Source organism: Peromyscus maniculatus, chromosome X (assembly GCF_049852395.1).
Source record: "Peromyscus maniculatus bairdii isolate BWxNUB_F1_BW_parent chromosome X, HU_Pman_BW_mat_3.1, whole genome shotgun sequence".
NCBI classification, from domain to species: Eukaryota; Metazoa; Chordata; class Mammalia; order Rodentia; family Cricetidae; genus Peromyscus; species Peromyscus maniculatus.
In genome coordinates, this window is record NC_134875.1 from 57,071,661 (window position 1) to 57,190,056 (window position 118,396).

General features: G+C 41.4%; 1 protein-coding gene and 1 long non-coding RNA gene across 4 annotated transcripts; one reads left to right on the forward strand and one right to left on the reverse strand.

Annotated features, from left to right (window-relative positions):
• Positions 1-38,471: 38,471 nt before the first annotated feature.
• LOC143270843 (uncharacterized) lies at positions 38,472-41,413 on the reverse strand. Its single transcript, XR_013048055.1, has 2 exons — positions 39,703-41,413; positions 38,472-38,591 (listed from the first exon to the last, which is right to left on the reverse strand). It is a non-coding gene; the product is annotated as an uncharacterized LOC143270843 (long non-coding RNA).
• Positions 41,414-55,422: 14,009 nt separating this feature from the next.
• Zmat1 (zinc finger matrin-type 1) lies at positions 55,423-112,622 on the forward strand. 3 transcript variants are annotated; one of them, XM_015989744.3, is made up of 9 exons: positions 55,423-55,692; positions 62,562-62,748; positions 67,603-67,881; positions 96,074-96,180; positions 97,380-97,481; positions 97,570-97,744; positions 99,256-99,321; positions 106,477-106,576; positions 110,052-112,622. In XM_015989744.3, exons 3-9 carry the CDS (start codon positions 67,746-67,748, stop codon positions 111,373-111,375), a joined length of 2,010 nt encoding a protein of 669 aa, XP_015845230.1. In that variant the 5' UTR covers positions 55,423-55,692; positions 62,562-62,748; positions 67,603-67,745; the 3' UTR covers positions 111,376-112,622. The 3 variants fall into 3 exon arrangements, with proteins under 3 accessions (XP_015845230.1, XP_006996479.1, XP_015845233.1); XM_006996417.4 differs by lacking the exons at positions 55,423-55,692; positions 62,562-62,748; positions 67,603-67,881 and adding an exon at positions 81,121-81,468; XM_015989747.3 differs by lacking the exons at positions 55,423-55,692; positions 62,562-62,748; positions 67,603-67,881 and adding an exon at positions 81,135-81,365.
• The last annotated feature ends 5,774 nt before the right edge of the window (positions 112,623-118,396 follow it).

Here is a 118,396-nt window from a genome sequence, read left to right on the forward strand (position 1 = left end):
CAGCAGAGGAAGACTGAAAACACTGCCTTCCTTTACAACAAGAGGAGCTTAGGTGGGAAAAGACAAAGGATACCAACAAGAGACAGGTGCTATATTCAGCACTCATAGTGTTCATGAACATGTGACTTTCCCCCACTCCCAAGAGTGTGCCTTTTCTTAACAAACTGCCCCTACTTCTGTTTCTATCCAGGAGTCCCTATGCCATTTCTTTGGCCTAGGATGTGTGAACCTGAAAGCTTCAGCAGGTGTCCTCCAAAGGGATGCACAACTATTCCAGCTAGAACAGATTTGACCAGATCGTAAATCCAAAGGACTGCATTGTGTTTCACTACTGAGCCCAAGTCAAAACCTCAAGGGTGTGATTCTATTGGCTGCTCCCCCTGTTATATCTGAGGAAGACTGTGGAACAAGGAGAGGGGGGGACGAGGGAGAGAGTTTTCTATATGGTCATTGTTTTAGTTCTGGTGAATTCATGTTAGAGTAGAAATTTTGCATCATTCAGTTTACCCACTCTTGAAGAAACTCTCCTGTTCCCCCTCTTCCCCTTTGTCCTCCTCCCCTTCCTCCTCCTCCTCCTCCTCAGTCAAGTACTAAGATGCACTAGGATACACTAATCTCTGCCCAGAGAATCCCTACCTATGACGCAAAGGCTCTCACACTCTATTTCTCTTTCTGGCCTTAAAGCAACTAGACCCGTACGTGCTCTTCTTTGAGGTTCATCTTTCAGGCTTTGGACTACTGTGGTTCTAGGGAAGATGGACACTGACGACATTTAAATTAGGAAGGCTATGGTAGGTGAGCCTGTTGGATCATTGTGTCAACAAAGCTTGGCTAAGCATACCAGGATTGTGTCCATTCCACTGAACATCTCCAGGTGCTGGGATGTTCCAGCCTCTGGAACCAGCCGTCTACAGTGTCAATCCAGTGTACCTGTCCACATCTCCACGGGGTGGGCGGAATTATGTGGCATGAAAGGGGTAAAACTATTTCCTTAAATCTCTGGATGGTCTGAGGAGCCGGCCATCTAACCATACTTTGAGAAAACAGAAAGTTGCCCTTTAGGGATGGGTCGGGTTAAGGGACATGGGCAGTTCTGTGCTCAGAACCAAGTCATTCCTGGCTCTATACCCTACTTTTTTAAAGTGTGTGAGTGAGTGTTGTGTGTATCTCTGCTGTATGTGTGTGTGTAAGCGAGGGTTCTGTGAGAACAAAGGTGGGGGCTAGTGGAGGATGTCGGGTGTATCGATTTATCTCTCTCCACCTTGTTTTTTGAGACAGGGTCATTCACTGGATCTCACGGTCCCCATTTCAGCTGGGCTGGCTGGCCAGTAAGCTTCCAAAAGGTGCCTGTCGTCTCTCCCTACACCAATGCTGCAGTCACAGGTACCTATGGGCATGCCTAACTTTTATATGGATGCTTGGTATTTTAATGATATATTCTTGCTTCCACAGCAAGCACTCTTTACCTCTGAGCCCTCTCCCCAGCATTCTCAGCTCTTTTGAAGGATGTTTCCCTAGGTGCCCAAGAGGGAACCCCATAGAGCCTAGGGAAAATTTGAATTGAAAATCAAGGCAATCTTTTTTTTTTTTTTTTTTTTTTTTGCTGGCAGCCTAGTCAACAAGAACTGTGGTAAATTATCCACAGGGCTTAAGCCCTGGGCATTTCCTTAGGCTTCCAGCACAAGTGGATGGTATTGCCAGGACCAGGAGTGAAGGTCAGTCTTTAGGAGGTAGCAGATGAGGTCTGGGACTTCTGGGTGATCAGACATGGGAGGGTGGGGAAATATGGCTCCTGGAATTACAGAGAAAGGGGGGGCAACAGGCAGTGCAAGACTGGAGTCCCCGTTACTCTCAGTGTCTCTCTCCAGGGTCCCATGGGTCTGGGCACATCCCATGTAGAGATGGAGAGCTCCAGAGGCAGTCTGGTGATTACCCCAGCGCAGGTAATGAAGACCTTGACTCTGGACCTACCATTCTCCACTTTCCCTGCTGGATGGTCATATGGCCCTCATTTTGAGAGGAAATTGGAGTCAGCAGGGTTCAGGGACTCTTGACCCAGAGGCCCACAGGGCTTGTAACTCCATTTGTAGGAGACTGTAGGTGTTTCTGCTATGGTTACAGCGTGTGTGGATCTAGAGACCCTGCAGGGTTTTAGGAGCCTGACTTTGAACGTGCTACTCCCTTAATTCTCAGTCAGGTCTTCAGATGGCTCCCCATGAGCACTATGGCTGGTCAGCATGTTTGAGAAGGAAGGGATCAGAGAGGACTTTGATCAGTGTTTGCCACCCCCCTGTCATGAGCTGTCATGAGCATGATGGGGCTCACTCTGACTTTAGCATCAGGCATAGCTTACATCTGGAGTCTTCTCAGTAAGATGAACTTGGCACCACTTGGCTGTCACCATCTACATATTGGGCTGAGGTGATACATGTGGCCCCTTCCCACTCCCAAGTTCCTTTGGCCCCAATAGAAACTCCAAACCATCACTGCGTGGGGTCTTGCCTGGCCAGTCTGTCTGTGTTCACCCACCTAAAGGGATGGCAAGCTCCAGTGGACCTGGCCTATGCCTGTTTACTGCCGCCTATGGATATCAGGAGTAAGAAGAAACTCTGGTGCTGCATGGGCCATTGTGGTGTTCGTGACCTCCCAAATGGGCCACTTTTGTGCATGTTCACATCCTGAAATATCCTGAAGAGCCCATCTGGTTAAACTTAATTATTTTCAAATGTGATTCTCTGGTGGTACTTCATTTACAAGTGAGACTCCCTAATGAACCTGCACTCCCAATTCCCTTCTGCAATTTTTAACTCCCTAATGGAAATGCACTTGGAGATGGGCTGCTGTTTGTACAAATGCAGGATGATGGTAATTCTCATCAAGACCCAGTCCTAGATACATAGGAAGGACTGTGTTTGCAGCGCTCAGAGCAGTCCTTCATGCAAATGAAGCGTGTGCTTGAACAATTCACAGGCCTCTTGCTGACCTATCATGGCAAGCTATGCCTATGGCCTGGGTAAAAACTAGTTTCAAACTCTCCCAGAGTTCTCCAAGGCTTGTGGTGGCAAAGTTACAGAGCAAGCTGAGTCGAAACAGCCTTTGCTGCCGCACTGCCTCCTAGTGACAGGGCTGCATGCTGACAGCAAGCAGCTCTGTTGGCTGTGTAACTTCCTCAGGGTGTGTGCAGAGTGTTCAGTGGACCCCATGCTGACATGGAGGCAGTCTTGCTGGCTGTTTGACTGTCATTCCTTCACTGTAGACAGCAAAGACACGAAGGGAAAATCTAACAGCTGCCAATCAGGAAGCTAAATTCCCCTAGCCTCTTAAATATTCGCATATTTAAAGGAACGGGGAAATATTTATTAAAGGAATTGCTAACAATGATGGCCTATCATTAACATTAGCTACAGTACCAGTATCCAGTAATTGGTGCCCTCAAATATATGAGTGTGGATGGGAAACTGGTAGCATGGTTATTTAAAAATCATATGCATACAGTGAAATTCACTTTTCTTTTCATAGTTGTGTACTGGTTGTATTAATTAAAAATTCATATACAAAGCATCAGTATCCAATGTGTTGTTTTTGGAGACATGCCCTTTATGTCTGTGATTACTTTCATATGAGGTTATAGAGGTAGGATTCTGATCTGTTGGAGTCATTGTTTATAGTTAATAATACACCGGGAGACCTCTTTCCATACCTTCCCCTCATACCCTGCCCAGTAAGAACACAGTAAGAAGATGGTCACTTGAAAGCCAGGAAGACAGATCTTATATACATTATGAAACTTTTGCCTCTTCCAAGGTGTGGGGAAAGAGGTATTGTATGAGTTGTCCTTATTGGTTCTGTCTTCTTCTTACTGTTTAAATCAGATGATTTTCCTTTGTGGCATTCCTCAGTGATGGTCAAAGTAGGGAGTGAGCACAGACTGCAGATCTAGTCACACTGTAGGATTTTCACCTTTGGACCAGTGTAAGTGAGGCTTCTATAGCAGATGATCAATGCTTCAACGAAACTGTTGGCATTTTTTCAGTGTTCATGTTGACTTACCTCACTGTAATGGGATGGGTGTGAGTCTAGGGTGGGTCTACACAGAAATGAGAGTATTTGCTCTCATCTATGTCCTCCTGGTCCCTGGACTATAGATAATCCTGTGCTCAGAGCAATAGGACTCTGATAGATCTCAAAGATTCCTGGTGATAATTGATGCCCAGCCTGGTAATCTGCTGGGTAAATGACAGTGGCCACGGCATTGAATACAGCAGCACCACAGAGACCTACATCTGCAGCCTGCCTTGTTCAGAGGTCAACACACCTGCCCTGAATATGAAAGGAGGCTGAGATGCCTACAGTCCATTATACACATGCACAGAGTGGTTAAGAATGGCTGTGGCCATGTATTTAGATTTCTATTACTGTGATAAAACACCATGGCCAAAATCAGCTTGGAGAGGAAAGCATTTATTTCAGCTGACACTTCCCAGTTATGGTGCATCAGTGAGGAAGTCAAGACAGGCACTCAAGCAGAGCAAGACCTGCAGGCAGGAACTGAAGCAGAGGCCACAGAGAAATGTTGCTTACTGGCTTGGTCAGTCTGTTTTCTTGTAAAACCCAGGACCATCGAGCAAGGGGTAGAACCACCCACAGTGGGCTATGCCCTCCATATAGGTCACTAAATGCCCAACAGTATTGCCTACAGTCTGATCTTACGGAGGCATTTTCTCGATTGAGGTTCCTTCATCTCTGCTGATTCTAGCTTGTGTCAAATTGTCAGAAAACTGACCAGAACACAGTGTAACAGAATTCTTGGACTTTCTATGTAGGATCAGCCCAAGCAGATGCTTTAATCCACACTTGTCTGTGCCTTCAGCTCACATGAAGGTATCAGGCCTGGAAGGACTTCCCTGAATGGGCTACCATGAAAACAAGCAGTACAGCGGGGGGGAAAAGGTTTCACCACTTTGGGGATTGTGAGGTTATTACAAAAATTTTGGGGCAGGAAGGGTGTCACATCCACCTAGACATGACCCTCTGATCATTGCAGACATCTGGAACCTTGAACCTTGCTCCTGTAGGCCTGGGCACTGCCAGATGGATCACATCAAACGTAGCACAGCCCCTGTCCAAAAATAAGTTCCTGGAAAGCACAGGTAGGTCAGCATAAACAACAAGTTTCAGTCATCCCTGTTTGGAGGATGCCTGATCCTTTGTCATGTGCTCCTTCAAATATGCCGATTCTGAGGCCATAGACTTACACCATCAGCACGGTACCTGTGCTGCTTCCCGGGGGGTAGCACTAACAGGAAGTGACATAGGTATCACAGGCTGACAGTCTCCTCCCCTTACCCATATCCCTCGTGGGCATAAGCACTGCTGATAGTGTTCCTTTGTCATTGTTCCTTACCATTGGGGCCAGTAAACACAGGACCAATTAGGGGATGGGGGGGTGATGGACTTGGAGCTGATGTCCCCTGGGATGAGGGAGGCCGTTAGCAGGCTGAAGAATAGATACATAAAGGTCACGGGAATGACCTCAGGAGACAGATGCAGACATCTGAGTGTATCTGTATTATCTTATGAGAGGCTCTAGTGTGCCTGAACTCCCAAGAGAGATCCTCCTGCACCAGTGTTTCTGTGGGGATGCCCTGGCATACTTGAACTCCAAGAAAGCACAGCTGGTCTGCCTGAATTCTCAGATGCAAAGCCTCAGTGTCCCCAGTCTCCTAAGTGAGAATCCCTGATGCATTGCACTTCCACATTAGACTCACAGTGCTGCTTCTCTTGCATAAGAATTTTTTTATCCCCTGGTACTTACAGGTGAGTCTCCTACATTCTTCTGCATTTCCAATGAGTCTTTCATTCCTATGCAGGCCTGTGCTAGACCCATACCTACCCCCTTTAAGATGAGAAGGATTAACATCCCCATCAATAAAATGTCAACAGTTCTTTGAAGTGCTCATACTCTGTTTGGGCAGCTTTACCAGCCAGCCCTCCATGGATTATTCAACCCCTGGGGAGAGGCTAACCCATACATCCCATTCCCATAATAGAGCCTGGTGCACTGGTAATCCCACGTGAGAACGACTCCCTGGAGCACTTTAAATCCCAGGTGAGACATTTTGGTGTACGTTCATTTCAAAGCTATTGTCCTTGGTGTATTTGCACTCCCATGTCTGTTACACTGCTATTGATAGCTGAGTCCCACTGGAACACCCACACTTCCATAGAGACTCCCTGGTAGGCATCTCTTCCTGAAGAGACCATCTGCCAATTCGGCATTGCTACATGAGAGTCTCTAAACCGTTTGAACCTCAACAAGTGATTCCTAGGTGCGTATGTCCTATGAGACATGACAATCCAGTACACCTTTGCTCTATGGTGAGTCCCTCTCGTGTCCCTCTACTCCCAGGAGAGTCTCCCTGGTGAACAGGTACCTCAGGGTGAGAGGTCATGCTGCTGCTGCATCCCCAGCAGAGTCTGTGCTCTGACCCTGAACTTCTGCATGCTGCATGCTGCTGCAAGGTGAGTCTCCTTGTGATGACTGCACTATCTGGGATGCTCCCTGCAGCGGTGCCTGCACTGACATGTGAGTCTTCATGGTGCACTTGTGTCTTCAGCCAAGAAACCCCAGGGCAGCTGCATTTCCCTTGTTCCTGCCCTTCAGTGAATGACCTCCAACTGTGTCTGTAACTCTGGGTCAGATTCCATGAGCACTTCTGTTTCCAGGATAGACTCATCTGTGCATCGGAAATCCCCTGTGTGTCTCTCTGATGTGCCTCTGCATCTTGGTCCCCTGGCTCATCTCGGCTCTCTAGAGGAAATTCTCTGGTGGATATGCATTTCCAGGCAAGATTACCTGGTATAACTGTACCTCCACCTGTGACTTCCTGGTGCACATGCATTGTCAGGTGGAACATGACTCTTTATTTTATCTACCCTTTCAGGCCTGGCACCTTGTTGTGCCTTTGCTCTAAAGTGAGTCTCCCTGGTAAATCTTGACTTTCAGATCAAAGGCCATGATGTACCTGCTCTTCTAGATGAGCCTTACAGTCGTTAATACATGCTGACCTGAGCATCCCAAATTCACACGCACATCTAGGCGTCACACCCTCGTGTACCAGGCCTCTGAAATCGGACTTTCTCTTACACCTGCATTGAATCTCGCTGCCATACCTGCACTGCTCGTGAACTTTCACATGAGACTCTGGTGCACCTTCACGTCTAGGTGATGCTCCCTGGTACACACACACTTCAAACTGAGTACCCCCTTGTGCTGGTAAACTCTCAGATTAAACAGCATGTTGCAATGTAACACAGAGGAGAGACTTCTCTGGTGCAAATGCGGTTCAATGTGTTATGCCTGCTTTCCAGAGACCGAGTCACCTCAGTAGACCTGATGTGTCACACTGTCATGCCTATTTTTTCACAGGAGTCTCACTACAGCTACCTCAGGTCAATCTGAGATCCTTGGGTGTGCAGTCACTTCCAGATGTGACTTCACGTGACATCTAATCATTGAGTGCGTGGGGCACTTGCACTATCAGGTGAGGCTCCTGTTGCACCAATACCTCCGTGAGAAACTTCCTGGTGTACTGGCACTCAGAGATGAGAATTAGTGATGCAACTGATTTTACAGTTGAGGGTTCTTGGTCATCTGAAATTCCAAATAACTGTCTCTAATTCACATGCACTCACAAGTGACTGTCCCTGGTGTACTTCAAACCCATGTGATCATCAATGGTGCATCTGCCCTTCAAGCTGAGCCTCTTTCCTGCACCGGCACTCCCAAGAAAGTCATCCTGGACCACCTAACATGTTATGTCAAACATGTCAATCATGGTGCTGCTTCTGCACCTGCAGGTGACACTCCTTGATTTACCTGCATGGCTGATGAGGACAGATGGCACTTGCACATCCAAGTGTTATTGCCTGATCCTCCTGCACTTCTGGATTACACATCCTGGTGCAGCATCCCCTGATGTGAGAGCTGGTGGTACACCTGCCCTCCAGGTGAGGCACACTGATGAATATGAATTCATGCAGTGCACAAGCACGCAGCACCCCTGAGTTCTGCATTTCTAGGCGAGGTTTTTGTTTGTTTTTTGTGCACTGGCCCTCCTAGGTGATCTTCCCTGAGTTGAGATAATATCACCTGTACTTCTAACTGAGTCTCCCTGAAGAACCCAAGCTCCCCAGTTACACTCTGGAAAAGATGACCCACCAGATGAACAACTGTAATAGACACAAACAGAACATGTCATCATTACTGCCTCTTTAAATTTTAATTATCCTTTAGTGCAACTAAATTACAGTATCGCAGCATTTTAACTTCATCTATTCCATTTCCCAGAGACCTTTCCTTGTCTAGACCCAAGTGTCTATTAAATATTCCTTCTGCCTAGAGAACTTTTTCCAGAATTTCTTGAAGAGGGGGGTCTTCTGGTGTTCTGGTTTGATTTTTGGTGTTGTATTGAAACACTGACAAACCCCACCCTGGGGAGGATGTGGTTATTGCATCTTATATACCTGGGTCACAATTCTTCATCAAGGGAGGTGGGGTAAGACGCAAGGCAAGAACCCGGAGGTGGGAAGTAAAGCAGAGAACAGTCATGGAGTCATGCTGCTAACCAGCTTGTTGATGGCTTCTCCATTCAGCCACAGATTTTATACAGCTCAGAACCACTGGCACAGTGATGGGACCATTCCCAGTGGGCTCGATCCTCCACATCTGCAGTTCTCAATCTGTGGGCCGTGACCACGTTAGGTCTTGAACAATCCTTCCTTTTTTTTTCTATTTTTTGTTTTTTTATTTTTGTTTTTCGAGACAGGGATTCTCTGTGTAGCTTTGGTGCCTTTCCTGGATCTTGCTCTGTAGACCAGGCTGGCCTCGAACTCACAGAGATCCGCCTGCCTCTGCCTCCCGAGTGCTGGGATTAAAGGTGTGCCTGGCTCGAACAACCCTTTCACAGGAGTCACATAGCAGATGTCCTGCAAACAGATATTTACATTACAACTCATAACAGTAGCAAAATTATAGTTATGAAGTAGCAACAAAAATCCTTTGTGGTTGGGGTGACCAAACCTGAGGAACTGTATTAAAGAGTCCAGCATTAGGAAGGGTGAGAACGACTGCTCCACATCAATCAGAAATCAAGATAATTTCTCACAGATGTGGTTACAGGGCAATCTGACCTGGGCAAGCCCACAACTGAGACTCCCTGGAATTACTGTGGACTTGTTAAACCAACAGCTGTGGCTAACTAGGACTCCTGGTGTGGGGAACCAGCTCGCACTTTTTCTACCCCAGGGACTCTTGAGGAGGAAGGGATAAGAGCATTGATTAAGAGAAACAGATAGAAACACAGGATAGCCTCAGGAGGCCCTGGATTCTTATCCATCCGCCCTTACTGTCTCCTCTAAAGGGCTTTTTATAGGAATGCCAAGGGGTGGAGCAAAGACCTCCCGCTAGCACAGCCAAGTGCAGACCCTTTCCAGTCACCTAGTAACCATGCACAAGGTCAAGCAATCCTCTAATGCAGCTCTGCTGAGTAAAGCAAGCTCAGATCTCACTAGAAACTTTTGTGCCCCTCCACATCCTGGTAGATAATTCTCCTAACTTTTACTTGAGAAAGACTCTCACTTTCCATATATACATATAGATGCAATCTCTGTATATACTTATAGATACCTGTACATTATGTATATATATCTTTTTAGCCTGTATAGTGTTTGATGGAAATTCTTATCTTGGAAAAGATTTTAAGCATAATTGCAAGATCATAAACCCTCCAGCTATCACCTTCCTATCAGAATTCATGCAACATGGCCCGGCGGTGGTGGCGCACGCCTTTAATCCCAGTACTCAGGAGGCAGAGGCAGGCGGATCTCTGTGAGTTCGAGGCCAGCCTGGGCTACCAAGTGAGTTCCAGGAAAGGCGCAAAGCTACACAAGAGAAACCCTGTCTCGAAAAAACCAAAAAAAAAAAAAAAAAAAAGAATTCATGCAACGTGCCTCTGTAGTGCTCTAGCTCTGTGTGTGTCTCTGTCTCTCTCTCTCTCTCTGTCTCTCTCTCTTTCTCTCTGTCTCAGAGTTGATAATGAAATGTGCATCTGCAGAATATGTTTATCATTGTACCCAATGCCCAGGAAATATGACAGGGCTGTTGCATTCATTAACTCACAGCATGTATGGCTGCCTGCACACCCTCAAGCTAGTCAGCATTGTAGCCTGGAGGGGAGAAGGAATCCTCAGTCCCACCACTAGCTGAGACACTATTGGCAGATGGTGATGGTTGCTGGGGGAGGCAGAGTCAATCATCTTCAGGGATGTAGTCCCTGGTAAGTCGCCCATATTCCAGAGCTCAGAGGCCCTAGACCCACTGGAATTTGTGTGGCACTAACAGGGACTCTGTGGATCGTAACAATTCCCTAAATGTGTGTACACTTGCAGCATCTAGAAGGACACATCAAGCTGAACTGCTTGTGACTGGGGGGTTGTTCTTGGCTTCTTGTGTTGTGTTTCCTGTAATGCACATATTACAAATAAATGCTTCTTTTAAAAGCTTAAAAGAAGAAATAAAAAAGAACAGGACATTTGGAGAAGGGTGTTGGCAATGTGGTTGGAAGAGTCCAAGAATGGAAAGGGGTAAATATGCCCAAAATGCAATGTATAAAAGTCTCAAATAATAAAGTTTTAAGAACAGTTTCCCTACAGTAGTATATATATATATGAGTTGTGCATGGTGTTACATGACTACAACCCCAATCCCACATCTCTGAAAACTAGGGCAGGAGGATTCTGTATTGAGGCCATCTTGGGCTACACAATGAAACCCTATCTTGGGGAAAAAAAACCTCCCAACATATGCCTACTTTCCTCGTAGTTTTTTCCCTTCTGCATTTCCAGAACTCCAATAGGAAAGATGTTGCTCTGTGACTTACATTAGCCTTCTAAATTCTCACATTTTTATTCCTTTTCTGTTTTCTGTTTTCCTCTTTGCTGCCTGAGATGTAGGCAATTCTCAGTACCATGGAACATCAGGGGTTGTTCTCTGGAGACCCCAAGATGGCAGCCACTACATAGGAGAGCTCAGAGGTCTCAAGGCATTCCCACTTTTTGTATCCCCACTTTGTGTAGCCTCTACTCTCTGCCCCCAAAGAATATAGCTACTTCAGGCTCCCCAACAAACCTGAGAGAGACCAGCCTTCTCCATCTAGCGGTCCTGAAGCTCTTGCAGGCAGATACGGAGGAGAGAGGATGCGTCCCCTCGGATAATCCCATGCTCCTTATCATCTGCTGTCTGCAAAGTGCTTCATGTCTTTGTCAGTGACTAACGGCTAGTTTGGGTAGGGTCTGCCATTGTCTGTGACCTCATGGTAGAAGTCTCAATTTACCTATGTATTTTCTCTTTCACAAAAGGTTGTGTTCTCTAGGCCTGGCTGGGCTGCCTGTACTTATTTCTTCCAAAATTTTAATTGAAATATAATTACACCACCCCCTCTCCTCTCTCCAACCTCATGTCACCCCTGTTCTCTCTAAACATTCATAGCCTCTTACCTGCTGAGTCTTTTAGTGTTGCTTGTACGTATATGTTTTATGGCTCGCCAGTTGGTGTTGGATAACTGTTTAGGGAGCTCATCCCTGGAGAAGACTAATTATCCCTCCGTTAGCGGTCTTTAATTGCCTGTAGCTCTGCATCTGGTGGTGGGGCCCTGTGAGATTTTCCCCATCCACGTTGGCATGTCAACTGGTGTTGCCATTCTTCAAGTCTCATTTAAACAGCCATATTTTGTGATGTCATGAGTGTAACTTCCGACATATATAGAAGGCCCAATCTTGCACCAGACTTTCCTGGCCTCTTAACGATACCTCCCCCAACTCCCCTACTTCTTCTCTGTGCCGATTGTATTAAGACTGTGTTGTGGATGTATCCATTGGGGCTAGGACCCCACATCAGTTTTTCTCTGCAGGTTGACTATTATGGCTTTCTGTCATGGTCTCTGACTGATGAAAAAAGAAACTTCATTTTTAAATTATGTTAGGTTTGTGTTCTTTGTTTGGTGTGTGTGTGTGTGTGTGTGTGTGTGTGTGTGTGTGTGTGTGTGTGTGAGAGAGAGAGAGAGTGTTTTGCCTGCACCAAGGTCTATGTACCCTGTGTATGGCATATAGTTCCAGCAGATGCCAGAAGAGGGCATCGGATCCCCTAGAACAGGAATTGCAGAAGTTGTTGGCCAACATGTGGGAGCCCAGGAATTGAATTCAGGTCTTCTGGAAGAGCAGCCAGTGCACAGAACAGTGCAGCCATCTCTGCAGCCACTCACCACCTGAAAAGAAGCTATTTTTGGTGTGTGGGGGCGTGAGAACAACATGTGTCTCTGGGTATAAGTATTCAGAAAGCAGTGAGGATTTATAGTGGTTTAAGGAAGAGACTGTACTATATTATATTCTCCTGTGTGATCCATGGCCTCACTAGACACAAGCTAGGTCTATAGTACCAGGCATGATTTACCTCCTGTTGGTCAGGCCTTAAGTCCAGTTAGAGAGATGTTGCGTCTCCCCAGGACTTTAGTGCCACTGTTGCACATTTGGGAGTTGGCTGCTCATTGTTAGGATTCCTAGGCAACACAGCTGGTGGGACCATTGAATGCTTTCCTCCCTTGGCTACTTGCATAGCAGCTTCTGATACCATGTATCAGAAGGCTTTGAAGACAGATCTAGCTTGAGCCCTCCCAGCCAAATGTCAAAATGTCTGGTGTCTTCAAAATATGGACTTATCTTCAAATTCTGGGAGGCAACCAAGGGCAATAGCAGTGGCTTATAATGGTTGGGGTGGTCTCTTGGACTCCTCTGAGTTACGACTCAAAAGGAGGTTTCTCATGCCTGGTACTGTGGATTTATTTTTCAATAGTCTATTGCTCTTGGTGGAGGCATTTTCATCCCTATGGGCATCATTTTATTATCTATATTTATTTATATGTATTTTATGTAAATAATAAGTTCACCATGGATATTTCAAATATCCTTATTGTTATTTCTCTCTCCTCCCTCTGTAAGCCCACCCCATTTTTTCATTTCCCTCTTCATATCACCTGTATCATGTTAAGCCCCTATGGTCCCTTTATACTTTCATGGTTTCTGTGGTTACTCTAAGATATGTACTCATATCTGAAGATCTAGAGATAAGTGGGAATATGTGGCATTGGTATTTCTAGGTCTGAGTTACCTCACCCAATATATTTTCTGGTTCAAACCATTCGGCTGCACATTTCATGGTTTCCTTTTTCTTTATAACTGAATAGTATTCTGTTGTGTACAAGTACCAAGTTATCATCATCTATTATCCGCTGAAGGACATTAAGGATGTTACCACATCTTAACTCCTACGAATCAAGTGGTGATGAATGTAGCTCAGGGAGTATCTGTGGAGTAGGGTATTGAATCCTTTGAGCACATGCCTGCCAAGGAGTGGAATAGCTGGGTCATGGTCACATGGTATATTCACCTTTAGGTTGCTGAGAATTCTTTTTTTTTATTAAGACTATTTTTCCATTCATTTTACACACTAGTCAAAGATCCCCCTCTTCCCTCCTCCTGATCCCCCAACCTACCCCTCCCAGGCCACCCGCAACCCCCCCCCCAAGAAGGCAAGGCCCCCCATGGGGAGGCACATCCAGTAGAGGCAAGTCCAAGCCCCTCCCCCTGCCTCAAGGCTGCACAAGGTGTCCCATCATAGGTAGCGGGCTCCAAAAAGCCCGCTCATGCAGCAGGGATGGAGAGGGTGCCTGAACTGAACTGGCTTACCCCAGTGACTAGATCAGTGAGTACCCTAACTGTCATCACAGAGTTTTTCTCCAGTGACTGAAGGTTGCTGAGAATTCTTAAACACCACATTCTAGTAGGCACAACAAAAAGGAACAAAGTGAGCCATCCAGTGCTTTTTGATGATTACACAGTGCCACATTGTGTGGCTGACTCTCGGTTAAACCAGCTAGCGCCTGATCAATGACCGTGGAGACATCAACATTACACTGTCACTAATGACATCAGTAGGAACATTGAGGATCTCCACCTCGGGGAGTGTTGAGAGGGCATGGACGAAAGAACTCTACATCTGCCCTTTGGGTCTATCTTGCACACTCCCTGTAGCAGAGTACTGTCTGTGTTCCATAGGAGCTGTGCATTATTGCACATGCTCTGTGCATCGGTGAGGGGCAGTCCTCCACACAGATATGCAGAGGGGACCAGCCTTGGGGTAGAATGACCATATGGGAAGAAGAATGCCACTTTCCAGCATCTGGAATATATATTTGTCTTCCTAGAGACTGGGTTGGCCTGTTGGATGCTTTTAGGGACAATCTGATTTTCCGTGTTTATCTTCCTGACTCTCGGCTGCTTGTGTGTTCCCATTTTCCTGGCAGTTTCCTTTGATACAAGGTCACACTGCTGCCCAAGCTAGCTGGCAATTCTTGGTATCTTGCCTCAGTTCTGAAGTGTTGCTATTTCAGCCATCTGTCAGCTCATCTCCTCTATTAGATTTGTATCTGGTTCCCAGCTTTGTTATATGTCAGGAATAGCAGCCTTCTTTGTGATGTGAACAGTGGACATTCTCTCCTTGCCTATGGACTGTCTTGACCTTTTAATTTCCTTTCTGCCACTTTCTCAAATTTCTGTGAATGAAAATCAATACACATATCACTGCTCCCACCATTTTCCTTTATGGGCTCTGGCTTTTGTGCCATATACAGAAACCTTTCTGCCTCTTAGGTGAAAAGGAACTGCCTCCATTACAAATTCTTCAAGTCAGTCTGTACTTTCATTTGCTGTATACAATCTGCAACCTGTTGTGATTTGCTTTGAGATTTGCCAAACAAATTCAGATCCATTTTTCTTTTTCAGAGACCTATGTAGCTTTTCCAGTATATTAGACTTGACCTGCACCCAGGACTCCTGGGAAAACAGGAGAGGTTATGCAATCCCTACCCTGTGTTCTAGAATCAACTCACTGCAAAGACTCCCTTGCGACTTCGAGCAGAATGTTAACCCTTTCCATCTGACACAATGCTAGCCTGAGACCCTCCACCCTCCAGAGACTTCCACTTGGATTCCCTGAAGCTCACCTGAAGATCTCTTCCCCACTGAGTCATCAGAAGAAAATGCCTGTGAGTCGAACTCTGAGTCATCAGGCCTTGAGAGGGGGCCCACTGGAAGCATTTCCTGCTTCCATACTCTCCCCCAAATCCCTGTTTCTGATCTCTGCACACTGCTCCTTTTAACTACCCTCACTCCTGTCTGTCATGGGGAAACTGTCCAAACCTGGGAAGCCCATGGAACTCAGGGTCACATCAGAGGCCTAGGCCACTGATACCACACTACACACACGGCTGTACCTTCCCACTACAATGACCTTTTTCTGCTACAGCAGTCTCTTCTCACCTTATTAGTTACCCCTCCAGTAAGCAATCACCCCTCCCCACTGCAATGATCCCTTCAAATCGTCCTTTCGGATTCCCTCCTGATGTAGTCCAGATGTGTTTGCTTGATAATAGTGCCGTTCATTAAAGTCCTTCACTCCCCAGGGTCCCAAGATGCCCTCCTTAGTCTGTGTACCATTCTCATGCCCCGGGCTTGGTTCTCATATCAGAATCAATGTAATTTATGTCCAGCGTGTACCCACAGCAGCAGCACCCTCTGACCTTCTGCGGCAGGGTTTCTAGTGCATTCTTTGTTTCTCCAAACTAGAAGTGCAAGAAACTCGTCCTTAAAACTCCATTGCAAGTGAAATGGCAATCATGCTGAAAGTGTGTGTGTGTTTTTGTTTGTTTGTTTGTTTGTTTGTTTGTTTTGTTTTTGGACCATTTGCACTTCATTCCCTTTGGATGTGTTCAGAAGGTAGAATGATGTTTCACTCATTCAAAGCTCTTGACTGTCTCCTTTCAAGAGTTTTTCTCTGTTAAAAGAGAAGACCACTGTTTTGGAGTGAAATCTCTGGCTGCATCAGGCCTGGCTTTGATGGTCTGTTGCCATCTCCTTCCTCCCTGAAGAGCAAGCCCTAAACTGGAGGGCCTGTGGCAGCTACAGCCACACCTCTGAGCAGAACGCAGGTAAGGGAGGCAGCTGCTGCCCACTTGCTCCCTAACTGCCCCCCAGGAAATTGAGATGCCTCTCCAAGGGAAAGGAGCCAGTGTTTGCTCCGTCTCTGGCACATGGGTCTTCAGTAGATGCTGTGGGTTCCTGTTCCTTTGAAATGGGAGTTTCTGTGTTGAGCATTGAGCATCTTTTGTGACTATTGTCCAGGCAAAGTGGGGCAAGCATACAGATGTCCCCCGAGGAACTGATTGCTGAGACTGGGCCTGCAGATCCTCAGTGACAGCTATGGGGCTATCTGCAGGGCTTTGGAGGCTCTGGGTCACGGAGACTAAAAGGCTGCGCTCCAGATGTTCTACAGAAGTCCGATGACTGGGTGAAGTAGAAGCGCTTCCATTGGTTGCAGGCAAGCTCTAGGGAGGTAGCTGCGATATGTGTGTAGCCTGGGCACCTGTGGTTCTTTCTCAGGCCCTTTGCAGACTTACCCTTCTGTGGCAGAGGTCCTCTCCAGGAAGTTGATGCTCAAAAGGAATTCAAACAACTCTTCCAGCTCTCATTCTAGAATTTTTAAATCCAAACTTTTAGTGGTTAATTTTTTTCTTTGACAGTTTCATCCAGGTTTATAGTACATTCTGTTTGCTTTCAGTCCCACCCTCTCTTATCCCCACAACTCTTTTATTCCCCCTTCATCCTTACAGCTCTCTTTCACACATTCATGCACTTTTGTATTGTTTTGGGACAAACCCTCTAATTTTGACCAGGACAGTTTGTGTCGTGGGTATTGGAACTATCCATTAATACCTGCCGGGCTCACTTTTTGGTACACAGCTCAAGTCAATGACTGCCCATTACCAGAATCTTTCAGTTGGCCAAAGTTCACCTGTGAGGGGTAGAGCCTCATTGAGCCCTTCCTCAATCTGTGATTTGTTGTAGCCTGGGCCAGCCTTGTGCAGGTCCAGTGCAGGCAACCACAGCTATTGGGGGATCATGTTTGAAGCGGCTGTGTGATGACCTGAAGATGGTTTCACATCTCTGACATTCTCTGCCCTCCCTCCACAGTGTTCCCTGAGCTTTAGGGCCTGTGCTATAAATGATTTGTGAACCACTTCACAGGAGGAATTACATGTGTGGGCACTGTAAACCCAGTCTGAAACCCATGGCCAAACACCCATATGCATAAAATTTAAAACATTAAAAAAACATGGAGTAAGGTGAATGGTACCCGCTGGCACCTGGTGGGGCTGGTGCAGGCCTCAGTGCCTCCTTCTCAGAAGACTGGCATATCTTCCCAGTCCTGAAGATGCTCTTAGTTGGTCTGAGTTTCCTTTTGACCAGGTGATCTTTTATCTCAAGTGACTCTCAAAGAACTCTGGGAAGCAAATGGGATTTTCAATCCTGGGAAACTACTACTCAATGAGCTTGAATTTCCATCTCAAGGATGCATGGCAACAGAACCATGGTGTGCGTGGGAGTTTTTCTACTTGCCACTTCATCTCTGATGTCTGTCATCAAGAGAGTTGGACCTCCATGTAGGAGGTGTCACGGGAAGTGATCAGAGCATTGAAAGAAGTTGCAGCATATGAGTCAGGATGACACGTTTGGACCATGCCAAGAATAGTCTTCACTGGGGCTCTGCGGGGACAGTGCAATTTGCAGAATCTGCCCCACATGCCAGCCCTGAGATTTCTTTCCAGCACTTGCCCTATTCTTCACCCACAGTAACCGGGCACCATGTACCTGGGCTGTACTTTGGAAGCTGCTTTTCTTTGTGGATAAAAGATTCGTAAAACAGCTGCTGGTGCCAGGCAGTATGTTCTGTCAAGCACCCAGAGCTCCAGTCTCTGGCTCACTGGCTACATTGAAGAATGGTCTGTGCATCTCGAGTACACAAACCTAGATTCTCGGGTGTGATCAGGACTCAGAAGTTCAAAATGAGGTCCTAACTCCACGTCTTCAACTTCTTTCTGGTTGGAGGTCTAGGCCAGCAGATCATGTCTGAGGAATGCAAAAACTGGTCTGTGGGAATTGATGGGATTAAGGGATCTCCGGTGGATTTATGCCCAGGGTCAAGCCATACCCTCTGCTCTGCACCCTTGTTTGGGGAGCAGTCTGAGCATTCCTAGGTTATGAGACAGATTGCTCAGCGTCCAGCCTTGCTGCACACCCCCCTCCCCAGCTACCCTCTATCTCCATACAGTCAATCACTTACTTCTGGGCCTCCCGTTCTCCATTGCCCTTCCTGGGCAGAAGTCGGGAGCTCTTAGTTCCCTAGATACATGCATCTTGAAGTCCATTTAAATGGGACTCTAGGTCTATCCACCATGGGTATGGTGTGTGAACCACACAGACCTTCCAGAACTATACAAAGCCAAGAGACTCCTAGGATAGAAGTGCCAAGCATCATTGGGTCCAGTCACCACTCCAGACATTGCCTTATTACCATTGCTACTGGCACGTTTGGGCAGGGAAAGAATGGTCAGGCAGGTACCTGACATGTCTACAAACTCAGTGGGGTGGACTTCCCTTTGACCTTGTCATACAGACAGTGTCTGGAACTCTGTTGCTCAGATGAACTTGGCCCCAGTCTCCTTGACTGCTCTTATCTTCCTGTGGGGTGGCAGGCACTCTGACTGGTTCCTGCCTGTCTGGTGGTCTCTGGGGTACAGGTCCAGAAGAGGCACAGGTTCTAGGTGAGGCAGGCATACCAGTTGGATGAATTTGTGAGGTCGTGTCATCCAGCCCCATCTTCCCTTTGGAGGCATGGAAAAGGGGGTGATTGCAGGGTCTGTAGTATCCCAGAGCCACCTGGGAGAGGAATGGAATCAGTGGCCTGAAAAGTAGGAGGGTCACCCCACCCAGGAGTGGAGTACCCTGGGAGCCATGTCCAGAAGAGATGCCTCCTTTGAGTTAGGCCAGCCCTGTGATTCTCTCCCAGTTGCCTTTGTCTGGAGGCTCCTCCCTGAGGACACGAGTGATTCTTTCCAGCATCTTTGGCTAAGCTCAAATAGTAAGTCTGGCTACAGTGCATTTGTTGAATGACTAGTGAGTGAGTGAGTTAATGTGTGATTGGCTGGGTACGGATAAGTAACGGGTGAGTGCCTGGATAGGTAGGTGAGTCCTACAACATCGAAGCTTACAAGGACGGGACACATTTGACTCCTCTGCCCAGCCGTGTCCTAGGTCTCTGAGCATTTGGGGATGCTGTGCTCTCACCCAGTACGAAACCAAGTCCCTGCTGTAGAAGAAAGTCACAGTTCATGGGAATACAGCCATGATGGTGCTGGGGTGACAGGTAGAACTAGAACCAGTCACCTTTGACCTGTATGGTGTCCTGGGCAGGACTTCACCTCCCTGTGCTTCAGCTCGGGCTGTAAAGGGGGCTTGTGAGGAAAGTTTCAGTAGGATTTGAAAACTGTATGCCGTTTGAAGGTTGGAGGGACAGTGTGTGGCATCTTTGCAAGTATACACATGGAGGAATTATTCTGTGCCCGGCACCACTAGTCGCTTCCTGAAATGCCTGAGTTCTCTCGATCCGTCTGTTGCCAGCAGCCTGTCGTGTTCTGAGCATGACTTCTGCAGCACCGCCTCCCTCCCTCATTGTACACTGACTCTTCTGAGACCTCGCACTAAAGTGCTGCTCTGGGCCTTTGCCCTTGCCGCCTGGCTCATAATGTCTGTCGAGTCCCTTTGGCTCTTCTATTGAACCGGCAAGAGTTGTCCCCTGGAACCAGCAGCAACCAGCCAGAATGGCCTGTTCCATCCCTCTGCCCCTCGCCATCCCTTGTCTGTATATGGCCTGCCCTTTTTCTCCTTTTGTCTGGGTGCCTCTGTCACTAGATACCCTGCCTGTTCGCAGAGGTTGCTGTCTGCTACTTGAACACTTCCTACACGCTAAGGGTACATAATATGGGAGGGATAAAGGAAAAGAAACAAGACTGAAAATGACTTTACTGAGGGATGAACTGATCAGTGAAGAGGGCCAGTCTGACATTCCAAGGGACAGGAAGCTCCCCGCAGTTCTAGAGCTTGCCTGGGAGGGGGTGACAGGTCTGGGCAGTCAGAAGAGAGGCAGAGTAGGCCCAGGACAGACATTTAGTGTTCTGGACATTGTCCTGAAGACAGCAGGGAGCCGTGAAGGCCCTATGAAGAGCTATTTTGAGACCACGCCTCTTCAGGATAGGGTGGCTACCTCGGGCACTAGTGTTGGATGGGGGGATGCCACGGAGCTGGCTTTAGGAGACTGGTCAGAGCAGAGCCTGCAGCGAAGCCTGTACAGGTTTTGAGATACTCATTGGGAGGGGAAGGCCAGTGCACTCTGACCATGCTAGACATATGACATGAAGTCAGTCTCATTACATTCCTCCGGGTAGTCCCTGGGGCCACCATGTCCTAGGCCCATATGCCTCAGGCCTGGCCATCTCTGCCTCCCTGCAGAAAGCAGAGATCTGATGACTGAACTAGGAAGAGAGCCTGAGATCTCTGCTCTGTGTCCTTGTGTGTGAGAGGGCACGAGAGCCAGAGGGAGATGAATGGGCACTGCAGAGGCTCTTCTCACTAGATAGAATTTCCTGTAGGACTAGTGCACTCACCGACCAAGGAGATGCAGGGGAACTTGGGCCCATTTGATTTGGACTGTGGGGGACAAAGAACTCAGCCCTTTCTGGGAGGGGTGTTGTGGTGGTTGGAAAAAAATGGCCCCCAAAGGGAGTGGCACTCTTAGGAGGTGTGGCCTTGTTGGAGGAGGTGTGTCATTAGGGGGGGGGGGCCGGCTTTGAGGTCTCTTTTTCTCAGTCAACTTCCTCTTGCCTGCGAGACATAGCACTCTCAGCTACAGCACCACGTCTGCCTGCATGCTGTTATGCTCCCCTTCATGAACCTCTGAAACTGTAAGTCATCCCCTCAATTAAATATTTTCTTTATAAGAGTTGCCGAGGTCATGATGTGTCTTCACAGCAATAAAAATCTCTAACTAATTAGAAGTGCTAGCATGCACCTATGTGACCATACCCTCTAGCAGGGCCCAAGCAGAGTTCAGGGCGTAGTGTTGTGAAGGGACCAGAGTCTGTAGAGATGGAGGTGCATTTAGGAAACGTCCAGTTAAACCCAGCTATACCACTGTCCCTGGGGTCTCAGCTTCTAGCATAATTCATGGACACAGAGGGGAAGAAAAGAGTCAGTTTTTAGTATTTTCTTTGACTGACGAATCCATTTCCTCTATTATATCCTCTACACTAGAGAGCCTCTCTTCCATCTCTTGTATTCTGTTGGTTATGCTTGCATCTGTGTTTCCTGTTCGTTTACTCAGATTTTTTATTTTCAGTATTCCCTCTGTCTGTGTCTTCTTCACTGTTTCTATTTCCCTTTTCAGGTCTTGAACTGTTTCCCTCACCTGTTTCATTGCTTTTTCATGGTTTTCTTTAAGGGATTTATTGCTTTCTTCCAATTTTTTATTTGCCTTTTTCTCTAGTTCTTTATAGATTTCTTCACATTTTTTGTTTGTCTTTTTCTCAATTTCTTTATTGATTTCTTCCACTTTTTTGTTTATCTTTTCCTCAATTTCCTTTTTCATTTTTTCTTGGAAGGCCTCTTGCATCTTCATGATGCTATTCTTAAGGTCACTTTCTTCTGCTTCTTCCAATTTTTGATGTTCAGGTCTTGCTGTTGGAGGATGCTAGGTTCTGGTGATGCTGTATTGCTCTTTATGTTGTTGTATGTACTTCTGCCTTGACGTCTGCCCATCTCCTCCTCTAATGGGTATAAGAGGTGCCTGTGTCTGAGCGAGTTGCTGTTGGTCCACTCTGTGCTTGTTGTATCTGTGTCTCAGGGGGCCCTTCTGGGTCTAATCTCAGCTCTTGGTCTAATTGGAGCAGGCAGATTCTATGTTTCAAGGAGCTGCTCTTGAGTCAACCCAAGCTAGTTGATTCTGTGAGTCACAGATCCCTTCTTGGTCTTCTCAGGGCTCTTGGTCCAGTCAGAGCTGACTGATTCTGTGTTTCAGGAAGCCTCTCTTAGTCCAATGAGAGGTGGCAGCTTCTACTTCTCAGAAAGCCACTCTTGGTCTAATGAGGGTTGGCAGATTCCCTGTCTGCTGAGGTTACTCTTGGTCCAATGACAGCCTTTTTTCCAATGATATCTCTCTCTCTCTCTCTCTCTCTCTCTCTCTCTCTCTCTCTCTCTCTCTCTCTCTCTCTCTCTCTCTCTCTAGGTCTGAATAGAGCTGGGGGTTAGTTTCCAAGCCTCAGGAAGTGACTGGGGTCTCGGGCATATGGGAATGGGGCAGGGTGTGTAGATTGCAGGGTCTACTGCTGAGGGGTCTTGGTGAACAGGGACCCTTCCCACATTCACTGCTGGCCAGCAACTGGGGCCAGGTTGGGATCTTTTGATTAAGGAGGAAATAAAGCAAGAAGTTCTACACATGAAATGTGGTAGGGAAAAACACACAGATACATGCAGATTCACTCTCACAATGACATCCACACAGGCAAACAAATGAACTTCCCTACAGGCATAGAAACACCCCCAAGCTAATAAACCAGCCTCCATTCCAACACATTGATATACAGACGCAGCCAGAATCATATACAAACTCTGACACACACACATAACTACATGCATGAAAATGAGCAAGTGAGTTTCATCCATTCTGTCTTTCTACTTCCTCCTGTCTGTCTCTAGCAGGATGTGCTCTGACAGCTGGCTATCACAACCCAGGCTTCATAAACTGGTCCCTGTTCATTGTCCACACTGTGTTATGATGGGCAAATGTATGTTTGCCCCAGTTTAGGCCTTTGATGGACTCATTATTAAGCATCTCCTTACTCACGAAACACTTATCTTTCATGTCCCAGCCATCCTGCCCACCCATACACTCACTCCTTCCTTAAATCATGCACTCACTTACCCATTCATCAAACTATCCACATACCTACCCATTCACCCATCCATCCACACATTAATCCATCTTTCTACCCATTTCCCACTCATTCACATCCAAATGTATATTTATTCCTCCTTCACATTTATCCATCTGCCAGACCGTCTGTTCTCTTTCTAGGAACTCCCCTGGGATAATATTGTGTTGTGTCTGGAGAAATCCTGCACTCTGCTTGCTTGTCTATAATTGATGTAAGAGAGCATGGACAATAGCTAATATCTGCAGCCTCCTCGGGTAAAGCGTCTTCTGGGGGTGGTCTACCCACCACCACTGTCTCCACACCAAGAGCTCTGCCACATATGTGTGTTCTGTGTTAAATGGATTTTGTTGTGTGTCCATCATACGTATCTGTGTTGTGTTTGTCATATTTGTGTATGAAGTGAATTGTGTATATGAACATACATGCTATCAATTGTGTTGTGTGTTGTGAGAATGCTATTTGTTGAGTAATGTATACAATATGTGTGCATAGAATAGTGTGTGCTCTGTTGTATGATGTATGTGTGGTATCAATATTTTCTGTGTCTATATTTAATGGTATATGCTGTGGGTTGTAATATGGATCTTGAGAGGTATATGTTGTAACTGTGTTGAATAATGTGTGTTGTACCGAGTGTTCTGAGTTGTGTGCCCTCTCTGAGTCCTGAGACATTTTGGCCAAGATTCCTCCCCTTGGAGTGATATAAACAACATCTAACCCCTCCTCCTACAGTCCCAATGACAAACTAAGGGGTGATTCCACTGGAGTTCACTCTGAGGAAGCAAGGAGTTTATTAGTCTCATTTACAGAACAGAGGCTGAGGGGTTACATCCAGGAGCATGAGTGACTTTAAAGCAGCCACACTGGATGGTCTACACCCAGTATGCATGAAGACTCCCCGACATGTCTGTATAATGGAGCCTTCTCCTCTCATCCTTCACCAGCTATATACTCTAGGCCTGTCAAGAGACCCAGCGGACACTGAAATTAGGGCAAGATTACATGCAACTAGTTAGAAGGAGTGGTTGAGTACTCAGGTGAGGGTCCCATAACCCTCCCCAACCCCTTCTCCCAAAAAGAGAACATCAATGCTCACCAAGCCAGGCTGTGATCATTTTCGGAGAGCAGTCCCAGCTGGACTCCTGAAGATGGCATCAGATTGTCTGGGAGGATTGTTCAATAGCCATCTTTCCTCCCCTTCCTCTGCTTCTTACCACTACAAGGGAGGCTTCCCTTCGGAAGTGTTTAGGAAAACACTGTGCAGCAGCAGGATATGTCCCCTGCCCTCACGATCTCTGTTCAGTGCTTGTCCTTGTCCTTCTGTCCTCATGCAGATAGATCCCTTGATCAGGGTAGCAGTGGGATGAGGAACACTCGGCCAGGCACCCCATTTTATTCATACATGATCCAACCTGGGAAAATCCAGATGCACAACTGGGAATATCCAGGTGCATGGCTGGGAATATCCAGATGCACTGCTGGGAATTTCCAGATGCACAGCTGGGGATATCCAGATGGACAGCTGGGGATATCCAGATGGACAGCTGGGAATATCTAGATGCACAGCTGGGGATATCTAGGTACATGGCTGGGAATATCCAGATGGACAGGAGGACATGAATGAAACTTTCTATCCAGCTAAGAAAACCAGAGTCCAGTTTGGGTATGGTATAGTCTGGGTGGATCCCAAGGCTGGAAACTATACAAGCCTCTCTTTTGTATTGAGGAGTTCCTTAGGAAGATGCTCAGGCAGTACACTGAAGGTCTGGAGGGGCAGGCAGGAGTTCAGAGGGGAGTGAGAGGCTGGGACAGGGAGAGGGTGCTTGGTGAGTGCTCTCATCTGAAAGACCCAGTGGGGAGCCCTTCTGGCTGAGAGAGGCTGACCTTGTCATCTTGTGGGACCACAAAGTCTAAGAAATCTGAATTAGAATATAGCCTGGCATATAGTATTGCTCTGATGTACATTGACACCCCCCCCCATTGCCTCTTCCTGCATGTGAGGTGCACCAAGGTCCCACTTACTTCTAGGAACTTGAGGTCACCTCATTACAAATGGCTCTTGTCATTGTATTTTTAAAGATATAGGGAAAGGAATAGACAGTGACTGTGGGGTTGGGAGCAGAGATAAAGAAGAAGACCTATGGGGAGAGTCCCTGAGATAGGAAGATAGGTGACTCAGATGTGATGGCCCCAGAAAGAGAGGACAGGTCCACTGTCTCCAGTGGCATAGAATAAATAACAACAATGAAAGAAAGCTGCAGACTTGCAGAAAAGATGCAATGCTTCCAAGAGGTTTTGTAATCAGTTTGTTGAATCCATAAATGTGGACTTACCTAATTAACAGCTATTGCCTATCAGCCAGTCAGCCAGCCAGATTGTCTGCACCTCAGCACTGACTGATTTCAATGCTCCAGACACTTTGAAGAAGTTGCATGGCAAACACAGCTGCTTGTTGTCAAAGCAGTAGAAACAGCACCAACCAAAGGTGTGACACTAGCAAAAAGATTGAAACTAGAGTTCCCAATAGCTTCCAGGGCAAAAAAGACCAGGAAGAGAAGCAGCAGAGGCAATCTGAGATGAATGAAGTAGAGAGAAAGAAGGAAAAGGAGTTGTGAAGAGAGATACAAAGATATATAGAAGGCTAGGAAGACCTAGAGGAAAAACCTATGGGCTCCAATCACTGAAAAAGTTCCAGAGAGCTGCCAAGACTTCATTCGCCTCATAGTTCAAATGCATAGAGGGAAATGAGAGCGAGGCTGAGGCTCACCTGGCAGTTCAGGTACAAAGGGGGTCTCACTCACATGGGAGTCAAATTCACCTGCCCCCCCCCCACACTTTGTTGCTCAGCTGCACCAAAGAGACTCAACTGGAATTGGAAGTGTACCAAGGTGACCTATGTGATTGCAGGGGCACTGTGGGATCTCACTTAAGAGAACGGGTCAACAAAGAATGTCTCATCTGAAAGCTTAGAGGTACAAGAGAGTTTTACTTCACAGCACAGGGGCTACGGTGGTTTCTTCATTGAAGTCCAGACACATCCAGGAATCCTACAGGAAGTGCACATGCATCAGAATATCTCACCTGGAAGTAAATTCACAATGGGAAGTCTTACCTGAAAGTGCAGATGCCCCAGAGAATATCATCTGAACTGAAGGTGGACTGAGGCGATTCCCATGGAAGTTCATGGAGAGACGGAAGAGTGACGTGGGAGTCCTATTTTACTTGGAAGACTCAGCTAGTACTCAAGTTACAGCAAGGAGACTTGCCTGGAAGGGAGGTACATACACCACAGTCTCCTGTAGAAGGTTAAGTACACCAGGGACTCTAACTGTTGACTTCAAGTGCAAAATACCGATTCACCAGATTTGCAGGTATTTCGGGAAGACTTTAAGAGCAGGTACAACAGTAGGTCCTACCTGGCAGTGTAGTTTTATCAGATAAACTCACCTGGTGTAACGGTTAGTGGTGTCAATTTGACCAAATCTAGAATCTTCTGGAAGAGATGACTCTGAAAATGCTTGAGGGGAATTGTCTTGATTACCTTAGTTGAGGTGGGAAGACATGTTTTAATTGTGGGCAAGACTGTTACCGAGGCAGGGGGTCCTTAACAGTGTAAGAGTGAGAAAAGGCACTGATCATGAAGGATCAGTAGAGGTACAGCAGGGATGCAAACCTGAAGGTACATCACAAGTGAGCACTTGTACGCATATGCTAATCACTCTTCTACTTCAAGTTCATGCTACTGCCATTTCTCTGTCCTGTTGGACTCCAACCTCAAGCTGTGAGCCAAATAAAGCCTTTCTCCCAGAAGTTACTTACTTTAGAGTATTTTAACATAGTAACCAAAAAAAAAACAAAACAAAAAACAAACAAACAAACAAAAAACACCTGGCAATTCAAGGTTAATAGGAAATCTCACTTGGAAGTGAGGGTTCTCCGTGGAGTTTCACCTTGAAGTACAGTTGAACTAGAGACTAGGTAGACCAACAGGATCATCCAAAGTATTGGTTCTACAGGGAGATTCAAGTGGAAGTGATGCTTCACCAAGAAGACCCACCTCAAAGTACAGTGAACCCCAATAAAATAGCATGTATGCACAGAGGTGGCAGGCAGAGTATTGGACCTGGAAGGTCCAGCTTAACAGGGAGAATTGCCTGGGAATGCAGGTGCAACAAGGAGAGTCACCTGAAAGTGCGGGTGACCCAAAGAATCTCATTTTGTATTTAAATTGAACCTGGAAATTGACCTGATAATACATGTGGAAGAGGAAGTCCCACCCAGGAATAAATATAAACAAAAAGTTTCACGTCAGAGGTACAGATGAGGCAGATTCTTTAACCTCTTTGTATAAGTTACAAGGGACTGTGACCTGGAACTGTAGGCATGTGTTGGAGATTCTGACCTAGGAAGATGTGGCACCAGAGAGTACCAACTGGAAGTGATGATTCAGCCACAGCAGGGTCTCTCCTGGGAGTTTGAGTGAAAGAGGAAGTCCCATCTGTGAGTTAATTTGCACCAGGGAGTGACATCATGTTATATAACTGCATCAAGGACACTGTCTTGGAGTGCAGGTACAAAATGGAGACTCACCTAGGAGAGCATGTGGATCTGGGGAATCTCACCATGAAGTACACATACACTAGCCAGGTTTTCTGAGTGCAAGTGCCCAGTGAGTCTTTCGAGGAAGCATTGCAATTCTCCCAGGTAAGACTCACCTGGAAGTTCAGGTACACTAGGAAGTCACACTTAAATGTGCAGATGAAATAAGGCATCTCATCTGCTACCTCATGTGCATCAGGGAATCTGACAGTATTTTAAGGCCAGAAACATCTGCCTTCAGAGTCAAAGTGTACCGGGAAGTTTGTACTGGAATTTTGGCTATAACAGCAGCCTGTGGCCCCTCTCTGCTTAGAACTCACTGATGGGCAGGATGTGCCAAATAAAAAGCAAAGCAGGGGTTAATTTTGCACTGTGGAAAGGCTGGGTACAAAGACCATTCCTAGGACAGGAATATGGCACAATAGCCATTGGGAGGATGATGCCTCTAGCTTTGTGCAGATTGAAGCCACATACTCTGAAATTCTTCAGGGACACCTCCAACTGGCCCCCAGCTGTAAAGTTGTGAATGTCAGGAAGAAGCCAGACTTACAGTGAAAGCAGTTTGCAATTTTGCGTTTTCACAGCCATGAGAGAATCTGAGATAGAACATAGACCAGAATCAAAATCCAGACACATGGACTCCAAAGCCATATAGAGGGAAAAGGCTATACAAACATCTCCCCAAGGGGCCGGGCTGGTATGGGGTTGTGCAACAACAAGACCAGGATAAACAGAATAGAAGGATGAAAGTGAATGCCTGGGGTGTGTGGGGAGTGTCTCAAAAGTGCTGACCACAGATTGTTATAACTGGATGCCTGTCTCAGGCCAGGCCAGGTGCCAAGAGGTGTCAGTTGAGTGAAAGCAGATAGATTCTCTGGAGAAACCTAGGGATGGAAAAGAACCCTGGACCCTCAGAATGCAGAAATAGCTCATAGCCTGAAAGGGAAACAGAAAACAGAAGCCTGGCTACCCCACTGAGATCAGAGGATCCTATGTCAGAGGCGCCTACAAATCCCTATGGAGAGGCTGGGTGAGAAGCGAAAAGGCCCCAAGATCCTTTCAGAGCTCTAACACTTTGCCATCTATGGAAAGCAAGCCTGAAATGACCGCCTCAGAGGAAAACCACTGTTTTTTGTCCCTTCTACCCTGTGCCTGGCAGCGAGGCTCCACCGCAGGGAGGAGAATGGGTAGTGGTTGCCACAGAAAGCCCTTGACCCTGGATGCAGACACAGAAGTTTTGTCATAGGCTGTCTGTCTCCTGGTTCCTCATCCTGCCATGCTGATGTCCTCTATTAGGGTATGAAAGGGTTCAGTAAGATTCCTAGAAAATATCCAGCAATCTGATTTCTAACTCACAGGAAAGACAACATAAAGATGTAGCAAAAATGAAGGAAAGAGACAAGTGACAGAAAGTTCTATGCCGGTGTATAGGAAAAAAAAAGAACATTCTCTGAGTCTTAAGATGTCACAGCAATGAAACCAGATGCTGGTGTCAGGAAAAAGTTCCATCCAAGTAAGACCTTGGAAACAAGGCTGGACTGAGATCTGGCATCCCTGGAGTCCACCCTTCAGCACCACATTTCTTATCTCCTTTTCTAGCTTTTAAAAATCCAAGAAAAAGATTGAAAGACAAAGTTGGGAAGCAGTCCCAGGAATTGTCATATGAGGATGATGAGATACAGCCTAGAGACACAGTCAATGCCGCTGAGCACTCATTGTGAACCCCAGCAGCCAAAAGAAAGGTACAGAAAGTTCCAGGGAAATAGAGAAAATGGAAACAAGCAGACTTACAAAAGCTTTTTTTTTTTTTTTTTTTTATTGTGGGCCAAACTTTTCTGTCAGAAAAATCCATAGTCTCTCATCCTAGCAATGGGACCAATTGTATCATGTTCCCAACCTAGGCAAGAGCAGCTAGACAGGAAAAAAACATCAGTATAAAGGACAGGAACATGCAGGTATCAGATGGGGTGATAATGATAGGGGCACTGTATGTTTTATATTAGAAGAACACATCTGTACTTCATTACATAGGAAGGAATCCACTCATACAAACTTCGAATGGTTTGTCTGTTTTGAGTAAAGCCTCCCAACACACACACACACACACACACACACACACACACACACACACACACACACACTTGAAAAGGGATGCAAGACACCTTGCCTCGGTGTTTACACACCCTCCCCTGCTACACTAAGAGATGATGATACTGGAGAAGGGCATCTCAGAGACAACAGACAAAAGCCACAGGTCAGAAGTCTGTACTTTAAATCAGTTTCCTTTATTCTGGTTCCCTGTAAAAATGCTAATGAGAAAGGGCTTGGAAGGCCCATAGATTTCAGTCTGGTTTCCCAGATTGCCAGCTCTCTGCCTAATCACAGTTTAAAGAACCACATCCTAGTTTGTGCCAAGTTGATAGGCAGCAGGGGTGCTTCCGGTAACAAGATAGCACAGTAACGCCACAGCATGCCATACACAATAGCAAGGGGACATTGTTACTCATTTAGATTTCTACCCAAATAACACCATGTGCACCTCACAGACCTACCCAGCTTCCTCCCACAGTGCCTGGAGCCTCCATGAAAGTTGTGCTGCCATGGAAGAAAGCCCAGGAAGATAGAGTGTAGGCCAGGGCAGCAGAGGTAGCCCAGTCCAGGCCCACTACGCAATGGGCCCTAAGCACTGAGGGACGATATGAATTTGGGTCCTCTGGAGATGGGCAGGTGGGAATATGAGGCGTTCAGGTCAAAATAAATCATGGGTGTTGTGCTAGGGAGTAGAATGTGTCCCCCTGGCCAGACAGGTCCAACAGTATCCAGTCCCTCATCTAGGGACAGATACGGAGGTTTTTGGAGCTGTGGGTATATCGCAGACAGCTGCTTTTCATTACAGAGATCCCCTCCATCATGTGGGTAGGCCTCATCCAATCTGTTGCCAGTCTCAGAGCAAAACCAATCTCCAGAGGGGAAGTTCTGCTTCAGGCCGGCCTGGCCGTGTCAGCTCTGGCCCAAGTTGCTAGGCCTGCTATTCTGCCCTAGAACTTGACACCTTTGCAGTCTCCAGTGTGGAATCCTTTTAAAGTATGTCAGTATAAATGAATATGTAATAACCTCTTTACATGAACTATATGCCTGAAATACACAATCTACTTACCCTCCATTGGAGAATCTGATATGCGTACATAGAAAACAAGCAAATAGGGAAAAGAAACCCAGAAAGAAAAGAATCATGGGAAAAAGGGAAGCAGGGATAATAGTTAACATGTATGTAGTTCTCTGTTCTAGGTGATTGTAAATACTTTTCTTCTACTAACACACCTACTCTTCACAAGAATTGGGCTCTTGTAAGTACACTTACTATTTTATACATGTTTACAGATGGAAAACCAGAGGCACAGAGAAGCTAATTAACCTGCCCTGGGCCACACAGCTGTCAGTGTCAGGTGCAGGATTGAAAACCAGCTTCAAAATCTTAGTGCTAACCAGTGGGAAGATATGGTCCCTGGATAGCCAAAATCATGCTGACACTTTTTCCCCCATTGCTGAATAATGATCTCAAGGTTTTCCACAGTGCAGGCAAGCACTCTATGATGAACCTCACCCCCATCTGCTATGTGTTCTTTTCCACTACTGTTTCGGTTACTTTCCTGACGAGTTCTTGCTATGTAGGCCAGGCTGGCCTTGAACTCTAGATCCTCCTGATTTACCCTCCACAAGGGTTCAATAACAGGTGTGTTCCTCCATGTGCAGTGAGAGACATGCAAACCTTAAAAGGATGGTGAGAGGTGTGCCAAAGAAGGTCACAGATCACGTCTGAATCTCGTCACTTCAAAGAAAATGGGATCAGTGCATGATACAGGATATGGAAAGGCAAGAGAGGCAGATAAGGGACTTTCTGGTCTAGGGATTTGGTGAACTGACAAGGTGGAGAGGAGGAGAACTGAGTGCCTGGACCTTTTAAGCCAGCTGCAAATTATTCCACAATTTTACTTGGGTAACTGCCTGTCCCTGCTTCCAGGGGACCAAAGGGCCTCAAGGAAGCTGGATCAGCTAGAGAGCTGTGACCCTAGAACCCTCTGACACACACATACACACACACACACACACACACACACACACACACACACACACACCCGACACACAGTTCCTCCCATAGTCTGTGGCCAAGGTGATGGTTTCCTCGTGGGGTAGATGAACATCAGGATATGTCTCAGGCACAACAGTGAGAATCCATTGGTGAGGGGGAGAATAGAACACATTCCAGAGGCTGACAGATGTCACCTGTCCTTTTGTTCTTGAGATTTCCCAGCCCCTCTCTTATCTGTCTCTGACTCTGTCCATCTCTCCAGCTCCCATGTCTTCTCACTTTCTGTCCACTTGTCCTGGAGCTGAACACAACAGAACCTACAGAAGCGTCAGGAAAACCTTAATTTGTATCCCATTGAAAGTGCTGATGGGGGCCCGGTGTTGGTGGTGCATGTCTTTAATCCCAGCACTTGGGAGGCAGAGGCAAGAGAATCACTGAGTTTGAGGCCAGCCCGGTTCAGAAAAACCAGGGCTATACAGAGAAACTCTATCTCAAAAAAAAAAAAAGGAAGGGAGGAAGGAAGGAAAAAAGAGAGAAAGAAAGACAGAAAGAAGGAAGGAAGGAAAGAAAGAAAAGAAAAGAAAAAAAGGAAGGAAGGAAGTACTGGTGGGACCAACTCTTGGCCGGAGGTGTCCGATGTGATGCTTTCTCTAGGCGGTGCCAGCCCTGAGGCAGGTCATTGGGAGGACCACTCTTCCTACCTGTACGGCTGCTTGCGGCGAGCGGAAACCCACTGTCTCACAGCCAGGACAGGAAAGCAAAGGGTTTCTTTTCTTTCTTTCTTTCTTTTTTATTTTTTTTATTTTTTCTGACTTCTATCAGGACCTATGTTTCTTCAACATAACTAGGGGCAGTCTTAGGCCCCTTCCTCACCTACCATTCACCTCAGTCATCTTTTTGGCTTTTTGGCTTCCTCTTCCATCATGGTTTTAGGAGCCTGGGCCTTGAGCCTGTTTTTCTTTGGCCTAAGATAAACAATCATTTTAGACTGATGGATACATATTTGCAGAATGGTTTTACAGTTTGTTCTTTGAAGTTATCTCGTTATGTAACATAGAAATCAGCACCATGCAGGTCCAAGGAGGAACTCACAAGCCCTCCTCCCTTTGCCCTCCTACCCTCCTTGGTCTCGAAGGTAGTCCTGAGCAGGCATCCAGTTAGCTTAGGACATGCTTCATCAGAAAATGAAGGTGGGCGTCTTTCTTATTTCAGTTTTCACTGTGGCCCAGTTGCATATTCTTGTTTTCTGAGCTGAGTTGCTTAAGATCATTCTGAGGATGGCTAGAGGGACAGGGCCCACACATCTCCATCCAGAGTCTAAGAGCTATCTATACCCCCAGAGCCCACAGCCACAGCAAAGGGCCCTACCGCTGCATCGAACTCCTGTGTAGCCTGGAACAAAGGATTGGCCTTTGTAAGCCAAATTTCATCAGTAGTGACCACAGACTGGGGTTGAGAATGACAGGAGATAATGACTGTGGTTGGCATAGTTTCAGGCATGAAGTGAAGAGCCCAGAAAAGGACTCTGGATTAGAAAGGAACTGGATCAAGACCCATTTCATTCATTGACCAACTGCCCTGTACTGAGAATGCTGTGTTCCTTCACTCAGCCTCAGTTTTCCCAACAGCAAATTTTGTTTCTTAGTACCTTCCAGATGAAAGGGTCAACAGAGGAAGCAGCTCTGGAGTCTTCTAGTAATATGAGCACTCTGGAGGGCCGAGAGAGCCATCCACAGCACATGGCTTTGTTGACAATAGGATTCTCTTATGCCTTAGCCATTGTATTCCTCAAGGAGCCAAAACTGCCTGTGTTGTAATAGACAAAGCACTATCTCAAAAACAGTACAGAAGGAACCAGCCCTAATATACATGGGGTGAATGGGGTTCTCTCTGTGTGTATCTCTGTCTGTCTCTCTGTCGCTGTCTCTCTCTGTGTCTGTCTGTCTGTCTCTTTCTATCTCTCCCCTTCTCTCCCTCACTCCCTCCCTCCTCTCTCCTCTCTCAGCAGCTCTAGAGGATACAGATGATGATGAGACTTCAGACTAAAGGATAATGCTCATTTAATTTGGAAGAACCATATTGAAGGGACTGGCATGATCTCCTCGAACCTCTAAATGTCCCTGGAGACAGGTGCTCTCAACCAATCTGACCCCTGCCAAGGTGGGTATGGAATGGGATTTCTCCGACCAGAGTGGAGACCCTGGCCTGACAGGTATAACTTTTGATAGCATTGTTGGGGGCGGGGGTAACTGTCAATGACAGATAAATTCATGGGGATATTGCCAGATGAGTCTCAGAACCTTCCAGACAGAGGCAGTTTGTTAGAATTTCATTGCCTAAAGCAAACAGACTAAGAGAGCATGTTCCACATGCATGGCATTCCTAAGATAAAAATCACTCTGTTTTTAGCTATCAGATAACTAGGTAACTTAGTTTCTGGCTGGAGTATGTGTGTGAAGGTACATCTTTCTCATCTGGTCAATAGCCTCAAAGATGGCTTGGCCACAGCTGTCCAGAGAGTGTAACTGTGATCTTATGTTAAAGCTCTAGCTAGAGAGAAGATAGTCACAATGAGACACTTGTGGCCTTCACATCATTGTCAAACTGTCACCTTTTGTTCACTGCATAGTTTAACATGTTAAAGATAACTTCAGAGAGCAACAAAATGTCTTGATGTAGCATCAAGGAATGGAAACAATAATTTTTGCAAGCCCAAATTTGAATTGTCCACTTCTCTCTCTGCATCTTCCATCTCTCTGTAGTTTGTGATTACTGGCCTATCTATAGTCTGTCTGTTACCTGGCACACTGGCACATGCGCGCACGTGCGCACGTGTGTGTGTGTGTGTGTGTGTGTGTGTGTGTGTGTGTGTGTGTGTATGTGTGTGTGTGTTTGATGTCTGTCCTGCTGGTCCTTAACAAATGGCTTTGTTTTGTATTTATTGAACAGCACTGAAATCATAGCACCTGAAATAAATCTTTAACAGAGTCTGGGGACAGAAATCTTTAATAGAGTTTTACAAGGAAAGTTGTTTTTTAATAAGTTATCTTTTGCTAGCATTGTTATGATTTAATTTTAAATTTGTATTAGCAGCAACCTTTCTCACAATAATAGTTAACACTCTTGTGCTTTCATTTTTATCTGGATCCAGGACTCGAGCATAGTATTTTCTATATGTAAGCCCCCAAGTCACTCATTTCTAAGGAAGGGTGGTCCCTGAATCACCCTGGTGTATACTCAGCCTATTTAAGTTTAACCTGCCTTCTAGAGAACAATGTAACCAATATTACTATGCTTTCCATTTCCTACCCAATCAGCTTTATAAGGCAATTCATAACTTTAATCTTTAAGTTATGCATGTTTCCATGCCCCTGACTCAAAAAAGTATGTGTATGTGTGTGTTGTGATATTTCAACAGGTTATCTACCATGAATGTTGGAAATAGCCTGCAGATATAGTTTGATAATGTTTATTGACAGTATTGAGTGTTTCTGGGTCAGTATTTGTTGGTAAGAGGAAATTAATAACATTAAAAAAAGAGAGCAAAAAGGAATTAATTAATTTTTAATAACTTTTCTTTTTATGTGTATTAATGGTTTTTGCCTGTATGTAAGTTTACCACATGCATTCAGTGTCCATTTGCATATACAAGTGCACCATATGCATTCAGTGCTTGTAGAGGCCAGAAGAAGGTGTCAGAACTCCTGGAACTAGAATTATAGCTGTTTGTATGTCACCATGTAGTTGTTGGGAACTGAACCCAGGTCCTCTACTGCCAGTGGCCAGGTAGTGATTGAGGTTCAGGGTGTTGGCCTACCAGGAGACAAACCCCTAGTGAATAATTCTTGGTTAGGCAAGGCCCCTGAGACCATTGACCTGGGAATATCTTTTGCGTCTGCTGTGCCTTTACATGTTTGCTGTTGCCATCTTTCTCTGGTATCCAGCATGGTTGAATTGGGTGTAGGGAAAATTCCCTGCTGCCTGTAAGGTAATGTGTTTATTTCATGGATACATCCTGTTCTACTGGGCATTTTTACCAGCGAATTATTATGAAGATGACTTCCTCCCTAAGCTGTGCCATCTAATTGATAATATTAGCTTATACAGAACTTTGATGAATAAAGGTATATATAAGGATATGTTTCACAGCTAAGGCTTATGAGTTCCACCTAAGGAGCTGCTTTAGATCACAGCTCAGGTTAATGATTAAGGAAAGCAATTAAATTCCCTGGGAGCCAAGCTAGCTCTAATAATCTTAATGCTGAAAGATGCTAATGCTGAAAAGAGGTAGTCATGGGTTTTGATTTACATTATTAGCTGAAACAAAACCTTGTAATAACTTCAGATTAGATCAGATGTTTTGACAATAGCTTTAAGATGGAAAAAATACAGAAAATAATCTAAAGTCCACAAGGACACTTAGATGAGGTAAAAAATACAAAGCAGTCCAATTGCTAAGGTTGGTTGATGATCAAAGGTTATGATTAACTCCTTGTACCCATTCCTGCTCTCAATCTCCTGATAGAAGAAACTATTAATAAAGAGGTATACACCCTACAGATCTAAGGGACAGCTGACTAATTTTCTTTTATGTACAAAAGTTTGGGTTTGTTATTCCTTTAAGATTTCTCATAAAATTAACTTTCAAGATAAACAAAAAAAAATTATTGATTCTTTCTTTCTAACTGCAGTATGTAGCCTGCCAGCAAAAGAGTTGGCTGTGAAAAAATACTTTCTGTCTGCTCATGTTCTGTTAATCTGTAATAAATTACTTAGACATTAATGTATATGGGATATTGGGATGACTTTGTTTTTAATCATGTAAGGGAGATGAGAAACATATTGTTACCTGTACTCTGGAGGAGCTTAGCAGAATCACTGTACGGGATAGATATTAAAATGAACAGATGTTTTTTAAAAGTACCTTGACCTTGAGGAATCCTTGTGGAAAACAATGATTGTTTTGCTGAGGGGGCCTTGAAGCCATCCCATGACTTTGGTCACAAGACACCTCAGGCAAACCTGGGGCTCTTGTATTATTGTAGTATTGCACACAATGCATAATGAAGAACTAGAGTCATGGAGACATGTGATGGTCTCCTTCAGTAAGACATGTAAATTAAAGTTAGGGACCTTGGTATGAGGAAGTACTTTGTGTAACCAGCTATAAATATGCTTTTGTGCAGCTGTTCCTCGAGTCTAGTCAAAGCCACCCCCAACCCTACCCCCAGTCAGTCCAGTCCAGTCAGTCCATTATAAGAGGCTAGACTCCGTCCATGCCTCCACATAAAGAAAGAAACCATCAAGAGAGTATGGGAGTGTCTTTTTCTCCAATCCCCTCATATAGAAAAGTCCTGTGGATTTCCCGTTGAGCCCTGTGATGCCTGGAGGCTGGTCCCTCAGGTGGCAATACTCTATAAGAGCATTAAGTCCTCTTAAACACTAATCCATCTCTCCAGATCTGTTTTAAGTTCCTAACAAAAAATAGATTAAGACTATCTTTTAAAAGTCAGGCATGGAATGGCAAAGGTGTTATCTGTCTACTAAGTTATTAGAAAAGATTATAGAAAGTTTGTGGACCAAAAAACACAAAACAGAACCTGAACATCAACAAGGAAAATCAGAGGGAAGAAGGAAATGGGAGAGGAGAAAGGAGATAGTTGCTCTCCTAAAACTCAATTCAAACCTATCTGATAGGGTTATTTAAATAGAAGAGATTTAAGATTATTGGACAAGAACTGCTCCAGGTGTGTCCAACCTGTGGTCCACTGGGGATGCATATAGCCGAGGTGAACTATAAATGCAATCCAATATAAAACAGCAAATTTACCAAAACATTATGAGATTTGTTTTTGTCATTTGGTTATATGGTTCTTAAGCATGAACTTTGTAGATGACAGTGTCTTGTTGGAATGTCAAGGGTTGGGCATGCCTGCAAGTCTTTCAGCTTATAGGAGACATCATAAGACAAAAAACAAATGAACAAACAAACAGAAAACATCATTTTACAACTTACATTCTTTTTGCTTTCCCTTCTCTGATGTTTCCTGAGCCTTGGAGTAGGAAGAGGTTAATATAGGTGTCCTGTCTACAGCTGAGCACTCTCAGTCACTTTATCCTCAGCACTTTTCACAGTTATAAGTCTCTATAACCACTACCCACTACAATAAGAAGCTTCTCTGACCATGGCTGAAAACAGCACAAAACAATGAATATAAAATGTAAATATCCAAAAGGTAGCTTGAAGGGGGTGGGGTGGGGGTAAGGGGAGGGAGTGGGAGAGGGGAGAATAGGGGAACCCGTGGCTGATATGTAGAACTGAATGGTATTGTAAAATAAAATTAATTAATTAAAAAAAAAGGTAGCTTGACAGCATGACTAGATAATACATGGCTGTTGCACATGTGAACCCAGCAGCTGTGGTTACCTGCACATGACCTGTGTAAGATCAAGCCAATCAATATTCCAGCATGGATGGTAGAAGGACTCCTGATGTTCCATCCCTAGACAAGATGCTACTAGCAGTTGATGAGTGCTGTGGGAGAGTCACTTTTCTTGGAGGAGTGGCCCCTGGTAGATTCCCCATTCCCTAGTCAATGGCCCTGTAAACACATGTGTATAGGCAACAGTAAATGGACTCAATCTTTTTTAAGGGAATGAAGTTGGGAGACAGAAATTAGGGTATGGATATGATGAAGATACACTGTATACATGTATGAAAATTTCAAAGAATACAAATATTTGAAACTTATTCAAATAAGAATAAAGCTATGAGACACGTGGGGTGTTGACACATGCCTTTAATCCCAGCACTCAGGAGGCAGAGGCAGGTGGATCTTTGTGAGCTCTAGCCCAGGCTGGTCCATATGAGGAGTTCTAGTAGGCAAGGGCTATATGATGAGACCCTGTCTCAAAAAGAAAAAGAATACAGATATGAATTTAAAATAACAGAACATGGAATGTTTTAATGAAAATTGATCCAAAGGTACAAATTGAGATCGAAACTAAGAATAATGAAACTGGAAGTTAATATTGCAAAATTGCATCAATGACAAAAAAACCCCAAAAACACATTTACTAGTACATTGGGCATCATGAGAATCATAATGTATTGTCCAATTGGCAATTAGCATCTGTGAGCTAAGACAACAACAGAGATAAGGAGAGAGAGACAGAGGCAGAGACAGAGAGACAAATACAGAGACAGAGACAGATTATACATAAAAGGAGAGAGCGAAAAGAGTTAAGAGTGCTTTACTGCCAGAAACAAATGAGGATCCTTAAGAATGGAGTGACAACCAGATTGGATCGTAAAGTTGAAAGGAGAAATGGGCACTAACTCAGAAGCGATCCCCAACTGATAACCACTTGCAAATTAAAATTTAGTTTCCTCCAAGGGAATCTCACTGAGGAAACAAACTATTTTTAACAGCAGGCTGTATGTCCAGCAGTACATGGCCAACAGCAAATGAACTCAATGACATATTTGGAGGTTACTTGTCTCATAATGTCCTGCCAGGGCTCTTCAAAAAACTTATTATTTTAATTTATATATATCTTAAATATATATAATTATATATCTCTCTGATATATATGGGTCTCTGATTCTTGCACCTTCTCTTGGGCTCTTCCTTCTGCTGGGTTGTCTTGTCCAATTCTTATGTGTTACTTTTGTTTTATCTTATTATATTTTATCTTATTATATTTTATGTTATCCAATAGAAATCTATTTGTTTATTTCCTAATGAGAGACAGAAAGGGGGTAGATTCAGATGGACAGGGAGGTGGGAAGAAACTGGAAAAGGAGTAGAGGGAAGGGAAATCATAATCAGGATATATTATGTGAGGAAAGAAATCTATTTTCAATAAAAGAGAAAATACAGCTACATATTTACAATAATTTAAGTGCAAGATCAGTGGTAACTGCCAGGGAGGTGCCCTCTCCTCTAGAACATAGGCACCATGGGATCAGGGAGCTGGATGAAGACTTCTGAGCTGCGGAGATGTAAAGAGTACCTGGATAAGTGTACATGGAGAGACATTCAGAGTAGATCATCAGGCTGTAGAGGTGGAAGCAGAAATATACCACAGGATCCTGAACTTAAGATTCTTCTTTGGCATGCTAAAATTGGCTGATGGAGAGGCATCATGTCTGTATGAGCAAGCCACACAGGAATGTGGAAGTATACTGCTGAAGTTAGGGTAGTCTCTGACAGGTCTGGAAGACGACAGTAAACACAAGTAGGCAGATCTAACATATTCCCTGGGAGCCTCAGAGAGAGCCTCACTTGCAGAAAAAAATGATTCCCCAAACACCAGAGATGGCTTTGTAACAAGAAGGCAGAAGGAGGCCTTTCCACATAGTGATGCTGTCTTCTGAATTTTATCAGAGACACAAACATGGGAGCACACAAGTGTCTTCTGCAACACACCACCGGCCTGCTGTCAGGTCTCTATATCAGAGACTGCAGTCTACGTCACTCCTAAATAATAGTGGAGGACACAATCCAAAGGAAGACCACTCACCAGGGGACTCACATAAAATGAAACAGATACATAAAAGATTTGGTAAAGAGGGAAAAGAAAAAAAACCTCCAGAAGCTCACAACTCCTCAGTTCTAGAAAGTTAAGATAATGAAGTAGCCGGAATGTTAGAACAATATTTTAGAACACTATTTTTAATAAAGAGATCAATTCGAGGATGTGAGCAAAGCAAGGAAGGTGGTCAGTGGTTAAGAGCACTTGTTTATCTTACAGAGGACCTGGTTTAGTTCCTGGCACCCACATGGTGGCTCACAACCATCTGAAATTCCAGGTCTAGGGGATCTGATGCTCTCTTCTGAACTTCATGGGCACCAGGTATGTACATGGTATATATACCTTCATGCATTCATTGACACAAAATAGAATAAATAAAAATCTAATACAAAAACCATATTGAGGACTCTAATAAGCAGATGAATGTAATAAAGAGGCTAATTCAGGCTCTAGACAAAAAGCGCCAGCAAAATGGATGAAACAGGCATTAATTTGTAGAAGAAATCCAAAAGTATGGAGAAAAAGTCAGCAAGGAAATTAAAAATCCAGAAGCATGAAACAGAAATGTAGAAAATGAATCAATCACAATTGGATAAGAATCACAACTGGAAAGTGTTAAGAGACAAGAGGAAAGGGGACAACTGTCAGGAGCAGAGATAAAATTCAGACAACAACCCACTCAGACAGCATCCTAGTTGGCTTTCTGTTGCCGTTAACAAAACAGCATGATCAAAACCAACTAGGGAGAAAAGAGTGTGCTTTGACTACGGGGTTACCTAACCCATCATGAAGGGATGCCAAGGCAGGGCCTTGGAAAGAGGAATGGAAACAAAGGCTGTAGAGGGACACTGGTTTTACTGGTTTCCTTGCTTTCTCTGGTTTGTCCAGCCTGCTTTCTTACACCACTCAGGACCACATTCCCAGGGGTGGCACCACCCATGGTTGGCTGAGACCTCCCACAATAACCACCAATCAAGAAAATGCCCCCAATGACATGCCCACAAGCCAGTTTAATGGAAGCAATACCTCAATTGAGGTTCTCTCTTCCCAGGTAGCTCTAGTGTGTGTCATGTTGACAGAAACTAATCAGCACAGACACATATGAAGAAAAATTAATGATTATGACCCAAAACTCCAACAATTTTGAGATACAATCAAAACATGCTAAGAATACACGCAACAAATGTAATAATTTAATCAGTAAAATTACAACAGAAAAATTTTCTAACATAGTAATAGAAATGGATATTCAAACACAAGAGGAATTTAAAATCCTAAATAGATATGTTCAGAAAACTCCACAGAACAATCTACTATATTGTGTAATATCATAATCTGCTGTGAAAAGTACTAAGGAAATAAATATTAAAAGCACTAAGGGAAAGATGTTAACTCACAGGCAAAAGAAAACATATCCAAATAATATCAGATCTCACATCAGCAACCCTAAAACCAGAGAAGCGGAAAATAGCATGATTTTAATCTTCAAAGAAAATAGCTACAAAAAAATCACTGCCCCTGACAAAGTTGTCTGGGCTTTTGTCTGCCCTTCCTGGCCAGCAACTCTGCCACATTTCTGAAAAGAAGCTTGCCGCACAAACTGACTGTCCAGTACACAAAGAAAAACTATGCAGCTGCTCATCCCCATATGCTGGAGCCAGCCAGCCTCCACTCTGAGTCCAGCCCTGGGAAGGCCCCACCAAGGCTGTTATTCTGTGAAATGCATCCAGAGCTGACTGATAGAAGGCCCGTGCACTCCCCATGACCTCCAGGTTTTGGCTTTCCAAGAAACCTCTAACTTTGCATCACAGCAAAGACCACGACTTGCTCATTTGCTTCTCACTGTGGCAGATGGCCTGGGTGCATGAAAGAGAGAACTGCTGATAAATATGCCACCTCACACCAGAAAGAGAAAGTTGGGGTCCATCCTAGGGGAGTAAGGAACTGTCCGCAAGCACTATGGATTAAAGGATGCAGAGAAGCCTGAAGGCCTGTAGTTCCCTGAACACTGATAAAGTTATTGTCCGGGAAAGAAACAAGTCAGGCCTGGATCCGGGTGGCAGAGAAAAGTTGAAAAGAACAGAGGGAGGTCCTGGGAACCTCAGTACTTGAGGTCCTATGGGGGCACAAGTGAGTGTAGAGATCTAGCTCTGGCACTGGAGAGATGAGCAGATGGCACAAAAGAAAGGGGCATTGTCAGTCCTCTTCCAACACTGGATTGACAAGCTGAGTCTGTGGCAGTCTGCACCTTATGATGGGCTGTGAATGTGTATAGTGGAGGTGTATACCTATCCACAACAGGACCCCGAAGCACTGCAGGTCCACAGAGAAGTGTCAGCCTTGCCCTCCCCTTAGTGGACCATGAGGGAAACCAGTAATGGGTTTCTATGGCAACCTAAATATTAGCCAGTCCCAAGTCTAGTTGCAGGGTGGGCAAGGATAGGAGCTCACTGTCACCTAGAAACTTAGAGCTCACATTTCCATGGCTGCTGTGGGTATCTGCTGCTTTCCTATCGGGCCACCAGAGTTTCTGCAACCACCTTATCCCAGAGGAAGCACGGGCCTCCTCCCTCTGCAGCCAAGGACAGTAGCATTGTCCTCTGTGCCCTGTGTCTATCACACAGGGTCACTTGTCCTCACACTTCAGGGACAAACCCTGGGTCCTGCTCTCCATATCTTGTAACAACTCTCCGACAGCCACCTTATCCCTTGCTCTCGAAGAACACAGTAACAAAGTTATTTCTGCCAAAACGGCTTCTAGAGTTGTGTGGAGACCTGGAGCTGGCCTCATGAAAAGATGGAAATGAAGGGCCCTGGTGTCCCTCAGAGCACTGTCTTCCTATTGCTTGCATGTCTCCCCAGATCTCATAGAATCTTCTGTCCCACAGGATTACAAGGTCCTTGTTTAGGAAACTCACCATTGTGCCCATGGAGTGATAGCACTCTCTAAAGAGCCCTTGCCCTGTCCCAGCTTCCGTTTCCCTCATCTGTACACTGGCTTGCCTCTCTAGCCCCTTAGTCTGGTGCCTGAGTACTTTCTTTGAGAAACCACCCTCAATAAAAGGAAGACTCCCCATTTTCTCCCTTGTCCTCACACCCTTCATGGCTTCCATCTTTAGAACATACCCCTACACCAAACCAAACCCATCCCCAAGGTGTAGGGTGCACAGGGGTAAGGAGCCTACAGGGTACCTCCAAGCTGTGCTTTGGCTTTAGAGAGCCAGAGAGATGGAGCCCTCCCTGTCTTGCTCAGCTGAACATTCCCATAGGCATCAAGTTAGAAAAAACAGAGGTCCCCCAGCTGATCACTTCTTACCGTTGCTGCCCTATCAACAGCCCTTTCTGCTTGGGGATAAAAGGCCAAGGCCTTGCACTAAGGCAGAGAGCATGACTGTAGGAGCCAACTACTGGGCTGGTTGATGCATGGGTAAGTGGAACGGTGGATTTTCAGAAATGTTCCCCAGGAGAAGCTTCCTTTGCAGGTGCGAGCAGAAGAACAGGGGGAAAGAAAGGTGGCACAGGGCAGAGAAGAGGGTAATAAATGCTCCTCCTTACATGCTGACACTTCTGGACACCTCTGTCCAGTAACACAGGTACACCACACACAGCATGGGCACAAACAATTACACACACCATAAACACAACATTCAGCCACCACACACAATATGCACTAGTCAACACATAGCACACACATACAACAGACAGCACATATAATTTAGTACATACTACATACATCTATCATACCACTCAACAAAAAGAACATACACAACACTCAGTCATACACATATATAACATACACATATATAACACATATAACAAACATAGAACACACAACACATATACAAGTTTTAGACACACAACACAAATCTCAAACACATGATACACATAGGCAGGTAGAACCTCTTATTCTCTGAGGGACAATAATATTGGGTACTCAGCTTCAGATCAAGCTTCAGCTAAGAAATCCCCAACTGTTTCCTCCCCACTCAGTTTAGAACAAGTGAGTGTATACTCCAGCCAGCCCCCAAACCATCCTGTCTCTGATGAAAGAATTCCTAGAACAAAGATGGTTAAACTTACAAGGTAAGTATAGAGGAGTAAATACACATTTAGATGAATGGGTGCGTGGGTTGGTAGATTGATGGATAGACAGAAAAATGGATTGATATATAAATGGATAGGTACATGGCTGGCTATATAGGTAGATGGTGGTTGGATGGACAGGTGGACAGGTGGATTCTATAACTGAATACATGTGTTGGTGAATGCATAGATGTGTGATTTGATAGGTAGAAAGATGATTTCCTAGATGGGCAAATGGCTTAATGGGTAGGGTAGATGGATGAATAGATGTACACATACCTAAATGACTACATGGATGGGGGTCAACCTGCTCCATGGCCAGCGAGGCTAAGTTTACACAGATTGAAGGGTATTCCAAAGACCTACATGGGTAACCAGAAGACTCCAGGCATTTGCAATCAAGAATAGTGCAAACAAAGTACTTCTCATTTGTATTATTAAAACAAGCAAAACATGAGGTGACATTTAAGCAAATACAAGTAAAGTGAGGGAATATACCTGGTGTTATATCTTATCATCTTTGGTCATGTGAAAAGAGCCAAGAATATTTCTCCCAGGCCTTTGTCTCTCTAATGTGGACATGCCAGGGCATTCTCTTTATGTCCTTGAATTCAAGCACATCCACTTATCATAATTTATGCAATTCTTTCTAGAAGGCCACCTTGTGGGAAGAATTTCTGTACTGTGTCCCATCCATAGTTCACAGGAAGTTCACAGCTTTCTTACACAGGCTCCCACAGATGGGGAATCTGATGAGGTTATGGGTGGTATGTGTGGATGTGTGGATGGATGGATTGGGGATGGGTTGATGGGGAGGGTGGGGGTTTGTAAGTGGTGCTGGATGGCTAGAGCGTAAATGCTAAGCATCGGTTGAGTAAGGAGACACTTGGCAATGAGTTTATCCATGAACAAAATGGGGTGAAATTCTAGGCATAGTGTGAACAAAGAGGAAGGGCAAGATCACACATCTTGGGTATGCCTGAGCAGCTACAAAAGGCATCTCTTGTCAGAGAGAGGCAAGGGAAAGAAGAGAGAGAGAGGCTGGCTGAATCTTACTTCCTTTTCTTCTTGTGGGGGAGGGGGCATGGAACAGGTGACTGTGAGTCTGTGTGTGTCCCCAACTCTGACTCTATTTGTGAATATGTAAGTGTGTTGCTGTATGTGTCTCTGGGTGAGAATATTCATGTTTGTGGTGGAGCATGTTTGTGCCCAGGTCATGTAGGGTTGTGCATGTGTCTCCTTGTCTTGATGTCGGTGAAGTATTTGGCTGTTTATCTGTGTGTGTTGTATGTGTTTTTCATGTGTTGTGCTGGGGATCCTCCCTTCCTTGTTTCCTCCCTGCTCTCTGCCAGTGCAGAGATTGTCAAATATTTAACAAATGGCTCTGAGGGAACGTTTTTATATTTTGTCATTTTTTTTGTGGAGCAAAAGCCCTGGTTGTTTTCTACTTTGCCAGCCCTGATGGCAGTGCTGGTCAGAGACACATGTGCAATACCAACTCGCCAGAGTTAGTACTAGCGGGCCCCATGATGCCTCAGCCTAGGCTTGAGTCTGCACTTGTCAAAACTCCGGCCCCCCCACCATTCTACCCCAGTTCCTTGACCCAAGGAGCAACTCAGGTAGCCTGAGGGTCCGAGTGACTGTGCAGCCATGAGCTAGCCTGGAGAATTCTTTCTAGGCCTGTCTGTTCTGCTGATGTGCAGGAATCTGGGTGAGTGCACAGTAGTAGAACATGGTTCTGCTGGAAAGGGGCCAGAGGCTCACCAAGATCAGCCCTGGAGTTCTTCCTGCTTCCTAAACATAGAAGTACACCTAAGCATCTCTTCCCTCCTCATCCCCTCCAGGAAGCCCTCCCTGCTGCATAGGCCACCCACTATCAGACAACCATGGAATTGCCCTCAAGTCTCTCGTTGAATATGTCCCACAGGGGCACAGAGGATCCTGATAGGGTGGGTGATACCATTTATTCATCCAGTCTAAAACTGAATTTTTTTCTTACCCTATGCCTTACATGCCAGGGTGGATGTTGAAAGTACAGAGATGGTGATACACCCCTACTTTCAGGAAGATCGCCACAGGTACACCATCCCCTACTACAGATGGTTGTTGCTTCATGGCACTGTGCCACAGACCCTATAAGGAGACATGATCCTACAGGTGCATGGTAGCGAGCAACAGCCCTGCCTGGGCTGAGTCCTGTGTTTACGTGGTCCATACCGAGGGGGCTCAATTTCCTGCTGCATCTGACTTTGTAGTGAAAATACTAGCCCTCCAGAGTACCTCGTCTTGGTTAAACAGCCCTGACTTTGGTTTACTTCTCCTCTTCTCTCCTTTCTCCCCTGTTTTCTCATGGGAATGGAGTGCATGGCTCTTTGCTCCTCTAAGCAGGGCTGCCATCAGAGGTCAGAAACAGCCCTCATCCTTTAAAAGGAAACACCAGGGCCTTACTCCCAGGCAACAGGTTTGGGAAATGGCGGCTCCAGTGTGTGAATAGATGAGGGAAACCTACCTCCTTCCTCTACATCCAGCAGGATATATATATATATATATATATATATATATATATATATATGACATATATTACAGTCTTATCCACTCACAGCATGCCTTGCTGTTTTCACATGCTTAGTTATTGTCTCTGCTTCCTTGGCCAAGCTAGCAGCAGCCTCCTTGTTGTTCCTACCATCTAACCACGCCTTCTGCAGTAACTATACTCTCCATTATGACCTCATCTGGCCTGCCTACAGCCATCTATGGCTCTTCACTGTCCTCAAGGCCAAGTGCAGAGCCCAGAGACTCTATGCTTATTCTACCCACCCTGCCCATCCCTCCTCCCTCTTCAAGTGAGGCTCTACGGCCCCCAGGGGTGTCTTTTCCCCCCTTGAATGTCCCCTGGTTGTCTGTGATCGCACTTCGGTCCATCTTTGGGTAGAACAGCTTATATTTGTTCCTCTTTTCCATACACAGATTTTAAATGGTCAACATATGTCCAGAAGAATTAAGGGAACATGGAGCGGGAGGGGCCACAGGCAGCATATTCTGCAAGAGCAACAACCAGATAAAATAAGGGAAAGGGCAAGCTGGGTGCAGACAAGGGAATGGAGAAGGATGGAGAAGTGACGCAGGAAGGAGGCTGGCACTCCACCTCCACCGGCTGGGGAGAGTTGCCAAGGGCAACTGCGACAGTTCAGTCGTGGTGCCTAAGGAGACCTTATTCAGATGAGGTGTGGGCGGAGACTGAAGGTGGGCTAAAGAGTAAATCACATGGCTGGGGGGGGAGGGGACGGGATTGTGTCCTAGGTAACAAGTGCAAAGGTCCCTTCATCAGAGCTTTTCAAAAAAGATCTCAAAAGAACCAGAGAGATCTGCGTAGCTGGAGGCAGTGAGAAGGGAGCTGAAGATGTCATGCTAAGGAAATGGCAACCTGGCTGTCAGCTTTGCTGGATGATTGAAATAACTCAGCAGAGCTTTCAAGCAGCTGCCCATAGTGTCTGGCCCTGAATGATAACAATTCCTCCCTGTGCGCCTATGCTCGGGTGCCAGACACTCTCCCCCAAACTCATATGCCATAGTCATTTAACCTTTACAAAGATTTCCTCCACAAGCCAATTTTGCAGATATATACGTGGAAGCATCTATAGGCGAAGTCAGCTGTTTCGAGCCACACAACTGGTCAAAGGAGGAGCGGGAAGGCTGATCCCAGATTTCCTGCTCCGTCCACCGTGAACCATGGCTTTACTTCCTATGTGCAGTGACATATCTGGGTGCTGGTGCTGGGGTGACAGCACAGCACTGCGCAGTGCCCAGGAACCAGCCAGGACCTTCCTAATCGAGAAAGCTCAATGTGCCCAGTTGCTTATTAACTCACTGACGCTTTCACTTCCTCTCCTGTATACGCCACTCATTATCACCAATTTCAGCTTATTTTCCCTCGTGTCTCTCACTGAATTTTCATTCACCGGCCAATTCAATGGTTCATTTATTCACTCAACGCATTTACTCTCTCTGTATTACTCACTTATTACAGCCGAGCTAAATAAATCTATTCCCTGAGCCTAGCAGAAGACACTGGGATGAAACAGTGTTGCACTCAGGCAAGAAAATCAGACAGAGACAGTTGGGAGGGAAGCCCAGAGGTGGCAAAACCTCGGGGAGAACTTTTATGGGCAAGGGTCACAGAGCTCTCTGCTCCTGAGTGAGATGACCAGATTCTTCCCTTTTAAGGCCATTGGTACCATTTCTGCTCCAAGTATCCCCAGGATACTACAGAACATGAAATCACCGACCTCCCACAAACCTGATCCAGAACCTTAGCTGCAAACGCAGGAGGACCGCTGACAAGACCTCAAAGAGCCATGTATAGTAGTGGCATAAAGCCATCAAGCCTGCCTGTCCCATCTAGCACCTGAGTCTCTGCTGACACTCAGCCCCAGAGGCCAGAAGACAGACACAGCGCAGGATCCAGCTGAGCCTGGCAGGACAACGGAAGCATGTCTCACAGCCAAGGCAACTGGGGAGTAGAAAGTGGCCACATGCCCTGGCCTCACTGAACTAGGAGGATGAAGATGGTCAAGTGGGCGAGAGCCAAGTTTACCTCACTGAGAGCTTCCAGGCACCAGATGTTCTGGAAGCTGAAGTCTGAAGGAGCCTCAAACCACAGAAAAGAATCCAGAATCAGGAGGTACATGTCTTCCTAGCAAAATAGGCCTGGGTTATCCATAAAAGGGAGCCATCCTGAAAGCTGACTAAAAGCCAGAGTGATCAGATACTTCTGTCCTTTCAGGAGCACAACTTGAGAGGTCTCCAGGGTTCATGCACCATAACTGTCACTCAGAAAGTCTGGGTTCCCCTTCAAACAAAGCTCAAAGACTTGCATGGCTGGAGAGACAAAAGCTCATCACCTTCCCAGTCCAACCTCCTCTGGGATGAGAGCAATGTAGCCACCAAGGACAATGGCAAATAGGAGGCCCAGAGACAAACACTTCACTGTGAGGATATGGGTAGCCTCAGCCAGGTTGGCCTTAGAGCTATCCACCCTAAAGCTGGAGATGTCCATACCCATGGCTCCTGAATGTCAGCCTGGTAGAGTTATAAGAGCTCCAGGCCCACCTGCCCCTCCCTGCCCCACTGACTTGATTATCCAGGTGTCATCTGCCTCCCACCTCTGACTATCCAGGAGGCTCTGGGCTTCTTCCACACATTCTATAGCCCAGTTTCTGGTTCTGGGTCACAGGAATCCTTCATGCCCCCTTTCATTGCAAGTGTTCCAAGGAACCCCAAAGAAGGAAGGGTTTAAGGGAAAGCTGTAGGTATGGTTTCAGACCTCTGGTGGCACTGAACAACTGCAACCACATCCCCTACTTGTGAGATGCTCTCAGCTGACCATGGTCTGCCATGCTAACTAGCATTATCCACTAAGGGCACTTGGGGAAGAGCCCTTAAAAGGAGAGGAAAGAGAAAGTTGTGGTTCAGCGCTAAGTGCAGACCTGCCCATGCCCCTTGCTTTCACCCATGCATAAAAGCCAGCTTCAGACTTCCCCTGATGGTCTACAGGATGGGTGCTCAGTACAGCCAGTGAGCTGAGCAAATGTACTTCCTACTGCTTTGTCAGTTCACACCTTCCATGGGACCTGAACCCCTGCACCAAGTACCTGTAGATCTTGCTGCATTTTTCTTGGCTTAGGGGTATCTGGGCTTGTGGTTCCAGGCCTTTCCAGGAGACACCTGCCCGTCCTGAGTCTTGACTTGAGGATGACCAGATGTGATTTCTCAGTGCTGGCTGGCATGGCGGTATCTAAGACTTCTTATACAGGAAGTAGGGGCTTCGGGGTCTAAACCTTAAGGAAGGATGTTTGTGGGCAGAAACAGTTTTGCCTTAGGTGAGGGTGGCTGAATGGACAAGGCTTCACCCTTAACTGGACTATGCCTCGCATCTGTGTCCTTGGACTCCTCACTATTATGTGCATGGATATGCTGACAAGAAGGATGACAGGCACTCTAGGGCTCTTGTCCACCAGGCCATGCAAGGCAGCCTAGGTCCTTCTATGAAGGGGTCATTGGCTCCAATGACCAGTGCCTAGTAGATTCTGGAATGTTCTTCTTGCATTTCAAGGTCCACAGCAGATGATGACACTGGTCTGGGTTTACCCTCACCCCTACTGTCTTCTTCACCTACTGCTGACTTCCTTACTTGCTGACAACCCTGAGGGATGAACTTTCATCAGATGACACCATTGCTCCCTTAAGACCTTTCGGTTCCTTGAGACAGAACTCTCAGACATGTGATATATAAGAATGAGGCAGCCCGAGGACACAATGCCCCAGCCTCCACCCTGAGGCTCCTTCAGAATCAGTAGGAGTGCTGCAATCTGTTGGATACTGAGACATATATGAGGGCACATGTGGTGGACAGCTTGGTCCCTATTCTCTTACCTCCTGGCTCAAGTAACATAGCCACCCACAAAAAAGCAGGTGTAAATCACTATGAGAACGGAGTCTGAAGAGGGAGTTGAACTAATGAATGTGTGTTTAAAGAAACATGGTTTATCCAGCTTAGTAAGGAGTCCGTGTTATAAAGTAAAAGACTCCTTTATCCTGGGAATGTATATGAGTGGTACAGCACTTGCCTGACTTGTTCATGACCCTAGGTTCAATCCCCAGCATCACATACAGAAATTAATCAATTAATTCATCAGTTGATAAAGCAGACAGTCATAACACTGTGGGCCTGGAATCCCAGGTAGGCAGAAGATTGTAAGTTCAAGGTTAGCTTGGGCTACAGAGTAAGTTCAAGTTCAGCCTGGGCAACTTAGTAAGACCTTATGACCTGGCCAAGTAGGGAAAAAAGCCAGGCATGGCCGTACACTCCTTTCGTCCCAGCACTCGGGAGGCAGAGGCAAGAGGATCTCTGAATTTGAGGCCAGGTTGGTCTGCAGAGCAAGTTCCAGGACAGCAAGGGTTACACAAAAAATCCTGTCTTGAAAACCAAAAGTTGGGGGAGGGCTTATACTTTTGTGTTAGAGTGCTTGTATGATGTGCAAAAGGCCCTGGGTTCAGTCACCAAGGCTAAAAAACAACCATATTGTCTGAAGTGTAGTGTGCACCCTTGCTCCACCTGGCTCTTCTCTGGGTCCCTATCAGATCAGGCTTTTTGGGAGACCCCAAAGGGGCTAGGCTCCCCATATAGCTTCTTATAAGTTCTGAAAAACCCATGTAAGGTATTGTTTGTGAGCACCCTACTGCAGATCCCTGGACCAAAAGAAAATAGGAGTTGTCACATGAAAAGTGTGACATCAGGGAGGCCCTACTGTTGCTGCTGACCTGAGCTGAATGTAAAGTGGCTCTGAGCATGAGAGAAGCTGCACCTCAAATCTTAGTCTTTGACCAGCTTCCCTTGTCACTGATGTGACAAACTTTTTGAGCCTGGAATGGTCTTTGTCCTCAGTCCTACCAGCCTTCATATTTGAACTGTAGTCCTGCCTTCCAGGACCAGCCCATAGGAAGAGAAGCCCCAACATGCCTAGGATCATCCTACTAACAGGGGTGTCTACAAAAACAAATACCCATAATGCTCACACATGCGCACACACACACACACACACACACACACACACACACACACCCCTGTGTGGGCATTACGAGCACTCTTCAGCTCCTGAATTCTATACCACAGCTTGTGAAAAATGACAGGCATCAGTGTCACCGAGTTTATCTCTGAGCAGTGTCCTCAGCAACCTCTTACAACACATGCTCTCAGGCTGTCACCCTGTCAGAGATTTCTAGTGTTGATAAGTGGATCTTGCAACAGGTTTGAGCAGGACACCTGTCCTTCCATTCTATTGTGGAAGCTGTGCTGGCTTCTTTCAGGAAGCTGGTGGCCATCCCCCTAAATTAATTTGCTGGGACCCAAGAATGCCACATGACTCTCGGGGAGAAAATAAGAGGATTCGGTGGAAAATAAATAAAAGGATAATACACAAAAAGAACATATGAAAGTGGGTGGGGGAGGCTTGTTGGGATGAAAGATTTCAAAAGGAGAGGAAGCAGGTGAGAGAGGGATATGGGGTGAAAATAACTAAAATTCTTTATATAAATGCATGAAAGTGTCAATAATAAAAACCTGATCAATCAGTCAATTATCAGTCAATGGCTGGCTGGGTGTAGTGGCACAGGCCTTAAATCCCAGTGTTCTAGAGGCAGGCAGATCTCTGTAAGTAGAAGGCCAGCTTGATCTACACGGTGAATTCCAAGCCAGCTAGCATTACATAGTAAGATATGCTATCTTAGTGTACACACACACACACACACACACACACACACACACACACACCCTCAAGAACTTACAGTTACCAGGGAAGTATGTTAACGAGAAGTGTGCCAGGAGATGATATCAAAGGTAAAATACCCAAAGCTGGCAATACCTCCTTCTATAAAGTTAAATGTGTGATTTCATGGGCCAAGTGGCTGGCTTTATAGACAGGACTAGAGAAAACCCTAGATGGTGGTGGTGGTGGGGGGGGGGGTGCTTCAAGGTCACTTTCTTTGTAAAGGTCAAAGCGGAGGGATTTCCTTGTTACCTTGACTCAGGATGACTGGAACTTCCTATTTTAGGAAAATGGTGTCATTCTCAACATTCAGTTTGGCAAGAGAAACTCCAGTCATTGGTCTTGTCTGCTGGAGCCTCCTGCAAAACAGTGGCCTCTGATGCATATTGTCTAGCTAGAGGAAATGTTTGCAAACTGCTGAAAGACAAGCGAGGATACTTTGAACAACTGAAAGAGCGTATATTCTGGTATGCAATGATTCCATGTAAATGAGGTTCAAGTTCTTCACAGATAAACATATACATTTAGCATGATTTTAAATACAATATCAAGAATTCATTTTAGATCAATTAATTCTAATTTTTAATCAGTAGGAGAAACTCTACTGAATCAAAGCAGAGGAGTAGTAGTGGCATTGGCATGTACTGTAGAGTCGTGGCACTGAAACAGAGAGCCTCATCCAAGGTACAGGCCTCATACATAGGGATTGTATAAATGCTAAAAGGGGACACCAAGCGACTCAGGACACTGGGCTATGATGTACTATTTAATAAATGGTCCTGGAACTGTCACTTTAAAAGCATCTAATCCAGTCCCAGGTACTGTAGAGGCTGAGCCAGGTAGATTACAAGTTCAAGGCCCACCTTGTTCTGTAGTGTGAGTTAAAAGCCAGCTTGACAGTTTGGGCAACTTAGTGAGACCCTGTTAGAAAATGAAAAGGGTTGTAGCTTAGTGGTAGAATACTTTCCTTGTTTTTTTAAATGAGGTCCTGATTTCAATCCCCAGCAGCACAGAGTGAAAAAATTAAACATGAATGTACCTTAGGGTCCAGTAATTCACTCCTCAATATTTACCTAAGATAAATGAAAACATGTACCCAAAAGAATCTATGCACAAAATATCCATAGCAAGTTTCATCTCTAATAGCCTCAAACTGGAAATGGCCTAAGTGATAATCAGTAGAAAAATCAATAAACTTATTATGCTCTACTTACATAATGCAATCCTACTCAGAAATGTTTATAGAGCTAAATATGGATAGCGCAACAGTATTCCAGCCCAGCTATGGTGTATCTATCTCCAAAGCATTATTCTGAGTTGAAGTATACACACACACACACACACACACACACACACACACACACACACTGCTGTATGATTCAATTTATGCGGTATTTTAGAGTACTTAAAACTACCTTTATGACAGATCACACGATGTCCTCTAGGGTTGGGAGTAACAAGATGACTGCAAAGAGCGGTGAGACTCCTTTTGCAGGGGATGTAAATGGCCTCTTCCTTTGATAAGCAGATAGGTTATAGGAGTGCATGCCTTTGCCAAAACAATGGTATATTTTAAGATTTTAGTATCTCATGTAAATTATATCTAAAAATAAGGTAGTGTAACTTGGCTGCGCATGCATGAGACCCTAGTGTCCGTCACCAGTACTACAAAAATTATATATTATAATTATACATGCGTTTATGTATATACACACATATTACTATACCTTAAAATCCAATAATTTACTCCTACATATTTATACAAGACAAATGAAAATGCATCCACGGGAAGCTTTAAATGATATAACAGCTACTTAAGATAACTTATTTAATTTTTTCTATATAATAGAGCAATATAGTACTTGTATTTTGTGATTATATGAGACATAACTCTAAAATGAGTACCTCTGAATTCAACATCTAATTTCACTAGAACCTTTGAATATGTTCCAGCTTCTCCCGCCTCTCTCAAAGTGTCTATTATTCTGAACTTGTTTCCAGTCTTTAAAAGAGCAGTTCTGATGCAGAGGCTGGGACAAGAGGGTTATAAGTTCAAGGGCTTTCAGTGTTGCAAAGTTAGCTCAAGGGCAACCTGGGCAACTTAGTGAGACCCTCGCTCAAAATGAAATTTAAAATGTGTGTGAGAGTGTGTGTGCATGTACTTGCTTCTCTCATCCCACCTTTTCATGAGTTCGGGGAATCGAACTCATGCCATTAGAGTTTATACGGAAAGCATCTTTACCTGCTAAGCCATCTTGCCATCCCCTAGACGTTTACATTTTAATTACGACTTTTCTAGATTAGATTTAGTTGAGCAATAATGATCCAGGTGTTCACTATAGCCTTTAAACTAGTTAGGATTTTGTTGTTGTTGTTTGGTTGTTTTATTTTTGTTGTTGTTTGTTTGTTTGTTTGTTTGTTTTTCGCGACAGGGTTTCTCTGTGTAGCTTTGGGGTCTGTCTTGGAACTCCTTTGTAACAGCCAGACTGGCCTCGAACTCACAGAGATCCACCTGCCTCTGCCTCCCAAGTCTGCCTCCCAAGTGCTGGGATTAAAGGCGTGTGCCACCACCGCCCGACCAAACTAGTTAGGATTTTTAATTTTATATTTGTAATTACTTAAGTGGGTGATATACCAAGGAGAGTTGATAGCGCATTTGATAGGGTTCCTGGTAGTGACTACCTGGCATGAAATCCGCCCATGGCATATGGTCAGTACCTTGCCAACAAGAAAATTGAGGACCGCTGGGTGGCGCAGGGATACCTAAAGGTGCTTGCCTGTAGGAGGGAATGTTCGCTGTGAGAGTCCAGGGCTCAGTGATACACTTCCCAAACGCCCGGAAGGCCCCTGTGAAAAAACGGCGCGCAAGGATCAACAGCCTGCGGGAGTTGGGGCTGTTGCCCGCGGCCGCCGAGATGCGGCAAGCGACTGGGTGGACGCCACGTGGGGCTACTAGGAGGTGGTTCCGGGAGCGCTCGTCCCGGATAATTGCCTTTCTCCATCTGCACACACGCAGGCCAAGCTGGACCTCCCGGAGGTGCTGGAGCTGATGGCGCGCGCGGTGAGTAGCCGCGCCGTGTACCCGCAGGGGAGCAGGCCACTGGAGCCTTGAGTACATTTGCTCAGCCAGCCCGAGCAGGGCTGGCCTCGTCTGTCCAGGCGTTGAACGCAGCGTACCCTAGGTCCTGCTGGGCGGGCGGTAGCAATAGCTGCTTGCGGTGCAAGAAACATTGCTTTGGACCCCCTGTTTTCGGGCCAGAGCAGAAACGCCTACAGGCAGAATCGAGGGAACTCCTTGCAGCCTGGTTACACACACAGATGTAAGTGCCACACACCAGGCAATCAAACCTCCTTCGCTGCCAAATTCTGGAACCACCTATTCTGGCTCTGCCACTGTGTAAAGTCAGCAGCTTTTAGGGTCTGCTGGGAAAAACCCTGGCTGGACTGGCTGGAGCCCCTGGTCTGAGGAGCTGGCCTGTGGAAGGGGCTCCTGTAATCCCATTTGCCCAGCCCCCAAGGTCCAGGGGACAAACCATCTCCAACCCGAAAAAAGCCCAACAGTTGAACTGAGTCAGGAGCTCTTTGAGGCTGGGTTTGATGCTTGTGGCTCTGGGCAGCTCAACCACTGGCCTAATCCAATGTCTGGAGGCCCCGATGACCAACATCAGCCGAAGGCCTTCAAGAGTGTGCATGCTTTCCCAAATTTTCATCCCCTATGCCTAAAGTTCAGATGTGGCTAGGTGCAGGATGCCGTTGTACCCCCTTCCTCACCAGCAGTAAATGGGCTTGTAAGACAGCCTCTGATGACTGGCCTAGTCTTTATCCCTGTTTCTGAGGGGTGTGTCTGTGTATTGGTGTGCAAACCCCTTTTGGTTGTATTTAATTAGTATACAAAGTAATGAATTTTATTATGGGGTTTTCAAACATAGTTTTTGCTGATTCTCTTCCCCGCCCCCACCCCTCCAATTCCTTGCCCCCTCTCACTGTTCCCCACCCCATTAGCCTCTCTTCTGCTTTCATGTTACATATATTTTGTAACCCTCTTTTTCTTTCTTCTACCCACTCCATAACCCTCCCTTAAGACCTCTTTTTTCTGCTCTTATGATCCGTTTTCTAGTTTCATGACAGACAGACAGAAACACACCACACACACACACACACACACACACACACACACACACACACACACACACACACACTGAAGTAATACATTTATAGACCCTAGAACACTGAGCGGGTGGATAAGAGAATCTTGTAGAGTTATCAAAGCTTCCCACACTTGGGCAGACAAGATGGCTCAGCAGGTAAGGGCGCTTGCTGCCAACGCCCAAGGCTTGAATTCCATCCCTGAGACCCAGAAGATGGAAGGGAAAAAACAACTCCCACAAATTGTTCTCTGACCCCCATCATGTGCCCTTGACACACACATAAACACATATAATTACAATTTTTAAGACAGATAGAGGAGTCACGCTGATCCTCCACTCAACTAGGTACCAGTATCCTCATGGGTAGGGTCAGTCAGGTCTTGGTTGTCCTGACCTGAACAGAAGCTTGAATTTGTCCCTTTAGATGGATGACTAGAGCAGACATGTTTATTGCTCAGCATTGCTTCCTTGGCAGAAAGGAGAACGGCTCTCTCCTTTACAAATACGGCTTGGTGGCCACACACTTGACTTTGTGTTTTCAGCCAGTTGCTGCCAAACATTCCAACTGCAGGAAGTGAAGAATTTCAGATTTAGGTTGGAGAAAAAGAAGAGATGGGTATGGTGGCACACACCTATAATCCCAACTTTCAGGATACTGAGCCAGGAAGATTGGGCTTTGGAGGCCAGCCTGGGGTACATAGTAAGTTAAAATCAGCAAGAACCATAGCAAGAAGGAGGGAGGGGACGAGGGGAAAGGTGGCATGTGTAAAATTGAGAACCCTGCTTTGGATGGACATGGCTAATTACATAGTCCTCCTTTTTGGTGAGCTTTTTTGTTGTTGCTTTTATTTTGTTTTTTGAGACAGGGTCTCTCTGTGTAGCCTTGGCTGTCCTGGATCTCGCTATGTAAACCAGGCTGGCCTTGAACTCACAGAGATCCTCCTGCCTCTGCCTCCCCAAGTGCTGGGATAAAAGGCATAAGCCACCACTGCCAGGCTTTTGGGTGAGCTTTTGCTTGACTTTAGGCTCTTTGCCAAGTGGAGTGGCCATCACTCCAGATACAAGACAGTGCCAACAGTGTCTCTGGGTATCATCCTTTGTTCTTGCAGAGTTACAAAAAGGTAGAAGTAAAACAGCCAGGGGGGAGGTAAGGTTATTTCTCATGCCTCCTCTTTCTTGTTCTTCACTCTGAGCTCCCAACCCAGGATCCCCAATCTTTGAAAGGGAAGTGAATAAAACTTCTGGGGCTACCTTAGTTTGAAAAGCCTTGCTTGCTTCTACAAGGTAAATTTAGAGATCCATGATGTCGTTTATTAAGAATTTTTAAGCCTACTATAGAAAAAATTTAAATAGACATAAGTGAAAGAAAACACTTTAAATGGATTTTTCCATTTAGTGAAAATGACAACATTCTGTACCAAAACTTTCCAATTTTTTTTTCGAGACAGGGTTTCTCTGTGTAGCTTTGCGCCTTTCCTGGTCCAATTTTTATGTAAATATAATATCACAGATCTCCTTGACTCTGATGTATTATTTGTGGTATAGTGTAAGAAATATATATTAAATTTATATTTGAAATATTAAAATATCAGTTATTTTATAGTGGAGGAAATATTACATATATAAATGTATTTCAGTGATGCAAGAGTGAATAATTCTACATTTCTACAGCTATGAAATGCAACCTAGGCTACAGTCACAACTAACTGTAGTATATATAATTGGTAACTTTCTATTTTTTTTTTTTTTTTTTTTTTTTTGGTTTTTGGAGACAGGGTTTCTCTTTGTAGCTTTGCGCCTCTCCTGGAACTCACTTGGTAGTCCAGGCTGGCCTTAGACTCACAGAGATCCGCCTGGCTCTGCCTCCCGAGTGCTGGGATTAAAGGCGTGCACCACCACCGCCTGGCTTCTATTTCTTTTTAATAAGTTTACTAGTCTTTATTTTGATTGTGTATAGATGTGTCTACACATGTGTATGTGCTTGTGAGTGCAGGTGCCCGTGGAGGTCAGAGGCACCTGATCCTCCTGGAACTGGAGTGAATAGGCAGTTGTGAGCTGCACAACATGAGTGCTGGGGACTGAACTCAGATTCTCAGCAAAAGCAGTATGTGCTCTTAACCACAAAGCCATCTCTCCAGCCCTGAACATTTTAGATTTATTATTATTGTGTGTGTATGTCTGTGTGTGAACTCAAGTGCACCATAGAGTGTATGTGGAGGTCAGAGGACAACTTGTTTGGTTCTCTCCTTCCACCTTTTTGTGGTTTTTGAGGATCAAGCTCAAGTCATCAGGTTTACAAAGTAAGGACCTTTACCCACTGTGGTGGTCTGAATGAGAATGGCTCCCACAGGCTCATATGGTCCGCAGGTAGATCAGCTGTTTGGGAGGTGTGGTCTTGTTGGAGAAGGTGTGTCATTGGGGGTGGGCTTTAAGGTTACAAAAGCCCAAGCCATGCAGGGTTAGTTCTCTTTCTGCCTCCTGCTTTCGGATAAGGATGTAAGTGCTCAGCTACTGTTCCAGTGCCATGCCTGCCTGTCACGATGGTCATGGACTCACCCTCTGAAACTGTAAGCCCCAATAACCTCTTTCTTTTATAAGCTTCCCTGGTTATGGTGTTTTGTCACAGCAATAGAATAACTAAGACACCTACTAGGCCATCTTGTGAGTCCTATTTTTTTATTTCTTAAAGGTAAATGTGAACGTGGTAAATTAATAGATGCTATCATATTGCATTTTGTACGATAGGCATTTATAAAGATGTATACCCACACACAAACACGTATGGTTCTGTAGAACACTTTTAGTTCAGATGTTGTGCTATCTCCAGTATTTCTCTTTTGACTGACTCTGGATTGCTTTGAGTATTCAAAAGTCTTTTGTGCTTTCACATATATTTCAGATACTGATATTCTATTTCTGTGAAGAATGTCATTAAAATTTTGGGGCTTATTGTATTTGAATCTGTAGAACACTTTTGGTAATATAGTCATTTCCACAATACATAGCAGTGTTAATTCTGCCTAGTTTTTCCTTCGGTGTTTTAAAGTTTTTATTATAGAGGTCTTTCAGAAATCTCCTTGGTTATATAATTCCTAGGTCATTTTTTGAGGCTAGTGGACATTGAAGCAAGGACTTGGACACAAACCTGATTTCAGAGACCATACTCCTTCCATAATATTCATTCTATCATTCATAAAGGGAGATCAGAACCCAGACTCTTGCTCAATATACACTTCCCATACCTTCTGCAACCATCTAAAACTATGTTATAATAACAATTTTACTTCCGATTTTTAAATTTTTGTTTCAATAAATTACAAAAATAGTACATATAATTATCATATGCATTTCCCCTAGATTTTCCAAATTGTAGCATCTTTCATAACCACAGAAAAAAAAAATCTGATACAGACCATCAGCATTGACACAAACATCTTTGAGAACCCTGGGGTTATTTTATTTTATTTAATCAATAATTAGATTGAATAAGTGATGTTTTAAAAGTAATTTTGTCACCAGGCACCAGGTTCAACTTCTCTTACCAGCTAATTGTGTGACTTTTAGCCATTACTTAACCTTCTTGAAATTCTACTTTCTATCCGACTAAATAGAAAACTTAAAAACCACTGTAAAATTTAAATTAGATGGTATATAGGAATCACTGATCCATGGTAAGGAATGTGTAAATACTAAAAGTATTGTTGTTCTAACAGTCACCCTGTAGTTGATGGCATGGAGAAGGAGATCCCTGTCCTACCCACATGAAGAGAACCATTACTATATATTAAAGGCCACTTTTATACCTTTTTTTGTGTACAATGTAAGAAATGATAGTGCATTCAGACTCCAATGTAAGGGCCCCACAGCAAAGTTCTGACTCTCATTTGCCTGGCTCTGAATATCTGTTTCTGAGATGTCCGTGTCCACACTTCATTTCAGCCTGGGAAAAGGAAGACTCATTTCTAATGTGATTAGCTGCCTGCATGGGCTAGGTGAGTTCCTCATGGGAAGAGAAACACTTCTAAGGGCACAAATAGACCCTTCGGGGCCATTAATTTATAGTCTGTTGCAATTTTCAGAGAGAGTAGAAAGAAAGGGAGGTACATTCAAATTTTGAATTTTTCCTATAAAATCAAAAATATTTTTTGTATTCAAGATTAAAATTTCATTAAGAACTAGAATCATACCTCACCTTAAAATGGTGATATTATGAAACAGTTTACAACTTTGGTTCCTTTGTTATCACTCTGATTTTTAAAATTTTTCCATGCATTGTAAATTGGAAAGCAAATCCAGTGAAGATGGTGTGATACGCTGAAACATAAATAAAATATGAATTCTAATCTTGCACTTGTTGGCAAAGGGCCACACACGCATAGGAAAGTTCATCACCATATTGGATATAATTTTGAAAGAAGCGATACTGGCTACAATAGGTTTGTGTTAGTTTGATCACTGACAGTCATCACTTAAGTTGCCTGGTCACGGATATTGCTGCTGTTTACCAGTTACTTGGTCTTTTGCTCAATGTCCTTAGTAGGGGGATGCCTTTGACTAAGATAATCTTGCTTTGTGTTTCACACCGTGTCTAATTATCCTGTCTGTTTAGTTTAAAAATGTCTCTATCTCTGCAATTGCTTTCACCATCCTTGGCATACTATCACTCACTATGTGATCATTCACCCCTAGTCAGTGAGGCAGTGGCTCCCTGCTGATTTCTGTTGGCTGACTGTACCTTTAGACTTCTAAGAAGTTTCAAAAGTAGAAGAACCACAGACTAAGTTCCATCTTGTTTGGCTTAGACTGATATTCATTCTGAAGTGGATTTGCTTAGTCTTCAGTATTTCTTATATTTATTTTTATTTTGCAGTACTGTGGATTGAACCTAAATCATCACACATTTTTCTCAGGTGTTCTGCTGCTTAGCAATTTCCCTCTCTTCAATTTGTATTTTGAGATAGGGTCTCATAAGGTGTTCAGACTGACCTTCAACACACTCTGAGCTCACTTCAACACTTTCTGATCCCCTTGCCTTAGCTTCTTGAGTAACAGGGATTACAGACCTATTGCATGAAGCCTTAGCATGTGTCCTTTTAAATTTTAACACACAGTTAGGTGGGTACCTGGAGTTAGGACCTAACTTATAGGCAACTAAAATCTATTTGCTCTTAGATGCCACAATGAACCAAAAGTTGTCTCCCAACAAATATTAAACTAACTGAATAATCTAATATGCTAATACAGCCAGTCATTGATTTCGTTCATCCATCTCTATTAAACATACATCTCTGCATTAAAGATAGATCTGGTTCACATGAACCTAAAGTTAGGAGTTCTCAAATTAAAAGTTACATGTAACATGAGCTAAAATTTTGGTAATTAAATATATGTTTCTGAAGGACTTGTCCCAATACGAATCAGGATTTTTTCTTGTCATATGTCATTTGGAATTGTTCATCCTGTTATTTCTCCTTTCATTACTTAAAGATAATCAATTGCTAAATGTATAAGGGTAACATAGAAGGTACATGTTAGCATGACTAAACCATTCATTCCTTTATTGGAAGTCTGCTTAAGCTGATTCCAGAATAACTGAATGAATGGCATAGATTCTTGCTAAAATAAATAAACGTGTCATTAACCATGAAGACTGTTACAACTCATTTGGGATGATAGTAGCAAATCATAGTCTTTAGCACTGCTCTCTGCAATCTGGGAGAGTCATTTAATTCTGGGAGCTTGAATTTTTCTTTTTCTTTTTTTTTTTCTTACCTTTCTGCAGAATTGAGCTCTAAGCCCTAAGCAAGATCAAAGAGGGAAAGCAGCTAACAGTATCTTATATCAGCTTCTTCAAAGTCGATAGACTGGAGGAAAAGCAACTGGAAAAGCTGTACTCATGACCACACATGTGAACTCTCAGGAAAGATACCAAAGGACAAACTCTTCTTGAGGTAAAAAGCAACTTAAAGGTATGTGTATTTTTTTCTGCCTGGGTTTTTGTAGCCATCTTTTCCAGAACTAAGAAGAGCATTTATTTTGCAGTTAATAGTAGTTCATTTCTACAAGTGTCTAAAAGTTCATTCTATAAGTGTCTCTTACTTCTTGGGATAATACTGTATGATGACAGACAGAGCACAGGATTTTGCTCTGAAAAGACCTTATCTGTAAACCTGACTTTTCTATGTACTATGTATTTGAGTTTAAAGTTACTTAACTTTATCATATGTAGACTGGCAATTAAATATTTATTAGGTAAGGTTATTATGAGACTTGAAAAAGATAATATAGGTGAAGGTATTATTATGTAGTAGAGAAACAACAAACATGCCTTATCTCAGTCCATTATATATTAAAATAATACCATTTGTATTTTTGTGATGAAAACTGGGCATGTGGACTTCTTTTGTTATTCTGTCTAATATGGACAAAGCAGGCTGGGACAGAGCACAAGATTGTGGGCCTGGTTGGGACTAAAGGGTTGATATGGCCTGGGTGGGATGAAGTCAGGTGGACAGAGTGGGCTTTGCTGGCACAGAAAATGTGCATACTGGCAGAAGCCTGGAGGTTGGGGACACTTCAGGCAGAGATGACCAGAATAGGTGGGGCACTGGGTGTGGGACACAGGCACTAGATCTGGGGATTAGGGAGGGTCCCTGGATGGGAGGATCAAGTGGACTCACCAGGCTGGGCCCTAGTGCCAGATGTGGAGGGTCTGACTTGGCAGAGAGGCTGGATGTGACATCGTGTGGATGAAGTGTCAGGAGGTATTAGGAGCTCCTGTACTGGCCACAGAGTATGTACTGGGGCTTAAGACATTTGTCTTTGAAGTCATTTTATCACGTTTTGCCACAGCAATGTTAAAGGTTACTAAAATAAGTTTTTAACACATACTACCATATACACTTGTATATACATAGCACGTACACTTCTAAAAGTAGCCATGTGAAACTGGTTCTAGTTGTTTCATGTAGACACCAGAAGAGGGCATCACATCCCCTGGAATTGGAGTTACAAACAGCTATGAGCCACCAAATGGATGCTGAGAATCGAACCCAGGTCCTCTAGAAGAGCAACCAGTACTCTTAAATGCTGATACATCTCTCCAGCCCCTAGTTTTAATTTTTTGAGGAAGCTCCAAACTGATTTCAATAATATTAATTGTGCTCCCACCAGAGAGAATAAGGGTTCCTCTTTCCCCACATTTTCTACATTTATTGTCAGTTTCCTTGAAAATAGCCATTCTGACTGGGGAGAGGTGGTAAATATCCTACCATAGAGATATTTTCACATCCACATTTATTGCTATTCTACATACCATAGTAAGGAAATGGAACCAACCTAGATGTCCATTAATAAATGAATGGGTAATGAAAATGTGGTACATTTACAAAATGGAACATTATTGAGCTGTAAAGAAAAAGGAAATCATGAGAATTTCAGGAAAGTATATTAAGTGACATATCAAATTCAAGAAAGATTGCATGTTCTCCTTCATATGTGGATCCTAGCTTATAGTTTCTGTATGTGTGTATGTTGTAAGTACATACAGAACATAACATTTAAAAAGGAAACCAAGACAGGGTAATATTAGGTGAAGAGGAAGGATGGAATGTAGGCAAAAGAACACATGAGTCATTAATGAGGATATAATGCTGTTTTTTTTTCTAGTTTCAATGCTGTCATAGTTTTTTTTCTTTTCTGTGGAGAATATGTCCAAAAATGTAATAGATAGTTGAAATATAAAACCTGAAGTGAAGTTCCATGACTTCAAAATGGCCATTTTAACTGTACAGAAGTTCACTGAGATGGACAGAGTCTGAGACTAGGCAAATATTTATTTGAGTGGCTACCTTAATTGAGCTGTGTAATGTCTTTATCTGTGAGTTCATTACAATAAAGTGATTTTAGTTAATAACAAAATAATTTTAAGATTTCAAAATCCTGTCAGTCAGTGGTAGCACATGCCTTTAATCCCAGCACTTGGGAGGCAGAGGCAGGCAGATCTCTGTGAGTTCAAGGCCAGCCTAGTTTACAGAGTGAGATCCAGGACAGCCAGTGCTACACATCACAGTGAAACCCTGTCTCAAACACCAAAAAAAAAAAAAAAAGATTTCAAAATCACTGGAGATTAGTAATCATCAAGAGGGGTAATTTATGAGAACCAATACTTGAATAACACAGAAATAATATACTAAAAATGAAGAAAAGCAAATGTGTAGAATGTATCCCGGGTAACAACCACAACGTTCTGCATTATCCACTTAGAGAGATACAAGAACCTCTTGTGGCAACTGGTCTCAATACAGACACAGCATAGAGAAAAGCAGAAATACCTTAAAAAATAACTTGGCTATAAGTTAGCAGAAAGCTCAATAGAATTGCAGTGAGTAAAGTTATTTTTCTCTTCTTTAAACTCTGTTCTGGCTCGGATGTAAAATATCCCCAGAGTGCCATGTATCTGAACACTTGATCCTCTGTTGGTAGTACTCTATGTATAGGTTGTGGAATCTTTAGGAGTTGGGGGTTAGCTGGAGTAGGTACATCACTGTGGACCAGCCTTCAGGATTATACCCCAACCTTGCTTCCAGTCCCATATTTGCTTCTCAGAAGTATATAACAAACAGATGCTATATGCTCTTGCCATCTTCGGTAGATCCCAAGGCACTGTGCCTTCCCTGCTCTGATGGGCTATATACCCTGAAATCTTCTGAGCCCAATTAAATCCTTCCTCCCTTAAGTTGCTTCTGTCAACTATTCTGGTACAGTGAGAACAAAAGTAAATAATGTAGAAAATTGGTACTGTGAGTGGGGTCACTGCTATGATAAACCTGGCCATGTGATTCACTGCCTTCAGAACTTGTTAGTGAGAAGAATATGGAAGAATTTGGAGCTATGGACTAGAGAAGCCCTAAAATATAGTCAGCAGAATTTAAGGGGCCATTCTGGTGGGAGTTCAGAAAGCCAAAACCCAAATATAACAGTGGAAGTGAAGGCCTGGCACCTGAGGTTTCAGAAGGGAATAAGGACTTTATTGGTAATTGGGCTCCATGTCACTCATCTTACATTCTGGCAAAGAATCTGGGTATATTGTTTTCATGTCCTGAAAATTTGAGTGAGGCTAAATTCAAAGATACTACACCAATTTATTTGGAGGAGGAAATTCTAAGACTGCATAACATTCATAACATTAGGTTTATGGCATGATCACTTTTCTGTACTTTTAGCCAGGTTCACCATGGGAATGGAGAGAAAACAGCAGAGCAGAAAGATGTAAAAATGTACCATTTGGTAAGGAAAGGAACCTGTTTAAAATAGTAGACATATCATGTGTAGACAGTGACTATGATTGTTAAAGAGTTTGGTATCATTAAAAAGCAACCACAAAATTTGCCCTGAAACAGTGAGAGTGGTGCCTGACGGGTAAGACCCAAAGTTCCAAGGTAATAATACAACCTCATTTTGAACACCTTGATCTAAAACTAGAGTGCTTGAACTGGAGAGATGTCTCAGTAGCTAAGATCACATACTGTTCTTGCAAAGGACCTGAGTTCAGTTCCCAGTACTTAGGTTGGGTGGCTCACAGTTGCTGTAACTCCACTTCTAGTTCCAATGCCCTCTTCTGATCTCCATGGGCAACCACATGCACATGCACATGTCTGCACCCCATGCCTCCCTGCATACAAATTAAAAATCAATAAAATAAATAAAAGTAGAATATTTGAAAAGAGAAGATCCCCCACCCCACAATCCCTTGCTCAAACAGGGAAATGTTTTCCCAATCAAGCACTTGGAGGCCACTAGAGCCATTGTGTACCAGGGCCAGGCCACATTTCAAGCTGGAAGCAAAACTTGTTAGTATCATCCATGTGGTGCTAGTTTAACAAGCATACTAAATGCAATAGTTATGTGATTTTGAAGGCTTGACCGGAACTTCGGAGGGAAAAGCCTTTGAGGCTAGATGATGATGTTTAACAGTCATATGCTCTGAAGAGAAGAGAGGCCCTGATAGGCTGGTGCATGCAGCTGTTAAAGTGAGCCCTAAGGCCGCAATAAAGGCACTAGGATAAAGGAGATGCCAGAAGTGTTGAATATTTGCTGAGGGAAGTTGAAATCATTGAGTAGAGTCACCCCAAGAGAGAGAATGTGTATGTTGCAGGAAGCAAGGCTGGAGAGCCAAGGTTACCCAAGCCTGCCTATCACAACCTACATTATGCTATCATGAGCTCTAATGTTGGACATGGAGCTGCAAAGATTGATTGTCCTGGGGTGTTCTGGTCTTGTTTTTCTCTGCTCTTACCTTGCTCTTCTTCCATTCCTTACTTTTGAAATGAGAATGTTTATTCTGTGCCACTGTATATTGGAAGTATGTAACTTGGATCTTTTATTTTCTTTAAATTATTTTTATTTTATGTGTATAGGCGTTTGCCTGCATGTAAATGCACCAGGTGCATGCACTGCCCACAGAGGCCAGAAGAGGGTGTTATATCCACCACCACTGGAGTTACAGATGGTTGTGAGCTGCCATATAGGTGCCAGAAACTGAACCTAGGTCCTCTGCAAAAGCAGCAAGTGTTCTTAAACACTGAGCCATATCTCCAGCCCCTGGATTTTTTTTTTAAAACTAGGTCTTAAGGATAAGAGTTTGCCTGAAACTTTGAATTTTAAAGATTTGGGTCTCCTTATACTGGTGTTGAGAATATTAAGACTCTGGGTATTTTTGAAGTTAGACTAAATACATATGTCATTATGAGATGGCCATGAGCCTATCGAGGCATACTACAGTTTGAATATAAGGCTCCTGTGTTTGAACACTTGGTCCCCAGCTGGTGGTGCTGTTTGGGGAGGTTTCAAAACTCTGAGAAGGTGGAGCTGAGCCGAGGAAGTCCAAGTCCATCACTGGAGGCAGGTCTTGAGGGTTATAGCCTTGACCTGCTTCCAGTTTCATCTCTGCTTCCTGGCCCAAGTTATGCATCATCAAGCTGCAATGCACGCTCGCTGCCATGGATGGAGTCCCCGCTGCCATGGATGGAACTCCCGCTGCCATGGAAGGAGACCCCGCTGCCATGCCTTCCCTCCCACGATCAACTGTACCTCCTCAAACTGTAAGCCAAACTAAAACCTTTCCTCCCTTGAGTGTTTCTATCAGGTATTCTCTCACAGTGAAAAGAAAATTAATATGAATGCTAACCAGTTTCTAATATTTGATCATCAACATTTATGATTTAGAAGAATGATCTGATTCTCTAGCATTGGCAGAAAGTAGAAAGCTTTTAATTATTTAATCCCCATTATTTTGGTAGATAGTTTAAGAACAATCCCAATTCTGCTAGTGTCCTGCAGCTAAGACCAGACAGGGAGATAAGGTATTCTGAGACTTTCCAGCTCGGTGGGTGATTTTGTAGCTGCATTTCAGACAGCTTCCATAAATTCTCCTTGAGTCTAAAGCCCTGTGGTTGGTGATAACAGAGCTACTGTAATGCTTCTATTTATTTAAAAAAAAAAGCTATTTTCCCTCCCAAGAGCCTGTCTTTGTGAAGTCTAACCGAGATCACTAAATCTAACATTTGGAATGTAAATCACTCTTTATAAGGGTGTGGACTTTTAAGATATAAATTTCCAAGAAAAGTCTTCCTACCACCTTGAGAGCTTAACCAAGGGATTGTCTCAAACTATAATCATTTGCTTAAAGAGGAGCTGAGTTCTGTTATTCTTTTTGTGAATCTTATGGACTAAAACAACTACCTCAATTTGCAAATGAATTTAGGATGAGCTGAAATGAAAAAAGAAACATTAATATTGTGCTGAAAGACATGTTAAAAATCGTTGAATAACCTGTGCCAAATGTCCTACTTTATATTAGATAAAAATTATAGGAGGTCATTGTTTGGGATTCTAAGCTTCTGCAGGAAGCCCCGACAGAGCATAACAAATAGTGAAATATTGTTACTCATACTGAAGCAAGTTATCTGACCTTCCACAAATGAGAGGCAATAATGCAATTTCTCAGGCAGGCCAGTTATAGTAGGCATGAAAACAAAATCGTCCCTGTTTCCAATCTTTATACCAAAAAGTAACCTGAAGTAACCTAAAGTTAACCAATCAGTGTGTTTTCTTTTGTTCTCTCTATATATCTTCTGCCAAAGGAACCTTGAAACAACTAATCCGGTTTGTTATTTGTGTATGCTTTTTTCAGCTTCTCTTCGTTTCTCAGTCTTCTGCTCACTTCATTGGAACATGTCTTTCTGTTTCATGAAATGAAATGCTGCTGAGTCAAGCACCACAAAGTCACTTAGGGGTCTTTGAGATAAATTTGTTGTATTTTGCCTTTTGACAGCAGTCTCGTTCAGACTGCCTATGTGCACATATATTAAATAATCAAACATAATTATTTTCTATGCTTTATAGAGTATCCTGTGTTAGTAGCATTTTTACTTCCTGAATATGATGGCTACCAGCAGATCGAAAACAGGGTGAAAAATGTTAGAAGTCAAAAGTCCAGGCAATGTATATAATACCTACTTATCTAGACTTGAAAGCAGCTAGAAGTCTGAATTCACAAACCAAACAAATCCCAGGTAAAACACCCAACTAGAAACCATGCCTGCAGGCAGAAGACATAGAATTGTAAGGTATGTGGAATGGAGTGAACTTGGCACCAAGCAAAGATAGCTATGTCAAGGATATTCAGGGGAGAATAAACACTGAAAAACAAGGAAAAGAGGGTAGTCAGATGTTCAAGGACAGTCAGCATTTCTCCCAGGGCCAAAGTGGATGAGGTAAAGCAAAACAAATACATTGTTTCCTATACTGAAAGAAGAGTATGTACAAAGTTGTGCTGGCCAGAAGATGCATGTGTATTCTGTGACCAATCATAGGGCTGGCCAGGAGCACCAGCAAGAACAGAAGGGAAAGTGGAAATTTCTACCAACAACATAACAGTTTTTCTAGTCTATTAAAACTAATTCCAACTCTCCATTTACTTGTTGGTAACTTTAAGATGAGTAATTTCACCAAGCAACATCTGCCACAAACCTGAAAAGAACTCCAGCTTACTTAATTCTACTTTTAAAACATTGGCATAAGCAGGGGTCTGGTTAAAATATGCTAACTGCATATGGAAAAAAAAAACTGATGCAGCTATTTTTTTCCCGAGTTTTGAGACAGGGTTTCTCTGTGTAGCTGTGGAGCCTGTCCTGTAACTCGCTCTGTTAGACCAGGCTGGCCTCGAACTCACAGAGATTCACCTGCATCTGCCTCACGGGTGCTGGGATTAAAGGTGTGTGCCACCACTGCCCAGCTGATGTAGCTATTTTAAAAAGATAAATTCAAATTTTCACACAGAAAAAAATATTTATTTTATGTAATTTAAAAAATTTAACTAGTACATACAGGTAAGACTATATCATCATATGACCCGTGTGTCTGTTCTGATGATTTTCTGTCTTACACCAGTTATTAAATATTTTCAATGTTATCTTTCTATATATGCAGAAACTATTCACCAAAGATCTAGCTGTGATATCTCTCACTCTTTGCGTTCTAGAAAACTACTTTATTGTGCTTTAAACAAAAAACAATAACACTAAAAAGAAAAAATAAGAGCTAATTCATGTTGCCCATTCCCCCCAGAGTGTAAGCAAATGAGTCTCAAATCTCACGGAGAACTAGAGCCATCCAAGTACTTTAAGAGCTATAGAAATTTCCTTTTAATTGAGTGTGGTAGGTATGGACACAAATATATCTTACACATATTCCAGGTCAGTCTAATATGCACTCAGAATTGAGAATCTGCCAGGAACACAGACGAGAAAACTAGACTATTTGAAGTTGAACTTGAATCTTGGATCTGTCATTTATTCTTCATATAGGCAAAATACTTAAGACTCTCTGTACTTCAGTTTTCTCACCTGACAAAAACCTATGAATGTTAGTAGCAACTGTCTCCTACAGTTTTGTGAGATTGACCCTATGTACCCCATATACACATAAAATGAAGGATGAAGTTTCTTCTGCCCTCTGGTAAGTATTGTCATCCCGGATCTGGTAGCAGCTCCTCATTTAGCATCTGTAATAGAGTGCTGCCAAATTTATGTCCTATTTAATAATATATTATTTACAAAAATAATTTTGAAACATCTTTCTTCTCTCAAAAATGCAGCCTTTGAACATATGAGATCTACTCCCTGAAAACAGGAAGTTTTAGCTAACTGAACTTTAAAATCATTGTTCTAGACAAGGACAACCTACTTAAGCTGAAACCTTTCCTGGTGCCATATAGAATAGCATCTTGGGGCAGGAGGAGGTTCTGGATTTCCAGTGAGCCTCATTCATTCTATTATCTGTCCTCCATCCATGTGCTAATCTGGCATAATTTGTAAAAGGTCAGAATGGGGAGACGGAATTAACAAGATGGTAGTGTTACACTTGGGTGTTGTACAGCTAGATGTGTAAGTGGGAAGCAGCCCTCTTATAGCAAGGAAAAATGATGACAGAAGGTTAAGGAACAAAAAGGCACTTTCAAAAGAAATCTAAAATCTAAAAACTTGTAATGAAATTCTATTTTCTTTAGGAACTTATTTCTTCGCCTATAAAACAGAAATTAAAATGTACACAGGTAAAACATTAAAAGAAATGTTAAAATATACATATATTAAGGGGTATTGTTCCTGGCACTTACATTCTCAAATTCTAAGCACATGATCTTTGCATATTATTATTCCTCCCAGGCACTCAGAAGAATTAAGACTAGAAAACATTGTGGGAAATTTAATGCATTTTGTCTAATCCAATGCCCTATCTCTTGTGCCATAATATGAATAGACATTATATAGATTCTCTGCTTCTGCTTAAAATGGGTAGCCCAGGAATTTGATTGGTTAGCTCTGGTGGTAAGTGATTGACATATTGGCATTTTTGCAAGACCATTTAGGTAATCTCTAAAGATAATGGGGCATTTTCTATAGCTTTCATCTGTAAGCCCTCATCAGACTTGTTCTTGTTGTGTTCACAGCAAAGCAGGTTTTTTGTTTTTTGCCTGTTTTGGGTTGTATTGGGTGTTTTGTTTTGTTTTGAGACAGGGCCTCACTATTTGCTCTAGCTGTCCTGGAACTCACTATGTAGACCAGGCTGGCCTCAAACTCACAGAGATCTGCCTGCCTCTTCCTTCTGAGTGCTGGGATTAAAGGCGTGTACCTCCATGCCAGCTGCAAAGTAGGTTTTGTTTCAGAGGATTTTAAAAAAAAAAAAACACATCATACTGCTTCAAATACCCATGGCCCAGTATCCAAGCCACTTTCACATTTTATTTATTCTGTGTATGAATTTGTGTCTTGATCTGTTTGAACTAATACCATGGCCTGAATAATTAATAAACAAGGAAACGTAATGCCTATAGCCCTAGGAATTCTGAGATGGAGGTGCCAGTAGGTTTGGGGCTTAATGAAGGCTCATCTATCACAGAATCCCCCTTCCAGCTGTCTTCCCATGGCAGAAGGGCAAAAGGGGGGCAAAAAGAAGCTCCATCAAGCCTCTTTTATAAGGATGCTAATGTCATCTGGTTGCTTGCAAGAAGTCCCACTTTTTAATACCAATGAGAAGTCAGTTTTAGCATATGAATTTGGAAGGACACAAAATTTCAGACCAAAGCCAAAGGTGAAGAATTTGTGACATAATTTTTGTCATCATGCTTCCTTTTTATCTTGGTAACATACACCCTTTTATTTCACTAACTTCTCATAACAAATACACAAGCAAGTGATATTACCTTAAAATTGTTCATCACTATCATTAAGTTTCCATTGGTATTTGTAAGAATTGAATAAAGTATGGTGATTGTGCTATGGGTACTGCAGGGGATGCTGCCTGATTCTGTGCCAGGCTCCAAGCTTGTTCCTTGAAAAACATATTCCAGTTATTCCCTGCAACTTTGATGTACGGCATTATCGTTTCTATTCACTAGATGGCAGTCTTGGGTAATACAGTAACTACAGAAAGATTTACACTGCAATCCATGTCCTTGTAATACTATAGTCAATCTTATTGCCTTTAGAATTGCTCATCAACATCAGGTACTGACTATGTAAGTCATCTATACCGTGCATTTGAATGTTTAATATGGAGGACTATTAATAAATAAAGAGGGTGGTGCATGCTGGTAGGACTTGCTGAAGGAGGGGCAGGAGGATGATCACGAGTTTGAGGCCAGCCTGAGCTACACATTTGAGCTGGGCATAGTGGTGTGCACCTTTAACCCCAGCACTCAGGAGACAAAGGCAGGTGGATCTCTGTGAGTTTGAGACCAGCCTGGTGTACTTAAATATTTCCAGGACAGCTAGGGCCACCCTATCTCAAAAACAACATACAAATAAACAAACAAACCAAAAGGTATAAAGTGTTTTTAAGTCATGTGGATTCTGGAAAATAAAAATGGGGCTTGGTTTTGTGTTAAGAAACAGCTGGATAGAAAGGATGAGTTTATCAGCTGAGCTTTTGTGATCATGGTCATCTTGTGAAAGTGGCACACTGGTTGTCTTGTGATCAATGTCTTAATCAACTATAACCTCACTAAACAGGTCTCTTGTACGTGGGGGTCTATTTGGAAATTCAGCTGGTTTACATTTTAAATTCTGGTACTGTGAGGAAGGACTGAAATACAACTCTACGTTATTATTTGAGTGTAGAAAGGGGGCCCCTGGTTGTGAGTATATGGATATATACACACATATGTATGTATAATAGGAGAGAAGATAGTGCCCTTATGCAATAGATATGTGTTGGTTTGATGGAGACTTGGGTTAACTGTCATTGAGTTAACTCTCATATGTTAAACTGGATTCCATCTTGTAGTGAAATGATAACTATTAACTTCAATTCAGGGTGCATTGACTACTTTAACAGGCATCTCCTAAAGGTGGAACCAGTATCAGAGTTACTGAATGAAGATCTCAGCTCTTGCTAGTAATTAACACTGGGTGCGTCTTGATGCCAATATACCTTAGTATTATGAACCAAAGGGTGTTTAGTTAAGACAATTCACCTACACCCTCCATTACCTTCCTGTGCAATTATGGATATTTGAGAAACAAAGTAGAGGAAACCTTGCTGCTATGTGAAGTAAAGGGGACAGGTGATAGGTCAGGTTTATAAAAGGCTGTTAAAGTTCCTCAGTTAGGCCTATCAGAAAAATGTCCTTCTAGTGGTCTCTCAAGCAGTCAAAATACTTGTTTTTTGCTAAATCCCACCTCACCTTTAAGAAAAGTTCTTGTGCAGGTACATGTGCAGGTATGAATAGCAGGGAAGAGAGACTAGCATGTCACATTTTCAAAATTCAGTAGTTACAGGATTAATTACACACTAGAGTTGGTAAAGAAGAAAAGAACATATTCTAACATTTCTAACATTTTTCCTTGTGTTGTCAAACCTCTGGGCTTATTGTTATTTAGTAGAAAATTTCCTGCTGTGTTCCAAAAGTAAAAGATGATGGTACAAAAACCACAGCACGGTGCCAAAATTGCTAGATGGATAAATGAACTCAGGAAACCCATGCTGTTTTACTCAGCCATTGCCTCCACAGTGACTGTTACTGGCCATTTGCTTTGTGTGCTTGGGGTTTTATTTTTCGCACCTTAGTAGACTGCTAATAATAACTGTATGGTGTCAACTGATTGCACTCTTCTTGCTTTTCACTGCTTACTATCCCTTCTGGAGTAGATGCTCTCTAGTGAGCATTAGTACACAATACAAAGATTTTCACTGTTTACTGACCTCCTATTCGTCTCGTCCCATGCCTTCTCCCCCAATACTACCTTGTACCTGATACTCCAGTCATTCCCTCTGCAGTACTCACATCATTTTGGTAAGTCATTTTCCGTTATGTATAAATTTACAACATTTTACTTTTGCTTTGAAACAAAGTAAATGGCTCTTCACCTTATGCCAGTGCTAAGCAAAGCCATCCATAAATCAGGTTAGGTCATTTTCCTTCCGTATTCACCAAGACCAGTACTAATGTGGAAATCTGGAACTCCCTGCACATTCTAGAGCTGCATACACCAATCTTAGAAAAACCACTTTCACCATACCATGAGTTATCATTGGGCCCATTCAAACAGATAATTATGTCGGTTTAAAAGTATTACAGCTGCAGTGGGAAATTTCTGCTCTATACTAATTATTTGATAAATGATCAGATGTTCTGTCTGTACCAAGGCCCAATAATGTGCCAGAGACTCCTTTTTAACTCACATCTAATTTTTCAACTCAGATAGCATGCCCCTGTTCTAGACCATCAAAGATTATGCTGTAAATTTCTTGAAATAGTTATCACAAATTGCATATGGAATCTGTTGCCTCCTCATCTATTCTAATACCATTAAGAGCCATTAGATCACTGTTTCTCAACCTGTGGGTTGTGACCCCTTGGCATCACATATCAGATATCCTGCATTTCAGATGTTTACATTATGATACATAACAGTAGCCAAATTATAGTTATGAAGTAACAATTAAATAATTTTATGGTTGGGGGGTCACAACATGAACTGTATTAAAGGGTCCCAGCATTAAGGTGGAGAACCATTGTATTAGGTCATATGGCCCAAATAGCAGAGTTACTTTCGTTCCAATTTAGACCTGCTACAGGGCCTTTTCCTGATTTTGGTCCTACTAGAAGTTAGTATATTTGCATGTCACTTACTCAGTAAATGCATCAGAGCAACAATTCCAACTTAAGTATTTTACCTTCACAAAAAGAGGTCTAGGTAGCCGGGCGGTGGTGGCACATGCCTTTAATCCCAGCACTCAGGAGGCAGAGCCAGGTGGATCTCTGTGAGTTCGAGGCCAGCCTGGGCTACCAAGTGAGCTCCAGGAAAGGCGCAAAGCTACGCAGAGAAACCCTGTCTCGAAAAACCAAAAAAAAAAAAAAAGAGGTCTAGGTTTACTTAGTGGTGGATAACACAAAGAACATTGTAATATGTACTGTGACTTTCCAAGGTTTTCCAAGTACATTCTGAAAACTATTGGACCCCTCAAAACTTCAGTGACATGAATCTCAGATAGTTGTATTCATCACATGTGCCAATACTTGAGTATAACTATCAATTCTTTCTCACTCGGTACAATTATTGGTGTTATCTGTATAGTGGATTAAATACTGTCCTTCAGAATATCCATATGATCCACATCTTTATACAAAGTGGAAGTGTTAATATATCACTTTGATATATTAACTTTGATCATAAATATATAATAATATATTTTAATCATAAATATAAATAATAATAATATAAATAATCATAAAATATATCACTTTGATCATAATGATCAAAGCCATCAATTATTTGTGTTGTCTAAATAATGTGAATGTAATTTACTCCTGTTTGTTTTTTATGGAAAATAATTTTATTAGATTGATGGCTACATACCATGTATCTGAAGTCATGTTAATCTCTCCTAGCACAGATACCATGTCTAGTATGGAGAAAGTATCTTGTTTTGAATGTTTGGTAATTCTTTCCTTTTTCATAATATCTTGGGATTTTTATAATGGCATAGACTGGCTAACTAAATAGGGAAGTGACTGGCATCATTTCCTATGCATCATCAACTCTTTAAGGATAGCATGAATTTCTGTTGTTCACCACAGAAATTTCTATAGGTGATTTTTGTTGATGTGTAATTTACTGTTTTGGATATAGTAGCATCTTCAGAGTTTTCACTTACAGATATTCCCAGAATCAGAACACCTTTTTCTTCACAGATTAAGGATGTGCTGGTTAGCATTAACTGTCAACTTGATACAACCTAGAATCACCTGAGAAGAGTCTTAATGAGGAATTCTCTAGATCAGGTTTGCCTGTGGGCATGTTGCCAGTAGACTGACTTGATTGTTACTTGATATGGGTAGACACAGTCCACTATGGGCAGCACTATTTCCTAGCATAACTGTATAACACTATAGAAAGTGAGAAAGCAAGGACCCACATATTTATTTTTTTCCCTGCTCTTGATAATGGATGTAATCCTTAATGTTCTTCCTTGACTTCCACACCATAATGGACTATAACCTGGAACCAAAACCAAATAAGTCCTTTATTCCCCAAGTTGCTTTTTGTCAGGGTATTTGTCAGAGCAACAGCAATTGAAGATCACTGCCATACAATCAGATTCTCAGCACAGGTAAGCCTAACTTAAAGGAAAGCATTTCCCTATACTTGGGATTAACCAGTAGAATTTTCTGTACATTTTGTAGTGTTTATAAACACGAGAAGTATTAAGCATGATTTTGGAATATAATTGTATACTAAACATGTTAAGATATTCTTTTTTTGACTCGTCTCTAATCTGACAAGTGTGTGTGTGTGTGTGTGTGGTGTGTGTGTGTGTGTGTGTGTGTGTTGGTAGCAGAAAACAAAAATGAGATTATATAAAAATTTGAGACTAATTAGACATGTATGTAGGAAAAACACCCATACACATAAAATATAATTTTTAATTTTTAGAAAAAGTGGCACCTTTAGAAGGTAATTAAATTAGGAGAAGAATGCCACTAGCTTGGCTTGAAGACACATGCATACATAAAGTGCACGCACACACACACACACACACACACAGAGTTTATTTTGTACACTAATCTATAAAACCATTTTAAAGGCCTGAGGGAGTTCATTATCTTCTGTTCTTCTACTGTGAGGACACAGCATTCATCCTTTAACCCTCATTCACCATTTCTACCAGTGTCTTAATCTAGAAATCTCAGCCTTTAGAATAAGAAGAAAATTCTTGCTTCCTTTCTTTCGAGGCAGGGTATCACAGTTCTAGGATTTCAATCATGAGTCACCACACTCAGTTTATAAATTTGTTTTGTAAATTATTTAGCAGCATAAATACATACACCATTTTCTGCATTTTCATTTGTATATCTTAATATGTCTATTTAACATCCTTTCAATGTTGTTAAACAACTTTAGATATTTCTATCACTTATCACCTTTCAATCATTGGTTGATAAAATTAAGCATTTCTGTTCTATCCAGTAAGATTCACCTTTGATTTTTTTTTTTTTAGTTGTGAGCTATAGCATTAATGGCCGAGACATCTCTCCAGCACTATTTTTTATGTGTATAAGTGTTTTGCTTGCATGTATGTCTGTGCACCAAATATATGCCTGACTCCCACAGAGGCCAAAAGAGAATGTTAGTCCTGGCAGTTCTAGACTGTTGTGAGCCACCATGTGGGTCCTGGGACCTGAACCTTGGTTCTCTGCAAAAGCCGCAGGTATTGTGTAGAAGAGAGCAGCATTAACTGAAGAGAAATAGAATAGGTTATGGAAGAAATGCACTATTATCTAAGTTTCAAGGAGTGTGTGAACTTTATTAGGCACTTGCCTAATATGGGAGGACCTTGGTCATTTCAACAAGTGAAAAAACAGATTATCTGACAACACCATGAAATAACATGGTTTTCACAGGAATCTGTAAGACTGAGTATTGTTGATTCCTTTAGTAAAAGAGAGAAGGACAGTGAAGGATAAGATCAAGGAAATGAGAACATCAGTAATATAAAACCATGTCTCTACACTTCATCCAACCAAACAAGGGAAGCTAGTGATGAATGACAGCAATATGGAAATAGGCTGGAGGGATAGACACTAGAGGAGAATGATCAGTGGGACAGATGCCACAGCTCTGGAAAGACATGACAAGGAAGTAAGCAATGAAAGACTGGAAAGGAGAGCAAACACAAAGGAAACACTGTCCAAGTCTGCTGGGTTTGTCTATTAATAAGGAAATAGATGAGTTTGTCCACTATTACCAGGGAATGACTGCAGCTTCAAGTAGCAACATGAATGTATCTTACAAGCAAAATGTTAAATAAATGAACTAAGTCCTAAAATACTATCCAAAGAAAGTTCCAAATTTTAGTGAGTTTCATAATCAAACCTAAAGAATACTATTTATTCACAATGTGAAGATGGTTGTATTATATAATTATTTACTTCTGCCAAGTAATTTTAAAATTGCAGGCAAACTTTAATAGTATCAAAAAGACTCAGAAATTTTAAAATACAGTATTTTTTTTTAATTTTATGTTCTCTTTGTTTTTTTTTAAACAACCAAATGAGTCCAATTTTAACTGCTCAGACATTCCTGGTTGCGGGACCATCTGCCGGAGCATTGTGGACCTACCAGGGGCCACAGCCTTAAAGATAACTAACCCTTCTTACCCCAGAAGCCTTCAGCTTGTCAATAGCTGCTCAGCTAGGGTTGGGGCTCTTAAAGCCCCCTCCCCAGGGCTGGAATGTAGTCTTGTACAGATCCTGTGAGGGCTCTGAATTCCTGTATGCAATGGCCCTGTCTCATGCAGAAGGCAGTTTTACTTGTCCTCTCCAACCTCTGGCTCTTACAATCCTCCCACGACCTCCTCTTCGATGGCTCCTGAGCCTTGCCAGGACGGGATATGATATAAGTGTCCCATTTGTGGCTGAGCGCTCCACAGACACTTATTTCTGTACTTTTTGACTAGTTTTCAGTTTCTACATTAATATCCAGACACTCACTGCACAAAGAAACTTCTATCATGTCTGAGAGCTGCACTAATCTGTGGGTATAGTGATAGGAATTTAGAGGGCAGTTCGATATTATGTCCACTTAGCAAAAGAGTAGTAGGTTCACCCCTAGGGCCTATGAACTCCCCAGCCATGGGTTCTTGGGCAGATTTACAATACTGGGCATTTGTTTCCTTTTAAAAGAGATTTTTTGATGCATGGACCCTTACAGAGTTGATGAACAGCTGGTAGGATTACCTAACAGAATACAAGCAGTAATTTACTTGAAAGAGTCTAATAAATACCAAGGATGAAACTGTTTCCTTCAAATTTCATTTTTGGGGTCTGGGGAGATGGCTCCGCTGTTTAGAGCACTAACTACTCTTGCAGAGGACTTGGGTTTGGTTCCCAGCACCCACATGGCGGCTCACAAGAGTCTGTTTTAGTTCCAGGGGATCTGATGCCTTTTCCGATCTCCTTGAGCTCCTGAATGAACTGTGGTGCACTTGCATACACAAAGACGCGCATACACACAACACACACACACACACACACACACACACACACACACACACACACCATTAAATATTTTTTAAATGAAAAAATAAGTCTCATTGCTGGAAAACAGCTTGGAGCCTTTCAAATTTAATTAGGTATCGTAAGCATTATTTAAAGCCAAAAATAAATTTTGTGTTAAAAAATGAAAAATTTGCTGGGTGGAGGTGGAACATGCCTTTAATCCCAGCACTCAGGAGGCAGAGCCAGGCGGGTCTCTGTGAGTTCCAGGCCAGCCTGGGCTACAGAGTGAGATCCAGGAGCACCAAAACTACACGGAGAAAACCTGGCTGGAACAAACAAACAAACAAAAAAAAAAAAAGGAAAAAGAAAAAGAAAAAAAGAAAGAAAAAGAAAAAAATATTTTAAATTTAGTTACTTATAAAACTGTTCTAGCTTTTAAACAATGTCTTTAGCGAAATAATTATAAGTAGCACTTACTTCTAAATACTGATTTCTGTATATGTGATCATTTTGGAAAATCTTTAAAATTGAATACTTGGGAGCAACAAACTGAAACATTATAGCTGGGGAATTCTAAAATATAAGTAATGCTTCACTCAGGCAGGGCTAGGCAATTAGATTATTTCCATTAAATACATAAATCACATTCACTTTTCAAACTAAAAGTCTGATTTTGATTAGTAATACCAGGTTTTAAAGGTATGTATTCATGATTATAACAAAATCATACTATTTAGGCATATATTTCCGTGACGATTAGTATGTTTTAAAGGCAAGGAAATAAACATTAAAATATTGGAGTTCTGAGAGTTTGGGGTAAAAGTGATGATAATTAAATTATCAGTAATATTTCAGTTCTTCCACTGAGTACCAGATTTACCGTAATTTAGATGGATAAGCTGTTGTTAAAGGGGCCATGAAGACTCTAGTACCAGATTCTGCTTATTTCAATCCTAAGACTTCTCAAACAGGAGAAAATGTCTTTTAGAGATATTTTGGAGGTGAGATCAAGAAATATGCTGATATATTTTTTTAAAAAACTGGGTGTTAGATTAGCGCTTCAGTCCCCACCGTATAAGGACATTTGTTTTTTTTCCATCCCGCGCTTTTTGCCCTTCGCCCTTGGCCATCTTTTCTTCCTCTTAGGAGGGACGTCCGTGATGCGGAGCCAAGGGGGAAGGGGGAGGCGTCCTGCGGGTGCATGGCTCTCTTATTGGTGGACACCAGGAGCCAGAACGAGGCCCGAGTTGGAAAAGAGGAAGCGAGGGGAGGGGGCGGGGCTACGGAGTGGGCGGGGCTTAAAAAGCCTAACGGAATCCAGACGCCAGTGCAATTGTGCGCGCCAGGCTGCGACGGCGGCGGCGGCGGTGGCGTCGCCGAAAGCTGTAGCTCAGCTGGCGAAGTCTTCCCCTCGGGAAGCTCCCTAATCTGTCGCCTCCGCCGCCGCCTACGCGGCGGCAGCGGCGGCGGCCTTGCTGGTGCCTCCCTCCTCTGCCACCTCCACCCCTGCCTGCTCACTTGCCGGTGCGTGGAGAAGGCGGCGGCAGCTTTGGCGGCTCCACTATGGCGGCGGCGGGGAGGGGGGACAGTAGTTTTAAAGTAGACACCTGCCCTTGCCTCAGAGAAGGTGAGTTCCCGTCCCGGGACGCGAAGGCGGCCTGTTCGCCTTCGCCGCCAGTCTCCAGCCGGCCCGAAACCCGGGCTGGGCGCGGTTCGACACCGCCCCACCCCCCACCTGCTGTGGCGCAGTAAAGGCCAAGCTCGCCCCGCCCCGTCCCGCCCCGCTCCGCTGGGCTTGGTCCCGTCCCACCCCACCCTACCCCACCCCACCCCACCCTCCCTTATTAAGCCCTAGAGTGCCAGAGGGACTGAAGCTGTTCAGGGCGTCCCTAACCTCTCCTTCCCCAAAGGCCCCCAGGCAAAGGAATGGCAGATACTCTTAAGGCAGGAGTTTGAAGGGAAAAAAAAATAAACATAATTTTTGTCTTAGCCAGACGCTTTAGTGTGAAGTAGGACGCAGAGGTGCGATTTGCGACGAGGCAGAGCAGAAGTGCTGTGGATCTCCAGAGCAGGGAAAGGAAAGGGAGAGCAAAGAGGGACTATCATAAATGTAACAGGAACCCCCACCCACCCACCCTGAAGAAATTCTAGGTATTGCAGTGTAGAAAGTCAGTGTAGAAACTTGGCAGTGAGATATTTACAGAGATGGAGTTAGCAATTTGAGTAGGGTAGCATGTGTACTTGAGCATTCAAGTAGAATTTGTTGGATGATAGGGTCATAGGGTCCTCTGGGGCAGTGAGGCCTGTACTGAAGAGAAACAGTGTTTGGCAGAAGCACAGATTTCAGAAATCATTTGGAGAATTTTCTTTGGTATTTGAGGTTATGACCTAGTAAAACAGGGTTTAAGGGCCCATCTTTAACATTTCTTTGGTTTCCAGTAAGTGCTGTTGTACCTGCCAACACTTACTATGCCAAACATGCAAAGCTGTCTCTTGACTGTTTGAATATAAGTGATCTTCACACAGACTATTATAGATCTGTAAACAGCCTACTATTGGACTGTGAAATTTGCCATTGCAGTATGTTTTAAAGCAGTTTTGGAAATGTTCTTAAATGGTTAAGACTGATTCTGCAGAAGCTCTCAGATTTAATAAGTACTGTAAAATATTTGCTGGATTACCTTATCTTACTCATGTACATCCAAAATGAAAGATTGTGAATGTAAAAATAGAGGAAGTAATTTAAGTTCGTTTTTCTTGGATAGAGGACACTCATTAAAATTAACCTCATAAAATAATTTCTTCACATTTATAAATTATATACCCTTGTGTGCAATTCCATAGTATTTCACACCTTCCACTTTGGTGGAATGGCAAAGCAATAAAAAAAATCCCCCATAATATTTGTAATAGGCACATTATATAAGTACCACCTATTAAATACTGGGAATCCACTGTGATATCATGCTTTATTAACAATTCTTACTGAAGACAGCCTTTGCAAGACTAATGTCTTCAATCAGCCATGAATTATTCCATTGTTTGGAAACTCTTGAGCTGTTAAATTTTCAAGGGACTTTGTGATTGTTTTTTCCCTTTTTGTCTGTTTTGTTTGGAGACATGGTCTCATGTACTTCACACTGGCCTCAAACTCACTGTGTAGCAGTGAACCAGCTGATCCTCCAGTTTCCATCTCCTGAATGCTGGGATTGCAGGTTTGTGGCACCATGCCTGGCTTTAACTTGGATAACAAACTTTGTCTATAACCAGCAAATAGGTGAGCATTGGTTTTTGTAGGCATTAAACAGTTTGGCTCTGGTGACCTGTTCATAGTAAGGTTTCGAAACAGTATTTCATAGAAAAATGGCTTTTTGCCTCACTGTATAACTGCTTTGGTTGCAGTGTCTTTGAATATATGCAAATAACAACAGCATTATAAGAGAGAGAATGTCAGGGGCCTGCATGATGGCACAAGCAGGAAAAGAAGCCTTCTGCCAGGCTTCAGGACCTGAGTTCATTTCCAGGAACCCCCATGATGAAAGGAGAGAACAGATTCCTACAAGTTGCCCTCTGACCTACACACACACACACACACACACACACACACACACACACACACACACATATACATTGTGGCACACACATACACAAAATAAATGTGAGAAAAGATAATTTAATAAAAGAGAAACAGTATTTGAAGTCTAGCACAGTAGATACAGATTATGATGCTCACAAATCCACTAGACTTTGTGATCCTGAATTAGTTCCAAATTTCCTTGATTTGGGCTTTCATTTCTGAAATAAGGGACTTGGACAAGACAAACTCTGAGATTAATTTTTGATCTGAAAATATGAAAGATGATTTTGGAGTTTGCATTTATAATTCTTTTGGTGGGATTTCTGTAGCTATATACGAAAACAAAAATTCATAAATCATAAGAAACTTTGACTATAATTACTACTTGGCACTCCCTGAGTAGCAAACTCTGTGTTGAAATACTGTTGAGAAAGTTTACTAGGATATGAAAAAAACAGATGTACTTTTTATCTAAAAATTATCTGTCATTTCATTTTAGTTAAGTATCCTTCATTAACTCTGAAGTCCAAACTAAAAACCCCTTACATTTTCACTTAAAATGGTAAATATTTAATACATTGTAGTATTCAAACACTACTAGGCCTCAGAATCTTGTTTAGATATTTATAAAACACTATTTTTCTAGTTATAGTATACAAAAGACAAGGAAATATTGCTTAATTGTGTGCCAATGTCCTTTTTTTCCAAATCCTAGTTAAGATATAAGTCTGAAATATGTCAGAGTATTGTCAAGATCCCAATTATTACAAGATCACTCCTGATAAGATCATTAAAAGTGGTTTGAAAAAGTATTTGCTGGCCCATTTACAATTGTAGCCAACATTCAAAGGCCTTTTTTCTACCCTAGTAGTGAGCGAATGGCAGTAGACATAAAAATTGTCATACAGGGAATGTTAAAATTTTTCAAAAAATTCTATTGTGGTATTGAACAACAAACTTCAAACAAGCAAAAGAAATGCCAAAAAAATAATATGCAAAAAGACAGACACACAGAGAATACCTGGATAAGGGGAGTCAGGAGGCTTTTTAGGACGCTTCATATTTCATTAAGTGAAGTTTTTCAAAAATATTTATGACAAGATGAATTCTGATCCAGTAATGATGCTACAAGTATTTGTAGTTTTTTTTAACCCTCCTTGCATATTTTTCCCTTTACAAACAAAACAAAAAAAGGTTCTGAGTTTGTATTTTAGATTAGAACCATTGTGGATTTCAATTTAGTTGTTAAATAGTTACTATAGCAATTACCTTCTCATAGCAATTACAAAGGCTTTCCTTTGTCTCCCTAATGTTCAGTAATGCTTTGAGTCATCTGTCACTAAGTCCTCCATCAGAAAACCTAGTTAATCTTTTCTTCATTTACTAAGTAATAACTGAGTAACAGTGTGTGTGTGTGTGTGTGTGTGTGTGTGTGTGTGTGTGTGTGTGTGTGTGTGTAAGTAAACCATACTGGCTAGTGCTAAGAACCAACAGATGAATTAGAAACATCTGTAATGGGCCTGGGCTGATGACTCAGTGGTTTTAAGGATACTGTTTTTCCAGAGAACCCAAGTTCCGTTCCCAGCATCCATGTCAGGAGGCTCACAACTGCCTGGAACTCCAATTCCAGGGGATCTGATGCCTGCTCATACATGCCCATGGCATACATTTACGCACATACACTCAAATTTAAATAATAAAAGTAAATCCCTAAAGAAACAGCTATAAAAACAACTCAGAAATGATCTGTGGACATAGCTCATTTGGTAAGTGTTTGCCTTAAAAGCATAAGGCTCTGAGTTCTGTCCCTTAGAACCCATGTAAAAACATGCATGGTAGCGCACACTTGCAATCCCAGCATTGGAGAGGCAAATGTAAGAGGACCTCTAAGGCTCACTAGCCAGCCAGTCTAGCCTAGTTAGTGACCAAGCCAGGGAAAGATCATGTCTCAAAGGACATGGATGGCAATCTTGAGGAAGACATCACACGCACATGTACTAGTGTGCACACAGATGCGTAATAAAAAAGAAAAGAAGAAACTATGCTCAGTAGTGCTTGATAGGAAAATTCTAACACAAATCAAACAGTGGGAAAAGTGTAGTTTTAAATATAACTGATCAGATTCCTGGACTGTCAGTACTGTTCAGATATTTCTTATAAGTCTGATTCTGTGATACCTTATGTACTATAGGCACACCAAAACATATTGTGGGTCTGATGTTGGTGTTCAACAAAAAATAATTAGTAAAAAGGATTAAATTTCCATTTTCTACATTTGGCAGATTGGAGATGTCTAGACTGAGATAAATGGCCATTTGTTGGTGTCTATCTCCCTGAATTATATCAGTATGTAAAAATAATCACTAGTCACTAGTCTAACAAGGAAGTCTCCTACTATATATTACATATCTGCTAGGATAGAACTTTATTTACTCTCCGTCTGAAACAATCTTGCACATTCATTCACATGTATTAAACTGTTGGCATGAGGAGTATATATTTAGTAGCTATCTGATATAAAGCAGCTGTCATGGGATCAAGGAAATTAAGATTACACAGAGCCTTAGCATTATTTCTGGCTTTATAAGCATGACTCCTGAGCTCCCTAGCCACAAAGGCTTATTATTCCAAAAGTCAAATACTCGTTGTGCATAAAGACAGCACAAATATTAATCATAAACATAGTATTCCCAATTGTTTTAATTCTGTTTTATTTTGTTATTGTTGAGATACCATGGAAAACTGTGATGACCTACGTAAAATTGCAAGAACTTGTCAAACTCATAAGCTAGAAGCTATTTTAATCACCTTAAAACTAAGGATGCAAAATAGCACTATAGCTATGAGCATTTGTCATGCTGACAGGTACATTCTTTATAAAGTTAATATTTCTGAGTACTCTTTAAATAGAGTGTAGCCTTTAGAAAGAGAGTATTAAAAATATTGTGGCAAGTGTAACATTCATCCTCATTCTCTTCTATGTCAGGACTATGCTCTGATGATTTTTTTTCTTATGATAATGATGGTACTAAAGGAATACAAAAGTCAACTCTTGCCCCCAAAATCCTATTTAATGAAGAATGTTTAAGGAAGACTATCTCTAAAGGTCTATTCACAGAAAATATAACACATATGTTCTTTGCAAAAGCAAAATTAATATTTCACAGATTTCTCTGTGAATAATTAGATTTGTGTAGATAGTGCTGCAGTTCTTGGATTTTCTCTATCCTGTCACTATTAAAGTGGAATATATAAGTTCTTTACAATGCTGCATTTCTTTACATCAAGATCATTTAGATTATGAAACTCACAATTCAGGAAAGCATTAAAATTTATATTAAGTAATTGTATAAACATCTGGGTTTCCTAAGGATAAAATTTGATATTTTGCAGAACAGAATCAAATTATCATCTAAGAAATGTGAGAATGATTTTGTGATATATAACCAGTTATATCTAGAATCACCTAATTTGAGTAAGTTTAAATTTATCAGACTAACCGAAGAACATTTCATTACAGTAAACAGACAAAATTCTCATTCCCAGAACTGAAGAAATATGATAACCTTCCATTTCCTTTCTTCAGAAATACTCTGTGGTTTATAATTCCATAAGTGAATTTGGACCAAAACCATTATTCTTTCCTGACTTCTGCTGTGTTAACTTTTTGTTACAAAAATCTAATTCACCCTAAATTTCCTGATTTGTAGTGTGAGGAGAAAGTCTCAAATATAGTCATTTAGATTTCAAATGCAGTTGCATTATTTTTTGATTCAGGAGTTAATGTTATTTTACTCTAACATGACAGTTTAGCTGTTTGCAAAAGGCATGATCCAACAAAAAAGTTAAGTTTCTGTAGAGTGGATTAATTTTATATCATCAAAGCATACATTCTGATGTAAACTGAATGAATAATCAATAAAGGAAATTCTACTAATTCCTAAGTCTAGAATGTTACCAATATTAATATTCATAGCTATAAGTTACCTAAGAGCATCCCTCTGCTATTACTATTGTCTTTTCCTAGACTGTTGCAATTATTTTTTAACCATATCTATGTAAACTTAGAATTACAAATTTAAAATTTTAGCTCTCCCAAATCTTTTATTTCTTCTATGATCCCTAGCTTTTTCTCTTATGAAGTAAAGTCATAGATTGGATTGGTTCTACACTGTAGATGGTTTTACCCCACAGAGAACATTTGGCAGTGTTTCCAGACACATTAGGTTTCCATACTAGGGAATGCTACTGCCAGCTTACTGGTCAGAAGCCAGGGATGCTGCCAACTACTTGCAGTGCATAGGCCCAAAGTGACTGTTGGGTCAAGGTTGAAAAAGACTAGTTGATCTCTTAAAGAGCACCGAATTAAACTAGGGTGATTCTCTACTAGTAAATCAAATTTGCAAAGCTTCTAGATAAGTAAGTATCCTACTTTTATTGAGTATAGAACATTCATTGAACTTTTGGGGGAAAAACATCTTTTATGTTTGTCTGATCCTGGGAATTAGAAATTATACATTATATTTCTGTATTATTAGGGGGAAATAGTTTAGAACAGTTAAATGATTTACTCAAGGTTATAAGTCTTTTTTTTTTTTAGATTTATTTATTTATTATGTATACAGTATTCTGCCTGCATGTATACCTGCAGGCCAGAAGTGGGCACCAGATCTCATTACAGATGGTTGTGAGCCACCATGTGGTTGCTGGGAATTGAACTCAGGACCTCTGGAAGAGCAGCCAGTGCTCTTAGCCACTGAGCCATCTCTCCAGCCCTTGAGCCATCTCTCCAGCCCATAAGTCTTTTTACTAATACAACATTTTTATTTTTTTTCTATTACCTAGCACTACAGATCAAAGGCCCTAACCTCATTCCAAATTATTGTTAAAGTTATATTTTCTCAAATTATATAAACCTTCCATATAAGAAGGAAATAAAATAGAAAAACACCTTTTTTTGAGGTGAAGTCTCACTGTGTTTCTCTGACTGGCCTAGAACTCTCTGTGTAGACCAGGATAGCCTCAAACTCACATCTGCCTCCTACGTGCTGGTATTAAAGGTGTGCACCACCAGACTCGACTAAAACATGTTTTATTAATAGGAAACTAGGGTTGATTAATTCTCCTACTGAAGACTGAAGCCACATTTCAACATAAAAACATTACATTGAATGGATGAACTCTCTTATCTGATACCATTTATAATTTGTCATAAAACTACTCTTTCATTTCAGATAATCTTCCTAAGTGTTATTCAAGGGATGATCACTGACATCATGATACCAAAACAAAAGTTAATGAAATAAATTTAAGTACAAAATAAACTTTAGCAATAGAAATCTGAAAGGTTAGCCTTTGTCCAACAACTAACTAGTTAACAGCAGAATGAACCTGGCAGTGCTGTTTCTCTCGGTCTGGTGCTTTTTACAACTCATTTCCTTTGAAATTAAGGATCTTCACAAGTTCATATTTACCCATCTACCAAAAATGTTAATAAGGAAGAGGGCGAAGCATGGGAAAAGTATAAGGAGAAAAAAGGAAAAAAGGAAGATAAACATCCCTCAGGTTTCTCCAGATATGCCTCAGTTCTTAAATCCCAATTCTTTGACAGACACCTCTCAGGTTAGGGGCCCAAGTATTCTCTGGAAGGGAGTTCGTTAAAAGGAAGGTTTTCACTGGGCGGTGGTGGCACACACCTTCAATCCCAGCATTCGGGAGGCAGAGCCAGGCAGATCTCTGTGAGTTCGAGGCCAGCCTGGTCTATAAAGTGAGTTCCAGGAAAGGCGCAAAGCTACACAGAGAAACCCTGTCTCGAAAAACCAAAAAAAAAAAAAAAAAAAAAAAAAAAAGTTTTCCTACTAGGGAGTGCTATCAGGAAAGCTGACTCTCCCTCTCCCAGCAGCTATCAGATGCCAATAGCCTCTCAGCCAAAACAGCTTCTCCTCTGAGCTTCCAGCCTAAAGAACTCTGGCATTCAATGCCTCAACGCATTTACGAAGCAGCTTTCAGGGAATGCTTGGGCAGAAGGAGATTTGAATCCTGGCTCTAATCCATAGTAAATGTGTGACTCTGAGAGAAGATCACTAATCCTGCAAACTTCACATTTCACTTTTTTAAAAAGATTTATTAATTTATTTATTATGTATAGTGTTTTGCCTACAGGCCAGAAGAGGGCACCAGATCTCATTACAGATGGTTGTGAGCTGCCATGTGGTTGCTGGGAATTGAACTCAGGACCTCTGGAAGAGCAGCCAGTGCTCTTAGCCACTGAGCCATCTCTCCAGCCCCCACATTTCACTTTTGAGCAGATAGAATTCGAGTCATGATGAATGTGGGGGACATGCAGCTTGAGGGGAAATTGGACAGCATAGACTAGGCCTTAAGAACAATAAATTTGTTCTCAGAAGAAATCCAACTTCCACAATCCCCCTGACAACAAATTTAAGACTTAAAAAATCTTTATTTTTTTTTAATTTGGGGGAAGTGGTGTGTGTTGACGTATACCACAGCATGCATGTGGTAGTGAGAGGATAACTAGTAGAAGTAAGTTCTGACCTTCCATCGCGTGGGTTCTGAGAATCCAACTCAGGACTTCAGGCCTGGCAGCAAGCACCATTACCCTCTGTGCCATCTCATTAGCCAAAAAGGGATCTTAAAAGGTTGAAATGATTAGTTGAACGCAGCAAGACAAAATGTAAATAGAAGTAATATAAATAGATATTGGGTCTGCTTTGGGGAGCAGTTTAATCAACTCCAGGTGGAATAGAACCATGTATTTGTTAGAAATCCGCCGAGTATGAGTCAGCAATATTGCGTAAAGTTGTCTTGGGCTAATGTTAGCAGAATATATGTATTCAAAATAAGAGTTTATGTATACTTAACACTGCCAAATAATATATTTAAAATGGTGGCAGTGCTAAATGTTATGTTTTTCAGAATTAAAAAAAAAGGAGCAGAATGCAGTTATCACACATGTAATAATAGCACTTAGGAGACTGAGGATATAAATTGAAGGCCAGCCTGAATTACATAATGAGACACCATCTCAAAACAAAAACAACAACAAAGGGATGGCCCCTTTTTAATGGTCATTATGACATTGTTAAGGGGATTGTGGTTAAAGAATTGCAGTTAATTCACAAAAGAAGGGAAAGAAGAAAAACATAATTCTAAATGTTGGATGAATATTATACTGGAAGGAAGGGGATTTATACTTACTGTGTGTTAGGAAAACAAAGTAGATCCAGTGGAAGCTCTAAGTAGTATTCAAAGAATTGGTACTATACCAGCACCATTGGTATTGCCAGGGAACTTTTGAGCAGTCTATAGCTTGAGCCCCACCCCAGAACTATTGAATCATCAATTCTAGGTGTGGGTTTTGGTGCTATTTCTTAATATCTCTCTAGTTCCTGAGTACTAGGATTATAGATGTTTATCCCCATACCCGATTTATGCAATGCTTGGGATTGAACCCAGGATATGATACACTCTGCCAGATGAGTCCCATCCCCAACCCTGAAACCCTGAATAAAAATAATTATACATAATAATGAGTTCCAAAAATTTGAGATTCAATAATATTTAAATTGATTAGGACAACTTGCTACTTAGATAAAATTAAAGTAAATCCTAAGTATATTTTTGTTTGACTTTTTTTATTGATATTGGTATTGTTGAGTTAGAATACAAAATAATCTATGACATTTTATTTTATTTTTTTTATTTTTATTTATTTATTTATTTATTTATTTATTTGGTTTTTCGAGACAGGATTTCTCTGTGTAGCTTTGTGCCTTTTCCTGGGACTCACTTGGGAGACCAGGCTGGCCTTGAACTCACAGAGATCTGCCTGGCTCTGCCTCCCGAGTGCTGTGATTAAAGGCGTGCGCCACCACCGCCCGGCCAGTCTATGGCATTTTAATACAAACATATTGTTGTGATTTATTCAAGCTTACCTCCTCTTACCCTCCATTGACTTAGTTCCTTTTTCTCTTTGTCCCTTTCTTTCTGACAAATATGTATTTAATATTTGTAGTTTTTTTCCAAATTAGTCTCTTTTACTCTTCCCTTATTTCCCTTTTAGACCCCTTCCTCACTTGACATGTTCAGTCTTTGACTTTCATGTCATATATTTATACAAATAAAATTAAATATATCATGTTACTATAAATTATGGAATAAAAGTATTTCAAGTAAGGCAAGTGTATAAATAATAATGGAAAGCTTAGATTGGAACCAAATAATGATAGGATTCATTAGGGCATTTGAATTTAATTGTACATTAAATGGAGGGGAAATTAATGATTTAACATTAGTCTTTAATAAATGATTTGATATATGACATAATCTAGATTCTGCATAGGAGAAAATATCTTATTTGTCAGAGTCTAGATAATTTTCTTAACATATCCTATTCATTTTCCTGTAGTTGACATAATTTCACTCTTATGTATGAATGAAACCCTTGTGTATAAATATTTTCATTATCCATTTATTTGTTGATGGGCATCATGAGTAGTTCCACACCTTGACTATTGTGACTAATTAACAGGATTGAGCAGATTTCTCTGGGAATTATAACAAATGGTTGGTATATTAAGTATGCTTCAAGAGTGAATCACCACTCATCTTCTATAATTTCTCATTTCATGTATTTCAGTTTTTTATACTCTAACCTTGGAACTTCAACACTTTCATGCTATAATAACAAAGAATTTGCCACTGATGATAATTGTAGATGGTAAGGTTGAATCTCCACCTTTTATTAGGAACAGCATTACCTAAGCTTAAATGCAATAGATCTAAATGTCCACCATATTGATAGCAAAAGCTAAGCTCAGCCTTTAATGTCCTTTGGTTTTGAGAGATGGGCCTTTTCTTTATGTATCTATGGCCACTTTTCTGGTTTAAGCTTCAAGCCTACAACTGACTGTTAGTTGATATACCCATGTTGAGCGACTCATTTCTCTCTAATGTAAATTCAAATGCCTAAAGTAGCCTGTCATTATTTGATTCCATTCTGAGCCTTCCATTATTATTTATTCTCTTGCCCTCCTTGAAATACTTTGATTCTGTTATTTTTATTAATTTTTAAGCTATGTATTAATATTTTTAGTTAGTGTACAAAGTAAGGTGTTTATTTCCCTTTGACATTTTCTTATATGTATCATTGTACATTGTTCTAATTTGTCTCCCTTCCCCATTGCCCTCCTCTGTACCTGTGCTTCCCATGGTTGGTTCTCTGCCACCCTTGAAAGTAATCCCCATTTTGCTTCCTTGTCTCTCTTTTTCCCTCACCCCTTAAGATCTCTTCCTCCCCTTTCACAATCCCCTTTCTAGCTTGATGATCTGCATATATACATGTATGCATATGCACATACATATAAACACAGGTTTATATGCATACATATAATTTTAAATCTGGGTTCCACATATGCCAGAAAACATACATTATTTGTCTTTTAGAATATTGCCTATTTCACTTAGCATGATTTCCAGTCCAACCATTTTCCTGCAAATGTCATGATTTCATTTTTATTTATGGCTTAGTGAGATTCCATTGTTTACATGTATTTTAAAGCTTAGACAACATCTTATTATCTATAATTTCCATCCCAATTCCCTCAGAAAGAATGTACTGTACTCTCTTACATCTTTTATCACCTGAAACATTTTGGTCTGGGGATTATAGTTTTTCCATACACATCTTATCTTTCTTATTCAGTTTTACTCTCCTTGGAGTTAGGGATTAGTCATTTCCAACATGTATAACAGTTGTGTATATATAATGGAAAGAGTCAAAGTAAAACAAAGGTTTATGTACCCGCTCCACCAAAGAAAACATGGCACTTTATTTCAATTTCATTTGTTCCCACTTTCCTAACTCAAAATGTACAAAGTGCCATTTACTGTATACATTTGTGTTAAGGTCAAAGGGTTTAACATGAAAAGATCCTCAATTATCTTCATTTTAGTCTACTTCCTTCCAGAATATGTAACATAATAGTTTGAAGTTAAGCTCAATTAGGATCAGTAAAGCTAAATCATGTTGGAATATATGGAGGGTGTGAACTAAAGTATTGTTATGTGGAATTCAAAGGAATAAGTAGATAGGAAATGATATTACAAGTCAGAATTGTTAGGAAACAGTGATTAAGTGAAGGGAATGGCTGAGATTTTGAACCCAGGTATATTGTGCCATTTGATAAACAAAAATAGACCAAACTTTATTTGAGAAAATAAGTTGAAGACAGTAAGTCTTAACAGTACGATTCGGAAGGGGAAAAATACAGTAAACAGATTTATTAAGGAAAAAGAACTCCCAAGAGTGGGAGAGGCTCCCAGATGGGGAATGACAGTTTCCTCCTCAAGAAATTTTCCATCAGTAGTAATATTATTTTGCCATCAAGGGATTACCTGTCCAAAACTTTCTGACAAGCCACGTGATGTGATCCATTATAAGGCTCACTGTTTGTGTCCTTGTGCACTTTCTTGCTTAGGTCAGCAAATAGGCATGCCCATGTTCTCAGGATTAACCCTGAAATCTGTATCCGGTGTGGTAGATAGACTTACTTGTCAGTCATTTAGGGATGGGCCTAGAGTCTGGGTCCACAAGGTTGGTCCTGGATCTTGTACCTGTGCTGAGCATCTTGAAATCTGGGAACTTCAGTTCCTGGGGACTGACTAGGTGTATAAGGGCATAGTATAGGTCGTGGAGCTCCAGGAGCTAGCCTGAAACTTGTTATATAAGAATAATCCTGGAACCTGGGTATGTGGGAAGGTGTCCAGCTCTAAGATCTAGTGGGACAGACCTGAACACTAGTCTTCTAGAGCATGGGACTGCAGGTTCTAGCATGGAGGGTGATGCTGCAGGTATTAACCTAGAGGTATAATGTTCTAGTTGGCACTGTGGCAAGCTAAAGGTTCTGTCTACAAGTACAAGCCTGGAGCTTGTGTCCACAATAGCTTGCTTAAGAGGTTGGGGTCCATGTGAGCTGGCCTGATGGAGCAGGACTTACAGGAATCAGCCTGATTGTCAGGCTAGCCTGAAACCCAAGGCTGTTGAGGTCAGTCTGGTGTTTGAGGTCAGTCTAATGCTAAGAGGAGATTGGCCAGACATTACAGCAGCCTGGAAACTGAAACTACTGCACTGCCCTGGAGCCTGAGATGGCAGGATCCAGAGAGTTCCCAGAGCTGGCTTAGAAACTCAATCTGGAGCCACCTGCCTGACTAGTCTGGAGCCTTTGAGTGCCTTCTAGGTGCTAAGTTTTAACAACGTGTGCCCACTATTAGGGTTCAAAGTAAAACATGATTTTCGTTACCTGCTTCTTCCTCATACACAAAGTATCTTCCTTCATTCTGTCCCACCTAGGATTAGAGAAGAAATGATCAAGGTAAATGAAAGTTTCCATCTTATGCTATTCAATAGATTTTATTTCTGAAATACACCCAGGTACTATAATCTACAGCCTAATTTCCTTAACCTCTGCAAAGGTATTTTGTGAATTTGAATTGAGGTCCTACCATTTTGCTGCTATCTATCCTCACCATATATAGAAATCCCTACTAGTAAGTAAAATGTTAAGATAACTTCTCTTGTCTGCCCCACTTTCCGGAGATAAATACATTTAAATTTAGCTTAAATCATTCTATAACTTTCTATGTGTATATATATGTATATTTCATGCTATCATTGTTAGAAATGGAGTATATTGTATTTTAGTAAAACTTTTATTTATTCAGTATATCATCCATGAAAGTGTGTGTAATACAGACTTACTCATTTAAATAGCCAAATAATAAGCAAAAGTATGATTATTTTGATTAATAACCTATAGATAAACTAATAAGCATTGGCAGCAGAATACACTGAAGCTGTTTAGGACATTAGATAGAGGTGGGAACCTAAAGTGTAGATATAAAACTATTTTATATGTGCTATTTTTTATTACAGACACAGGCACTACAGCATAAACTTCTTGATTGTAGTACATGAACATTACTTTATATGTTTGGAGGAAGACTTAGGTGAGATCTGTGTATACAAATAAGTGCCCTGGTATTTTTGCAGTGATGAGAGAGATTTGCCTATCATATATAGTTGTGATTTTTAAATAACACTGGAGCCATATCTCAAAGTATATGACAGTCTTATGTACCTTAGGGATTGTCTTACATTTCTTAGGATTTTCTTCTGAAAAACAAAATATCAAGGCTATTTTTTAATCCAGCCTTTCATTACTGATTCCTTAAATCATTCTATAAAGTTCATGAAGTTACTAATTTGAAATAATTCCTTAAAATGACATGGAAATACACACACACACACACACATTCTCTCTCTCTCTCTCTCTCTCTCTCTCTCTCTCTCTCTTTCACACACACACACACACACACACACACACACACACACACACACACATTTAACTATTCCTTTACAGTGTTATTCCCTGGCCTTGCCATTCTAATTTGGTAACTATTGCTATATTATACATTAAATATGTATGTGTGTATGTGTGTATATACATGCACACACATATTGCACATTGAATAACATATTAGAGGAAAAGGCTGCTACTACATACTCCCAAACACTAAAATTTAATTAATTCAAATTTCATTGATCTGATAGAATTTTTCTTTACTTTATTGATAGATGCCACCTGTGATGAACAAGAAAGATCTGCATATTTTACAGATGATTTTTGTCAAGCATGTGGAGTGGTACTGCAGCTTGAATCAGAAAGGATTTCACATTATGAGGTTGGTTACTTGCAGTGGGAATAAGGATGAGAAATCATATTTTAAGTGTAGCAATTCAACTTCTTATAAGTCATCTTACTTGATTAATTTAAGAACCTGAAACATGGTAACATTTCTATTTGACAGACAAGAATATTGGCTCAGAAAAAGATAGTCACATAAAAATTTAAGTTTAGGGAATCTAGATTAAACTCAGTGGTTTTGACTGCAATGTTTCTTTTCTTTACACCATTCTGCCTCCCTTTGTTTTCTCTGTTATTGTAGTGAATATAATGTAGGTATTAGCAAGTTTGAGCAATACTGTAGAACTCCTAGAGTCTCCCTTTATACTAAATGTAGACTACAGATTTGACTTGTCAGCATCCTGCCATTGAAGTTGGACAGGCTCATCCATTGACAGTTAACAGGTGCTAGGAGGCAGGAGATCAGGAGGCCTCACCACTCCCTGTGCATCTATTGGCAGTTGATGGTTGCTGGGAAAGGGAGACATTTTCTGCAGTGATGTAGTCATTGATAAGGTGCTCATAGTCCTGTAAATATCTTTTACTAATCTTCATGTAGCAATCCTAATGAAGATCACTGTGGTACACATAAAAAGACACAAAAGTGGGGCTGGAGTGATGGCTCAGAGGTTAGGAGCACCGACTGCTCTTCCAGAGGTCCTGAGTTCAATTCCCAGCACCCACATGGTGGCTCACAACCATCTGTAATGAGAGCAGGCACACTCTTCTGTATATGTAATAAATAAATAAATCTTAAAAAAAAGACACAAAAGTAGAAGAGGTAATGAGTTGGGAAGAGGGTACAAGCAGGCCCTGGAGAAGAAAAAATAATCGGTAATATAATGAAAATATACACATGCATGAAAATATCATAATGAAACCCATTATAATGTTTAACTAGCATGATAATACAAACATAAAAATACTGACTTGTAAGTTGTAGAATCATTTTATTTTCATTTTACCTGAGGTTTAGAGATTTGAAAGGAGTGAAACTCTTTCTAGTTATTGCAGTCATGGGTTGAGGATGTAGCTCAAAAGTATGTCACTTGCCTAGCCTGTTCAAGGCCCTGGCCTCCAAAAGAAGTTAATGAGAAGACTACTAAAACTGATGTCTCCTGACCTCACATTCAGAGAGGTGTACACTCTCTGGGAGAGTCTATTGTGAAATAAAGTCATGTCTTTTTTTTTTTTCAGAGTGAAATACATGCTCAAAATGTTAAGTTCTATTTTCAAGTGCATGGGGAACAAAATGAAGTGCCTGGTAGAAAAGTGAGCATGCATGTTGAGAATTCTCAGGTGAGTTGTCTATGTTGAATGCTATAATTCTGAACTGTAAGTTTTTTAATCTTTCCAAAATAAAAAGAATTGATTGTGCTTTTTACAGGTGTACAGAATTGGAGAAGTCAACAGAAACAAATTTAGTGGTTTCTGCAACATGAGTTTTGACTCCTCAGCTGTTGCTCAGTCTCACTATATGGGAAAGAGCCATCCACAAAATCAGAAGCAATTACTGGAAGAACATGACAGAGTGTCTCCATCAGGATGTCAACCAAAGATGGGTAAGATTCTGTTCATCTCTTTGTCTCCAATACATAATATATATTTTCCCCACACTGTACCATCCCTTTTGGGGAGCAAACTTTTACTACAGTTCAAACAACTTGATTGCTCTTTTGTTTAGTAAATCACTTTTTGTGTCCTTGTCTATGGAGATAATTGCTAACTAAATTTTAAGAAATATTATGGCCACTATTTAGTTTACTAAATCCACATAAAGCAAGTGACTGCTATAAGCTACAAATAGCAATAAGCAGCTAGAAAAATCAAAAATCGTGGATTTTTTTATTATGTTTCCCCCCTTGCCATAATTTTTGGTGTACTACTTTCTCAAACTTCATCTCACTTGTCTATTCAGATCAGTGTCTTCACTATAGTATAGTTATATGCTATACTGCATATACTGTATAGTATGCTTATGACCAAAGCTGTGAAAAACAAACTAAATTGCCGAGTCTCCTATAATCCTGATGGTCTATTATTTTATTTCTATAAATATGAAGTACCAGAGAATAATTACAGTATGCTAAATCCCAAAGGTACAGAGCGTTATAGAACATTACCTCTTCCCTCTAGTAATATTCAAATGAACAAATGAAAGACCTTCTACTGAATTACCTGAACTGGCAGAGTGCATTTTGGAAAACAGCTCATATTTTGAAAAATTCACATGCTACCACAAAAATGATGATTGATCAGCTGGAATAAATAATTTTCGGATTCTTAGGAGCTTTAACACTATGTCACTAAGGCATTCATTACTAAAAAAAAAAGTTCATCAGCATTCATGTCCAGCACATCATATAGGTATTGTCCAGAGCAAAGTCATTACCTCAGCATATTATTAGAATTTATTATTTCTAATAAGCTAAACTATAATTTTTTATTTAGTCTAGTCTCTCAAATTGTCATATACTTGTTTCCCTATCCGTTCATTTAAAGAGGGACAGAGTCATTGTGCCTTACAAGAGAAACCATTTTGTAAATGTCTTACCTACAGTTCCCAAATTCGTTTTTTTTTTTTTTTTTTTTTGCTTCAAGGAGGAGAGTAATTGAAAGAGACATACAATAATACATATAGTTTCAAGTTATTAACTGCTGAGAGTTCATTCTGGTATAAACATCACAAATCAAGACAGACTAGATACATTGTTCAAGAAAAATATCAACCTAGAAGTTCATGCCATCTAATTTACCCTTTGAATTGCAAAAGAATAATCTTGAAATGGCTCCCATGCTTCTATTATTTCCTTAAATGAAAATGGCCGAACAATACTGGATGTAAAATATTCCTTCCTTCCCATGTCTTTAGTGTACAAACTAGGTAACAGACTGATATTAACATTTGTCTCACAGAAGGGCCTTCACAACTTAATTTCCTTTATCCAGACGCCCTGTGCTGAAATGTAGAATGATAGTACATTTTTAGAGAATTTCTTTAGTACTGTACAATGGGTGCAGTTCTACTATCTGATCACACGTTGCTAATTTGTCATTACAATTATTTCTGCAGATAAACCCAATACTACTTCAGCAGCACCAACCTTCCTAAAGTCTGTTATTGTGAAGCCTCCTCCAGGTAGGAATAAAGACAAAACTCTTCCTTTTTCCTCTAGCAGCACTTTGGATCTGGGTAATCCAAGCAGATAGTGGAAGTTCTTTCCTGCTTCTTTTAATAATCTGCTAATGCTCCACAACATTGTATTAGGAGCAAAAAGAAATGAAGCTAGAAGAACATTTCTAGCTAAATAGCAGAGAAATGTCTTCCAGCAAATCCAATACAAATGACAAACAGGAAAAGTATTCTATACTCTTTCACAGGACGTTTGTAGTTTGTAAAACATACTAGTAACCACTTTCTTTTTATTGATTCAAGAACTGGTAGCATTCAAGCAATCAAGGCCATATATTTTGATTTGTTTTTCTAGGACATGAGAGCCAGAAAGTCTTTTATGTCTCTTAATGTTAAAATCATACGTGTGTGTGTGTGTGTGTGTGTGTGTGTGTGTGTGTGTGTGTGTGTGAGAGAGAGAGAGAGAGAGAGAGAGAGAGAATGTGTGTGTGTGTGTGTGTGTGTGTGTGTGTGTGTGTGTGTGTGTATTTCCATGTCATTTTAAGGAATTATTTCAAATTAGTATGATACAACAATATTCATCTGGGGTGCTAAATTAGTCATTCTCGTTAGTACAAATAGCAATAAGCCATTTTCCCCAAAGAGGAAATTATGTGGACTAGTTAATAATACCTTATTGCAGAAGACTATGGGCATATATTTTGTGCACACATTTTGCTAACAAAGGAAATGAAACATCATGGTCCATAGATTTCTATGATTTTGACTGATAGAAGTAGAAAGGTTCAAAAATGACCAGATGGTTTAGAGCTAAGAAAGGGTAGCAAAGTTTCAGGTACAACATAGAGACTGGCCTTGCCTGGAGAAATATATCTGTTCTTCTATTTTTTCATACCCACCACGTACAAGCACCTTTTCACTACTAGTGTATCTTATTGCCCTTTCATTGTTCTCTCTTATACCTTCGTTTCTTCAACTCATTGTATTTCACCTGTTCTTACAAGATAGACTTTATGCTCCATGTGACAATGTTCATTACTCTTGTCTTCGTAAAATTCTGTTCTTGCCTTGCACAACTCCTCAGGGTCTGGTTCTTCTTTGTTTCTGTTTATTTGTTTTCTATATCAGTTCTTTGTCAGTTCATTGCCTAGATCTAGGTGCTCCCAGGTTTCCATTATTGCCCTGACTCTACAAGCACAATTCTTTGCATTCCCCTGGTTTTACCTGTCATCTGTATTTTCATAACCTGTCCATCAATCTTTAGACTACATGTCAAAATGGGAGATATTATTGCACTTGGACACCTCAAAGCCATTTTAAATCAATACTCTTCCAAGTAAAAACCTAAAGTTAACTGTCAACTCCTCAATACCACACCATTATAAGTTTCTAAAATGAAATGCCAAGTTGTGGTTGTTTTATTTCATGAATTATTACTGTCCTCTTAACTCCATCCCTTCTCTTCCTACACTGCTATAGGTCTTTACATATTCCTAGAGCTTTGTTAGTCAGGCTGTGAGGTATGGACCAGCATTGTTGGTATCATTTGAGAGTTTATTCAGCCCTGCTTATAGACCTACTTCTTCATAATTTACTTAACAAGACCTATAAATGATTTGTGCTTAAGAAACTTGAAGACACAGAGCCATAGCCTTCTAAATACTTTCCTTCCCACTGGTTTTGTCTCCATGAATGCACTCTCAATTAAATTACTGGAATGTTTCATTCAAAACACAATTATTTCCATGGCACTGTCTAACTTGAATTTCTTCACTGTTTCTCCAACTTCTAGGGGTGAAATCTAAACACCACAGCTCTCTCTTTCTTTTTCTTTTCCTCTTCATGCTTGTCCTCTACTACTGACCTACTGTTACCTATGCACGTCAGTACCTGCTTCCAAAAACAATTACCTTACTTCTTTTATTTGTACTCTTTCTCATACCTTGTTGCCTGAAATATTTCTATAACCTGCTTCTGACTGATTCATACTCATTCTTAAACATTCTGATGTTACCTGGACACCCTTTTACTTCCCTTAAGGCTACCTCTCCTTCTGTGTGTCTACTTGTCTCTCTACATGTTTTTCCACCCATTTCAGTTTAAGGTCTTTAAGGGAGGAAATGCCAGTAATTAATTCATCTCTGTTTCTAGTACTAGACATAAAAACAAGCATAGAAATGTCCCTACCTCATTAGAGATTCATTTAATATATGAATTGGTGAACTATTAATGAATCTTTATCTCAAGTGCTCTCCCTTTGTTTGTACTATTTCAGTTTCCTACACAGTGTGGTTCAAAGTGCTAAAACATTTTGTAGGGACATGTAGTTTTACCTGGTATTTTAAAGAACATTGATTTAAGTAAGCATAAAAGTACAAGTAGCAGTGTATTTTAAAAATAGATGTCTGAAGAAATGATGAATTGCCCCTTGTTGGGTATTTTTCCTACTGGTGAGCTGAGAGTGTCTGAAATGTGTGGCTTCTGTGTAAATTTGAACTGAATCTAAATGAGAAGTATTTGGACTGTTGTTGCTGCTGTGGGAGATAGCATTTTAGTACTCTGAAATGTCAAGGCTATTAGAATGAGGGAAGAAGAATATCTTAGTTTGCTTTCTGTGATAAAGCACCATGACCAAAAGCACTTTGGAAAAAAGGGTTTGTTTGAGCCTAGCATTTGTAGTCAACCATGGAGGGAATTCAAGTCAGGAACCTGGAGGCAACAACTGAAGCAGAGACCGTGGAGGAATATTGATTACTGGCTTGCCACCATGGCTTGCTCAGTCTGCTTTCTTATACAAATAGCACTACTTGCCAAGGGGTGGCACTGTCGACAATGGGCTGAGCCTTCCACATCAATCATAAATCAAGAAAGTTCCCCACACACTTGCCGGCAGTCCAATCTGGTCAATTTTCTCAATTGAGGTTCCCTCATCCCAGATGACGCTAGTGCTTGTGTCAAGTTGACAAAAATCTTAGCAGCAAAAAGAATTTGGGTGATGTTCTTACCTGATCATGAAATAGCATCAGTAAAACTTAGTCTCCTTACTGAAAGCATTTTCCACTAATCTCTGAAGCTAGTGCTCAAAGAAGAGATGTACCCTGTCATACCTCCTGTCTCCTGAGCATAAACAGTTGAGCAGTATGAAAACAGCTCGTTCAGCGGGACATGGAGGTACATGTCTACAGTGTTAGTACTCAGGAGGGAGAGGAAGGAGGATTACTGTACACTATATGTTTGAAACCAGCCTGGGCTACATAGTGAGTTCCAGGCCAGCAAAGGCTACATAGCAAAACCCTTTCTCAAACAACAGCAACAAAAAGAAAACCAGCAGCAACAACAAAAACATATCTAGAGAAACTAAATTAGCTAATGAGAATTTCAGAGAACACTGACAACAGAATTCCATGTTACAAGTGAGCCAGTTTTAAGAAAAATTATGGGGATGTAGAGATAGCTCAGAAGCTAAGAGCCCTGGCTTCTCTTGTGGAGGATCTGAGTTCAAGTCGCAGCATCTACATTGCAGTTCATGACTATCTTTAACTCCATTCTCAGAGGATCTAACACCCTCTTCTGTCCCCCATGGGCACTGCATTAACACAGCACACAGACATGAAGGCAAAACACCCCTCTATACATAACATTTTGAAAAAGGCAACTGAATACCATATGGCACTTTAATTATTCCACTATTTTCATTTTCTCCTTTCCATCTAGCTTTGCCTCTGTTCATCTGATATTATGTGCATGTCTCTCTATATTTGATCTTCCTTCTTCATCATTATCACTGCTTGCTTAAGTCTCTAATCTAGCTCAGCTCTTAAAGCTTAGGGTTGGCTACAAGACTAATAGAGAACTAAAGTATGTATGTATTTTTTAAATGTTGTGTTTGTTTTAGTTATCTTACTAATTCTAGCTCCACTATTGCACTTAGATGTCTCAGCTTTACTATTAACTCAACATATCTAATAATATATCTTAAATAATGTCTAAATCCAACTTAAATTGCAAAACTTTTGTCTTTGCCAGTATCACTGCTATTAGACACCTACACTCAAATCTCTCACTGCTTAATTCCCTATATGCTTTCTATAAGCAAATATCACCAAATCTACTATTTCTCTTTTCTGTACTTCCCTTACATTTCCATTACTATCTCTTCACATGTTAACACTATTGGAACCATAAGTATATGGCAGCTTCTGTCTCTTAAACTCCTTTGTGTATGATAATTAAAAATTAAAGTAAGACTTTTTAAAAGGTGCAAACAAAGCTGAGTTTCTAGGTGAACTTAGAAATGATTGTAGCAGAGCTACACAGGCCCAAGGAGAAGTCTCCTAGATAAGAGAGTGGAGGGTGTAAGAAGCAGTAGAGACAGGTTATAGGATTGGTCCAGGTAGTCTACAAGATGGCTCATCAGGCACAGGTGCTTGGTGCTAAGCCTAACAACGTGAGCTCAGTTCCTGGAACCACATAGTTGAAGTAGAGAACTAACTCCTCTAAGTTGCCCTCTGGCCTCTACATGCACATTTATGATTTCTTGTAGTGAAATTTTACAAAATCCATTTCTTGCTTTTTGAAATATATAGGTTGTAATTGTTATCTGTAATTACCGTACAATGGACTAACACCCCAGACCTTCTTGCCCCATCTCACTGTTAACAGTACACATTGACCAACCTATACACACCCTTTCCTTGCTTCCTATTATCCTTGGCCTTGGTGATGACCATTCTAATCTAAACTTCCATCGTACTAAATATTTTACATTTAACATAGGCAGAAGGTACATTTCATGCTGGCTTATATCACCTAAAATAGTTATATTCAGTTCTGTGTTGTCACAAGAGACAGGATTTTAGTATTTTTTTCATAACAGAATAACATTCATTGTGTGTATCATGTTTTATCCATTCAACAATTGGTGAGCACTTGAATTGTTTCATTTCTTGCCTATTGTAAATAATATAAAATAATCATAGGAATGCATATGTCTCTTACATATTGATTTCAGTTCCTTTGGATATACACTAATACTGTATTTACAACAACATATGGTAATTATTTTCTTATTTGATAAGTGGCACTTTAAATGGCTATTTTTTTTTTCCGAGACAGGGTTTCTCTGTGTAGCTTTGTGCCTTTCCTGGAACTAGCTTTGGAGACCAGGCTGGCCTCAAACTCACAGAGATCCACCTGCCTCTGCCTCCCAAGTGCTGGAATTAAAGGCGTGCGCCGCCGCCGCCGCCGCCGCCGCCGCCGCCGCCGCCGCCGCCACCACCACCACCACCACCCGGCCTTAAATGGCTATTCTAATTTAGGTTTCTACCAATATTTTCTCCACATCCTCACCAGCATTTCCTATCCTTAGGGTTTTTTTTTTTTATATTAGCCATTCTTCTTTGGGTATGGTGGCATCTTCTTGTTCTTTCAGTTTGCATTTACCTGATGCTTAGTGATGTTTTGTGGTTTTCATGTACTTATTGGGCATTTGGATGTCTCCTTCTGAGAAATTACCAAAGGATTTGTTGTTGTTGTTATTCCTGAGGTTTTGGTTCCTTATATATTCAGGATATCAATTGCTTGTTATACACACAAATCACAATATTTTCTCCCATTTGTAGATTGTTAATTCTGTTGTGTGCTTCTTTGTTATGCAGGAGCATTAACATTTTTTAAACTCCTATTTGTCTGTATTTGCATTTGCTTCCTGAATTTTGAGAGCCTTTTCCAAAAAGTCCTCGTGTATTACAGTATCCTGGATTTTTTACCTGTGCTTTCTTCTAGTAATTTCATAGCTGTCAGTCTTTTTGTTGTTGTTTAGTTTTGAGATTATATTTTAATTACAGCCTTGATCCCTTCCCTTTCCTCCCTCAAAGCTCTCTTATATATTCCTCCCTCTCTCCTTGAAATTTATGGCCTCTTTTGTCATCAATTGTTATTGCCTGCATATACGTGTTTACCCCATGCCAATCTTATATTTAAGTCTTTAGTCCATTTTGAGTTGACCAACGTTACTGGTGAGAGACTGAAATCTACTTATATTTTTATGTAGATAATCAATTTTACTAACACCATTTTTGAAAGATTGTTTTCTGTATAAAGGATGTTCTGAGTATTCTTATCAAAACCTTCATTCAAATTTGGATGTAACCTGTTGATTGCTGGTCATTAACAATATGTATTAATAGTGAACATGTTATTCAATATCATTATTTTTATTTTACCCTGCAAGTAGTCTCTTGCTTCTGTAAATAATTTTTGTTCAACAAAGGTCAATACACTTGAATATGATTAACTTATCATCCTTTAAGTTGATTAAGCTGCTGTTTGATTTACAGGAAGGAGATTTTGGTTGTCCTTAAAATTTATATGGTACCAATTTATTGCCTTGTCTCTAGAATAGTATTTATTTTATATTTGTCTCGTGAAAGTTGTTCACCTTCTTCTTCTGACCAAGAAGAAAGTGGAAGGCTGGTAGGATTTCTAAAATAAGTTTATAAAATAAGTTTATTCCTGCTTCTAACTCTATTTTGAAAGCAGAATAGTGAGCTGTTATACAGCCTCTTTATAATTTTGGGTTTTTTGTTAACAGTTTGTTTGGGGGAAGAATTTTGTTTCAGTTTTGTATTTTTGTTGTTTTTTGTTTTGTTTTGTTTTTTACTCATTTTAAGTGGCAACTATCATTTCAGAATTTTCCTTTGAACTTTTATCCTATGCACAGGGCTCACTGATTTTCTTTTCTAAAATTTGTGGGAATTATTTTTGGTAAATAGTGAACAACAGTGATTTAATAATAGCAAAAAAAGCTGTTGAAGAACAATGAATACTAAGTTTGTTAACCATGTTAAGTTTGAGGTCCTTGATAAACAGTATATATAGCAACTGCAAGCAAGCAGATAGCAGATTCTTAGGAAATAAATGCAGACTATAGATATACTGTATAGTATAAAGAATTCTGTGCATTAAATGTAGAGACATGGGCTAAGAGATGATAACTCTACTCTTTGTCTCTGTGGGTATCAGCAAGTGATTTTATGTCTTGGGACCAATCTTTCTTGGGAAATTTCAAGTAGAGGGTCTCTAATAAATGATTATCCATAACTGACATTGTATGATTCTAAGTGTTTCCATATTTATCTTCTTAAACTATCATTTTTATAGCCTATAGAATGAGAACCTACGTATGCCATATCTGCAGTATCACCTTTACATCTTTACATATGTTCCGGTCCCACATGCAAGGAAGTGAACATCAAATTAAGTAAGTGGTTTTTGCCAAAAAAACATTTTCATGTTACCAAAGACCAAAGTTTCTAGTCAAATGCTCTTTAATATACTTATCAAACTTTCTAGATATTCAATTCCTATGACCTGAACCTAGAAGTGGTAGATGGTATTTGTAACATAGACACACTAGTGCCAAGGATATTTTCTAATCACAGTAATGAACTGGCAGATCTGTCTGGCAAATTGGTACCCCCTCCTGAATAGACAACATTATTTTTTTGTAGATATGCTGAAAGATCATTTTTTTCAGGCTAGCCATGCAAATACAAGGCATCTCAAAAGGTTTTCTTAGTTCCAAGGATTCAGTGATCTAATCATCATCTTTACAAGGATGTATATAATGGTTAAGAACAAAAGTCATGATGTATACCTAGAATACAGAATCCACATCTGTTTTTAGTCACTATTAATAGATGGTTTTAAGATGAGGAGAAATTAGTGGCAATTGTACTGTAGGTAATTTTGGTAGCAGAGCAAAGGGTCATTTATGTTTTATATATTTTTGGTTGTTGATTTTTAAATCAAAATGTAAGATTTATTATTTTATCTTATTTTATCCTATAAGAAAGTATTTATAGTATTGGAGTGTGATTACTTAGAGCTGTCTTAGTTACTTTTCCATTGCTATGACAAAACACCATCATCAAAGGCAACTAATAAAAGAAAGCATTTAATTGGGATTAATGGTTTCAGAGGGATAAGAAATCATGATGATGAAGCAAAGGCCTGGTGGCAGGAAGAGCTGAGAACTCACATCTTGATACACAAATAGGAGGCAGAGAAAGAACACTGAGAATGGCCAGAGTCTTTTGAAACCTTAAATTCTGCCCCCAGTGATACACCTCTTCCAACAAAGCCACACCTTCTAATCCTTTCCAAACAATTCCACCAACTGGGGACCAAAGTATTCAAGCATGAACCTATGGAGGCCATTCTCATTCAAACCACCATAGCAACTAAATTGTCAGACTCAGCAAATGGAACTACATTTTAGACATTAAAAAGAAAAGCTCAGAATTTTAAATAAATAACCTGTCACATCTGTATATCTAATCAAAGAACTGGTTTTTAAAATGTTACACAGTTTATTAGGACATTAGTTATTAATGGTGATTAGCCACACATACCAACATGTATTAATATTTGTGGTATTACAGTAGAATGAGATCATTCCACTCTTATGGCCATCCTCCATTTTTATCCCAGGCCTGAAAATTTATTAGCATGTATTTCTTATGCAAAATAATTTGTTTCATTGTGATGTTTTCATGTATTTATAAAACACAATTGGATCATATTCATTCTCCCATTACCCTAATGTCCTCCCTCTTCCCTAATGGCCCCTCTTATACTGTGATGGGAGTTTTAAAAAATATCTAGATCCCACAAATGAAAGAAAACAGTCAAGACTTGTCTTTCTGGCTTTCTCGGCCTGGGGTATTTCCCTTGACACCATGATCTCCATGTCTATCTTTTTTTTTTTCAGCAGACAATATGATTTTTATTTTTCTTTGTGATTAAACAGTATTTCTTTGAACATCACAACATATTTTTTAATTATCTGCTGGTGGTCACCTAAACTATTGTGTAACTTGGCTGTGGTGAATAGTATTGCATTAAGTATTGCTGTATAGGCATCTCTCCTGTAAGCAACATAGGATTATTTTGGGTATATATCTGGGAGTAATATAGTTAGATCTTATGGCAGTTATTCATTTAGTTTTTGAGGAACCTCCATATAGATTTCCATAGTGGCTACACTAATTTACATTCCTACCAAAATATATATTCATTTTTTCACTGCATTCTCATCAACATTTGTTGTCTTGTGTTTTCCTTCTTTAATAAGTAAATTTTGTTCTTTAACAATTTTGTACATGTACACTATGTATTCTTTTTACTCTCCATATCTCTTCTGTTCCCTACCCCCACCCCACACACCCCACACACCCTACTAATCACCTTTGCTTTGGTTCTTTTTGGTGTCCCACAAAGTTTATTTAGGGCTGTCTGCATGATCTTGAGTTTGGAACTAACCATCAGAACCTTATGTGATCACCATTGGGTACACATCTGGATACCATGCTTACCCCTCTCCAAGAATCTGTTGGTTGACAATAGTATGTAGTAGAACCTCATGAATCCTTTTCCTCTTCATAGCTGTTAGGGGGGCCCAACTTCTGTGGACCTGGTTAATGGTATACACAGCTGCTGTAAGTTCATAATTGTCACTTCTGTGTTATGCTTAAAAGATAAAATTTTTAGCCCCTCTCCCCACTCACGGGAACTTAATATTCTTTCTGATCCATCCTCCCCAGTATTCCTTGAATATTAAGTGGGTGGTGTAAATGTCTAGTCTAGGGCTGAGCCTTTATTCTCAGCATCTTGGGCAGCTATGGGTCTCTGCATTTATCTGCAAAGGAGAGGATTCTCTGTTCAAGGCAGAGAATAGCCTTTGTCTGTGGGTATAAACCTAGACATTTAGAGGATGGTTTGATGCTGTCTTACCATCCCTTCCCAGAGTCTAAGACCTCTTCAGCTATGGGTTTTGGAGCAGGTTTAGAGCAGTAGGCATGATTCCCTCTTAGGAAGCATGCTCCAAATCCATTTTCTCTCTAATGTTTCCGTGGCTATGCAATTCTAGAAGCTGTTGAGAAGACTATGTATCCAGCAGCTGTTGAATCAAATACTGTATGCTTAGTCTATTTGATTTATGGTGCAATTTAACTCTAAAGTCTCTTGATCTTTTTAGTCTTACAATGTATATATTCAGTGAATCACAGGGATAGTTGGAATTTAGAAATATTAAAATGCATGGGTGTATACATCCACAAGTAAGGCTGGACAACATGAGATGAACCTTTTAAGATAGTTCTTCATTTCAGCAACAATGAGTTAAGCTGAGAAATACAGGAGACTCCTTCTTTGGGGCCAGCTTACTAATAAGATCATAGGCATCCCATCTTAGACTGTATTTTTGCAAGGTTCTAGTTTCTGTACTTTGGAACTCACCAAGAGTTTCCTTCTCTCTTCTGCTAAGAGCCCCACTGAGGGGCACCTTCCTTATCCATAGTTGATTGCTGTGCATTTGGTATTATGGTTCTCTACTTAAATCTCTTACAGCTCCAACATTCAGTATTCCTGTAGTTGACTTTGTTATTGTCTGCTGTTACACTCTGGTATCTTTCTACAGCATTCCCTCTCCTTGCTGCTCTTCATCTCTGAGTTTAATTCAATATCATGGAGAAAATGAAAGTGTCAGTGTCTCCACTCTATCATCTTCTAAGAAATGTTTTTGCATAAAATTTGTGAAATTCTGGAGAGATATCTGACTATCTTTTTTATAGTTTTAAATTTTTATTTAGCCTTTGTAGAGTTTGTTTAAACTAATATTTTAGAGCAAAGATAATATTCATAGTAATCAAAACTCTGTGTTATTTTCTTTGTAGAGAATCTCATGTTATCAGTCAAGTAAAGAATTCAAAGATGATGCAAGAGTCTTACCAAGGTGAATGTGCAGATTATATCAAAATGAAATCTAGAGAACTAGAGTCCAAGGCTCATTTCAGAAAGATGGAAGATAATTATTTGGAAGTCCATGGGTACAGAGAAATGGTTGATTCCAGACCCAGACATAAAATGCCTGAACAAACACTTCCACTTGAAAATTTCTGGGCACACCCAGGACCATACAATAATTCTCGAGCAGTAGAAGACCAGTTACCTCATTGTTCACCAGCACAGTCAAAAACATATGACTCTTTCCAGGATGAGCTTGAAGATTACATCAAAGGGCAGAAGGCCAGAGGACTTGATCCCAATATTAGTTTTAGACGGATGACAGAAAACTATAGGTATAGGGATCATAGGTACAGAGAAAGGGTTGATTCTGAACACAGACAAAGGGTATGTGAGGAAAGATTTTCATTTGAGAGTCCACAGACCTACCAGCGACAATACAATGGTTCACCAGTGGAAGGCCAGTTACCTCACTGGTTGCCACCTCATTCAAGGAGGAGAAATGATGATTTTCAAAATGAATTTGATGATTACAACAAGGTGCAGGAATCTAGAGAACTCAAGCCAAAGACTTCTTTTAGAAGAATTGATAGTGCTGTTGAAACTCATGACTACAGAGAAATGGTTGACAGAAGATCTAAGCATAGAATGTTTGAGCAAAGATTCCCATGTGAGACTTTCCAGACTTACACCGATCCATACAACAATTCACAAGCTATAGAAAACAAGTTACCTCATTATTTACCAGCTTATGAGAGCCAACAGAGCTTAGACTCTGATAGCTACTATCATTTCACCAGAGATTATTTCTCAGAAAAACCTGTTCCCCTGAGCCTTAGTCAGCAAGAAAATAACCCTGGCTCCCACAGTGTAGAATATGACATTTACAAGCAGCTGCTGCCCCCATATGACAGTGCCAGTGCCCAGGAAACAAGTCATAAAAGACGACATCAGAAGAGAAGGCGACACCTGGGGGAAGAGAAAGAAAGGCCAGAGAAGGAACAGTCCAAGCATAAAAGAAAAAGGAGCTATCAGGATAAAGATTTAGACAAAGAGAAGAACATCGAGCAAGCAAAAGAAGAGGAAGATAAAGCTGGAGTCAGTTCTGAAAAAATCAAGCATAGAAAAAAGAAAAGAAAACATGAAGCATCCTCAGAGAAAGAAGAACGTAAGCACAAGAAAGAGAAAAAGAAATCTGTTGAAGAGAGAACAGAAGAGGAAATCCTTTGGGATGAGTCAATTCTTGGGTTCTGAATTTATAGGATACCCAAGAATGGCTAAGAGAAAACAAACCTGATTTAGATAAAGACAGGACTAGCTAGTGAAGTTAAGGGAAGGGAGGTATAATAATAGTTCAAAAACCTTTAGGGCTTTTGTTTGCAAAAATTGAAATTGAACGTGAGAAACACAAGACATCTAAATCCAGCCTTTAAGAAAATGTTTTGAGGTAAACCTACTCAAGAATTTTGAACTTTTTGTTTTACTTACAGAAGAGTGAATCAAGAAAATCTGTTGGAAAATTTGCAAGTAAATTTAGATAAAATCAAACACTTCAACTAAAGAGAAGAGTTCACAAAACAGTCTATCTCTCTCCCTCTCCCTCTCCCCCTCTCTGTCTCTGTGTATGTATGTGCTTGTGTCCTCTGCTCTGCTTTCCTCTCTTACCTACTCCCCCCACCCCACACGTCATTCCCTCCTTTCAAAATGTAATTGAAAGAAGGGCCACAAAGTCTAAACCTAGCCTTCAAGAAGCAAGAACATAATACTAAGAAGAATGGGAGAAGAAGAAACCTACTGAAGAAAATCCAGAATATGCAGTGCTTTCTACTTTGCCATTTTGTTCCTTTAAGGTTGAAGAAAGTTTGAACACCTTTGGTTTAATGAAATTTGTGTTATTTGTGTATTTGTACATGTGTACAGTAAATTGCTAACAAAAGCCAGATGGAGTAAAAATATTCAATATGCTTTTTGAAACTTACTTTCTCTCATTTTCTAAGAAAGAAAACTTATTCTATTGCTTATATATATATAATATGGTTTTCTTAAGTAGAGGTGTTTCTACTTGGTCCATCAAGTTGCAATGAAAATGAGTTGTTTGCTCATGGAAATAATGTACTTAAAATGGTGAATTACAAAGCAGTCTACAGCCATACCGCCCTGAATTTTTCCCAGTCTTGTTTGATTTTGGAAGAATGGTCAGACCTGTGGGCGACCAGACTTCACAGAACCCATTCCTTTTAGAATTTGTGTTTGTATTGGTGGTATTTTACTACTATTGTGTGTTAATGTTTCTGTTTTCTCCAATGAAAATGTATGAAGCAACTTAGAGCTTTTTGTTAAATCTAATTTGCAGTGTATTTTTGTATTTTCTAGCTCTGAAAGTGGAAAATTCGTGTATAATAAATTAGATGATATATACTTTTAAAATGTTCTCCAAAGGGCTGATAGAAATCAGTCTATATTCTGAAAAATGTTTATATTAAAGTGTTTTAATTTCTAAATACTTTTTGTGATCATTTCCATCAAAAGATGGTTGTTCTACCCACGTGAAGAACAAAAAATGGAGTTTGCAACTAATTTTTAGGAAGATCACACAGTGAAGCTGTAATTTCATTTATTTTACAGATTGCTTGGTAGAAGTTAGCATTCAGTTTTGAGTTCAACTTTAGGTTAGAAAAAGACCATCAGCTTGAAAGTGAAGGAGAAAATTTTTATAAGTGATTAAGGACTGTGGGGGTTTGCTAACTTTAAATTATGTGATTTTTAATTTTTCCTTCTAGTGCACTATGTTTAATGACCAGTACTTTCTGTAAGAACTTGAGCATTATTATGCTATAGTAGGAAGTGTAAAAGCCTAAGAATTCCAAATCACAGGATTATGATCTTAGTTGTGCCATCTGGTTGCTACATGATTTTGCAAAGATACCACCAGAACCCAATATGCAGTCCAGAGACAGAAAATATAAAATATCATAGGCCCTGTATATGCTAATCTTGTCAAAAATCATACCAAATGTGATGGTGATATATCTGCATCTGGGCAATCAATTTTATATTTTTCTGAGGTTTGAATTAATGGCAGGTAGAAGGTAGAACATAATGATGATTGGATTTATTCTTAGATGAGTGAATTATTCCAAAGAATGTTAAGTTATCATAAAATCAATTTCTCTTCCATGATACTTTTAGTATAAGATAAATTTATATGTGTATTAATACTCTCTTTAAAGAAACATTTGAGATACTGATTTAAAAAATAGTAAGACAGAAAAAGTAGACTGAATTTTCATCCATAATGCTGGCAAATTTTCTTTTGATCACACACACACACACACACACACACATTGTGGTCACATAAAACGTTAGAAATCAATTGAATTGATAGAATTTCTAGAATTGGCAGATTCTTTTTTGAATATCCTTTTTGTGCTCAATTCTGTTGGAGACATTCAAAACTATCACATATTTTGTGAGTAAACTGGGGGTGGGACAGATGAGAACAGGAGTCAATCAGATTGGGGGTGGATGGAGAGAGTACTGGGAGAAACAACTGTAGATGGGGAACATTTGGGGGTGATGTGGAAAGCTAGTGAGAACTTCTAGTAATGAAGAATACAGAGCTAGCACTGCCTATCTTCTATAACCAGGCAAGGCTTCCAGCTGTGGGGCTGGGACACCAACCCAGCCACAAAACCTTCAGCCTACAATCTGTCCTGCCTCCAAGATGTGCTGGGGTAATGGTGACACAGAGCTTGTGAGAGTGACCAACTATTGACTGGTCCAACTTGAGGCCCATGCCACAAGAGGGAATCCATGCCTGACACTGCCTGAATGGCAAGGAATCAGAGGCTGGACAGCCCAGAGACCTAGAATAGAATCAAATATGACTGGAAAAAATCAAGGAAATGATTACTGATATTGTGCTATATTCATTGATTCGTGCCTGTCCCAGTTGTCCTCAGAGGGGCATCATCCAGCAACTGATGGGAGCAAATGCAGAAACCCACAGCCAAACACTAGGCAGAGCAGGGGAATCCCACAGAAGAGGTGGAGGGAGGATTGCAGGAGCCAGAGGAGTCAAGGTCACCACTAGAACACAGGACACAGAATCAACAAATCTCTCTTAACTATTTCCAACTGACGAAATGAGTGATATAGAAGAGGGCAGCAGTTACAGTGCCTCAGAGGAGGGCCCATCCAAGGGGCCACTATAAACCTCAACAGATGGCAAAAGTCCAGAACACAAGTCAGGACGTAATAACCATACACTCTTGTGGGGAGCATTAAAAGTCAAAGTCAATGAGGAAAATTGCTACAACAAAATTAAAATAAATTTTGTTTAGTAAGGTGAAATGCAAGTGTACAACTGGCTGGACTATGTATCAGAATTCTGTAGAAGGATAACGTAGTTAGCTAGCTGTCAGACTCCTCCATAAGGAAGAAGCACCTGGAAGTTTCGTAAAGAAAGTCAGTTAAACTCAGCATCCAATTGAAAATTCAAAAGAGAAATAAATAGTAGAATATTATTTTAAGATGTGTTATATTTGTTTATGCTTGGAGCGTTTTTTTAATGATGCAAAGATGTGTTACATTCTTTTATGTTGCATTTGTTTGACTCTGCGAAGCTGTGTTACTGTGCCTACCTAAAACACTTGATGGTTTAATGAAGAGCTGAATGGCCAATAGATAGGCAGGGGAGGGATAGGCAGGACTGTCAGGCAGAGAGAATAAATAGAAGGGGAAATCTTGGAGGAAAAAGAAAGAGCAAGAGAACAAAGAGAGGAAGATGCTAAGGGCCAGCCACACAGCCACACAGCCAGCCACAGAGTAAGAGTGAAAATAAGATGTACAGAAGTAGGAGAAAGATAAAACGCCAGAGACAAAAGGTAGATGGGATAATTTAAGTTAAGAAAAGCTGGCAAGAAACAAGCCAAACTAACAAACCGGGCATTTATAATTAAGAATAAGCCTCTGTGTGTAATTTATTTGGGAGCTGGGTGACAGGCCCCCCAAAAGAGCAAAAACAACCAACATCAGAAATAGAATTCTATTGAGTCATTTTTATAGGATTGTCTAGCAATGTTTCCAAAGACACTAGTTGGATATCATGAATAGCTTTCCAAAGCTGTGAGTTTGATGACAGAGTATCTGGCAGCCTCCTTTATCAGGGAACATGAGTGATTAGGGTGTGGACCCTGGAATTAGCTTTTGCTAAAAAGAAAAAATGAAATCGAGGGTAAAGGGCATGACCAATTGAACTAACATGAAAGTCTCATGCCAGTAGGGTGCCACTTAGGTATATGGTTCCCCTGTTCACAGCATCCTCATGTTTGGGAGAAAGGACAGAGAAATTGGTATTTACTTCTCTGTTGATTAGACTTTTAGGATGTTGGTACACTCTAAGATCCTCCACTGTGCTAAAGAATCCATCCCCATGTCATGTGAAACATGAAGAGTAATTCATCTTCCCTTTAAATAAGGAGGAGGTTTTACTGGTCTGGCCTACACAGCCAGAGACAGGATCAGCAAACTGCTAGCAGGTCTTGTTTCTCCATGCATCCTTATCTGTAATGAGGTTAGCATGCAATTTTCTCTGGTGGAAAAGGGTTCTACTTGAGCCTAGGGATGTCCTGCCATGCAAGTGTATTGTAAATTTAACTCATTTTACTCAAGCATTCCATTTTTTTTACAACCAGATTTTTTAAATATACCTTATTTTGAATATTATTTTATATAAACAAACTTTAACTTACTTTAAACTTGTTTTGAGTTACTTGCTTCAGGTTTAGCATTGATAACATATACTTTATGTATATATTGTCCTTATAATGGGACATATATGGTCTTTTCTTCCAAGATTGTCTCTGTAAATGAATTAAATTTTAACTTAGTATGGCTACAAACATAGGTCAGAGCATATTAAAGAAATTTGATCATTAACTTTTATGTCTCCAAATAGCTACAGCTTTAACAAAGTTATCAAAGACACAAGTGATTAAGCATATAACTTTAAGTTAGTTTTTTAGCATTAATAGATCCTTATAATCCTAATAATTTCTAAATATTAATTTTCAAACATGTATTCTTATGTCCTCCATCAACCCTGGATAATTTACTCAGACCTTCTGTGACTGCCTTCTGTTGTTTTGCCCTCTTCTGTTATTTCTTAGGACAAATTTTCATTTCATCATACAAAATACCACCCTTATCCAAAATATTTTAACTCTTTATAAATTTTGTATAAGTTACTCAAATCTTCTGCAACTTGGCTGTAAATCTTATCTTTTACATCCAATTAAACATTTTCCCTCATATCTACATACTGTTTCTTTCCATTTCCCCAAACAAAAGTTGAATCCAAGTTACAAATATGGTATTCTGTAACAGATTAAACTTACCCATACACAGATGTTTGTTTATTAACCCTGCTTGTTATGTTTTAAGTTAACTTTTTTCCTGCTTGGAATTTTGCAACTTTTTAAAACCATCCCTCAACAGTCTTACATATCCTGAGAGAAAGAAAGTTTACATTCCAGCAAAGGCTTCAGAGATATCTATGCCATTAAATGAGGGAACATTTTGTAAACAGGAACCAAGAAAAAGAAAGGCCAAGAAGAGGGGCCAGTATTCAGAGATCTAGGCATCTGTGATTATATTTAGCCATCTTAATTTTTATGTATAAATTTCCCTTTTAAAAACTTTAATTGTCATGTGATAAAGAAGAGTAACCTCTATTGGAAAGTTTACCTCTTAGCTGTTATCAAGCATATAATGTCTTCCTCCTGTCCTGGTGTTCTCATTCTCTCTTTCAGAATCAGATGGTCATACTGACCCAGGACAGAGGCTTTGGAAAAAGCTTTTTAAAAAACACGCCTGAACTGGCTCAGACAATACAGCCTCATGGACTATTCCACAATCCTAAAAATTTTTTTTGTATCCTCATAAGATACAGCACCACCCCCCTCCAGCAGGAAGTAGTAAGAGAAGCTATGCCCAAATTATATGTCATTTTACTTTGTTAAGGTTAAAACCTTCCTTTTTGAAAAAAAGGGGGGAGTGCTGTGGGAAGTTCTGTATGTCCTGTGGGAGCCCGTTCTCAGGTTCCTCGTGGCTTTACCCAGCAGATCTGCACAGAGGCTGATTAGGACCACAAGCCTGAGTGCAGGTGTCTGAGATGGTCTGCACTTGGCTGTGCTGTATGTCAAATTGCTCTGATTGGTCAATAAATAAAACACTGACTGGCTGTGGCTAGTCAGGAAGTATAGGCGGGACTAACAGAGAGGAGAAATAAAAGAACAGGAAGGCAGAAGAGGTCACTGCCAGCCACCACCCTGACAAGCAGCATGAAAAGATGCCGGTAAGCCACAAGCCGAGTGGCAGGGTATAAATTTTTGGAAATGGATTAATTTAAGCTATAAGAACAGTTAGCAAGAAGCCTGCCATGGCCATACAGTTTGTAAAAAAAAAAAAAAAAAAAAAAAACACCACGCCTGGTTCTAAAGTGGGCAGACCAAATCCCATCTCCAGAGCCAGTTTTTCATTGAAGTAAAACAGCATGTGACAATTTTCCATTACTATCCATACCCAGAAATCATTTGAATCTCTCTAAGACTGAACCCAGTGACCTACATATCCATAGTGAGTTTGTGTATGACTCCAAATGGAGGCAGACAACCTCAAAAGTTTAACTACGATTTTTTCTAGGATCTAACCTAAAGGCCATCAAACAGAAAACTATAAAATACAACTAAGAGTATCTAGACATAATGGAGCAGAAATGAAGCTAGATTAAAACTGTAAAGGTACAAGCAAGAAGATTCAGGCTTGGTGGGACAGAAACAAAGGCAGACCATAGACAGAAAGACTATCTCAGTTTATGAAAGCAGGCTTGGAGACCTGGTAGAAATGACAGAAATTCTCAGTAGAAATGGTTGTCATTAGGACCCTGTATAACTTCTATTTTCAGTCTCTCTCGGAGCCACAAAGACAAAGCTTTCCACTCCCACTCCCAACCCCCTCCCCCACACCTGCCTTAGCAAAATGTGCCTTGCATAGAAAACTTAGCCTTGTATCCCATAGCATTTCTGAGGTGGGGTTCTGGACTCACTGGTTAGCAAGGCTGCTGGGATGCTTAAGGTCTTTGCAGGGCTAGAGAAGTAGGAGGGGCTGCCCTCTGGTCTCTGTATATATTGCAGCTCCCACTCTGCTCCCCTGCAGCCGTCATTCTCCCTCTGCAGCCAGCTACCCTAGTGTGGATTTCTGGCTCACTTTCCAC

What these genes read in the sequence shown, in the direction of transcription:
- Zmat1 (XM_015989744.3), top strand. Translation starts at nt 67,746, where the DNA reads ATGCATCATCAAGCTGCAATGCACGCTCGCTGCCATGGATGGAGTCCC. An exon ending in AGGATGTCAACCAAAGATGG is followed by an intron (nt 97,745 to 99,255) that starts GTAAGATTCTGT and finishes TTATTTCTGCAG; the next exon opens with ATAAACCCAATACTACTTCA. An exon ending in GGAAGTGAACATCAAATTAA is followed by an intron (nt 106,577 to 110,051) that starts GTAAGTGGTTTT and finishes TTTTCTTTGTAG; the next exon opens with AGAATCTCATGTTATCAGTC.